Source organism: Aquarana catesbeiana, linkage group LG02 (assembly GCF_042186555.1).
Source record: "Aquarana catesbeiana isolate 2022-GZ linkage group LG02, ASM4218655v1, whole genome shotgun sequence".
Lineage (NCBI taxonomy): Eukaryota > Metazoa > Chordata > Amphibia > Anura > Ranidae > Aquarana > Aquarana catesbeiana.
Genome location: NC_133325.1, coordinates 29,160,987 through 29,305,165, shown reverse-complemented (window position 1 = coordinate 29,305,165; position 144,179 = coordinate 29,160,987). Strand labels below are relative to the sequence as shown.

The 144,179-nt window shown below is 44.9% G+C and overlaps 9 protein-coding genes across 9 annotated transcripts in view; 3 read left to right on the top strand and 6 right to left on the bottom strand.

Moving 5' to 3' along the window:
- The window catches only part of LOC141126457 (histone H3), a 411-nt gene extending 245 nt beyond the window's left edge, over positions 1 to 166 (bottom strand). The window contains exon 1 of the mRNA XM_073612397.1: positions 1 to 166. This exon is cut by the window's left edge and continues 245 nt beyond it. Within this exon, the coding sequence (XP_073468498.1) occupies positions 1 to 166 (166 nt within the window).
- Positions 167 to 40,122: 39,956 nt separating this feature from the next.
- On the top strand, positions 40,123 to 40,954 carry LOC141126746 (uncharacterized). Its single transcript, XM_073612711.1, has one exon. The coding sequence runs from the start codon at positions 40,151 to 40,153 to the stop codon at positions 40,802 to 40,804; it is 654 nt and encodes a 217-aa protein (XP_073468812.1). The 5' UTR covers positions 40,123 to 40,150; the 3' UTR covers positions 40,805 to 40,954.
- A 1,184-nt stretch (positions 40,955 to 42,138) lies between these two features.
- On the bottom strand, positions 42,139 to 42,549 carry LOC141126455 (histone H3). The gene has a single exon (XM_073612396.1). It carries the CDS (start codon positions 42,547 to 42,549, stop codon positions 42,139 to 42,141), a length of 411 nt encoding a protein of 136 aa, XP_073468497.1.
- A 40,052-nt stretch (positions 42,550 to 82,601) lies between these two features.
- Positions 82,602 to 84,937, top strand: LOC141129673 (uncharacterized). The gene is made up of 2 exons (XM_073617766.1): positions 82,602 to 82,766; positions 84,307 to 84,937. Exons 1-2 carry the CDS (start codon positions 82,629 to 82,631, stop codon positions 84,823 to 84,825), a joined length of 657 nt encoding a protein of 218 aa, XP_073473867.1. The 5' UTR covers positions 82,602 to 82,628; the 3' UTR covers positions 84,826 to 84,937.
- Positions 84,938 to 86,150: 1,213 nt separating this feature from the next.
- On the bottom strand, positions 86,151 to 86,561 carry LOC141126454 (histone H3). Its single transcript, XM_073612395.1, has one exon. It carries the CDS (start codon positions 86,559 to 86,561, stop codon positions 86,151 to 86,153), a length of 411 nt encoding a protein of 136 aa, XP_073468496.1.
- Positions 86,562 to 96,756: 10,195 nt separating this feature from the next.
- On the bottom strand, positions 96,757 to 97,149 carry LOC141129671 (histone H2A type 1). The gene has a single exon (XM_073617765.1). The coding sequence runs from the start codon at positions 97,147 to 97,149 to the stop codon at positions 96,757 to 96,759; it is 393 nt and encodes a 130-aa protein (XP_073473866.1).
- Positions 97,150 to 127,532: 30,383 nt separating this feature from the next.
- LOC141129670 (histone H1.5-like) lies at positions 127,533 to 128,381 on the top strand. The gene has a single exon (XM_073617764.1). It carries the CDS (start codon positions 127,561 to 127,563, stop codon positions 128,227 to 128,229), a length of 669 nt encoding a protein of 222 aa, XP_073473865.1. The 5' UTR covers positions 127,533 to 127,560; the 3' UTR covers positions 128,230 to 128,381.
- Positions 128,382 to 129,564: 1,183 nt separating this feature from the next.
- LOC141126453 (histone H3) lies at positions 129,565 to 129,975 on the bottom strand. Its single transcript, XM_073612394.1, has one exon. It carries the CDS (start codon positions 129,973 to 129,975, stop codon positions 129,565 to 129,567), a length of 411 nt encoding a protein of 136 aa, XP_073468495.1.
- Positions 129,976 to 136,969: 6,994 nt separating this feature from the next.
- Positions 136,970 to 137,379, bottom strand: LOC141129669 (histone H2A type 1). The gene has a single exon (XM_073617763.1). It carries the CDS (start codon positions 137,377 to 137,379, stop codon positions 136,987 to 136,989), a length of 393 nt encoding a protein of 130 aa, XP_073473864.1. The 3' UTR covers positions 136,970 to 136,986.
- Between the last annotated feature and the right edge of the window lie 6,800 nt (positions 137,380 to 144,179).

The window sequence follows — 144,179 nt, the reverse complement described above, 5'->3', positions numbered from 1 at the left end:
GGTAGCGGCGGATCTCTCGGAGAGCCACGGTGCCGGGCCTGTAGCGGTGAGGCTTCTTGACTCCGCCGGTGGCCGGGGCGCTCTTGCGGGCGGCTTTGGTGGCCAGCTGCTTGCGGGGAGCTTTGCCTCCGGTGGACTTACGGGCTGTCTGCTTGGTTCTTGCCATGACTGCTCAGTGCTTCGCTGATACAAGGAACGTGAGCTTATGCCGCTCTGCAGCGCTATTTATACACATCTCCAGCCCTCTGATTGGACAATGAGAGCACACTCCTCCTCCTCATTGAAAAGCGCCTTTTTTTTTTCTTTTTTCAAATTGCCCGCCTAGATCTGCACGTTCTATTTTTGCAATAAATCGCTATTTTGTTTTCCCAAATCCAAAGTAAAATCTCCGCACATCACACAATACTCGGAGATCTCTGAACTCCTTCAATGTGGATTATTAATTAGAATAGAAAGTGTGAGCGGGGATTCCACACTGAGCAGCTGTTGTCTGTTCCGCCAAATACACAGCACAGGGATCAGGGGGATCCGTCCATGCTCACTTCTTATAGGTCACCGATCACGGTATACATCTGACTTATAAAGAACACTTTTCATGTCCCCTGTAATGGGGATCAGGGGGGGGTTGTGGGGGGCTGAGGCTCTCTGCTCTCCGGACTCCATCACATCTATCGTTCCACTCTGCCACCTAGAGGTCATTCCGGGAACATCTCCGCCTTCACTGTCTTCTGTGGACATCTCCACTATAGAGCCCATAGGATGTCTGTCACTGAAATCCTCTCTATGTTATGATGACTAAATGACACAATAAAGGTGGATGGAGGAGTACCCTGAGGTGTCCCTCGTGAGCTTTCGAGGCTGTGGCCGGGAGGGAACGTTGTTTCTCACCTGGAAGACTTTTGGGTGAGAGTGCACACCTTAACCACTTGACCACTGGGCACTTAAACCCCCTTCCTAACCAGACCAATTTTCAGCTTTCGGTGCTCTCACACTTTGAATGACAATTACTCAGTCATACAATACTGTACCCATATGAAATTTTTGTCCTTTTTTTCACACAAATAGAGCTTTCTTTTGGTGGTATTTAATCACCGTTGGGTTTTTTATTTTTTGCGCTATAAAAGAAAAAAGACTGAAAATTTGGTAAAAAAATGAATTTTTCTTTGTTTCTGTTATAAAATTTAGCAAATTAGTAATTTTTCTTTGTAAATTTTGGCCAAAATTTATACTGCTACATATCTTTGGTAAAAATAAGTACAACTTGGTGTATATTATTTGGTCTTTGTGAATGTTAGAGAGTCCAAATGCTATGGTGCCAATATCTGAAAATTGATCACACCTGAAGTGCTGATGGCCTATCTAATTTCTTGAGACCCTAACATGCCAGAAAAGTACAAATACCCCCCAAATGACCCCTATTTGGAAAGAAGACATTCCAAGGTATTTAGAAAGATGCATGGTGAGTTTTTTTGAAATTGTCATCTTTTCCCACAATTCTTTGCAAAATCAAGATTTTTTTTTTCTTTTTTTTTTTTTCACAAAATTGTCATATTAGCAGGTTATTTCTCACACACCGCATATGCATACCACAAATTACACCCCAAAACACATTCTGCTATTACTCCCGAGTATAGCGATACCACATGTGTGAGACTTTTACACAGCGTGGCCACATACAGAGGCCCAACATGCACGGAGCACCTCCAGGCGTTCTGGAGCACCCAGGCCAATTCTTATATTTCTCTCCTACATGTAAAAATCATAATTTATTTGCTAGAAAATTACATAGAACCCCAAAACATTATATATATTTTTTTTAGCAAAGACCCTAGAGAATACAATGGCGGTTGTTGCAACTTTTTATCTCGCACGGTATTTGCGCAGCAATTTTTCGAACGCTTTTTTTTGGAAAAAAAACAGTTTTGTGCTTTAAAAAAAAATAAAACAGTAAAGTTAGCCCAATGTTTTTGCATAATGTGAAAGATGAAGTTACGCCGAGTAAATAGATACCTAACATGTCACCCTTCAAAATTGCACACTCTTGTGGAATGGTGCCAAACGTCGCTACTTAAAAATCTCCATAGGTGACGCTTTAAAATTTTTTACTGGTTACATGTTTTGAGTTACAGAGGAGGTCTAGGGCCAAAATTATTGCTCTCGCTCTAACGTTCGCAGTGATACCTCACATGTGTGGTTTGATCACCGTTTTCATATGTGGGCGGGACTTACGTATGTGTTCGCTTCTGCATGCGAGCACACAAATGTGGGCGCTTTAAACATTTTTTTTTATTGTTTATTTTACTTTATTTATTTTAGTTTGACACTTTTTCCCCCCCAAAAAAATTTTTGATCACTTTTATTTCTATTACAAGGAATGTAAACATCCTTGTAATAGGAATATGGCATGACAGGTCCTCTTTACAGTGACATATGGGGTCAATAAGACCCCACATCTCACCTCTAGGCTGGGAAGCCTGAAATTAAAAAAAAAAAAAAAACGATCTTGGCTTCTATCGTAGCGGTGAGTCGGTAGAAGCACCGGAGGGTGGCGGGAAGGGGGGGGCGTCCCCTCTCGCCTCCCGTAAGAACGATCAAGCAGTGTAACAGCCACTATGATCATTCTTATGGTGTAGGGAATCGCCGGCTGAAAAAGCTGATATCTGAATGATGCCTGTAGCTGCACCCATCATTCAGATATCCCCGCACAAAGTCAAGGACGTCATATGACTGTGGGCGGGAACTGGTTAAAAATTGCGGGGTATTGCAGAGTATTGTGGAGTAGTGCAGGGTATATTGCTGGGTATATTGCAGAGTATTGCTGGGCATATTGCAGAGTATTGTGGGGTATATTGCAGAGTATTGCGGGGTATTATGCAGAGTATTGTGGGGTATAATGCAGAGTATTGCGGGGTATAATGCAGAGTATTGCGGGGTATAATGCAGAGTATTGCGGGGTATAATGCAGAGTATTGCGGGGTATTTATGCAGAGTATTGCGGGGTATTTATGCAGAGTATTGCGGGGTATTTATGCAGAGTATTGCGGGGTATTTATGCAGAGTATTGCGGGGTATTATGCAGAGTATTGCGGGGTATTACGCAGAGTATTGCGGGGTATTACGCAGAGTATTGCGGGGTATTATGCAGAGTATTGCGGGGTATTACGCAGAATATTGCGGGGTATTACGCAGAGTATTGCGGGGTATTACGCAGAGTATTGCGGGGTATTATGCAGAGTATTGCGGGGTATTATGCAGAGTATTGCGGGGTATTACGCAGAGTATTGCGGGGTATTACGCAGAGTATTGCAGGGATGGCTGAGCATGGAGGGATGGATGGATGTGACTGCAATTGTCACTGAGCACCGCTGTGAGCACTACACATACAGCCCACAGCGGTGCTGCCATCCGATCCCTCCCCCTCTCCCCTCGCACTGTACAGATCGGTACAGAGAGGGGAGGGAGGAACCGGCGTCATGACATGACGCCGGTCTGTTGACATGTGATCGCTCCGTCATTTGACGGAGCGATCACATGGTAAACGGCCGCGATTAGCGGCTGTTTACCGTGATCCGTGATGCGCCGGGTCCTCTGGACCCGGCGGTCACGGAAGTTCTCGGGTGCGCGCCCCAGGGGGCGCGCGAGAGCAGTATTCTGGGAGGACGTCCCAGGGACGTCCACCCAGAACTAGCCGACCGCGCTGCAGCCGTCTTTCGACTATGGCCCGGTCGGCAAGTGGTTAATGTACTCGGTAACAATGGTTAACATTCCCTAAAAAAAAAACTCAAATAGGTCTCCTAATTTACAAACCGGTTGACAGCAACCCTAAACATACACAGAATCCTAAATGTTATGTTTTTGGGCAGCTAAAATATCTATAGGTACTGCTTAGAAGACACCTAGGTCGATCTAGAGCAGTGGTTCTCAACCTTGCTAGTGCTGTGAGCCCTTGATAAAATTTCCCAAGTTGTGGGGACCCCAACAGTAAAATTATTTTTGTAGCGTGGGTGGTCAGCACCCAAGGCAAGACAAGTAATTTGCGCCCCTAATGGACATTCAGCGCTCCCTGAGTTCCTTCCACTCGTACAGTATTGAAACCCCTTATGGTACATTTTAGGACGTGCCACTCTTTCTCTTTGTTTCCCTTTCTTTCTCCATCCTAATTTCTTATTTTTTTTCCCCATTCCTCTCTCTAGCCGTCTTTTCTCTTTGTCTTTCTCTCCCTTTTTCTTTGTTCCTCCCCCTCTTTTCCTCTCCCTTCCATGTATTCTCTATTTTTATTCCTTCTCTTACTCCTTGGTGAGGAGTGGGGGGAATGGGATGAGTGGCAGTGCTGGTGGGTAGTTGGGATAAGTGGCAGTGCTGGTGGGGAGTTCTGATCAGCCAACTTAGGTGCTCTTGATCAAGGTCATCTGCTGATCTGAGAACTTTAGTGGGCACTTTTAATGGCAACCATAATCACAGGTTACTCACTGTGTCTCTGACTTTGTGGTGTCTCGTAACAGTGGCACCTATGTCGAAATCAGGAGATAGGGTCTCCTCCAGCCCCTCCTACTTCACATTCCTCACCAGTCAGCTGACCTCTAGCCTCTAGTCTCTGTCCCCCAGCCATGCCGTGAACTGAATGGGCGGCTGCGAATAGGCTAAGTGGGCGGCCACGGGCTCCAGGGACAGCCCAGCTGGGTAGCCGCAAAAAGGCTGGGAGAGCAGTGTGGGCTTCAGGAACAGCCCAGGATTCGGTGACCCCTGGCAAATTATCATTCGACCCCTAAGGGGGTCCTGACCCCCAGGTTGAGAACCGCTGATCTAGAGGGTCCATGTGTATCCAAACTAAATATCTGGATACAATACAACTGATTTGCGACCATGTTGATTCCTATACTCTATCCTCTAAAGTCAAGGCCCATTCCTCCTTATCTGTTCATGTTGCTGTGAACTTCCCATCCAACTGGGCCCTTTCGAGGACTGGAGTGGTTGCTCAATTTTCCATACTTACTGTATTCAAACACTATACATGAACCATTTAGATTTGTTTTGTAAACCCTGTAATAAGTTGTTTTATACCAGGGACCTCACTGCCTGGAAGTGACCCTCTGGAGATTTACAGTTATCGTTGACAATCTTCAATACAAAGGAATAAAAACTATCCCCAAGTGATCAGACTAGTCCAGATGAAGGTGTAACACTGACACATTGCTTCTGTACGGAGATCTGGGAAGATCGTAATGTTTTCCCTCCTGATTCCACTTCCTAATTTACTGGGCGTAACATCATTTATCAAAAATATTTAAAACAAGAAAATGGGTATATGTTATCATTTTTTAATTAATCAAAGTATTTTTTTTTTCTTTTTCCCCCCAAGAAATTGCGTTTGAAAATGGATACAGTTCAAGTGATGACATGAAATCCTTGTGTGGATGGATGTACACTGAAGGACGGGATGGCTTTGTGCCCCTATGATAACATGCAGCAGCTGTGCCTGCTACTATCTCATGATCAGTGTAGAAGGGATACAAGGTGATCAGAGAGCCGTCATTCTGCACTGGGAGGATTGTGGAGAAATGATACAAAAACGTATTACAAGGAATCTGTTCCGGGACTCTCGGAGATACTTTACTGCTGAGAGATAATTGGAGATTAGAGATGTTGCAATACATCGGTGTAGTGTATGGCCTAAAGGAACACACACCGGAGCATCATTGTGGGGACTTTATCCCCTTCCCGCCGACCGTACGCAGATATGCGTACTCGGCTTTCTGGGGTTATACCGGGATGATGCCTGCAACTGCAGGCATCATCCCGGTACCGTTGTTTCGAGCGGGCGATCGGCTATCCGTATATAACAACGATGCGGCTAAAAGCCGCTCGGCTGTTATACCGGTGGAGCGGGAGGGGACATCCCCCCTCCCGCTGCCTCCCGCCGCTCTTACCGGGCCTCTCGTGCGATCGGGAGGCCCGGTGTCCAATCGGGTGCCTCCGGCGGCTGTGGGCGGGCTGGAACGAAGCTGTCGGCGGCTTCGTTCCAGCCCTCTCAATGTAAACGCGGAAGTAACGTCTTGACGTCACTTCCCGTTTACTCGGCTGCCAATGGTGCCAAATTTAAAAAAAAATATACAGTATTCAGAATCGCCATTTTCGGCGATCTGAATACTTTGAAGTGTAAAAGAGGGATGGGGGGTCTTTTAGACCCCCCATCCCTCCATAAAGAGTACCTGTCACAACCTATAAAAATAAAAATAAAATAAAAATAAATAAAATACATTAAAAAAGAAATTAAAGCGCCCCCGTCCCCGCGAGCTCGCGCAGCGAAGAAAACGCATACGAAAGTTGCGCACGCATATGTAAACAGTGTTCAAATCACACATGTGAGGTATCCCCACGATCGTCAGAGCGAGAGCAATAATTCTAGTCCTAGACCTCCTCTGTAGCTCTAACCTGGTAACCGTAAAAAAAAAAAAAAATTAAAGCGTCGCCTATGGAAATTCATAGCTACCATAGTTTGTCGCCATTCCACGAGTGCGCGCAATTATAAAGCATGACATGTTTGGTATCTATTTACTCGGCGTAACATAGTCTTTCACATTATACAAAAAAATTGGGGTAACTTTAATGTTTGGATTTTTTTAAAATTCATGGAAGTGTCCCTTTTCCAAAAATTTGCGTTTAAAACACCGCTGCACAAATACCGTGTGATATAAAATATTGCAACAATCTCCATTTTATTCTCTAGATTCTCTGCTAAAAAAAAATATATATATATATATATATATATAATATTTGGGGGTTCTAAGTAATTTTCTAACAAAAAATATGGATTTTAACTTGTAAACACCAAATTTCAAAAATAGGCTTAGTCATGAAAGGGTTATATAGTAACTGGAATAGAAAAGTGCAGTGGCGGCACCCCTATTATAATGTATAACCAGGAGGAATGACTGAAAGGGGAACATTAAATACTGCAATTTTGTCATCATTTCTTTATTCAATCCATGGATTAATTCATGGATTCATGAGCCTCGCCTATCCTCTGGAATTCCCTACCCCAATCTGTCAGACTGTCTCCAAATGTATCCACTTTTAGGCAATCCCTAAAAACTTTCCTCTTCAGAGAAACCTATCCTGCCTCCATCTAACAACTGCACTATTTTCTCCATTAGCTCATCCCCCACAGCTATTACCCTTTTGTATAAGTTGACCCTCCCTCCTAGATTGTAAGCTCTAACGAGCAGGGCTCTCTGATTTCTCCTGTATTGAATTGTATTGTAATTGTACTGTCTGCCCTAATGTTGTAAAGCGCTGCGTAAACTGTCGGCGCTATATAAATCCTGTATAATAATAATAATAATAATAATAATAATAATAATAATTAACCAAGAAATACGTTGGAAATATTAATTTCAGATTGTTTTGTTCTTTGATTGGACTTCAGAATACAGACTCCGCCCTGCTATAGAGATCAATAGGAAGTCTACTGAGCAAGTATTTTCTGGGCTGAAAACATAGAGAGATCTCGGAATACATTTCTTTGGTGTCCTCAAAAGAAGGCAGTATTACTGGATGATGAAGGAAACGCCCACAGCTGTGATTGGTTCAGATTTAAAATTGCTGTTTTCAAAATGTGCCCGCCGGAATTATGTAGATCGTTACAGCTATATATTCATCTCTCTTATACCGCCAAATCCGACACCGAGGAGATGATCGGATGAGACATTTATCGGAGAAATATGATTAACACTGTCATGTCATTAGTCCAGAATGATTAGGAAAAGATTCTGTTTGTTACTGAACCATGAGAAAACACTTCTATATGTTCTCAGAATCCAGGATCTCACCACTGCTACACACAGAATATGATGTTCATGTCACTGACTGATATTGTTTTGTATTTCTTTCTGGACATTTATCAGTTAAGATCGTCCTCATATCACAACCTGGATATGTCTAAAAAGAAATGTGCAATTCATGTTAGTAACCATGACACAGATAAAAATGCACAATGAATGAATAAAGTAAAGATTTCATGTCTGAAGAACCAGATCGGTTTCCCCCTCGGTAACATGCAATCTGCCACATATTTACAAGGTTCTAAGAATGTGAAATTCTCTGCAGAAAACCAACGTGCTTTGGCCCCGCCCCTTTTCCATTAGTCTCCTATCAGGTGCGCTAGGGCTTAAAACAGGGGGGAAAAAACAAGGGGTTATCTGTATATCGTTTTCCTTTTCAGAGTACTATTTTATAAATATGACATTATTATTGACAATAGTATCTGGTGATTGGGGTTTCTGTTATCAGGAGTCCAAAAATGTATATTTTCAGTATAATCTCTGAAGAATACCTAGAAAATCATTAAGAAGCAAGAATAGATTTCACATCTCTAGATGGATTTCTCTTGCCATCATTTTCAAAACAGCAGAATGTTTAGGAGCCTTACAAATGGAAAAACAAATCTATTCTGTGTAATGAATGGGTGTGACTCCGCCTTTTCTCAGGATGTTTTCCATCAGGTCCGCACAGTCTCTATAAAAGGAGGGCGGGCGGGCGAATCAGTCAATTTCAGTTCTTCTGAGTAACAGAGAAGAGTCGCCATGTCTGGTCGCGGTAAAGGAGGGAAGGGTCTGGGGAAAGGAGGCGCTAAGCGGCACAGGAAGGTGCTCCGGGACAACATCCAGGGCATCACCAAACCCGCCATCCGACGTTTGGCCCGCAGAGGGGGTGTCAAGCGCATCTCCGGACTCATCTATGAGGAGACCCGCGGAGTGCTCAAAGTCTTCCTGGAGAATGTCATCCGCGATGCCGTCACCTACACCGAGCACGCCAAGAGGAAGACCGTCACCGCCATGGATGTCGTCTATGCTCTCAAACGCCAGGGCCGCACTCTCTACGGATTCGGAGGCTAAACCCTCATAGACCCCCTACTACCCACTTCATCTACACAAAGGCCCTTCTCAGGGCCACCCACCTTCTCATCCAAAGGGCTGTCTATAGATTTCTTCTGTAATGATACATTTTTGCTGTGTGTGAAAGGAAGTTCCTTTTAGCTAAACATACACTATGCAATCCGATTGTATGATTTCCTTTTAGATGCAACACAACAGATCTGTCTTACAATATCGTTATCTCACTTTTATTATTTTTTCAGGTACGTTGTTCACCAATGAACACCACGTTCCTTAGTCACTAAAAACGAATTGCTGTTGCCTGTGGTTCTCATCTTTTCCACATTTCTGTCACCCGGAGTTATTATTGGGACCCCCCCCCATGTCTGTATGAAAGGGTGGGGGTGGGTTGCAAAGGGGCGGGGCCGCGACAATGTATTCTGCAGAAAATGTCACTTATTAGAATCTAAACAGGAAACCGACCTGATTTATCAGACCTGAAAAATGTGTTTTGTGAAATGAAAATCGGTCAGTGACATATGTCATTATGAATGCTTTCTTTTCCGTCATAAAGGAAGATAAACGTTGTGTGTGTAGTAGTGGATTCCGAGCACTTGGAATAAAATAGAACATATAGAAATGTTTTTGTATTTAGTCATTCCCGTCTAACCTCTGGCGGTAGAAAAGGGGTGAATTTTTGTCTGTGATCTTCACAATTCTGGCGGGCAAAAATTGAGCCCACAACCAGCAGTGTTTTTTTTGGTAGAGAGTCTGCGCTGTCTACTCTGCAGAACAAAAAAATCCCGGACTTTTCCAGCGTATGTATTACTGTTGGGGAATTAAATTGTGTGAAAAGAAGGGGGTCTAATACTGTGATTGTGAGATGATGGGAACAATCCATAGAATTTCGGCGGGAGATTCCTTTGGATGGTAAAACGTATATTTCCTTGTGGGGGTGTGAAGAAGGGGATGAGATCTGTGGGCTCCTTTCCAGTTGGGGGGAATGATTTGCGATCATCAGAACTACTAGAAAGGATGGAGGAGAATGAAGTCCCTGTAATGAGATCACATTACTATATAAAATATTTCACCATTTCTTATTACGGACACATTGTTCTCCCGTCGGGATCACATCTTATAGTTTCAGAGGAACCATTTTATGATCAACATATAAAAGAAAATCCTGTCTATTTTTTATAATCAGTTCCCCCGATAACAATGTATGTGTGTCTTTGTATGGAGAGGTATAATGGGGCCGAATCTTCCTACTTTACTACTGACCTGTAAGAAGTGTGAAGAAGAATACAAAGTGTTTGCTTTTAGAGTGAATTATGAATCACATTAAAAACATCGGAGACTAGGAAACAAAACAATGTATGTCGGGCTCTTTGTATGGAGAGGTGGGTGGCTCTGAAAAGAGCCGTTGTGTTGGGTAATAGAGGTGGAGGAATTGTCGGGATGATTACTTGGATTTGGCGGCCTTGTGGCTCTCGGTCTTCTTGGGCAGCAGCACGGCCTGGATGTTGGGCAGGACTCCTCCCTGGGCGATGGTGACTCCGCCCAGCAGCTTGTTGAGCTCCTCGTCGTTGCGGACAGCCAGCTGGAGGTGTCGGGGGATGATGCGGGTCTTCTTGTTGTCGCGGGCGGCGTTGCCGGCCAGCTCCAGGATCTCAGCCGTCAGATACTCGAGCACGGCGGCCAGATAGACGGGAGCTCCGGCCCCGACCCGCTCGGCATAGTTGCCCTTCCTGAGCAGGCGGTGAACACGACCGACTGGGAACTGCAGACCAGCCCGGGATGATCGGGTCTTGGCCTTTGCCCGAACCTTGCCTCCTTGTTTGCCGCGTCCTGACATTATCACCGAATGATCGAGACTAGAGAATGTCACCCCACAGCCACTCCCCTTCATTTATACACTCAGTGCTCTGACGTCACACGCTGTGATTGGTCCTGTTTCAATCCAGCCAATAGTGTCCTGACTTGTCTCTAAACCAATCTGTAAAGGAGAAAAGAAAGCATGACGTCACTCCCCATCACATGATTGAATCCTCCAATAGAAGAGTGATTAGGGATGAGGCTCATTTGCATAGGACGCCTATATAAGCAGCACATGAGGGCGGCTCCAGCACATTTTCCCTTCACAGAGCGGAGAAGATATCGTTAACCCTTATCATGCCTGAACCAGCCAAGTCAGCTCCGGCGCCCAAGAAGGGCTCCAAGAAAGCCGTGACCAAGAGCCAGAAGAAGGACGGCAAGAAGCGGAGGAAGAGCAGGAAGGAGAGTTATGCCATCTACGTGTACAAGGTGCTCAAGCAGGTGCACCCCGACACCGGCATCTCGTCCAAGGCCATGGGCATCATGAACTCCTTCGTCAATGACATCTTCGAGCGCATCGCCGGCGAAGCTTCCCGCCTGGCTCATTACAACAAGCGCCGCACCATCACCTCCCGGGAGATCCAGACCGCCGTCCGCCTCCTCCTGCCCGGAGAGCTGGCCAAGCACGCCGTCTCCGAGGGCACCAAGGCCGTCACCAAGTACACCAGCGCCAAGTAATCCCCCCATCATCATCATCATTACCCCAACACAAGACACAAAGGCTCTTCTAAGAGCCACCCACCATTTCCATCAATGAGCTGTCATCACATTTTATCACAATTCTTAACCCGTTATCAATGAAGAATTAACAGATTATCTATACAATGAGGTTTGTACAATCTGATGGCAAGTTCTTCATTTGAGTATGTATTATAGTGAGAATAAATCCATCCGAATATCAGCTAGTTTATTACATTCCCTTTATTTGTGAATTCTTCACTTATTTCCGTTTAGACCCATCCATTCTAGTCGGCTAGTGGGAACAAACCATCCAATCACATTGTATGTCTTCCCAGATCCCCGTACAGAAGACATGTATTTTTAGAACCACTAGGTGTCAGTGTTGCTCCTCAGACAATACATGGGAGCTTTATACCGTAATCTGAAAGTGGACTTTTCTGTATACAAGGATTACACATATATAATGTCTTGTATACATCATTTTTGACCTACACTTCCGATCTTTTCATTTCATAATCTATTTCTGGTGAATATTTTATCAGGTAGTAAGGAAAACTGATAGAAAGGAGCCTCGGCCATCCAATACTCTCTGCAGAGAATTTCATTTACTTTGTAACTAGAAACCAGCAAAATGTTATCAATGTTTCTAAGAGGGGACAGATCTGATTCTTCAGACATGAAATATTTGTTTTATTCATTCATTATACAAATGTCAATGTCATGATTTCTGCCAGTCCTTTCACCTTTTTATTTATTATTCTAGTTTTACTATATGGGGGGGGGGGGGGGGGGGATCTGTAACTGGTACATATCTGATAGAGGTCAGTTCCATGATCCTATACAGATCTAATGATGAAACGTGGAATACTTGATTTCCCATCATCATATAGAAAGGTAGAGATCTATGAGAGAAGTCATCTCACTATCATGTTCTGCATTCGGAGGACTTGAAATAAAAGAGAACATATGGAAATGTTTTACATTATTCAGTGATCTTCAGAATCCATTCTTATTCATTTCAGACGTAAAGCATTGATCATATTTCTCGGATACATGTCTCATCTGATGATCTCAGTGTCGGATTTGGCGGTATAATAGGGGCTGATTATTTGTCTGTAACGTTCTTCACTATTCAAGCGGGAAAATTTGAAACCAGGAATTTGAAATCTGAGCCAATCAGAGCAGTGGGAGTTTAATAATCCTAATAAGAAGGATCTTTAGATGAGGAGTAGGTCGGTCAGATTGGGAGGGGGATGAATAAACCTTCCTTCTATTCCCATCCTGATTCTCTATGGATTGCGGAGATCATCTCCAATTTCTGGCTGTATACATTCCTCTATTCATCGCCTTGTACTGCACACACACCCCCCAGTGTTCTACCAGAAATCACCACAAGGTGGCAGAGCTGAATAAACACTTATGCCGCACTCACACATTGTTACAATCAAAGATCTCCCGCAATCTCCCGCCTTACATTGTTACTTTATCTGAAAAGACAAGTTAAAAAAATCGTGGTGTTCTTAAACCACAACACAATGGAGGAAAGAAGCAAGAAAACGAAACATTGTATCTACTCTATCAGCCCAGTCAAATCTTTGTCTATTTGTATCTATTTCAATCATCAATAGCAGATCAATGTACAAAGATAAAGCCATAAGCTACCTGATAGGTAAATGACACAAATAAACACAAAGTATCAGCTACATACAAATCTGATGACAAGATCACCTCGGACAGCACACAGTCCTTTATAGAAGGTAGAGGTAGAACATTGTCCCTAGGGCATTGGACATGTTTATCACCTTTACTAATATCTACATATTTATAGGTGAACTTACACATGATCGCCAATCCTGGAAACCATTTTATTCCCATCATTCCCCCATTGTCTGAAAGCTTTTATAATTGTATTATCATCATTAGGGGGATTAAAAACGTAAAGTGTTAGTGTTAAAAAGAGGTTCAATTGAGTAAAAAAAAAAAACAAGATGTGCATATTGCAATCAAAGTGAATGTTCAGCCCAAACATTTTTTTTTTTTTTTTTTAACCACTTAAGGACCAAGCCTCTTTTTGAGATTTGTTGTTTACAAGTTAAAAACATAATTTATTTTTTTCTTGCTAGAAAATTACTTAGAAAAAAATGTATAATGTTTGGGGGTTCTAACTCCCTAGAGAATAAAATGGCGGCCATTGCAATACTTTCTGTCACACTGTATTTGTGCAGCGGTCTTACAAGTGCACTTTTTAAAAATAAAAATACACTTTTTTGAATTAAAAAATAAGAAAAAAATAAAGTAAAGTTAGCCCATTTTTTTTTTTTATTGTGAAAGATAATGTTACGCTGAGTAAATTGATACCCAACATGTCATGCTTAAATATTGTGCCCGCTCATGGAATGGCGACAAACTTTTACCCTTAAAAATCTTCATAGGCGATGTTCAAAAAATTCTACAGGTTGCACGTTTTAAGAGGAGATACCTCACATGTGTTGTTTGAACACTGTTTTCATATGTGGGTGCTACTCATGTATGAGTTTGCTTTTGCACGCGAGCTCATCGGGACTGGGCATGTTTTATTTATTTATTTATTTATTATTTATTTTACCTTAAAGACCCCTTGTAATAGAAAAAAGCATGGCAGGGCCTCTTAAATATCAGACCTCCGATCTCATATTTAGACTAAAATGCAATTAAAAAAAAAAAAAAAAAATTGTAATAAAAAAAAAAAAAAAAAACATTTAAGTGCTGTGGGCGGAAGTGACGTTTTGGCCCCTCTCGATAAAAGTGAGCTTGTGGCGAATTTGCCGCAGAGACCACTTTTATTTTGTAGTGGAGGGCCCGCTGAAGATGGGGACACTGGGGTTATGGCAGCTAACTGTTGCCATAACAACGATATCCTCCTTCAAACAGCCGCTGTATAACAAGGACGGGCAGTCCGTAAGTGGTTAAAGTTTTGTATTACCAAGAGGAAAGGTTACAACCTCTGTCAGGCTTTTACTACTTCAAAACATTCCATGTAGAGGTGTGGGGCTTCAGTGGTAAACTTGCACACCACAATGTGTGCACCCCATACACTCTGCAATCTGATTTCCTCCACTAGCAATTACATAGAGCATCAGGTGCTTGGTAGCTGGTGATCCAAGACTGATTCATTTTTATGAAGGTGAGCCGATCAACCGAGTCTGTGGACAGGCACACTCTGTGATCGGTTACAAAGCCTCCAGCAGCACTGAATGTGCGTTCAGATAGAACGCTGGATGCAGGAAAGGCCAGTAGCTCAATTGCATACATTGCAAGCTCTGGCCAGTGATCCATCCTCAAGGCCCAATAACTTTTTCCCATTTTTAGGTCTTTAATCGCCAGCATGAGTTCAGAGGAATCGATGGGACTTTCAAGTTGAGTAATATCCTTTGCCCTGAGGGAAGGGAGGCCTGAATCCCTCAGAAATTCTTGTATCACCTGGAACCTATTGTCCGGTAAGTCTGGTGGTCTGTGTTGAGTTGGGAGATTATAGAGATTGGTATAACACTTGTGAAAATGTTGCACTATTTTGTCAGTTGGCCTGTCAATTTTGCCCCCTTTGTTCTGGCTTCCTGTAATGTTCTGTGTGGCCATGGTGGTTTTTAGGGCCCTAGCCAGCAGGTGGCCAGGCTTGTCTCCCTGTTCATAGTAAATTATTTTTCCAAAAGAAAAGGAATAGTTTAGTTTTTGATTCTAAGATCTACTTGTGTTTCGTTCTGGCCTCAAGAAGGTTTGTTGCGGATTGGGTTGTCAAGGACTGTTTATGGAGGGTTTCTAGGGTGCAAATTTTCTCTGTAGAGGTGTGGGGATTCAGTGGTAAACTTGCAAACCACAATGTGTGCACCCCATACACTCTACAATCTGATTTCCTCCACTACCAATTACATAGAGCAGCTTACCACACAGACCTGATATGCTGGAAAGTCAAATAGTGCTTTGGTCTTGATAAGCTCCTTCAGCTGAGACTAGAACAGTCTCCACCAGACATGTGAAAACCACAACTCCTTTCCACTATCAGTTGCTCCATCATAAAATGTGTCTGCATTTCTTTGTTTTTCTTTTATTATTTGATCCCTTCACTTAAACCAATTGGTTTGCTTTCATTCCCCTGTGGCCCCTTAGATTCTTTTAGGACAACTTCTGAAATTATATTTGAGCTCAACAGCATATTGTGTTTATCAATATTGCCCTTCCTGTTAATTCCTGATGAAGAGCTCTCAGAGATCCTCTGAGAAAGACATTGAGAATTACCCTGCACCATGGTCACCACCAGATAGAATCCCTCTTGTATGAGGATTATAACCATCTCATTTACGAAAGCATTGCAACTTGTGGTTTAAAGTGCAGAGGTGTATATAAATGCATGTACAATACACATATACTGAAGTTCTATAGGATTGGATCAATGTCATAATACACATGGATGAGCTATTATATCCATGTTTGATTTGTGATGAGTTCCTCAAACCCTGCATGAAGTCTGCAAAATCCAATCTCACAATCAAACCCTAGCATCTTCTCTCCCAACCCCAAGAACCTTTTCACAGCCATTATTTTTTTTTGGGAAACTACATAATGTTCCGACCCTGACCCTATTCTCCAGTCCTTATATCTACTATATATATATATTTTTTTTTTTTCATCCCCACAACAAGAATACAGAGCTCCTTTACTGCTAGGAAGAGGATCTCCAACAATCATTCTCTTATGATCAATTTAAGAAAAGTCTCACATCCTTTTCCCAAATCCTTGATTTGCTCCAAATACTAGGGGAACAATTTCAAAATATTTACAGGATGGTATAGGATCCCCCCATATCACCCTTCACAATCACAAATATCACCCCAATGTCCTTGATTGATTTCTGGAGATGTCATTCACAAAAGGGTTACCATGTTCCTTGTATTATGAACCTGTCTAAAAATGCTTTCCTTCTAGTGAAAAGTCAGGACCATTTCTCAACAATTGCCAGACTATGTACCACAGGAAGATCCGTCTCTCTTCCTTTTCTACATTCCTATGAGAAGACATAAGAGATCAATCATTTGTCACCTCTTTATTGCAGCAAAAGCCTGCATGCCCTGAAGTGGAAGAACCCCCCACCAGTGGTGGCCGCTGATGCAGGGTGCAGGGACCCTCCCCCCCCAATCCATGCGCCCAGCCCCTAATCCACATGCAGGGTGCCGCACGCATGGATTTCATTTTTTTTTTAGCACATGATTAGAGCCTAAGCCCGGTTTCACACATGTGCAGTGAAAATTGAAGCTCAGGCTTCACTAGGGAGATAAAAATCTCCTGTTCAAAGGAATCACTGCGTTTTAGCTCAGGATCAGTGAACAGAGAGAGGGGGAGGGGGAGGTGTAGTGAGGAGAAGTAGAAAATCCATGTTCAGAACGCAATGAATCTGCACCGCAATGCCCAGAAAACGCACACATTTTTTGTGCAATGTGCAGTGTGAATGCAACGCACATATGTGAACCAGATGCATTCATATGAATGTATTTTAAAATGTCCTGCGAATTAGATGCGATGTAAGCTGCATCTAATTCGCATAGGTGTGAACCCGGGCTTAAGGTTCTAACTGACTTAAAAAAAAGGTGGGCTTGAGGAACAGAGCATTGCAACCTGAGCCCACCCAGTTGTGTGACATTAGCAAATTAATATTCGCTAATGTCTTCCTGTTTCTCCTCCCGGCCAATCAGGAAGCCGGTACTGAGACCCTATTGGCCAGGGAGACTGAGGACCAATCAGGTCTTAGGACCCACTTCCTGTTCAGCCGGGAGTAGACGCAACTCCTGTTTGGACTGATCGCCGCCTTCCTGTCCGATCATCACCTTCCCGTCTTTCTCCCGCGGTGGGGGAGGGTGTGTGTGTGTGTGTGTGTGTGTGTGTGTGTGATGGCAGATGTGCGAGTGAGGGGGGCAGGTTTGTTTGCCGCCCCCCAAAAAAAAATATTGAGCACCAGCCGCCATTGCCCTAGAAGGTATCAGTTAGGCAGATGAACTAAATCCATCCTCTCAAGACAAATATGAAACTTTTTTGTGAAACATGATATTAATGGATGCCCTTTACTTTCTTGGAAGAAGGGAAGCCCCAACTAGGAAGGAACATCCTCTCGAGCCAAGGGATGTTGTTCAACCAGTAAAGGCAGTAGAGGCTTATTTTGTTATTTATTTATCTATCTCTTTTTTTGCTCTCACAAGGGATTATTAATATCCCTTGTGATTGCATGGGCAGTGACATCTTCTCTGTCAACCCTCTATCTCTCTTTACTGAGACATCTGGGTTTTTTTTTAGAAATTGGAAGTTACAACATACTTGGTGCTTCTGGTCTCTTAGGCCATAGAGATGATCAGGGACATTCTGGTCACTGATTGTCTCTATGGTCAGCCAACGGAACCGGCAGCTTCATTTCAGTAGGACAGGAGAGCCCAGGAAGACACTAAGGTCTCTTTTACATTCAAGCCCATTGCTAGCTGCAAAAAAAAAAAAAAGATACCGGGATGATACCTGTAGATGCAGGCATCATCCCAGTATAACCACTTCAATCATAGGATGAACGGGTACCTCCTTTTGGAGGAAGTGATTAAACTGCGGGTCTTCTACCCCTGGCTAAAAGGCCAGGTTGCCAATGATAGTAAAGGGGAATGGGGAGATATTTCCCTCTGTAAAGAGTTTCCTGCATATTGCACACATGCTACTGATTGTGGGGTGGTCTTTAACTAGGGATGGGCCGAACAGACCCCTGTTCGGTTCGCACCAGAACTTCCGAATACCGTGAAAGTTTCAACCCAAATAACAAATCCTATAAAAGTCAATGGGACCCTAACGTCAAAAATCAAAAGTGCCCATTTTAAAGGCTTATATGCAAGTAATTGCCTTGGGCATACAGTGGTTATAGGGGTCCGGGTTCTGCCCTGGGGGATATTTATCAATTAAAAAAAAAAAAAAAAAGTTTGTGAAAAACATCATTTTGTAAATGAGCATTGATTTTTTTTTTTTTTTTTTTTTTTTTTAAGTGAAAGTCTAAAAATGGAAAAAAAAAATCCTTCCAAAATAGTGCCTGGGGGGTCCACTTAGTCTACTTGTAAAGTGGCAGAAATGTACCATGTCTAGAATCTGCTGCAGCAATAACTGCATTTATAAACCCCCAAAAAAATGACATTTTCCCTCAAGCTGCCTTTATTTTGCTCAGCAACAGCTGGGGAGCCAGTGTGTATGATGAGTCCAGAATATAGTGCACTGGGAACACGATTGAAGATTTTTTTGGATACATTCTGGTGTCACTTTGACTTTGTATAGAAGTAACGGGTGCATAAAAATTGTTTTTTGTGTGTCGGTGGGTGGTGCCTTCCCACCATAACCCTATAGAGGTATTCTTGATGAAAGCAAGAATTGGCCTTGCTTTAAAAAATTGCAGTGATAGGCACCTGTCAAACAGGTGCAGAAAAAATACTCTTTGGTGTCGGGGGTATCTTCCCACCGTAACCCTATACAGGTGCTCTTGATGAAGGCAACAAAAATTGCAATGATATGCATATGGTTGGTGTTTTTGCCACGTTTGATGTGCCTGAGACACAGTTTGCAGATAGCAACAGTGTGATCTGCTGCAGATGTGCTGAAAAAAGCCCAGACAGCTGAGCTTTGGGGAGTGGGCCAGGAGATAACAGCTGCAGAATGTGATGGGTAGGGGTGAGTCAAAAACCTGACTGTTCAGTTCGCACGAGAACATGCAAGCAGGCGAAAAATTAGTTCAAACACGCCAACACCATTAAAGTTTATGGGACTCGAACATGAATAATCAAAAGTGCTAATTTTAAAGGCTTATATGCAAGTTATTGTCATAAAAAGTGTTTGGGGACCTGGGTTCTGCCCCAGGGGACATGGATCAATGCAAAAAAAGTTTTAAAAACTGTTGTTTTTTCGGGAGCAGTGCTTTTAATAATGCTTAAAGTGAAACAATAAAAGTGTAATATTCCTTTAAATTTCATACCTGGGGGGTGTCTATAGTATAGTCTGACAGCAAGATGACATTTCAAAGGAAAAAAAAGTCATTTAAAACTACTTGCGACTATTAATGAATTGTCAGTCCAACAATACACATAAAAGTTCACTGATAAAAACGGCATGAGATTTCCCCACAGGGGAACCCCGAACCAAAATTAAAAAAAAAATGGCGTGGGGTCCCCCCCAAAAATCCATGCCAGACCCTTATCCGAGCACGCAACCTGGCAGGCCACAGGAAAAGAGGGAGGGATGAGAGAGTGCCCCCCCCTCCTGAACCGTACCAGGCCACATGCCCTCAACATTGGGAGGGTGCTTGAGGTCCCCCCCGAAGCACCTTGTCCTCATATTGATGGGGACAAGGGCCTCATTCCCACAACCCTTGCCCGGTGGTTGTGGGGGTCTGCGGGTGGGGGGCTTATCGGAATCTGGAAGCCCCCTTTAATGAGGAGACCCCCAGATCTTGCCCCCCTGTGTGAAATGGTAAGGGGGTACATAAGTACACCTACCATTTCACAAAAAAAGTGTCAGAAAATGTTAAAAATGACAAGACAATTCCTTAATTTAAAGTCTTCTTCTTTTCCATCTTCTTTCTTCTATCTTCTTTCTTCTATCTTCCTTTTGGTTTCTTCCTCCATCTTCTTCTTCCTCTGGTTCTTCCTCCGATCCTCTACTTCTTGCTCCAGTGCGGCATCTACCTCCGTGGCGTCGTCTTCCATTCTTCGTTCTCGGGCCGCTCTACATCAATGATGGGAGGCTCCCGCTGTATGACGCTTCTCGTCTTCGGACACTTCTTAAATAACAGAGCGCAGAGCCACCCGGTGACCCCGCCCCCCTCTGATGCACGGGGACTTGATGGGGACTTTCCTATGGAGTTCAACGTGAAGTCAGGGGGGCGGGTCACCCGATCCATCATCATCTCCATCTCCTCCATCTTCATTATTACCACTGGAGACAACTTGGCAATACTCTGCAGCTTGGGGAACATGAATGCCAATTTGTCTACCAGTGTTCCTCCCACTCTCTAGGCTCATGTTCCTGTCATCCTCAACCTCAGAACCAACATCTGAATCCAGTAATGGCTGAGTATCATCAAGGAGCAAGTGGCTGACTCTGTGGTCAAATAACTCAGGTGACTCCTCAATGGCTGATGTTGGGGCTATGGCAGGAATAGATGTGGACAAGGAGGCAGGTGTATCAACTCTGGCAACTGCAGGGGACTGCATACTTGTCTCTGCTTGTGTGACAGAGGATGAGGAGGATGAGAAAGGTTTAGTAAGCCAGTCCACTACCTCCTCTGCATGCTGTGGCTGGATAGCACAGGCAAACTCACTAAACAGAGAAAATGATGCCTGCCTGAGGACTGACCACCACGTCCACCTTTGCCTGTGGACACATTTGTTGCTGCTGACCCCCTTACAGTGCTAAGGCAATTTCTGCCTCTTCTTGTTGTCCTTCCAAACATTATTTGGAGGGAGGTTGGTGCTTATAAGCAAATGTAAAGAAGACGTTGAAATCTGTACGGAGATGCCCTTTAATCAATGTAAAGAGGTGTTTGGTGCACATTAATTTGAGTACTCACACTACACAGACACACTCCACGGATACATTTTAATATACTGCAAAATAATGCACCAAATGTACAGTGACGCACAGTACTATATGGCATTAAACTGGCAGCAACTCACACAAAAGTAAATGTCATTAAACTGTCAGTAACCCACACAGAACTACATGGCGTTAAACTGGCAGTAATGCACAAAACTATATGGCGTTAAACTGGCAGTAACGCAATCAACCGTCACTACAGTGATGATATCTGAACTGTCCCTACTCTAGCTATTATCACTAATGTAAAGATTACTGACACAGTCTCACTATCACACATGTGAGCTATCGCCACGATCATTAGACTGAGAACAATAACTCTAGTGCAAGACCTCCTCTGTAACTCTAAACAGGTAACCTGTAAAAAAATTTAAAGTGTTGCCTATGGAGATTTTTAAGTACCGTAGTTTATCACATTCCATGAGCGTGCACAATTTTAAAGCATGACATGTTAGGTATCTATTTACTCGGTGTGACATCATCTTTCGCATTATACAAAAAATAATAATTATAGTAATTATTGTGTTTATTTTATTTATTTTTACTTTCAAAAGATTTTTTTTTTAATTTTCCAATAAAAGAACAACAAAATTAAAATACATACATGTATTCTTGTGTGACAATATCATATTCGTTTGGAATACAGTTAGAGGATGTGTACAGACATGGGAGAGATAAACCGAATAGGCCATCAATTGTGATCCTCGTGTTACCCCAGTTTTGGGGACGACTGAGGAGATCAGGAGAGTACTCTGGGCAGCCCTTTTGGGGATCATGCTGTGCCCAGGGAATACCCCCTACCCCCCCCCCCCCCCCCCGGTGGGAGAATCTGGCTGGGGGTTCTCGACAACCGAGACTGCTGGAAAGGGAACATTGGAGCCAAAGCATCATGTCCCTTAAGGTGGGGACCTTTGTATAGTCTTCTCAGAGGTGGTTGTACCATAGGTACCCTAAGTATGAAGAGAAGGTATTACGTGTATGGTGTAAGGGGGAAGGGTGGGATAAAAGTAGGATAAAGAGGAGAGAGAGGTAGAAAAGTAGAAAAAGAAGCCAAGCAACATTGTTTGATACATTTATCGCACCATTTTGAATATCCGAGTCGCCAGCCCTTTTCCAATGTCCTGCATCCTTCCCAGCTGCCAGCAGGGTTACCCAGTGTGCTGTGAAAGAAAGGTAACATCCCTGTCCATGCCTGCTGGACCATGAGTCAGCGGTAATGTGCACCTTACCGCTGACCGCCCTGTCCAACGAGGCCAAGACATTGCCTTCCACATGCCGGTAGAGAGCTGGAATGGCCTTCAGAAGAAGAAAATGACGTTTGGGAACCTGCTGCTGAGGTACCGCACATTACCCAAACTCTCGAAAGGGGGCAGAGTCTACCAGCTGAAAAGGCAGCAGTACTGTTATGTTATGTTTATCCTTGCCTGCTAGTCACCCTGACCTTTGGCTTTCCCTTTACTTTCCAGCCTGCTGCCTCCTTCCTCTTCTCCTGTAGTCTACGGTGAGCGTGAGCTGTGAGACCCTGGGGGCCGCGACCTGGAGCCAGACTGCAGCGCAGTCCATCCTCACCACTAGAGGCTCTGGTGAACACCCGCTGGCTCTTAGAGTCCACGCCCTGGGGAATCTATGCTCTAGCTCCCACTGGGATCCATGTTAGTTGTCCTGTAGACCTGCTTCCTGAACCTTCCAGGGTTCAATCTGCAGCAGTCAGTCCTAGGGTGCAGCAGTCAGTCCTAGGGTCCACTACCTTAGCGGTGCAATTCCGACTCCTACAGAGTGCATATATATATATATATATATATATATATATATTAAATACACTGCAGCTAAATGAATCAACTGCCTGCCTGAAGTAGATAAACTGCCTGCTCAAAGTAAATTAAATGTCTCTCTCTCTCTCTCTCTCTCTCTCTCTCTCTCTCTCTCTCTCTCTCTCTCTCTCTCTCTCTCTCTCTCTCTCTCTCCAGCAACACACTACACAAGGCCAACGTGTAGGCGCCATTATATAGTGTGGGGCGTGGACTTAACCCCCTGAGCCACAATTGGCCAAAGGCACCCTTTAAAGTCTATGGGAACTGGAACTGGAAAAATGAAAAGTGCCCATTTTGAAGGCTTATGTGCAAGTTATCAGGCATACAAATGTATTTATTTATTTATTTATTTATTTATTTATTAAAAAGCTTAACCTACGCAGTCTTACCCGAAGGCCCCAATGCACAAAACAAAAGACATTGACATTAAAAGACCTTAGGAGAACCAACATACCAGCATGACAACATACAGAATAAATGCCTGGGCGTCTGCCCATCACACCCCATTAAAATGAGGTGACTCCAAAAGCTTGTACAAAAAAGGGTATGGGGGTGAATTGAACTACTACCCTGGGGGACATATATCAATGCAAATTATTATTTTTAAAAGAGCCGTGATTTTATTGATACTTAAAGTGAAACATTACAAATGAAAAAATCCTTTAAATATATTTTATGAAAGATTGTGCTAAATGCCATAACCCCAGAACCATTTTTTTTACATTTTTGAAAATGTGAAATCTGAACCAATCACAGTTATGGACGTCATATATTTCTTTTGAGGTTTCCAAAAAGAGAGCTCTCTCCATACTTGTTCAGTAGACTTTTCATTGATCTATATAGCAAAAATTCTATAGCAGGGCAGATTCTGAAATACAATTAAGGACATTTTTATTTGATTGTAATATTGATTCTTGTCTGAAATAAAATGTTCTCCATGTTCTTCTGATCCTATTAATACCACAGGCAGGCAGCTACAGCATTTACAGTTAGTGTAGTGCGTCCTCTGCACAGTGTGCACCTAAAGCTACCTGGAGACAATTGCTGTTGTTCTGCTCCTATTAATACCATAGGCAGGCAGCTACGGTATTTACAGTTAGTGTACTGTGTCCTCTGCACAGTGTGCACCTAAGGCTACCTGAAGAAAATTAGTAGTGTTCTTCTGACCCTCTTAATACCACAGGCAGGCAGCTACAGTATTTACAGTTAGTGCACTGTGACCTCTGCACAGTGTGCACCTAAAGCTACCTGAGGACAATTGCTGTTGTTCTGCTCCTATTAATGCCACAGGCAGGCTGCTACAGTATTTTTTTTTTTTTTTTTTTTTTTTTAACATAAAGTTTATTAAAGATTTTAAACAAAGTAAATCAAAACTTTACATTGCCAGTTTATACCATCAAATAATCATACATCGAGAATTGTTTCACATATCCGCACATTCACAAAAAGTAGCAGTACTTACAGTAGTATGTGGTTATCAGACTAATATCTTATATCTCCTACCCTGTTATACAGAAGAAGTATCCGGGATCTACCAGGAGGAGGGGGTGAGGAAAAGAAACGGAGTAAACCCATTTCTAAATGCCATTTAGATCACATCTATGCAATAGTTAAGTGCTTTGCCTTTACCCATTCAGTCCATATTTTCCCAAACTTTTTTGGACAGTTCCTGCCCATATATGTCAGTTTGTAGAGCGGGAGTGCTGTGTTTATCAGTGATTGCCATAACTGTTTAGTAGGTGGTAAGGTTTGGTTCCACTGCAGTAAAATTGCTTTCCTAGCATAAAACGTGGTGTAGAAGAGGAACAGCTATTTACCCCATGTCAAGTCTAGAAAGTCACTTATGCCGAGAAGAAGAGGAATCAGGCTATATGGAACTGACATTTTCCCAATGTTATTAATTTCAGCTAGGACTTCTTTCCAGAATTCCGTCACTGCTGGACAAGACCAGGTTATATGAAAGAAGTCAGCTTTGTGAGAGTTACATCTAGGGCATGCAGCTGTACGGTCAGAGTAAATTCTTGCCAGGCGAACCGGAGAATAGTAGGAACTTCAACTGAATAAATCTGTCTCTGGCTGAGATTACTAGGGGCAGATATTGTTGGACGCCTTCCTCCCAATCATCGTCTGTCAGCTCCGGGATATCCCTCTGCCAGAGAGCAAACAGCCGGGAGACCCCAGTGGTATCTAGCGTAACAAACATATTATATAAGGTAGACATTGTTTTGGTCTGATCAGGGGATCTAAGCATTCTCTCCACCGGTGACATCTCCAGTGGGATTGAGGAGGGGAATTGGGATCGATAGGCATGTCGTAATTGGATAAACCTGAAAAACATGTGGTTTGGGAGGTCACGGTCGCGCTTTAGTACATCAAATGTAATCAACTGCCCCTGAGACATTATGTCCCTCAATGCTGTAACTCCATACCTGGCCCACACAATAGGATCAGGGATGGAGCGGAAATGTGGTAAGCGAGGATTCCCCCACACTGGGGTCTCAGGGGACCATATCCCAGATCCACCCACCTGTCTGGCCACAGACTCCCACACCTTCAGGGTCGTAGTCATAGGAAAGGTGACCCGAGAGTTAGACCTAGGGCCCCTATGGATCAAGTTTCTAAACTCCGCATATGAACCCAGCAACGCCGCCTCTAATGAAGAGGCAGGGTTAGCCGGCTCCCCTGACAGCCACCACTTGACTGTCACCAGGACTGCTGCCCAGTAATATTTCAATAGGCACGGTAGTGCCAGGCCACCAAGCGATGTGGGCAGCTGCAGCTTTACTTTGGCCACCCTGGGAGCCCTCCCGTTCCAGACAAAAGATACCAGAATGCTATCCAACCTCTGAAAAAAAACTATTTGGTATAGGTACAGGAGTCTGGCGGGAAAAGGCAAGTGAACTTAGGAAGGATCGACATTTTAATTAGGTTAACTCTTCCAACCGGTGTCAGGGGGAGAGATCTCCATCTGGCACAGCTCTGGGATATCCGCTGAACCACCGGATTGAGATTCAGAGGGATAAACTGCCTTAAGTCCCGATGTATCTCAACTCCTAGGTACCGAAACTGGGGAACCCTCTGCAGCTGTAAGTCCATCTGCTGGCTTTCCGTCCCAGAATGTAGGGGAAATATCACTGACTTCCCCCAATTCACTCGGATTCCTGAGAATCGCCCAAAGTTATCTATAAGTGACAGAGCTGTCCGTAGTGAGCACCCATCATCCCTCAGATATAGCAGGGTGTCATCTGCGTATAAGGACACTTTTTCTTGCAGTGGACCTCTAACAATCCCTTTAATTTGTGTTGAAGCCCAAAGAAGCGCCGCAATAGGTTCAATTGCTAGTGCAAAAAGTCCCGGGGATAGGGGGCACCCCTGCCATGTTCCCCTGCCCAAAACAAAGGGCGAGGACAAGACTGTTCCGGTACGCACCCTGGCCTTCGGTGCCTTGTATATCAACCTAACCCAGGAGATGAAGGATGGAGCAAATCCGAATTTACGGAGAACCTCCCAGAGATAGCCCCACTCTACGGAGTCAAAGGCCTTCTCCGCGTCAAGAGAGGCCACCATTTCATCAGCCCCTCCCTCACCTCCAGAGGCCAGGATTGCATACAGCCTTCGCAGATTAATATCGGTTCCCTTGCCAGGCATAAATCCTGACTGATCCTCATGGATCAGGGTAAGTATAACTTCATTTAGTCGCCTGGCAAGAATTTTGGTAAGCACTTTGGCGTCAGAGTTGAGCAGGGAGATGGGCCGGTATGAAGAGCACAACTGGGGGTCTTTCCCAGGTTTGGGTATTACCATTATGATGGCCTGGGACATGGATGGTGGGAGGTCTTTGGCCTGTAGGGATTTTGTAAACATTTCGTGCATTTTGATAGTTAGGTCCTCTAGGTACTGTTTGTAGAATTCAGGAGGGATCCCATCTTCCCCTGGAGTCTTCCCTGTCTGCATAGAACTCAATGCTACCCGCACCTCCGGCATTGTAATCGGGGCGTCTAGATTTTCCCTTGCATCGTCAGAGAGAATTGGGAGCGTCACCCCCTCTAGAAAATTGTGTAACTCATCTGGGGAGTAGTTTGCCCTAGTGGAGTATAAAGCCTCGTACAATTCTGTAAAGCATCGATTGATATTCATTGGGTCTGTCACCTTAGTCCCATCCTCCCTACGCAGGCCTGCAATGGTGGAAATTGGGGATTGCTCCTTGGAAATCCAAGCCAGCAATCTACCTGGTTTGTCACCTTGTTCGAAAATCTTTTGCGTTTGAGTAAGCTGACGTTTATGAACCTTGGCCATCCTAAGTAACATCACCTCCCGATATGCTACCTTCATATCCTGAGCCGTGACAGGATTGGAAGTCATGGCGAACCTAGACTCTAGTTCCTGTCATGGCGAACCTAGACTCTAGTTCCTGCGCTCTGGCCTCCGCCTCCTCCAGTGTAATTTTATCATTGTTCCTTTCCCGTGTAATAGATGATAAATAGTACCCTCGTATATAGGCTTTAAACGTATCCCAGACCATCGCCATCCCTGTGGAATCGGCATTAGTCAACCAAAAACCTCTTATCTCTTTGGCCACCTCTATTTCTATGGTTGGATGTTCAATCCAGAATCTAGAGAGTCGCCAAAGTCTATCCGCTTGGGGAGTATGAGTTTGTATTGTACATAGTAGGGGGGAATGATCCGAGATACCCAGTGGAAGTATCTCGATTGCAATAACCTTGGGGAGCATTGCGCTACTAGCATAGATCAGGTCAATACGGGACAGGGTGTTGTATGAAGAGGAGTGGCAGGTGTAAGCGCATTCTGATGGATTCTTCCATCGCCATATGTCCACAAACCCGTACACATCTGCCCATTTAGACAGCGTTGAGTCCCTAGCGGGGTCAGGAGATAATTTATCCATGCAAGGATTTGGAGGTATATTAAAATCTCCCGCTATGACCACATTGTCAGTCTGGAATTGGGCAATCAGCATGGTCAGCTTCTGCATTATAGAGATATTAGCTGGGGGTGGCAAATATACTCCCAACACCACCATGTCTACCGTGTCTATGTTAGCATGTATCAACACATACCTCCCCTCCGGGTCCGTGACCACATCCAACAATTCAAAGCTAGGGGTTTTATGTACCAGGACACTAACTCCTCTAGCATAGCCGGAGTAAGTGGCATGGTAGTGACAGCTCACCCAGGGTCTCTTTAACCCCATCACTTTCCCACCAGATGCATCTCTTGAAGGATGCAGATCTGAGGGGCATATTTTTTTTGAGGTATTCAAAGACCAGGGAGCGCTTAATTTTGTGGTTTAAACCCCTAACATTCCAGGACACAATTTTAATAGGGGCCATCATGGAGTATAATGGAGTGGATTATCGGAGGGACCTGGAGGAGAGAATACCCCACACATCCCAGGGTTTAACAGAGATATCCATATGTCTACAGTTACCAACCCCAAAGTCAGCAACCACTGAAAGCAAAGAAATTAAAGAAAAAATTATATAAAACTGAAACAAACCAAACCCCCCCCCCAACCCACCCCACACCTCCAATTGTAACTCATGGGGTGTTTGTATACCCGAACCGAACTTGTTAAACATTTTAGATAGGAGAAATCTCCCTTGGGGGGTGGTGCGTAATACTAAGCGCACCAAGGACCTAGAGCCCCAGCCGGAGCTAGGGAGCCCCGCCCAGAACCGGTCATAAAGACCACTACCACCAAGGGAGCCCGCACAGAATTATCCGTCCAGGAGTCCCCGGCGGGAGTTTCACCTAGAACTATCTAGGGGCACATTCTTAATAATCTATATAAACACATCGTTCACAGTCACCTAGGGTCATATGGAGAGCTATGGTCCACCCCTCCATCCCCATACCAAAATCATCTTCCGCTTCTCTTAGACAGTCTAAGGGCACAATCTTAGTTACCAATACATCCTTCACCCCTATTTACAGGGAGAGAAAGAGGCATGGACCACAACCCAACCTAAGTACCCATATCTTCCCTCCATTTCACCCATAGCTGGCAGAGGGTACAGTCTGAGAAATGTATAAATCATACCTAACCACCCACAGGGAGAGAAAGAGCTACTGCTCACAATTCAACTTAACTTAAGTATAATAATCCCTTCTCCGCTTCACTTAGAACAAGCTAAGGGCACATTCTTAGTTACATCCCTCCCCACGACCAGAACCAGCCACGGGCACATTGTTATTCATTTATAACCCTCAAATTCCTCTTTAAGGGGAGAGAGGGCCAGAAGTATTACGTCAGCCAGACATGGGGGACTGTCTTTCCCGTTGTTAGTTCAAGACCTGAGTTCTCCAAGACAGAATAATAAGGCCCTTTTTAGTCCCTTCTATGATTGCCAGGAGAAATATGTCAGCCGGACAGTTCAATCTCGATAGCATTCGGGGAGGGGACCCGAGCCGTCAAATTCCGGTCACATAAGTACACCCCCCCTTGAGAACAAACATATATCTCACCCCGAAAAGTCGTCTCCAGAGGGAAATATTAAAACATTTCAGAGAAAGAGTACGTACCCGTGAGGAGGAGAGGCGAAGAAGCCTCCAGTAGTAGATGTTGTGAGTACCTAGGGGTGGTCCATATTTCAATCTTGAGAGGAAAATTATCTGGCTGCCATATGCATATGAGCTCAGGTACCTCCAGACTTAGGGGTATGCACCCCCCTCCCTCCCGCCCCCACAACAAACAATGTGCCCTTCAGAATAGGCCTCAGGGGAAGCCTGTGTGTTAAGCAGCCAACAGGATAAATTTGTAGAGGAGCAAGCACTCCACTTGTAACTGCGCATTTCACTGGAAACTTCCAAAGCATTCAAAAAAACAAACAAACGGTAAGCAGCTTAGCGCTGCCTAGGAAGGCTATCAAACCATCTGGAAGCCTCCTCTGGAGAAACAAAAAACTTGGTGGTCTCGCCGTCAATCACTCTGAGGCGCGCTGGAAACATCATGCTGTACTTGAGACCTTTGCTCCTTAGTTGGGCCTTGATCTGGTCGAACGATCTGCGTTGTCGTTGTGTTTCGATGGAGAAATCCAGAAATAACATAATCTTCACATTTTCATGTCGTAGTTCTCCGGTCTTTCTAGCCTCTCTGAGAACGAGATCCCGGTCTCTAAAATTCAAAAGGCGGAAAAGAAATGTACGTGGCGGAGCGCCAGGCGGGCCTGGAGCCGACGGCATCCTGTGAGCCCGCTCGACTGCAAAGTGAGGGGAGAATGGCGCCTGCGGGAGGAGCGTACGCAGCAACTGCTCTGCATAGGTCTCTCCTTTCAGCCCCCTCCGGGAGACCCACCATGCGTAAATTGTTCCGCCGGTTCCTATTTTCCTGATCTTCTGCTCGGGATTTGATCGCCTTCATTTTAACCTGTAACGTGCGGAGGGAGGCGGAATGTTCCCTGACCGTGTCTTCTGTCTCCCCCACTCTCCGCTCCGCTTCATTTAATCTATCCCGGTGCTTATCCATGTCCCGCCTAATAAGGCCCATTTCAAGCTGCATCTGCTCGATCTTAGTGGTCAGTGTTGTTTGGCAGCCCGTGATAGCTTGCATGAGCGCCTGGAACTGATCGACTCCCAGCTGGGGCGACTCAGCCTGCTCCGTCTGGGACGCCATGTTGGTGTAGGCCATCCCGCACGCACCTCTGGTTGTTGGCGGGGTCCTAGGAGCCTGCTGCCTCTTCCTTTGGGAACCGGAGCTTCCCCTTCTCATTCCCGCCTGCGTTCTCTACCTCCCGGTAGTGTTAGAGCGAGGATATGTCCCCTATAAACGGATGAATTGTCGGCTGAGGATGGAGCTCCCTTCCCACACGTCCTATCTGGTCGCCATCTTGACCACGCCCCCGGCTGCTACAGTATTTACAGTTAGTGTACTGTGTCCTCTGCACAGTGTGCACCTAAAGCTACCTGAAGACAATTGCTGGTGTTCTCATACTAATAATACTACAGGCAGGCAGTTGATTCTGCTAGCTGCAGTATCAGTATATATATATGCATCCCAGCTTTGTGCAGCTACATCTCACTGCAGGCCATTAGTATGTCTGGAAGGCCAACAAAGAGAGGCAGACTGTCACAAGCCAATAAAAGAGGGCAAGCAGGCTCTGTGTCTAGAGGCAACAGTGCTGGTCGTGGAGACGGTACATCCTCATCAGCACGTGGCCGTGGGACACGCGTGTCCTTTTTTTCAGCAGCTGGCCGTATTAAGCCGCAACACGCGGAAGACTTGGTAAAGTGGATGACCAAGCTGTCCTCATCCTCCTCATCCTCTCTCACCCAGGCTCAGGGTACTTTGTCTGGCAAAGCAGCTGCCAATGCGGCCTCTTCCCTTGGCTCAATGGCATCAGTCACTCCTTCTCTAGCCCCACCATGTCCTCCTGAGGAGTCCCCCGAACTGTTTGACCACAGTGTTGGGTACATGCTCCAGGAGGATGCCCAGCATTTTGAAGGCTCCAATGATGGTACCCAGCTAGAGGAAGGCAGTAACGTGAGCCCAGAGAGAGGGGGTGCCCAAGAAGGACAGCAATCTGCCAGTCATGTTCCCCCAGCTGCAGCATACTGCCAGCTTTGCTCCAGTGATGAGGAGGGAGGGGATGATGAGGTCACTGACTCCACATGGGTGCCTGATAGGAGAGAGGAGGAGGAGGAGGAGGAGGAGGAGGAAGCACATCACCAACGAGGCAGGATGCCCTCCAGGGGCCAGCTTAAGGGCAGCACACTGACTGCATCACACCGCAGAGCTCCACATGTGCAGGGCGCTGCTGTCTCTGCGCGTTATTCCAAAAGTTCTTTGGTGTGGGCCTTTTTTGAGACGAGTGCATCAGATCCCACCGCTGCTATTTGCAACATATGTCTCAAGCGTATCTCTCGTGGCCAAAACATCTCCCGCTTGGGCACCACATGCTTGACCAGACATATGTTGACCTGCCATGCAGTTTGTTGGCAAGCGTACCAAAAGACCCACACCAAAGAACAAAGAGGACCTCTCCTTGCTCCTCATCAGCTGGGATCTCCAACCCCACTATACCTTCAGTCCTCTCTGAGTCCTGCACTGAGAGAAATGAAGGTGTAGAATTAGGTGTGTCACAGCCAAGTACTTGGGGGCAATCTGCTATTGGTACACCAACGTTAGATTGTACCAGGCAAATTTCCCTGCCCCAGCTGCTGCACCGCAGAAAGAAGTTTGCTCCCAGCCATCCACATGCCCAGCGGTTGAATGCTAGCTTGGCTAAATTGCTAGCACTTCAACTGCTGCCTTTTCAGTTGGTAGACTCTGCCCCCTTCCGTGAGTTTGTGGAATGTGCGGTTCCTCAGTGGCAGGTTCCCAAACACCACTTTTTCTCACGGAAGGTGATTCCAGCTCTCTACCGGCATGTGGAAGGCAATGTCTTGGCCTCGCTGGACAGGGCGGTCAGCGGTATGGTGCATATTACCACTGACGCATGGTCCAGCAGGCATGGACAGGGACGTTACCTATCTTTCACCGTGCACTGGGTGACTCTTCTGGCAGCTGGGAAGGATGCAGGACAGGGTGCAGTAGTGTTGGAGGTTGTTCTGCCACCACGCCTCCAAAATACTACTAGTAGTGATTCTGCCACACCTCTCTCCTCCACCCCCACCTCTTCTTCTTCCTACATGGCATCTTCCTGTGATTTGACTTCGGAACCAGCGGTGCTCCGTAGGCGTTCAAGGGGCTACGCAAGCACGCAGGCCAAAAGATGCCATGCGGTGCTTGAGCTGGTGTGCTTGGGGGACAGGAGCCACACTGTGGCAGAGATCCTGTCAGCTCTGCAGGGGCAGGTTCAGAGGCGGTTGACGCCACACCAGCTTAAGCCAGGAATGGTGGTTTGCGACAATGGCACCAACCTCCTCTCTGCCCTCCGACAGGGACAACTGACCCATGTGCCCTGTTTGGCTCACGTCCTTAACTTGGTGATACAGCGGTTCTTGGGCAGGTACCCGGGCTTACAGGATGTCCTGAGGCAGGCCAGGAAAGTCTGTGTGCATTTCCGCAGGTCATATAATGCCAGTGCTCGGCTGGCTGACCTCCAAAAGGAATTTAACCTGCCCAAGAACCGCCTAATCTGTGACATGCCCACCAGGTGGAACTCAACGTTGGCCATGTTGCAGCGGCTGCACACGCAGCAGAGGGCCATCAATGAGTACCTGTGTGACTATGGCACCAGGACAGGGTCAGGGGAGCTTGTTTTTTTTTTTTTTTTCCCCACGCCAGTGGGCCATGATCAGGGATGCATGCACTGTCCTGTCACCATTTGAGGAGGCCACGAGGATGGTGAGCAGTGACAGTGCATGCATTAGTGACACTGCCCCCCTTGTCCACCTGTTGGAGCACACACTGCATGGAATAATGGACAGGGCACTTGAGGTAGAACAGAGGCAGGAAGAGGAGGACTTTCTTAGCTCTCAAGGTCCCCTTTGTCCAGACAGTGTTCCTGCGTGCCCGCCGATCACACAGGAAGAGGAGGAGGAGGAGGAGGAAGAGATGGATGTGGGGGTGGAGCCTGGCACTTAGCATCAGCAGCAGTCTTTAAGGGATCATTTACAGTCCCAAGAAACCCATGGAATTGTACATGGCTGGGAGGAGGTGGCTGCGGATCATGTCGTCCTTAGTGACCCAGAGGACTCCGGACCGAATGCCTCAGCAAACCTACGCTGCATGGCCTCCCTGATCCTGCAAAGCCTGCGGAAGGATCCTTGTATTTGTGGTATCAAGGAGAGGTATCAATACTGGCTGGCAACCCTCCTTGATCCACGTTACAAGGGTAAGGTTGCGGACCTTATCTTGCCGTTGCAGAGGGAGCAGAGGATGAAACATCTTTGGGAGGCCTTGCAGAAAGGTCTGTGCAACGTGTTCCCAGAGACTGGGAGGTTACAAACTCCTGTTCCTGGACAACGTGTTGCTGAGGCTTCGGTCAGTCAAAGAAGGAGCGGTGGAGAAGGTGGCCTTCTGACCGATGCATTCAGACAATTTTTTAGTCCTCAGCCCCAAGATATGATCGGTTCCAGCAACCATCACCAGCGTCTGTTTTACATGGTGCAGGAATATCTAGGGGCAAGATCTGACTTGGACACTTTTCCCACCAAAAATCCTCTGGGTTACTGGGTCTTGAGGATGGATCACTGGCCAGAGCTTGCACAGTATGCAATTGAGCTACCGGCCTGTCCTGCATCCAGCGTTCTTTCGGTACGCACATTCAGTGCTGCTGGAGGTTTTGTAACCGATCACAGGGTGTGCCTGTCCACCGACCCGGTCGATCGACTGACCTTCATAAAAATGAATCAGTCTTGGATCACCACCAGCTACCAAGCACCTGATGCTGATGTAACCCAATATATATATATATATATATATATATATATATATATATATATTTTTTTATTAGTCAGATCCCTTCAAGACTGCATATTCTGATGCTGAGTGACTATCCTGTCATGCTGAGTGACTATCCTCTTCCTCCTCAATGAACATGCTGATAGCTTGTAAGAATATTTTTGGTTCTGGGCGCCGCCACCAGTGGCTAAGGCCCAATTTTTCAGCCCCCGTTTAACAGGGGCGTGTAATTACAATTTTTGATGCAATACTTTGCAGCAGGGCTCGTTCCTGCGCTCCAACTAGAGTATCTGTGAGGGGTTGCAGTGTTGTGGCACCAGCATCAGTGCCTCTTCCTCCTCAATGATCATGCTGATAGCTTGTAAGAATATTTTTGGTTCTGGGCGCCGCCACCAGTGGCTAAGGGCCAAATTTTCATCCCCTGTTTAACAGAGGGTTGTAATTACAAATATTGATGCAATATTTTACAGGAGGGCTCATTCCTAGAGTATCTGTGAGGGGTTGCAGTGTTGTGGCACCAGTGCCTAAGGCCCAATTTTTCTGCCAATTTTTTAATATTTTGCAGCTGCCCATTTCTGCGCCCACCAAGAGTAACTGTGAGGACTTACAGTATTGTGACACCAGCACCACCGCCACCAAAGGCCCAATTTTTCTGACCCTGTTCAACAGGGACATGTAATTACAATTCTTCATCTAATATTTCACAGAAGAGCCCGTTCCTGCGCCCACCAAGAGTAACTGTGAGGGCTTACAGTGTTGTGGCAACACCAACACCTAAGGCTGCAATTTCTGCAGAGTATATAGGGCAGGCCCCTACTTTCATACATCCAACTTACAAACGACTCCTACTTGCAAACGGAAGGAGACAACAGAAAGTGAGATGAAATCTACCCCTAGGATAGGAAATTCTCTCCTGTAAGAGTTAATATGGGAAAAACATGTCTCCTCTCCACTGATGCTTTATCACCAATCCTTGTTTAACTAAAACCCCCAAATTGTCAAAAAACATTTGTCATTGGGACAGAAAGTGAGGTAAAATCTTCTGAAGAGGTGCACAGACAGCAAAACAAATGTCACAGGGGTGATAACCCTTCCCTATGTTTTCCAAAAAGCTTAAAAATAGATTTTTAGTCTGGAGCTACACTTTAAAAATGCACCTGTTCAAAATTACAAACAGATTCTACTTAACAACAAACCTACAGTCCCTGTCTTGTTTGCACCGTCTGCATACTGCTGTTCAGAAGGCCTGGGGCCTCACACCTTTCCTTTTTTTTTTAAATTGGGTGCGGGGTTCCCCTTAATATCCATACAAGAACCCAAGGGCCTGGTAATGGACTGGGGGGTACCCATGCCATTTGTCTCACTGATTTTCATCCATATTACCGGGACCGGACATTACATTAAAGCCGTAAGCAGTTTTAAATGACTTTTATTCCTTTAAAAATGTCATTTTGTGCTGGGACTGTACTAATCACGGGAAACACGCGCCACTTTACAGGCATACTATAGACACCCCCCAGGTACAATATTTAAAGGAATAGTTCACTTTTTTTTTTCACTTTAAGTATCATTAAAATCACTGCTCCCGAAAAATCGTCCGTTTTTAAAACTTTTTTTTTGCATTGATACATGTCCCCTGGGGCAGGACCCGGGTCCCCAAACCCTTTTTAGGACAATACCGTGCAAATTAGCCTTTAAAATTAGCACTTTTGATTTTGAACGTTCGAGTCCCATAGACGTCAATGGGGTTCTAACGTTTGTGCAAATTTTCGGTCCGTTCGAAGGTTCTGGTGCGAACCGAATCGGGGGTGTTCGGCTCATCCCTAATGGAGAGGTGTGTGGTCATTATCACATTGTTCTCCCATAGAGATCAAACTTTCTGTTATCTATATTTACAATCAGATCTCCCGATAACAATGTATGCGGGGCTCTTTGTATGGAGAAGTGGATGTCTTTGTGTTGTATAGTGGAAATGAGCCACCCACATACCACACATCAGAGCTGTGACTTCATTCTAACCATGTACAAAATGATTCTGGATTATTCGATGGGCTTTGCTAGCCAGGTACATCTACCCCCCCCCAAAAAAAAAAAAAAAACAAACAAAAAAAAAAACAAAAACAAAAACAAAAAACAAACAAAAACAAACAAAAACAAAAACAAAAACAAAAAAAATGTAAAGCATCTAGATGGCCGCTTGTGTTTCCAATTCACTACTAGATCCCCAGACATTGTTCTGGTTCAGCTACAAAAGTCTACATTGTAAAACACAATTTGGGAATTAGGAAGGAAAACATTACAACGAATCACGAAGAATAATAAGAAAATAAAAAAAGGTAGCGGGACTTTATATATAGACACTCGGGAGCGGGAATAAAATTAATAATTTTTAATGGAATCAAATGATTATAGAGTTTCTGTATTCGAATAATTCAATGCATGATGCTATATATAAAATCATTCGTACAACTATTACAATTCATTGAAACCAGAAAAGATATACATACATACATGTTCCAACAAGGAATCAATACATAATACATAATGTAAAAACATTTAGAGCATGATTACATGATTAATTGGAAAAATTGGAGACCAAAAAGAAAAGGGAGGGTTGCAGATCATAGGGGGCACAAAACAAATTATTATGGAACGGCCTGGTAGAATGCATCAATATGTACACTAGGTTGATATTGACTCTACGCGTTTCAAGGTATTTGACCTATCATCAGGAGCAAGGAACCATAGTGATAATCTAAAAATTAAAAGAAAAATTGTTTAATTGAAAGTATAAAGGGAGAAAAAAAAAAAAAAAAGGAAAAGACTCAGAACAGGCAGGAAGGGTCCTCCCTGATGGACCCGAACCGCCTGTGCACTTACATGTATGGTCCACACAGTGGCGGTGCGGCCATGAAACGCACAGGCCAAGCCAATCATGCCATGCACGGGAGCTGAGGGGACATGTAGCAACGGGCAAGACACAGGAATGGACGACGTCCCGCAGGAGTGTCATTGTAGATGATGGTGAAACAAAGGGACCAAATCTGTAGGGGAAAGAAAATGAAGTGGCTGTGAAGTGGATGTGGGGCAAGGTGAAGGAAATGGGTGGAGAGGGAGGAGATGTGGAACAAGGGGAGGAATGAAGGGGGTTAAAAAAGGGTTAGTGTGATTAGAAAAAAGGTTGAGAACATGAGTGAGGTAGATGGAATAGGAATAGGAAAATGAAGATGAAAAGGGGAAAAAAAGAGAGGGTAGGATAGGCGGGGTGATACAAGAGGGGCAAGATAAGGAACAGAATAGAGAAGGAAAGGCAAGAGAAAAAGAAAGGGCAGGAGTGAAAAGGAGGAAAGGGAAAATTGCAAGGATATGAAGGTGATGAAGGGAAAGTGGAACTCGGTTTGAAAGTCAAGAATAATGAAGGAGAAAATGTGTACCTGATAAACAAAGTGTCCAGACAAAATTGCATTGATGCATAGGTGATAGATAGGAAGGTGGAAACAAGTGTGTACCAAACGAGGTGCGGAATCCAAGCGGGAATGGGGTCCATAGCCGTCAAGCCCCCGCAGTCATGCCCCCAACGTCAGACGCTGGCCCACAGATGGGGAGAGAAGGGGAGGACGCCGACAGCCCAGGAACCAAGCCAGTGATGGCTCCACCGGCGGCGGCGGCAGCCAAACCACCCCCCAATGGGCCAAGAGATAATGATCACTCGGACGGCACGCCGCGCTATAAGGCGCCAGCGTGTCCGGCCGGGATGTGTGACGTCATTTAACCGGGATGGAGGGGGGGACCTGAACGGCACCCCTATACCTCATATAAAGTCCCACTAATTCCCTCTACCCTTTTTTTCCCAATTAATATATTACAACGAATCACATTGTATCTCTTCCCAGATCTCAGTACAGATGCCATGTATCTTGTGACCGCCAGGTGTCAGTGTTGCACCTTCATTTGGAATAGAGTGGGATCCATTTTTTTATTCCTTTTTATTGAATATTGTCAGTGATCAGAGTAAATCTCCAGAGGGTCACTTCCAGGTCCCTCCCTGGTATAAAACAACTTACAGGATTTACATAACAGCAACATGGTTCATGTGTGGTATTTGTGTACCGCAAGTATGGAAAATAGAGCAACTCCTCCAGTCCACGAACTAAGGGGTGCCCCAGTTGGATGGACAGGTCCTCTTTATGGATATATTGGTGGTCTTTTCAGTCCCAGTGTCTCCCATCCCCCCTATGTGGGAGTATTGGTCAGGTGACAGGTCCTCTTTATGGAGATATTGGTGGAGTCGTGCTAATTAGGATACAGTGGAGAAGTGCTATTCAGGATATAGAGGAGCGATGCTTTTATACATACGGTGGTCCGGTGCTATTAATGATAGGAAGGAGAGGTGTGCTATATATTGAGTATCAATTAGAATAAAGTTGGGGGAGGAGGCGGACATCATGTGTCAAGTTTATTGGATTCTATCTATCTATCTATCTATCTATCGTTCTATCTTTTTCCTTTCTTTACAATAATCTAGTAGTTATTTAGAATTAATATCTTGGTCTCTGGAGATTTATTGTATTATGAGATACATGTACTTTCCATGTGATTGGGATCATTGGATCAGTGAAAGTTTTTAGCGCTGTATATTTTCAGGATTAGCCGGAATTCATCCACACTAGTAGATCGGGGCTCTGGGGGATACAGAGGAGAGGAGATATTGAGGATACAGAGAAGAGATGCTATCTGGGGAAAGGAGGAGCGGACCTAACTGGGATACAGAGGGGAGATGATAATGGGGTAAAGGGGGTCTAATATTTAAATCCCTAAGTTCAATTCTTTTGGTGAATTCCCTTTACTTTTAGTTTTCTTTGGATCTGAGAGGAAGGGAACACCCTGAAATCTTGTCCTGGAGAATGTTAACAGAATAAAATACGTTTTGTGGTCAGTATGCATGTTTTTATTTTAGTAGCCTAGAAATAAATCCACCCCTCACTAACCTACAAATAGCCAATATTTACTATCACGATTCACCTAAAGCTACACTATATTAGGATTTTCAGCAAAATTCTTGTTACTGAAATGATCTCTTGGGGGATCCAATGCTGATGGATTGACTCTTTGATCACCAAAACAATAAACTTATATTCTAGATAGAAGGATTCAAAGCAAGCATTGCACCCGCGTAGGATATATAGCTGTGTAGTAAACGAGATCGATAAACATACTCAAAGTATCTGGATAACAATATATGTATCATGATGACCAGATAATGATACATAGCACATCAAACATGACATTGTGTAATCAGCTGAGACATTTGTATATATAACAATATCTGCCATCACATCACACAAGGATCTCATGTCACCGGCTGATGTTTTTGTTCCAGGCTCCTTCTACTCAGCTATAGATGAGCAGAGTTCTGTATTAGGGGGAAATGTTTCCCGATGGTCACTCTTCACTCATCTAATGTGAAGATCATTCTAGTGGGAGATGTGAGAAGATTGTTTTCTGGGTAGAATTTGTGTAGAAAACAAGATAGAAGGAAGAATGGGACACACACTCAGGAGGATGGCTGTGTTTGCAGCCCCTGTGTTCAGCCTCCTCAGCAGCTCCTGACAGCTGTAAGTGACCCCCCGATAAGTGACAGTCCAGTGAGCAGATCGGGTCCCCGATGAAGATCGGACATCGTTCTATTCCAGAATAAAATCATTTTTCTCTCTGCCCGGAAAACACAACAAGAGAGAGAAGATTCCCCATTACTGAAGTAAGAGTGGGTGGGCGTGTCTAATGTGTAACCAATAGGAGTGCAGACAGCGTGTTGTGTACTAACCAATAGAAATGACGATCGTACTGTATAAAGGCAGAGCGCTCGGATCATCGTATTATGAACGTTTTGTAAACCTTCTTGAAGAGGAATCATGACGGAGACTGAAAGCGCCCCAGCCGCCGCTCCTCCAGCGGAGCCCGCCGCCAAGAAGAAGCCGGCCAAGAAGGCGGCAACCGGAGGAGCCAAGAAAGGCAGCAAGAAGCCGTCCGGTCCCAGCGTGTCCGAGCTCCTCGTCAAAGCCGTGGCCGCTTCCAAAGAGCGCAGCGGGGTCTCCCTGTCCGCCCTCAAGAAGGTCCTGGCCGCCGGAGGATACGATGTGGACAAGAACAACAGCCGCCTCAAGATCGCCATCAGGGGGCTGGTGACTAAGGGGACCCTCGTCCAGGTCAAAGGACATGGAGCCTCCGGATCCTTCAAGATCAACAAGAAGCAGGAGGACAAGGCGGCAGGCGCCAAGAAAAGCACCAAGAAGCCATCGGCTGCAGCCAAGAAGCCGGCCGCCAAGAAGCCAGCCAAGTCCCCCAAGAAGAAGACCACCACCAAAGCCCCCACCGCAGCCAAGAGCCCCAAGAAGGCCGCCAAGAAACCCGCAAAAAAGCCTGCAGCTGCCAAGAAGGTGACAAAGAGCCCCAAGAAGCCCAAAGCTGCAGCCAAGCCGAAAAAAGTCGCCAAGAGTCCGGCTAAGAAGGCGGCTAAACCCAAGACAGCAGCCAAGCCCAAGAAGGCCGCTCCAAAGAAGAAATAATCCCCACCGGAGAGACCTCCTTTCATCTACACCCCCCAAAGGCTCTTCTCAGAGCCACCCACCTCCTCCTGACAGAGCTCTACATACACACAGCGACCAGGGGGGGCCGCATTAGAAGTCCTCCATACAGAGCAATGTGACCACCTTACCCAATCCCCTCTATAGAATAATATAGAATACAGCGGGAGATCCGATCACAGGACTCTTCACATGACATCCGTCATTGATACAAAGGATAGCTTCAGGTATTCCCCCCCCCCCCCCAATATATATATATATATACATATACACTTCTGTGGTGCGGATTGGAGACAATTTTCGCACTGGGAGATCTCCCCAGGGAGGTGGAGTAAGAATGATCAGCGACAAGATCATTGTGTTATGTGGGCAATGTACTCTTTACTAAATAAATATCCAGTTACAGATTTACCATCCCCAGGTCTAGCGGCCCCGATATCACATTCGGAGGGAAACGGATACATTTCAGGTTCCATGTCAGAAATTTCATTATAAACGCTCTCATTGGTTGACAGATGAAGCACAGGCTGTTATGATTGGCGGAGTTGGAAATTTTCAAACTGCCCGCCATAATTTCAGTTTTCCATTATGCAACAATTTGCCCCCCCCCCCATCCATGGGCGGTAGAGAATAATGGAACAAAAAAGGGAGTTCCCCGGATTTTTTCACAATACTGGATGAATTGTTCCTTCTAGTCTCTCTATTTGTGATGGATTGATGTTGGAAATAATTGTATCAATAAATGACAATCTAACACCGCACTCAAAGATAATTCTCTTATTCTCATGAGCCCCCATTGTACAAATATGGTCCCCCCGGCCAAACATTCATAATCCCTTCAGATAAACCATAAAGTAGAAGAAATGTTCACCGATATAAGGCGGTAGTGTTGAAATAAAATGAGAAAAGGGACTTGGCAGTTTTTTTTCCTAGTCAGCCTTCATATTTCCAGACGGGTCTCTGGAGAGATGAGAAGTGATGGATAGGGAAAGAGGGGGGCGGAGTGTCCCGGGGGGGCCTTGGCTGGACTGACAGGATTATTGTACAAGTGACTTAAGTTCTATCACAGCATGGAGCAGTCCAGAGGAAAAGATTAGAGAAAAAAAATGAGTAGTGTAAAACATAATCGGTATGTAGTGGGTGTAGATGTCTATTGAGGAAGGAGGTGGGGAGATGTGTGGATGTCTTGTAGGGATTTCCCTGTCATGTAGTCGATGTGATGATGGAGTATATAGATCTCTTTGTATAGGAGGATGTGGTGGCTCTGAAAAGAGCCTTTGTGTTGGGATTAGTAGTAGTTCGGAGTGTGTGTCTCTCTATGCCCTCTCCCCGCGGATGCGGCGTGCCAGCTGGATGTCTTTGGGCATGATGGTGACCCTCTTGGCGTGGATGGCGCAGAGGTTGGTGTCCTCGAAGAGTCCGACGAGGTAAGCCTCAGAGGCCTCCTGCAGAGCCATGACGGCGGAGCTCTGGAAGCGCAGGTCGGTCTTGAAGTCCTGGGCGATCTCTCGGACGAGGCGCTGGAAGGGCAGCTTGCGGATGAGCAGCTCGGTGGATTTCTGGTAGCGGCGGATCTCTCGGAGAGCCACGGTGCCGGGCCTGTAGCGGTGAGGCTTCTTGACTCCGCCGGTGGCCGGGGCGCTCTTGCGGGCGGCTTTGGTGGCCAGCTGCTTGCGGGGAGCTTTGCCTCCGGTGGACTTACGGGCTGTCTGCTTGGTTCTCGCCATGACTGTTCAGTGCTTCGCTGATACAAGGAACGTGAGCTTATGCCGCTCTGCAGCGCTATTTATACACATCTCCAGCCCTCTGATTGGACAATGAGAGCACACTCCTCCTCCTCATTGAAAAGCGCCTTTTTTTTTTCTTTTTTCAAATTGCCCGCCTAGATCTGCACGTTCTATTTTTGCAATAAATCGCTATTTTGTTTTCCCAAATCCAAAGTAAAATCTCCGCACATCAGACAATACTCGGAGATCTCTGAACTCCTTCAATGTGGATTATTAATTAGAATAGAAAGTGTGAGCGGGGATTCCACACTGAGCAGCTGTTGTCTGTTCCGCCAAATACACAGCACAGGGATCAGGGGGATCCGTCCATGCTCACTTCTTATAGGTCACCGATCACGGTATACATCTGACTTATAAAGAACACTTTTCATGTCCCCTGTAATGGGGATCAGGGGGGGGTTGTGGGGGGCTGAGGCTCTCTGCTCTCCGGACTCCATCACATCTATCGTTCCACTCTGCCACCTAGAGGTCATTCCGGGAACATCTCCGCCTTCACTGTCTTCTGTGGACATCTCCACTATAGAGCCCATAGGATGTCTGTCACTGAAATCCTCTCTATGTTATGATGACTAAATGACACAATAAAGGTGGATGGAGGAGTACCCTGAGGTGTCCCTCGTGAGCTTTCGAGGCTGTGGCCGGGAGGGAACGTTGTTTCTCACCTGGAAGACTTTTGGGTGAGAGTGCACACCTTAACCACTTGACCACTGGGCACTTAAACCCCCTTCCTAACCAGACCAATTTTCAGCTTTCGGTGCTCTCACACTTTGAATGACAATTACTCAGTCATACAATACTGTACCCATATGAAATTTTTGTCCTTTTTTTCACACAAATAGAGCTTTCTTTTGGTGGTATTTAATCACCGTTGGGTTTTTTATTTTTTGCGCTATAAAAGAAAAAAGACTGAAAATTTGGTAAAAAAATGAATTTTTCTTTGTTTCTGTTATAAAATTTAGCAAATTAGTAATTTTTCTTTGTAAATTTTGGCCAAAATTTATACTGCTACATATCTTTGGTAAAAATAAGTACAACTTGGTGTATATTATTTGGTCTTTGTGAATGTTAGAGAGTCCAAATGCTATGGTGCCAATATCTGAAAATTGATCACACCTGAAGTGCTGATGGCCTATCTAATTTCTTGAGACCCTAACATGCCAGAAAAGTACAAATACCCCCCAAATGACCCCTATTTGGAAAGAAGACATTCCAAGGTATTTAGAAAGATGCATGGTGAGTTTTTTTGAAATTGTCATCTTTTCCCACAATTCTTTGCAAAATCAAGATTTTTTTTTTTCTTTTTTTTTTTTTCACAAAATTGTCATATTAGCAGGTTATTTCTCACACACCGCATATGCATACCACAAATTACACCCCAAAACACATTCTGCTATTACTCCCGAGTATGGCGATACCACATGTGTGAGACTTTTACACAGCGTGGTCACATACAGAGGCCCAACATGCACGGAGCACCTCCAGGCGTTCTGGAGCACCCAGGCCAATTCTTATATTTCTCTCCTACATGTAAAAATCATAATTTATTTGCTAGAAAATTACATAGAACCCCAAAACATTATATATATTTTTTTTTAGCAAAGACCCTAGAGAATACAATGGCGGTTGTTGCAACTTTTTATCTCGCACGGTATTTGCGCAGCAATTTTTCGAACGCTTTTTTTTGGAAAAAAAACAGTTTTGTGCTTTAAAAAAAAATAAAACAGTAAAGTTAGCCCAATGTTTTTGCATAATGTGAAAGATGAAGTTACGCCGAGTAAATAGATACCTAACATGTCACCCTTCAAAATTGCACACTCTTGTGGAATGGTGCCAAACGTCGCTACTTAAAAATCTCCATAGGTGACGCTTTAAAATTTTTTACTGGTTACATGTTTTGAGTTACAGAGGAGGTCTAGGGCCAAAATTATTGCTCTCGCTCTAACGTTCGCAGTGATACCTCACATGTGTGGTTTGATCACCGTTTTCATATGTGGGCGGGACTTACGTATGTGTTCGCTTCTGCATGCGAGCACACAAATGTGGGCGCTTTAAACATTTTTTTTTTTTTTTTTATTGTTTATTTTACTTTATTTATTTTAGTTTGACACTTTTTCCCCCCCAAAAAAATTTTTGATCACTTTTATTTCTATTACAAGGAATGTAAACATCCTTGTAATAGGAATATGGCATGACAGGTCCTCTTTACAGTGACATATGGGGTCAATAAGACCCCACATCTCACCTCTAGGCTGGGAAGCCTGAAATTAAAAAAAAAAAAAAAACGATCTTGGCTTCTATCGTAGCGGTGAGTCGGTAGAAGCACCGGAGGGTGGCGGGAAGGGGGGGGCGTCCCCTCTCGCCTCCCGTAAGAACGATCAAGCAGTGTAACAGCCACTATGATCATTCTTATGGTGTAGGGAATCGCCGGCTGAAAAAGCTGATATCTGAATGATGCCTGTAGCTGCACCCATCATTCAGATATCCCCGCACAAAGTCAAGGACGTCATATGACTGTGGGCGGGAACTGGTTAAAAATTGCGGGGTATTGCAGAGTATTGTGGAGTAGTGCAGGGTATATTGCTGGGTATATTGCAGAGTATTGCTGGGCATATTGCAGAGTATTGTGGGGTATATTGCAGAGTATTGCGGGGTATTATGCAGAGTATTGCGGGGTATAATGCAGAGTATTGCGGGGTATAATGCAGAGTATTGCGGGGTATAATGCAGAGTATTGCGGGGTATAATGCAGAGTATTGCGGGGTATTTATGCAGAGTATTGCGGGGTATTTATGCAGAGTATTGCGGGGTATTTATGCAGAGTATTGCGGGGTATTTATGCAGAGTATTGCGGGGTATTATGCAGAGTATTGCGGGGTATTACGCAGAGTATTGCGGGGTATTACGCAGAGTATTGCGGGGTATTATGCAGAGTATTGCGGGTATTACGCAGAATATTGCGGGGTATTACGCAGAGTATTGCGGGGTATTACGCAGAGTATTGCGGGGTATTATGCAGAGTATTGCGGGGTATTATGCAGAGTATTGCGGGGTATTACGCAGAGTATTGCGGGGTATTACGCAGAGTATTGCAGGGATGGCTGAGCATGGCGGGATGGATGGATGTGACTGCAATTGTCACTGAGCACCGCTGTGAGCACTACACATACAGCCCACAGCGGTGCTGCCATCCGATCCCTCCCCCTCTCCCCTCGCACTGTACAGATCGGTACAGAGAGGGGAGGGAGGAACCGGCGTCATGACATGACGCCGGTCTGTTGACATGTGATCGCTCCGTCATTTGACGGAGCGATCACATGGTAAACGGCCGCGATTAGCGGCTGTTTACCGTGATCCGTGATGCGCCGGGTCCTCTGGACCCGGCGGTCACGGAAGTTCTCGGGTGCGCGCCCCAGGGGGCGCGCGAGAGCAGTATTCTGGGAGGACGTCCCAGGGACGTCCACCCAGAACTAGCCGACCGCGCTGCAGCCGTCTTTCGACTATGGCCCGGTCGGCAAGTGGTTAATGTACTCGGTAACAATGGTTAACATTCCCTAAAAAAAAAACTCAAATAGGTCTCCTAATTTACAAACCGGTTGACAGCAACCCTAAACATACACAGAATCCTAAATGTTATGTTTTTGGGCAGCTAAAATATCTATAGGTACTGCTTAGAAGACACCTAGGTCGATCTAGAGCAGTGGTTCTCAACCTTGCTAGTGCTGTGAGCCCTTGATAAAATTTCCCAAGTTGTGGGGACCCCAACAGTAAAATTATTTTTGTAGCGTGGGTGGTCAGCACCCAAGGCAAGACAAGTAATTTGCGCCCCTAATGGACATTCAGCGCTCCCTGAGTTCCTTCCACTCGTACAGTATTGAAACCCCTTATGGTACATTTTAGGACGTGCCACTCTTTCTCTTTGTTTCCCTTTCTTTCTCCATCCTAATTTCTTATTTTTTTTCCCCATTCCTCTCTCTAGCCGTCTTTTCTCTTTGTCTTTCTCTCCCTTTTTCTTTGTTCCTCCCCCTCTTTTCCTCTCCCTTCCATGTATTCTCTATTTTTATTCCTTCTCTTACTCCTTGGTGAGGAGTGGGGGGAATGGGATGAGTGGCAGTGCTGGTGGGTAGTTGGGATGAGTGGCAGTGCTGGTGGGGAGTTCTGATCAGCCAACTTAGGTGCTCTTGATCAAGGTCATCTGCTGATCTGAGAACTTTAGTGGGCACTTTTAATGGCAACCATAATCACAGGTTACTCACTGTGTCTCTGACTTTGTGGTGTCTCGTAACAGTGGCACCTATGTCGAAATCAGGAGATAGGGTCTCCTCCAGCCCCTCCTACTTCACATTCCTCACCAGTCAGCTGACCTCTAGCCTCTAGTCTCTGTCCCCCAGCCATGCCGTGAACTGAATGGGCGGCTGCGAATAGGCTAAGTGGGCGGCCACGGGCTCCAGGGACAGCCCAGCTGGGTAGCCGCAAAAAGGCTGGGAGAGCAGTGTGGGCTTCAGGAACAGCCCAGGATTCGGTGACCCCTGGCAAATTATCATTCGACCCCTAAGGGGGTCCTGACCCCCAGGTTGAGAACCGCTGATCTAGAGGGTCCATGTGTATCCAAACTAAATATCTGGATACAATACAACTGATTTGCGACCATGTTGATTCCTATACTCTATCCTCTAAAGTCAAGGCCCATTCCTCCTTATCTGTTCATGTTGCTGTGAACTTCCCATCCAACTGGGCCCTTTCGAGGACTGGAGTGGTTGCTCAATTTTCCATACTTACTGTATTCAAACACTATACATGAACCATTTAGATTTGTTTTGTAAACCCTGTAATAAGTTGTTTTATACCAGGGACCTCACTGCCTGGAAGTGACCCTCTGGAGATTTACAGTTATCGTTGACAATCTTCAATACAAAGGAATAAAAACTATCCCCAAGTGATCAGACTAGTCCAGATGAAGGTGTAACACTGACACATTGCTTCTGTACGGAGATCTGGGAAGATCGTAATGTTTTCCCTCCTGATTCCACTTCCTAATTTACTGGGCGTAACATCATTTATCAAAAATATTTAAAACAAGAAAATGGGTATATGTTATCATTTTTTAATTAATCAAAGTATTTTTTTTTTCTTTTTCCCCCCAAGAAATTGCGTTTGAAAATGGATACAGTTCAAGTGATGACATGAAATCCTTGTGTGGATGGATGTACACTGAAGGACGGGATGGCTTTGTGCCCCTATGATAACATGCAGCAGCTGTGCCTGCTACTATCTCATGATCAGTGTAGAAGGGATACAAGGTGATCAGAGAGCCGTCATTCTGCACTGGGAGGATTGTGGAGAAATGATACAAAAACGTATTACAAGGAATCTGTTCCGGGACTCTCGGAGATACTTTACTGCTGAGAGATAATTGGAGATTAGAGATGTTGCAATACATCGGTGTAGTGTATGGCCTAAAGGAACACACACCGGAGCATCATTGTGGGGACTTTATCCCCTTCCCGCCGACCGTACGCAGATATGCGTACTCGGCTTTCTGGGGTTATACCGGGATGATGCCTGCAACTGCAGGCATCATCCCGGTACCGTTGTTTCGAGCGGGCGATCGGCTATCCGTATATAACAACGATGCGGCTAAAAGCCGCTCGGCTGTTATACCGGTGGAGCGGGAGGGGACATCCCCCCTCCCGCTGCCTCCCGCCGCTCTTACCGGGCCTCTCGTGCGATCGGGAGGCCCGGTGTCCAATCGGGTGCCTCCGGCGGCTGTGGGCGGGCTGGAACGAAGCTGTCGGCGGCTTCGTTCCAGCCCTCTCAATGTAAACGCGGAAGTAACGTCTTGACGTCACTTCCCGTTTACTCGGCTGCCAATGGTGCCAAATTTAAAAAAAAATATACAGTATTCAGAATCGCCATTTTCGGCGATCTGAATACTTTGAAGTGTAAAAGAGGGATGGGGGGTCTTTTAGACCCCCCATCCCTCCATAAAGAGTACCTGTCACAACCTATAAAAATAAAAATAAAATAAAAATAAATAAAATACATTAAAAAAGAAATTAAAGCGCCCCCGTCCCCGCGAGCTCGCGCAGCGAAGAAAACGCATACGAAAGTTGCGCACGCATATGTAAACAGTGTTCAAATCACACATGTGAGGTATCCCCACGATCGTCAGAGCGAGAGCAATAATTCTAGTCCTAGACCTCCTCTGTAGCTCTAACCTGGTAACCGTAAAAAAAAAAAAAAAATTAAAGCGTCGCCTATGGAAATTCATAGCTACCATAGTTTGTCGCCATTCCACGAGTGCGCGCAATTATAAAGCATGACATGTTTGGTATCTATTTACTCGGCGTAACATAGTCTTTCACATTATACAAAAAAATTGGGGTAACTTTAATGTTTGGATTTTTTTAAAATTCATGGAAGTGTCCCTTTTCCAAAAATTTGCGTTTAAAACACCGCTGCACAAATACCGTGTGATATAAAATATTGCAACAATCTCCATTTTATTCTCTAGATTCTCTGCTAAAAAAAAATATATATATATATATATATATAATATTTGGGGGTTCTAAGTAATTTTCTAACAAAAAATATGGATTTTAACTTGTAAACACCAAATTTCAAAAATAGGCTTAGTCATGAAAGGGTTATATAGTAACTGGAATAGAAAAGTGCAGTGGCGGCACCCCTATTATAATGTATAACCAGGAGGAATGACTGAAAGGGGAACATTAAATACTGCAATTTTGTCATCATTTCTTTATTCAATCCATGGATTAATTCATGGATTCATGAGCCTCGCCTATCCTCTGGAATTCCCTACCCCAATCTGTCAGACTGTCTCCAAATGTATCCACTTTTAGGCAATCCCTAAAAACTTTCCTCTTCAGAGAAACCTATCCTGCCTCCATCTAACAACTGCACTATTTTCTCCATTAGCTCATCCCCCACAGCTATTACCCTTTTGTATAAGTTGACCCTCCCTCCTAGATTGTAAGCTCTAACGAGCAGGGCTCTCTGATTTCTCCTGTATTGAATTGTATTGTAATTGTACTGTCTGCCCTAATGTTGTAAAGCGCTGCGTAAACTGTCGGCGCTATATAAATCCTGTATAATAATAATAATAATAATAATAATAATAATAATAATTAACCAAGAAATACGTTGGAAATATTAATTTCAGATTGTTTTGTTCTTTGATTGGACTTCAGAATACAGACTCCGCCCTGCTATAGAGATCAATAGGAAGTCTACTGAGCAAGTATTTTCTGGGCTGAAAACATAGAGAGATCTCGGAATACATTTCTTTGGTGTCCTCAAAAGAAGGCAGTATTACTGGATGATGAAGGAAACGCCCACAGCTGTGATTGGTTCAGATTTAAAATTGCTGTTTTCAAAATGTGCCCGCCGGAATTATGTAGATCGTTACAGCTATATATTCATCTCTCTTATACCGCCAAATCCGACACCGAGGAGATGATCGGATGAGACATTTATCGGAGAAATATGATTAACACTGTCATGTCATTAGTCCAGAATGATTAGGAAAAGATTCTGTTTGTTACTGAACCATGAGAAAACACTTCTATATGTTCTCAGAATCCAGGATCTCACCACTGCTACACACAGAATATGATGTTCATGTCACTGACTGATATTGTTTTGTATTTCTTTCTGGACATTTATCAGTTAAGATCGTCCTCATATCACAACCTGGATATGTCTAAAAAGAAATGTGCAATTCATGTTAGTAACCATGACACAGATAAAAATGCACAATGAATGAATAAAGTAAAGATTTCATGTCTGAAGAACCAGATCGGTTTCCCCCTCGGTAACATGCAATCTGCCACATATTTACAAGGTTCTAAGAATGTGAAATTCTCTGCAGAAAACCAACGTGCTTTGGCCCCGCCCCTTTTCCATTAGTCTCCTATCAGGTGCGCTAGGGCTTAAAACAGGGGGGAAAAAACAAGGGGTTATCTGTATATCGTTTTCCTTTTCAGAGTACTATTTTATAAATATGACATTATTATTGACAATAGTATCTGGTGATTGGGGTTTCTGTTATCAGGAGTCCAAAAATGTATATTTTCAGTATAATCTCTGAAGAATACCTAGAAAATCATTAAGAAGCAAGAATAGATTTCACATCTCTAGATGGATTTCTCTTGCCATCATTTTCAAAACAGCAGAATGTTTAGGAGCCTTACAAATGGAAAAACAAATCTATTCTGTGTAATGAATGGGTGTGACTCCGCCTTTTCTCAGGATGTTTTCCATCAGGTCCGCACAGTCTCTATAAAAGGAGGGCGGGCGGGCGAATCAGTCAATTTCAGTTCTTCTGAGTAACAGAGAAGAGTCGCCATGTCTGGTCGCGGTAAAGGAGGGAAGGGTCTGGGGAAAGGAGGCGCTAAGCGGCACAGGAAGGTGCTCCGGGACAACATCCAGGGCATCACCAAACCCGCCATCCGACGTTTGGCCCGCAGAGGGGGTGTCAAGCGCATCTCCGGACTCATCTATGAGGAGACCCGCGGAGTGCTCAAAGTCTTCCTGGAGAATGTCATCCGCGATGCCGTCACCTACACCGAGCACGCCAAGAGGAAGACCGTCACCGCCATGGATGTCGTCTATGCTCTCAAACGCCAGGGCCGCACTCTCTACGGATTCGGAGGCTAAACCCTCATAGACCCCCTACTACCCACTTCATCTACACAAAGGCCCTTCTCAGGGCCACCCACCTTCTCATCCAAAGGGCTGTCTATAGATTTCTTCTGTAATGATACATTTTTGCTGTGTGTGAAAGGAAGTTCCTTTTAGCTAAACATACACTATGCAATCCGATTGTATGATTTCCTTTTAGATGCAACACAACAGATCTGTCTTACAATATCGTTATCTCACTTTTATTATTTTTTCAGGTACGTTGTTCACCAATGAACACCACGTTCCTTAGTCACTAAAAACGAATTGCTGTTGCCTGTGGTTCTCATCTTTTCCACATTTCTGTCACCCGGAGTTATTATTGGGACCCCCCCCCATGTCTGTATGAAAGGGTGGGGGTGGGTTGCAAAGGGGCGGGGCCGCGACAATGTATTCTGCAGAAAATGTCACTTATTAGAATCTAAACAGGAAACCGACCTGATTTATCAGACCTGAAAAATGTGTTTTGTGAAATGAAAATCGGTCAGTGACATATGTCATTATGAATGCTTTCTTTTCCGTCATAAAGGAAGATAAACGTTGTGTGTGTAGTAGTGGATTCCGAGCACTTGGAATAAAATAGAACATATAGAAATGTTTTTGTATTTAGTCATTCCCGTCTAACCTCTGGCGGTAGAAAAGGGGTGAATTTTTGTCTGTGATCTTCACAATTCTGGCGGGCAAAAATTGAGCTCTTTGCCCCACAACCAGCAGTGTTTTTTTTGGTAGAGAGTCTGCGCTGTCTACTCTGCAGAACAAAAAAATCCCGGACTTTTCCAGCGTATGTATTACTGTTGGGGAATTAAATTGTGTGAAAAGAAGGGGGTCTAATACTGTGATTGTGAGATGATGGGAACAATCCATAGAATTTCGGCGGGAGATTCCTTTGGATGGTAAAACGTATATTTCCTTGTGGGGGTGTGAAGAAGGGGATGAGATCTGTGGGCTCCTTTCCAGTTGGGGGGAATGATTTGCGATCATCAGAACTACTAGAAAGGATGGAGGAGAATGAAGTCCCTGTAATGAGATCACATTACTATATAAAATATTTCACCATTTCTTATTACGGACACATTGTTCTCCCGTCGGGATCACATCTTATAGTTTCAGAGGAACCATTTTATGATCAACATATAAAAGAAAATCCTGTCTATTTTTTATAATCAGTTCCCCCGATAACAATGTATGTGTGTCTTTGTATGGAGAGGTATAATGGGGCCGAATCTTCCTACTTTACTACTGACCTGTAAGAAGTGTGAAGAAGAATACAAAGTGTTTGCTTTTAGAGTGAATTATGAATCACATTAAAAGCATCGGAGACTAGGAAACAAAACAATGTATGTCGGGCTCTTTGTATGGAGAGGTGGGTGGCTCTGAAAAGAGCCGTTGTGTTGGGTAATAGAGGTGGAGGAATTGTCGGGATGATTACTTGGATTTGGCGGCCTTGTGGCTCTCGGTCTTCTTGGGCAGCAGCACGGCCTGGATGTTGGGCAGGACTCCTCCCTGGGCGATGGTGACTCCGCCCAGCAGCTTGTTGAGCTCCTCGTCGTTGCGGACAGCCAGCTGGAGGTGTCGGGGGATGATGCGGGTCTTCTTGTTGTCGCGGGCGGCGTTGCCGGCCAGCTCCAGGATCTCAGCCGTCAGATACTCGAGCACGGCGGCCAGATAGACGGGAGCTCCGGCCCCGACCCGCTCGGCATAGTTGCCCTTCCTGAGCAGGCGGTGAACACGACCGACTGGGAACTGCAGACCAGCCCGGGATGATCGGGTCTTGGCCTTTGCCCGAACCTTGCCTCCTTGTTTGCCGCGTCCTGACATTATCACCGAATGATCGAGACTAGAGAATGTCACCCCACAGCCACTCCCCTTCATTTATACACTCAGTGCTCTGACGTCACACGCTGTGATTGGTCCTGTTTCAATCCAGCCAATAGTGTCCTGACTTGTCTCTAAACCAATCTGTAAAGGAGAAAAGAAAGCATGACGTCACTCCCCATCACATGATTGAATCCTCCAATAGAAGAGTGATTAGGGATGAGGCTCATTTGCATAGGACGCCTATATAAGCAGCACATGAGGGCGGCTCCAGCATATTTTCCCTTCACAGAGCGGAGAAGATATCGTTAACCCTTATCATGCCTGAACCAGCCAAGTCAGCGCCGGCGCCCAAGAAGGGCTCCAAGAAAGCCGTGACCAAGAGCCAGAAGAAGGACGGCAAGAAGCGGAGGAAGAGCAGGAAGGAGAGTTATGCCATCTACGTGTACAAGGTGCTCAAGCAGGTGCACCCCGACACCGGCATCTCGTCCAAGGCCATGGGCATCATGAACTCCTTCGTCAATGACATCTTCGAGCGCATCGCCGGCGAAGCTTCCCGCCTGGCTCATTACAACAAGCGCCGCACCATCACCTCCCGGGAGATCCAGACCGCCGTCCGCCTCCTCCTGCCCGGAGAGCTGGCCAAGCACGCCGTCTCCGAGGGCACCAAGGCCGTCACCAAGTACACCAGCGCCAAGTAATCCCCCCATCATCATCATCATTACCCCAACACAAGACACAAAGGCTCTTCTAAGAGCCACCCACCATTTCCATCAATGAGCTGTCATCACATTTTATCACAATTCTTAACCCGTTATCAATGAAGAATTAACAGATTATCTATACAATGAGGTTTGTACAATCTGATGGCAAGTTCTTCATTTGAGTATGTATTATAGTGAGAATAAATCCATCCGAATATCAGCTAGTTTATTACATTCCCTTTATTTGTGAATTCTTCACTTATTTCCGTTTAGACCCATCCATTCTAGTCGGCTAGTGGGAACAAACCATCCAATCACATTGTATGTCTTCCCAGATCCCCGTACAGAAGACATGTATTTTTAGAACCACTAGGTGTCAGTGTTGCTCCTCAGACAATACATGGGAGCTTTATACCGTAATCTGAAAGTGGACTTTTCTGTATACAAGGATTACACATATATAATGTCTTGTATACATCATTTTTGACCTACACTTCCGATCTTTTCATTTCATAATCTATTTCTGGTGAATATTTTATCAGGTAGTAAGGAAAACTGATAGAAAGGAGCCTCGGCCATCCAATACTCTCTGCAGAGAATTTCATTTACTTTGTAACTAGAAACCAGCAAAATGTTATCAATGTTTCTAAAAGGGGACAGATCTGATTCTTCAGACATGAAATATTTGTTTTATTCATTCATTATACAAATGTCAATGTCATGATTTCTGCCAGTCCTTTCACCTTTTTATTTATTATTCTAGTTTTACTATATGGGGGGGGGGGGGGGGGGGATCTGTAACTGGTACATATCTGATAGAGGTCAGTTCCATGATCCTATACAGATCTAATGATGAAACGTGGAATACTTGATTTCCCATCATCATATAGAAAGGTAGAGATCTATGAGAGAAGTCATCTCACTATCATGTTCTGCATTCGGAGGACTTGAAATAAAAGAGAACATATGGAAATGTTTTACATTATTCAGTGATCTTCAGAATCCATTCTTATTCATTTCAGACGTAAAGCATTGATCATATTTCTCGGATACATGTCTCATCTGATGATCTCAGTGTCGGATTTGGCGGTATAATAGGGGCTGATTATTTGTCTGTAACGTTCTTCACTATTCAAGCGGGAAAATTTGAAACCAGGAATTTGAAATCTGAGCCAATCAGAGCAGTGGGAGTTTAATAATCCTAATAAGAAGGATCTTTAGATGAGGAGTAGGTCGGTCAGATTGGGAGGGGGATGAATAAACCTTCCTTCTATTCCCATCCTGATTCTCTATGGATTGCGGAGATCATCTCCAATTTCTGGCTGTATACATTCCTCTATTCATCGCCTTGTACTGCACACACACCCCCCAGTGTTCTACCAGAAATCACCACAAGGTGGCAGAGCTGAATAAACACTTATGCCGCACTCACACATTGTTACAATCAAAGATCTCCCGCAATCTCCCGCCTTACATTGTTACTTTATCTGAAAAGACAAGTTAAAAAAATCGTGGTGTTCTTAAACCACAACACAATGGAGGAAAGAAGCAAGAAAACGAAACATTGTATCTACTCTATCAGCCCAGTCAAATCTTTGTCTATTTGTATCTATTTCAATCATCAATAGCAGATCAATGTACAAAGATAAAGCCATAAGCTACCTGATAGGTAAATGACACAAATAAACACAAAGTATCAGCTACATACAAATCTGATGACAAGATCACCTCGGACAGCACACAGTCCTTTATAGAAGGTAGAGGTAGAACATTGTCCCTAGGGCATTGGACATGTTTATCACCTTTACTAATATCTACATATTTATAGGTGAACTTACACATGATCGCCAATCCTGGAAACCATTTTATTCCCATCATTCCCCCATTGTCTGAAAGCTTTTATAATTGTATTATCATCATTAGGGGGATTAAAAACGTAAAGTGTTAGTGTTAAAAAGAGGTTCAATTGAGTAAAAAAAAAAAACAAGATGTGCATATTGCAATCAAAGTGAATGTTCAGCCCAAACATTTTTTTTTTTTTTTTTTTTTTTTTAACCACTTAAGGACCAAGCCTCTTTTTGAGATTTGTTGTTTACAAGTTAAAAACATAATTTATTTTTTTCTTGCTAGAAAATTACTTAGAAAAAAATGTATAATGTTTGGGGGTTCTAACTCCCTAGAGAATAAAATGGCGGCCATTGCAATACTTTCTGTCACACTGTATTTGTGCAGCGGTCTTACAAGTGCACTTTTTAAAAATAAAAATACACTTTTTTGAATTAAAAAATAAGAAAAAAATAAAGTAAAGTTAGCCCATTTTTTTTTTTTATTGTGAAAGATAATGTTACGCTGAGTAAATTGATACCCAACATGTCATGCTTAAATATTGTGCCCGCTCATGGAATGGCGACAAACTTTTACCCTTAAAAATCTTCATAGGCGATGTTCAAAAAATTCTACAGGTTGCACGTTTTAAGAGGAGATACCTCACATGTGTTGTTTGAACACTGTTTTCATATGTGGGTGCTACTCATGTATGAGTTTGCTTTTGCACGCGAGCTCATCGGGACTGGGCATGTTTTATTTATTTATTTATTTATTATTTATTTTACCTTAAAGACCCCTTGTAATAGAAAAAAGCATGGCAGGGCCTCTTAAATATCAGACCTCCGATCTCATATTTAGACTAAAATGCAATTAAAAAAAAAAAAAAAAAAATTGTAATAAAAAAAAAAAAAAAAAACATTTAAGTGCTGTGGGCGGAAGTGACGTTTTGGCCCCTCTCGATAAAAGTGAGCTTGTGGCGAATTTGCCGCAGAGACCACTTTTATTTTGTAGTGGAGGGCCCGCTGAAGATGGGGACACTGGGGTTATGGCAGCTAACTGTTGCCATAACAACGATATCCTCCTTCAAACAGCCGCTGTATAACAAGGACGGGCAGTCCGTAAGTGGTTAAAGTTTTGTATTACCAAGAGGAAAGGTTACAACCTCTGTCAGGCTTTTACTACTTCAAAACATTCCATGTAGAGGTGTGGGGCTTCAGTGGTAAACTTGCACACCACAATGTGTGCACCCCATACACTCTGCAATCTGATTTCCTCCACTAGCAATTACATAGAGCATCAGGTGCTTGGTAGCTGGTGATCCAAGACTGATTCATTTTTATGAAGGTGAGCCGATCAACCGAGTCTGTGGACAGGCACACTCTGTGATCGGTTACAAAGCCTCCAGCAGCACTGAATGTGCGTTCAGATAGAACGCTGGATGCAGGAAAGGCCAGTAGCTCAATTGCATACATTGCAAGCTCTGGCCAGTGATCCATCCTCAAGGCCCAATAACTTTTTCCCATTTTTAGGTCTTTAATCGCCAGCATGAGTTCAGAGGAATCGATGGGACTTTCAAGTTGAGTAATATCCTTTGCCCTGAGGGAAGGGAGGCCTGAATCCCTCAGAAATTCTTGTATCACCTGGAACCTATTGTCCGGTAAGTCTGGTGGTCTGTGTTGAGTTGGGAGATTATAGAGATTGGTATAACACTTGTGAAAATGTTGCACTATTTTGTCAGTTGGCCTGTCAATTTTGCCCCCTTTGTTCTGGCTTCCTGTAATGTTCTGTGTGGCCATGGTGGTTTTTAGGGCCCTAGCCAGCAGGTGGCCAGGCTTGTCTCCCTGTTCATAGTAAATTATTTTTCCAAAAGAAAAGGAATAGTTTAGTTTTTGATTCTAAGATCTACTTGTGTTTCGTTCTGGCCTCAAGAAGGTTTGTTGCGGATTGGGTTGTCAAGGACTGTTTATGGAGGGTTTCTAGGGTGCAAATTTTCTCTGTAGAGGTGTGGGGATTCAGTGGTAAACTTGCAAACCACAATGTGTGCACCCCATACACTCTACAATCTGATTTCCTCCACTACCAATTACATAGAGCAGCTTACCACACAGACCTGATATGCTGGAAAGTCAAATAGTGCTTTGGTCTTGATAAGCTCCTTCAGCTGAGACTAGAACAGTCTCCACCAGACATGTGAAAACCACAACTCCTTTCCACTATCAGTTGCTCCATCATAAAATGTGTCTGCATTTCTTTGTTTTTCTTTTATTATTTGATCCCTTCACTTAAACCAATTGGTTTGCTTTCATTCCCCTGTGGCCCCTTAGATTCTTTTAGGACAACTTCTGAAATTATATTTGAGCTCAACAGCATATTGTGTTTATCAATATTGCCCTTCCTGTTAATTCCTGATGAAGAGCTCTCAGAGATCCTCTGAGAAAGACATTGAGAATTACCCTGCACCATGGTCACCACCAGATAGAATCCCTCTTGTATGAGGATTATAACCATCTCATTTACGAAAGCATTGCAACTTGTGGTTTAAAGTGCAGAGGTGTATATAAATGCATGTACAATACACATATACTGAAGTTCTATAGGATTGGATCAATGTCATAATACACATGGATGAGCTATTATATCCATGTTTGATTTGTGATGAGTTCCTCAAACCCTGCATGAAGTCTGCAAAATCCAATCTCACAATCAAACCCTAGCATCTTCTCTCCCAACCCCAAGAACCTTTTCACAGCCATTATTTTTTTTTGGGAAACTACATAATGTTCCGACCCTGACCCTATTCTCCAGTCCTTATATCTACTATATATATATATTTTTTTTTTTTCATCCCCACAACAAGAATACAGAGCTCCTTTACTGCTAGGAAGAGGATCTCCAACAATCATTCTCTTATGATCAATTTAAGAAAAGTCTCACATCCTTTTCCCAAATCCTTGATTTGCTCCAAATACTAGGGGAACAATTTCAAAATATTTACAGGATGGTATAGGATCCCCCCATATCACCCTTCACAATCACAAATATCACCCCAATGTCCTTGATTGATTTCTGGAGATGTCATTCACAAAAGGGTTACCATGTTCCTTGTATTATGAACCTGTCTAAAAATGCTTTCCTTCTAGTGAAAAGTCAGGACCATTTCTCAACAATTGCCAGACTATGTACCACAGGAAGATCCGTCTCTCTTCCTTTTCTACATTCCTATGAGAAGACATAAGAGATCAATCATTTGTCACCTCTTTATTGCAGCAAAAGCCTGCATGCCCTGAAGTGGAAGAACCCCCCACCAGTGGTGGCCGCTGATGCAGGGTGCAGGGACCCTCCCCCCCCAATCCATGCGCCCAGCCCCTAATCCACATGCAGGGTGCCGCACGCATGGATTTCATTTTTTTTTTAGCACATGATTAGAGCCTAAGCCCGGTTTCACACATGTGCAGTGAAAATTGAAGCTCAGGCTTCACTAGGGAGATAAAAATCTCCTGTTCAAAGGAATCACTGCGTTTTAGCTCAGGATCAGTGAACAGAGAGAGGGGGAGGGGGAGGTGTAGTGAGGAGAAGTAGAAAATCCATGTTCAGAACGCAATGAATCTGCACCGCAATGCCCAGAAAACGCACACATTTTTTGTGCAATGTGCAGTGTGAATGCAACGCACATATGTGAACCAGATGCATTCATATGAATGTATTTTAAAATGTCCTGCGAATTAGATGCGATGTAAGCTGCATCTAATTCGCATAGGTGTGAACCCGGGCTTAAGGTTCTAACTGACTTAAAAAAAAGGTGGGCTTGAGGAACAGAGCATTGCAACCTGAGCCCACCCAGTTGTGTGACATTAGCAAATTAATATTCGCTAATGTCTTCCTGTTTCTCCTCCCGGCCAATCAGGAAGCCGGTACTGAGACCCTATTGGCCAGGGAGACTGAGGACCAATCAGGTCTTAGGACCCACTTCCTGTTCAGCCGGGAGTAGACGCAACTCCTGTTTGGACTGATCGCCGCCTTCCTGTCCGATCATCACCTTCCCGTCTTTCTCCCGCGGTGGGGGAGGGTGTGTGTGTGTGTGTGTGTGTGTGTGTGTGTGATGGCAGATGTGCGAGTGAGGGGGGCAGGTTTGTTTGCCGCCCCCCAAAAAAAAATATTGAGCACCAGCCGCCATTGCCCTAGAAGGTATCAGTTAGGCAGATGAACTAAATCCATCCTCTCAAGACAAATATGAAACTTTTTTGTGAAACATGATATTAATGGATGCCCTTTACTTTCTTGGAAGAAGGGAAGCCCCAACTAGGAAGGAACATCCTCTCGAGCCAAGGGATGTTGTTCAACCAGTAAAGGCAGTAGAGGCTTATTTTGTTATTTATTTATCTATCTCTTTTTTTGCTCTCACAAGGGATTATTAATATCCCTTGTGATTGCATGGGCAGTGACATCTTCTCTGTCAACCCTCTATCTCTCTTTACTGAGACATCTGGGTTTTTTTTTAGAAATTGGAAGTTACAACATACTTGGTGCTTCTGGTCTCTTAGGCCATAGAGATGATCAGGGACATTCTGGTCACTGATTGTCTCTATGGTCAGCCAACGGAACCGGCAGCTTCATTTCAGTAGGACAGGAGAGCCCAGGAAGACACTAAGGTCTCTTTTACATTCAAGCCCATTGCTAGCTGCAAAAAAAAAAAAAAGATACCGGGATGATACCTGTAGATGCAGGCATCATCCCAGTATAACCACTTCAATCATAGGATGAACGGGTACCTCCTTTTGGAGGAAGTGATTAAACTGCGGGTCTTCTACCCCTGGCTAAAAGGCCAGGTTGCCAATGATAGTAAAGGGGAATGGGGAGATATTTCCCTCTGTAAAGAGTTTCCTGCATATTGCACACATGCTACTGATTGTGGGGTGGTCTTTAACTAGGGATGGGCCGAACAGACCCCTGTTCGGTTCGCACCAGAACTTCCGAATACCGTGAAAGTTTCAACCCAAATAACAAATCCTATAAAAGTCAATGGGACCCTAACGTCAAAAATCAAAAGTGCCCATTTTAAAGGCTTATATGCAAGTAATTGCCTTGGGCATACAGTGGTTATAGGGGTCCGGGTTCTGCCCTGGGGGATATTTATCAATTAAAAAAAAAAAAAAAAAGTTTGTGAAAAACATCATTTTGTAAATGAGCATTGATTTTTTTTTTTTTTTTTTTTTTTTTTTAAGTGAAAGTCTAAAAATGGAAAAAAAAAATCCTTCCAAAATAGTGCCTGGGGGGTCCACTTAGTCTACTTGTAAAGTGGCAGAAATGTACCATGTCTAGAATCTGCTGCAGCAATAACTGCATTTATAAACCCCCAAAAAAATGACATTTTCCCTCAAGCTGCCTTTATTTTGCTCAGCAACAGCTGGGGAGCCAGTGTGTATGATGAGTCCAGAATATAGTGCACTGGGAACACGATTGAAGATTTTTTTGGATACATTCTGGTGTCACTTTGACTTTGTATAGAAGTAACGGGTGCATAAAAATTGTTTTTTGTGTGTCGGTGGGTGGTGCCTTCCCACCATAACCCTATAGAGGTATTCTTGATGAAAGCAAGAATTGGCCTTGCTTTAAAAAATTGCAGTGATAGGCACCTGTCAAACAGGTGCAGAAAAAATACTCTTTGGTGTCGGGGGTATCTTCCCACCGTAACCCTATACAGGTGCTCTTGATGAAGGCAACAAAAATTGCAATGATATGCATATGGTTGGTGTTTTTGCCACGTTTGATGTGCCTGAGACACAGTTTGCAGATAGCAACAGTGTGATCTGCTGCAGATGTGCTGAAAAAAGCCCAGACAGCTGAGCTTTGGGGAGTGGGCCAGGAGATAACAGCTGCAGAATGTGATGGGTAGGGGTGAGTCAAAAACCTGACTGTTCAGTTCGCACCAGAACATGCAAGCAGGCGAAAAATTAGTTCAAACACGCCAACACCATTAAAGTTTATGGGACTCGAACATGAATAATCAAAAGTGCTAATTTTAAAGGCTTATATGCAAGTTATTGTCATAAAAAGTGTTTGGGGACCTGGGTTCTGCCCCAGGGGACATGGATCAATGCAAAAAAAGTTTTAAAAACTGTTGTTTTTTCGGGAGCAGTGCTTTTAATAATGCTTAAAGTGAAACAATAAAAGTGTAATATTCCTTTAAATTTCATACCTGGGGGGTGTCTATAGTATAGTCTGACAGCAAGATGACATTTCAAAGGAAAAAAAAGTCATTTAAAACTACTTGCGACTATTAATGAATTGTCAGTCCAACAATACACATAAAAGTTCACTGATAAAAACGGCATGAGATTTCCCCACAGGGGAACCCCGAACCAAAATTAAAAAAAAAATGGCGTGGGGTCCCCCCCAAAAATCCATGCCAGACCCTTATCCGAGCACGCAACCTGGCAGGCCACAGGAAAAGAGGGAGGGATGAGAGAGTGCCCCCCCCTCCTGAACCGTACCAGGCCACATGCCCTCAACATTGGGAGGGTGCTTGAGGTCCCCCCCGAAGCACCTTGTCCTCATATTGATGGGGACAAGGGCCTCATTCCCACAACCCTTGCCCGGTGGTTGTGGGGGTCTGCGGGTGGGGGGCTTATCGGAATCTGGAAGCCCCCTTTAATGAGGAGACCCCCAGATCTTGCCCCCCTGTGTGAAATGGTAAGGGGGTACATAAGTACACCTACCATTTCACAAAAAAAGTGTCAGAAAATGTTAAAAATGACAAGACAATTCCTTAATTTAAAGTCTTCTTCTTTTCCATCTTCTTTCTTCTATCTTCTTTCTTCTATCTTCCTTTTGGTTTCTTCCTCCATCTTCTTCTTCCTCTGGTTCTTCCTCCGATCCTCTACTTCTTGCTCCAGTGCGGCATCTACCTCCGTGGCGTCGTCTTCCATTCTTCGTTCTCGGGCCGCTCTACATCAATGATGGGAGGCTCCCGCTGTATGACGCTTCTCGTCTTCGGACACTTCTTAAATAACAGAGCGCAGAGCCACCCGGTGACCCCGCCCCCCTCTGATGCACGGGGACTTGATGGGGACTTTCCTATGGAGTTCAACGTGAAGTCAGGGGGGCGGGTCACCCGATCCATCATCATCTCCATCTCCTCCATCTTCATTATTACCACTGGAGACAACTTGGCAATACTCTGCAGCTTGGGGAACATGAATGCCAATTTGTCTACCAGTGTTCCTCCCACTCTCTAGGCTCATGTTCCTGTCATCCTCAACCTCAGAACCAACATCTGAATCCAGTAATGGCTGAGTATCATCAAGGAGCAAGTGGCTGACTCTGTGGTCAAATAACTCAGGTGACTCCTCAATGGCTGATGTTGGGGCTATGGCAGGAATAGATGTGGACAAGGAGGCAGGTGTATCAACTCTGGCAACTGCAGGGGACTGCATACTTGTCTCTGCTTGTGTGACAGAGGATGAGGAGGATGAGAAAGGTTTAGTAAGCCAGTCCACTACCTCCTCTGCATGCTGTGGCTGGATAGCACAGGCAAACTCACTAAACAGAGAAAATGATGCCTGCCTGAGGACTGACCACCACGTCCACCTTTGCCTGTGGACACATTTGTTGCTGCTGACCCCCTTACAGTGCTAAGGCAATTTCTGCCTCTTCTTGTTGTCCTTCCAAACATTATTTGGAGGGAGGTTGGTGCTTATAAGCAAATGTAAAGAAGACGTTGAAATCTGTACGGAGATGCCCTTTAATCAATGTAAAGAGGTGTTTGGTGCACATTAATTTGAGTACTCACACTACACAGACACACTCCACGGATACATTTTAATATACTGCAAAATAATGCACCAAATGTACAGTGACGCACAGTACTATATGGCATTAAACTGGCAGCAACTCACACAAAAGTAAATGTCATTAAACTGTCAGTAACCCACACAGAACTACATGGCGTTAAACTGGCAGTAATGCACAAAACTATATGGCGTTAAACTGGCAGTAACGCAATCAACCGTCACTACAGTGATGATATCTGAACTGTCCCTACTCTAGCTATTATCACTAATGTAAAGATTACTGACACAGTCTCACTATCACACATGTGAGCTATCGCCACGATCATTAGACTGAGAACAATAACTCTAGTGCAAGACCTCCTCTGTAACTCTAAACAGGTAACCTGTAAAAAAATTTAAAGTGTTGCCTATGGAGATTTTTAAGTACCGTAGTTTATCACATTCCATGAGCGTGCACAATTTTAAAGCATGACATGTTAGGTATCTATTTACTCGGTGTGACATCATCTTTCGCATTATACAAAAAATAATAATTATAGTAATTATTGTGTTTATTTTATTTATTTTTACTTTCAAAAGATTTTTTTTTTAATTTTCCAATAAAAGAACAACAAAATTAAAATACATACATGTATTCTTGTGTGACAATATCATATTCGTTTGGAATACAGTTAGAGGATGTGTACAGACATGGGAGAGATAAACCGAATAGGCCATCAATTGTGATCCTCGTGTTACCCCAGTTTTGGGGACGACTGAGGAGATCAGGAGAGTACTCTGGGCAGCCCTTTTGGGGATCATGCTGTGCCCAGGGAATACCCCCTACCCCCCCCCCCCCCCCCGGTGGGAGAATCTGGCTGGGGGTTCTCGACAACCGAGACTGCTGGAAAGGGAACATTGGAGCCAAAGCATCATGTCCCTTAAGGTGGGGACCTTTGTATAGTCTTCTCAGAGGTGGTTGTACCATAGGTACCCTAAGTATGAAGAGAAGGTATTACGTGTATGGTGTAAGGGGGAAGGGTGGGATAAAAGTAGGATAAAGAGGAGAGAGAGGTAGAAAAGTAGAAAAAGAAGCCAAGCAACATTGTTTGATACATTTATCGCACCATTTTGAATATCCGAGTCGCCAGCCCTTTTCCAATGTCCTGCATCCTTCCCAGCTGCCAGCAGGGTTACCCAGTGTGCTGTGAAAGAAAGGTAACATCCCTGTCCATGCCTGCTGGACCATGAGTCAGCGGTAATGTGCACCTTACCGCTGACCGCCCTGTCCAACGAGGCCAAGACATTGCCTTCCACATGCCGGTAGAGAGCTGGAATGGCCTTCAGAAGAAGAAAATGACGTTTGGGAACCTGCTGCTGAGGTACCGCACATTACCCAAACTCTCGAAAGGGGGCAGAGTCTACCAGCTGAAAAGGCAGCAGTACTGTTATGTTATGTTTATCCTTGCCTGCTAGTCACCCTGACCTTTGGCTTTCCCTTTACTTTCCAGCCTGCTGCCTCCTTCCTCTTCTCCTGTAGTCTACGGTGAGCGTGAGCTGTGAGACCCTGGGGGCCGCGACCTGGAGCCAGACTGCAGCGCAGTCCATCCTCACCACTAGAGGCTCTGGTGAACACCCGCTGGCTCTTAGAGTCCACGCCCTGGGGAATCTATGCTCTAGCTCCCACTGGGATCCATGTTAGTTGTCCTGTAGACCTGCTTCCTGAACCTTCCAGGGTTCAATCTGCAGCAGTCAGTCCTAGGGTGCAGCAGTCAGTCCTAGGGTCCACTACCTTAGCGGTGCAATTCCGACTCCTACAGAGTGCATATATATATATATATATATATATATATATATATTAAATACACTGCAGCTAAATGAATCAACTGCCTGCCTGAAGTAGATAAACTGCCTGCTCAAAGTAAATTAAATGTCTCTCTCTCTCTCTCTCTCTCTCTCTCTCTCTCTCTCTCTCTCTCTCTCTCTCTCTCTCTCCCAGCAACACACTACACAAGGCCAACGTGTAGGCGCCATTATATAGTGTGGGGCGTGGACTTAACCCCCTGAGCCACAATTGGCCAAAGGCACCCTTTAAAGTCTATGGGAACTGGAACTGGAAAAATGAAAAGTGCCCATTTTGAAGGCTTATGTGCAAGTTATCAGGCATACAAATGTATTTATTTATTTATTTATTTATTTATTTATTAAAAAGCTTAACCTACGCAGTCTTACCCGAAGGCCCCAATGCACAAAACAAAAGACATTGACATTAAAAGACCTTAGGAGAACCAACATACCAGCATGACAACATACAGAATAAATGCCTGGGCGTCTGCCCATCACACCCCATTAAAATGAGGTGACTCCAAAAGCTTGTACAAAAAAGGGTATGGGGGTGAATTGAACTACTACCCTGGGGGACATATATCAATGCAAATTATTATTTTTAAAAGAGCCGTGATTTTATTGATACTTAAAGTGAAACATTACAAATGAAAAAATCCTTTAAATATATTTTATGAAAGATTGTGCTAAATGCCATAACCCCAGAACCATTTTTTTTACATTTTTGAAAATGTGAAATCTGAACCAATCACAGTTATGGACGTCATATATTTATTTTGAGGTTTCCAAAAAGAGAGCTCTCTCCATACTTGTTCAGTAGACTTTTCATTGATCTATATAGCAAAAATTCTATAGCAGGGCAGATTCTGAAATACAATTAAGGACATTTTTATTTGATTGTAATATTGATTCTTGTCTGAAATAAAATGTTCTCCATGTTCTTCTGATCCTATTAATACCACAGGCAGGCAGCTACAGCATTTACAGTTAGTGTAGTGCGTCCTCTGCACAGTGTGCACCTAAAGCTACCTGGAGACAATTGCTGTTGTTCTGCTCCTATTAATACCATAGGCAGGCAGCTACGGTATTTACAGTTAGTGTACTGTGTCCTCTGCACAGTGTGCACCTAAGGCTACCTGAAGAAAATTAGTAGTGTTCTTCTGACCCTCTTAATACCACAGGCAGGCAGCTACAGTATTTACAGTTAGTGCACTGTGACCTCTGCACAGTGTGCACCTAAAGCTACCTGAGGACAATTGCTGTTGTTCTGCTCCTATTAATGCCACAGGCAGGCTGCTACAGTATTTTTTTTTTTTTTTTTTTTTTTTTTAACATAAAGTTTATTAAAGATTTTAAACAAAGTAAATCAAAACTTTACATTGCCAGTTTATACCATCAAATAATCATACATCGAGAATTGTTTCACATATCCGCACATTCACAAAAAGTAGCAGTACTTACAGTAGTATGTGGTTATCAGACTAATATCTTATATCTCCTACCCTGTTATACAGAAGAAGTATCCGGGATCTACCAGGAGGAGGGGGTGAGGAAAAGAAACGGAGTAAACCCATTTCTAAATGCCATTTAGATCACATCTATGCAATAGTTAAGTGCTTTGCCTTTACCCATTCAGTCCATATTTTCCCAAACTTTTTTGGACAGTTCCTGCCCATATATGTCAGTTTGTAGAGCGGGAGTGCTGTGTTTATCAGTGATTGCCATAACTGTTTAGTAGGTGGTAAGGTTTGGTTCCACTGCAGTAAAATTGCTTTCCTAGCATAAAACGTGGTGTAGAAGAGGAACAGCTATTTACCCCATGTCAAGTCTAGAAAGTCACTTATGCCGAGAAGAAGAGGAATCAGGCTATATGGAACTGACATTTTCCCAATGTTATTAATTTCAGCTAGGACTTCTTTCCAGAATTCCGTCACTGCTGGACAAGACCAGGTTATATGAAAGAAGTCAGCTTTGTGAGAGTTACATCTAGGGCATGCAGCTGTACGGTCAGAGTAAATTCTTGCCAGGCGAACCGGAGAATAGTAGGCTCGGTGAAGGAACTTCAACTGAATAAATCTGTCTCTGGCTGAGATTACTAGGGGCAGATATTGTTGGACGCCTTCCTCCCAATCATCGTCTGTCAGCTCCGGGATATCCCTCTGCCAGAGAGCAAACAGCCGGGAGACCCCAGTGGTATCTAGCGTAACAAACATATTATATAAGGTAGACATTGTTTTGGTCTGATCAGGGGATCTAAGCATTCTCTCCACCGGTGACATCTCCAGTGGGATTGAGGAGGGGAATTGGGATCGATAGGCATGTCGTAATTGGATAAACCTGAAAAACATGTGGTTTGGGAGGTCACGGTCGCGCTTTAGTACATCAAATGTAATCAACTGCCCCTGAGACATTATGTCCCTCAATGCTGTAACTCCATACCTGGCCCACACAATAGGATCAGGGATGGAGCGGAAATGTGGTAAGCGAGGATTCCCCCACACTGGGGTCTCAGGGGACCATATCCCAGATCCACCCACCTGTCTGGCCACAGACTCCCACACCTTCAGGGTCGTAGTCATAGGAAAGGTGACCCGAGAGTTAGACCTAGGGCCCCTATGGATCAAGTTTCTAAACTCCGCATATGAACCCAGCAACGCCGCCTCTAATGAAGAGGCAGGGTTAGCCGGCTCCCCTGACAGCCACCACTTGACTGTCACCAGGACTGCTGCCCAGTAATATTTCAATAGGCACGGTAGTGCCAGGCCACCAAGCGATGTGGGCAGCTGCAGCTTTACTTTGGCCACCCTGGGAGCCCTCCCGTTCCAGACAAAAGATACCAGAATGCTATCCAACCTCTGAAAAAAAACTATTTGGTATAGGTACAGGAGTCTGGCGGGAAAAGGCAAGTGAACTTAGGAAGGATTGACATTTTAATTAGGTTAACTCTTCCAACCGGTGTCAGGGGGAGAGATCTCCATCTGGCACAGCTCTGGGATATCCGCTGAACCACCGGATTGAGATTCAGAGGGATAAACTGCCTTAAGTCCCGATGTATCTCAACTCCTAGGTACCGAAACTGGGGAACCCTCTGCAGCTGTAAGTCCATCTGCTGGCTTTCCGTCCCAGAATGTAGGGGAAATATCACTGACTTCCCCCAATTCACTCGGATTCCTGAGAATCGCCCAAAGTTATCTATAAGTGACAGAGCCGTCCGTAGTGAGCACCCATCATCCCTCAGATATAGCAGGGTGTCATCTGCGTATAAGGACACTTTTTCTTGCAGTGGACCTCTAACAATCCCTTTAATTTGTGTTGAAGCCCAAAGAAGCGCCGCAATAGGTTCAATTGCTAGTGCAAAAAGTCCCGGGGATAGGGGGCACCCCTGCCATGTTCCCCTGCCCAAAACAAAGGGCGAGGACAAGACTGTTCCGGTACGCACCCTGGCCTTCGGTGCCTTGTATATCAACCTAACCCAGGAGATGAAGGATGGAGCAAATCCGAATTTACGGAGAACCTCCCAGAGATAGCCCCACTCTACGGAGTCAAAGGCCTTCTCCGCGTCAAGAGAGGCCACCATTTCATCAGCCCCTCCCTCACCTCCAGAGGCCAGGATTGCATACAGCCTTCGCAGATTAATATCGGTTCCCTTGCCAGGCATAAATCCTGACTGATCCTCATGGATCAGGGTAAGTATAACTTCATTTAGTCGCCTGGCAAGAATTTTGGTAAGCACTTTGGCGTCAGAGTTGAGCAGGGAGATGGGCCGGTATGAAGAGCACAACTGGGGGTCTTTCCCAGGTTTGGGTATTACCATTATGATGGCCTGGGACATGGATGGTGGGAGGTCTTTGGCCTGTAGGGATTTTGTAAACATTTCGTGCATTTTGATAGTTAGGTCCTCTAGGTACTGTTTGTAGAATTCAGGAGGGATCCCATCTTCCCCTGGAGTCTTCCCTGTCTGCATAGAACTCAATGCTACCCGCACCTCCGGCATTGTAATCGGGGCGTCTAGATTTTCCCTTGCATCGTCAGAGAGAATTGGGAGCGTCACCCCCTCTAGAAAATTGTGTAACTCATCTGGGGAGTAGTTTGCCCTAGTGGAGTATAAAGCCTCGTACAATTCTGTAAAGCATCGATTGATATTCATTGGGTCTGTCACCTTAGTCCCATCCTCCCTACGCAGGCCTGCAATGGTGGAAATTGGGGATTGCTCCTTGGAAATCCAAGCCAGCAATCTACCTGGTTTGTCACCTTGTTCGAAAATCTTTTGCGTTTGAGTAAGCTGACGTTTATGAACCTTGGCCATCCTAAGTAACATCACCTCCCGATATGCTACCTTCATATCCTGAGCCGTGACAGGATTGGAAGTCATGGCGAACCTAGACTCTAGTTCCTGTCATGGCGAACCTAGACTCTAGTTCCTGCGCTCTGGCCTCCGCCTCCTCCAGTGTAATTTTATCATTGTTCCTTTCCCGTGTAATAGATGATAAATAGTACCCTCGTATATAGGCTTTAAACGTATCCCAGACCATCGCCATCCCTGTGGAATCGGCATTAGTCAACCAAAAACCTCTTATCTCTTTGGCCACCTCTATTTCTATGGTTGGATGTTCAATCCAGAATCTAGAGAGTCGCCAAAGTCTATCCGCTTGGGGAGTATGAGTTTGTATTGTACATAGTAGGGGGGAATGATCCGAGATACCCAGTGGAAGTATCTCGATTGCAATAACCTTGGGGAGCATTGCGCTACTAGCATAGATCAGGTCAATACGGGACAGGGTGTTGTATGAAGAGGAGTGGCAGGTGTAAGCGCATTCTGATGGATTCTTCCATCGCCATATGTCCACAAACCCGTACACATCTGCCCATTTAGACAGCGTTGAGTCCCTAGCGGGGTCAGGAGATAATTTATCCATGCAAGGATTTGGAGGTATATTAAAATCTCCCGCTATGACCACATTGTCAGTCTGGAATTGGGCAATCAGCATGGTCAGCTTCTGCATTATAGAGATATTAGCTGGGGGTGGCAAATATACTCCCAACACCACCATGTCTACCGTGTCTATGTTAGCATGTATCAACACATACCTCCCCTCCGGGTCCGTGACCACATCCAACAATTCAAAGCTAGGGGTTTTATGTACCAGGACACTAACTCCTCTAGCATAGCCGGAGTAAGTGGCATGGTAGTGACAGCTCACCCAGGGTCTCTTTAACCCCATCACTTTCCCACCAGATGCATCTCTTGAAGGATGCAGATCTGAGGGGCATATTTTTTTTGAGGTATTCAAAGACCAGGGAGCGCTTAATTTTGTGGTTTAAACCCCTAACATTCCAGGACACAATTTTAATAGGGGCCATCATGGAGTATAATGGAGTGGATTATCGGAGGGACCTGGAGGAGAGAATACCCCACACATCCCAGGGTTTAACAGAGATATCCATATGTCTACAGTTACCAACCCCAAAGTCAGCAACCACTGAAAGCAAAGAAATTAAAGAAAAAATTATATAAAACTGAAACAAACCAAACCCCCCCCCCAACCCACCCCACACCTCCAATTGTAACTCATGGGGTGTTTGTATACCCGAACCGAACTTGTTAAACATTTTAGATAGGAGAAATCTCCCTTGGGGGGTGGTGCGTAATACTAAGCGCACCAAGGACCTAGAGCCCCAGCCGGAGCTAGGGAGCCCCGCCCAGAACCGGTCATAAAGACCACTACCACCAAGGGAGCCCGCACAGAATTATCCGTCCAGGAGTCCCCGGCGGGAGTTTCACCTAGAACTATCTAGGGGCACATTCTTAATAATCTATATAAACACATCGTTCACAGTCACCTAGGGTCATATGGAGAGCTATGGTCCACCCCTCCATCCCCATACCAAAATCATCTTCCGCTTCTCTTAGACAGTCTAAGGGCACAATCTTAGTTACCAATACATCCTTCACCCCTATTTACAGGGAGAGAAAGAGGCATGGACCACAACCCAACCTAAGTACCCATATCTTCCCTCCATTTCACCCATAGCTGGCAGAGGGTACAGTCTGAGAAATGTATAAATCATACCTAACCACCCACAGGGAGAGAAAGAGCTACTGCTCACAATTCAACTTAACTTAAGTATAATAATCCCTTCTCCGCTTCACTTAGAACAAGCTAAGGGCACATTATTAGTTACATCCCTCCCCACGACCAGAACCAGCCACGGGCACATTGTTATTCATTTATAACCCTCAAATTCCTCTTTAAGGGGAGAGAGGGCCAGAAGTATTACGTCAGCCAGACATGGGGGACTGTCTTTCCCGTTGTTAGTTCAAGACCTGAGTTCTCCAAGACAGAATAATAAGGCCCTTTTTAGTCCCTTCTATGATTGCCAGGAGAAATATGTCAGCCGGACAGTTCAATCTCGATAGCATTCGGGGAGGGGACCCGAGCCGTCAAATTCCGGTCACATAAGTACACCCCCCCTTGAGAACAAACATATATCTCACCCCGAAAAGTCGTCTCCAGAGGGAAATATTAAAACATTTCAGAGAAAGAGTACGTACCCGTGAGGAGGAGAGGCGAAGAAGCCTCCAGTAGTAGATGTTGTGAGTACCTAGGGGTGGTCCATATTTCAATCTTGAGAGGAAAATTATCTGGCTGCCATATGCATATGAGCTCAGGTACCTCCAGACTTAGGGGTATGCACCCCCCTCCCTCCCGCCCCCACAACAAACAATGTGCCCTTCAGAATAGGCCTCAGGGGAAGCCTGTGTGTTAAGCAGCCAACAGGATAAATTTGTAGAGGAGCAAGCACTCCACTTGTAACTGCGCATTTCACTGGAAACTTCCAAAGCATTCAAAAAAACAAACAAACGGTAAGCAGCTTAGCGCTGCCTAGGAAGGGTATCAAACCATCTGGAAGCCTCCTCTGGAGAAACAAAAAACTTGGTGGTCTCGCCGTCAATCACTCTGAGGCGCGCTGGAAACATCATGCTGTACTTGAGACCTTTGCTCCTTAGTTGGGCCTTGATCTGGTCGAACGATCTGCGTTGTCGTTGTGTTTCGATGGAGAAATCCAGAAATAACATAATCTTCACATTTTCATGTCGTAGTTCTCCGGTCTTTCTAGCCTCTCTGAGAACGAGATCCCGGTCTCTAAAATTCAAAAGGCGGAAAAGAAATGTACGTGGCGGAGCGCCAGGCGGGCCTGGAGCCGACGGCATCCTGTGAGCCCGCTCGACTGCAAAGTGAGGGGAGAATGGCGCCTGCGGGAGGAGCGTACGCAGCAACTGCTCTGCATAGGTCTCTCCTTTCAGCCCCCTCCGGGAGACCCACCATGCGTAAATTGTTCCGCCGGTTCCTATTTTCCTGATCTTCTGCTCGGGATTTGATCGCCTTCATTTTAACCTGTAACGTGCGGAGGGAGGCGGAATGTTCCCTGACCGTGTCTTCTGTCTCCCCCACTCTCCGCTCCGCTTCATTTAATCTATCCCGGTGCTTATCCATGTCCCGCCTAATAAGGCCCATTTCAAGCTGCATCTGCTCGATCTTAGTGGTCAGTGTTGTTTGGCAGCCCGTGATAGCTTGCATGAGCGCCTGGAACTGATCGACTCCCAGCTGGGGCGACTCAGCCTGCTCCGTCTGGGACGCCATGTTGGTGTAGGCCATCCCGCACGCACCTCTGGTTGTTGGCGGGGTCCTAGGAGCCTGCTGCCTCTTCCTTTGGGAACCGGAGCTTCCCCTTCTCATTCCCGCCTGCGTTCTCTACCTCCCGGTAGTGTTAGAGCGAGGATATGTCCCCTATAAACGGATGAATTGTCGGCTGAGGATGGAGCTCCCTTCCCACACGTCCTATCTGGTCGCCATCTTGACCACGCCCCCGGCTGCTACAGTATTTACAGTTAGTGTACTGTGTCCTCTGCACAGTGTGCACCTAAAGCTACCTGAAGACAATTGCTGGTGTTCTCATACTAATAATACTACAGGCAGGCAGTTGATTCTGCTAGCTGCAGTATCAGTATATATATATGCATCCCAGCTTTGTGCAGCTACATCTCACTGCAGGCCATTAGTATGTCTGGAAGGCCAACAAAGAGAGGCAGACTGTCACAAGCCAATAAAAGAGGGCAAGCAGGCTCTGTGTCTAGAGGCAACAGTGCTGGTCGTGGAGACGGTACATCCTCATCAGCACGTGGCCGTGGGACACGCGTGTCCTTTTTTTCAGCAGCTGGCCGTATTAAGCCGCAACACGCGGAAGACTTGGTAAAGTGGATGACCAAGCTGTCCTCATCCTCCTCATCCTCTCTCACCCAGGCTCAGGGTACTTTGTCTGGCAAAGCAGCTGCCAATGCGGCCTCTTCCCTTGGCTCAATGGCATCAGTCACTCCTTCTCTAGCCCCACCATGTCCTCCTGAGGAGTCCCCCGAACTGTTTGACCACAGTGTTGGGTACATGCTCCAGGAGGATGCCCAGCATTTTGAAGGCTCCAATGATGGTACCCAGCTAGAGGAAGGCAGTAACGTGAGCCCAGAGAGAGGGGGTGCCCAAGAAGGACAGCAATCTGCCAGTCATGTTCCCCCAGCTGCAGCATACTGCCAGCTTTGCTCCAGTGATGAGGAGGGAGGGGATGATGAGGTCACTGACTCCACATGGGTGCCTGATAGGAGAGAGGAGGAGGAGGAGGAGGAGGAGGAGGAAGCACATCACCAACGAGGCAGGATGCCCTCCAGGGGCCAGCTTAAGGGCAGCACACTGACTGCATCACACCGCAGAGCTCCACATGTGCAGGGCGCTGCTGTCTCTGCGCGTTATTCCAAAAGTTCTTTGGTGTGGGCCTTTTTTGAGACGAGTGCATCAGATCCCACCGCTGCTATTTGCAACATATGTCTCAAGCGTATCTCTCGTGGCCAAAACATCTCCCGCTTGGGCACCACATGCTTGACCAGACATATGTTGACCTGCCATGCAGTTTGTTGGCAAGCGTACCAAAAGACCCACACCAAAGAACAAAGAGGACCTCTCCTTGCTCCTCATCAGCTGGGATCTCCAACCCCACTATACCTTCAGTCCTCTCTGAGTCCTGCACTGAGAGAAATGAAGGTGTAGAATTAGGTGTGTCACAGCCAAGTACTTGGGGGCAATCTGCTATTGGTACACCAACGTTAGATTGTACCAGGCAAATTTCCCTGCCCCAGCTGCTGCACCGCAGAAAGAAGTTTGCTCCCAGCCATCCACATGCCCAGCGGTTGAATGCTAGCTTGGCTAAATTGCTAGCACTTCAACTGCTGCCTTTTCAGTTGGTAGACTCTGCCCCCTTCCGTGAGTTTGTGGAATGTGCGGTTCCTCAGTGGCAGGTTCCCAAACACCACTTTTTCTCACGGAAGGTGATTCCAGCTCTCTACCGGCATGTGGAAGGCAATGTCTTGGCCTCGCTGGACAGGGCGGTCAGCGGTATGGTGCATATTACCACTGACGCATGGTCCAGCAGGCATGGACAGGGACGTTACCTATCTTTCACCGTGCACTGGGTGACTCTTCTGGCAGCTGGGAAGGATGCAGGACAGGGTGCAGTAGTGTTGGAGGTTGTTCTGCCACCACGCCTCCAAAATACTACTAGTAGTGATTCTGCCACACCTCTCTCCTCCACCCCCACCTCTTCTTCTTCCTACATGGCATCTTCCTGTGATTTGACTTCGGAACCAGCGGTGCTCCGTAGGCGTTCAAGGGGCTACGCAAGCACGCAGGCCAAAAGATGCCATGCGGTGCTTGAGCTGGTGTGCTTGGGGGACAGGAGCCACACTGTGGCAGAGATCCTGTCAGCTCTGCAGGGGCAGGTTCAGAGGCGGTTGACGCCACACCAGCTTAAGCCAGGAATGGTGGTTTGCGACAATGGCACCAACCTCCTCTCTGCCCTCCGACAGGGACAACTGACCCATGTGCCCTGTTTGGCTCACGTCCTTAACTTGGTGATACAGCGGTTCTTGGGCAGGTACCCGGGCTTACAGGATGTCCTGAGGCAGGCCAGGAAAGTCTGTGTGCATTTCCGCAGGTCATATAATGCCAGTGCTCGGCTGGCTGACCTCCAAAAGGAATTTAACCTGCCCAAGAACCGCCTAATCTGTGACATGCCCACCAGGTGGAACTCAACGTTGGCCATGTTGCAGCGGCTGCACACGCAGCAGAGGGCCATCAATGAGTACCTGTGTGACTATGGCACCAGGACAGGGTCAGGGGAGCTTGTTTTTTTTTTTTTTTTCCCCACGCCAGTGGGCCATGATCAGGGATGCATGCACTGTCCTGTCACCATTTGAGGAGGCCACGAGGATGGTGAGCAGTGACAGTGCATGCATTAGTGACACTGCCCCCCTTGTCCACCTGTTGGAGCACACACTGCATGGAATAATGGACAGGGCACTTGAGGTAGAACAGAGGCAGGAAGAGGAGGACTTTCTTAGCTCTCAAGGTCCCCTTTGTCCAGACAGTGTTCCTGCGTGCCCGCCGATCACACAGGAAGAGGAGGAGGAGGAGGAGGAAGAGATGGATGTGGGGGTGGAGCCTGGCACTTAGCATCAGCAGCAGTCTTTAAGGGATCATTTACAGTCCCAAGAAACCCATGGAATTGTACATGGCTGGGAGGAGGTGGCTGCGGATCATGTCGTCCTTAGTGACCCAGAGGACTCCGGACCGAATGCCTCAGCAAACCTACGCTGCATGGCCTCCCTGATCCTGCAAAGCCTGCGGAAGGATCCTCGTATTTGTGGTATCAAGGAGAGGTATCAATACTGGCTGGCAACCCTCCTTGATCCACGTTACAAGGGTAAGGTTGCGGACCTTATCTTGCCGTTGCAGAGGGAGCAGAGGATGAAACATCTTTGGGAGGCCTTGCAGAAAGGTCTGTGCAACGTGTTCCCAGAGACTGGGAGGTTACAAACTCCTGTTCCTGGACAACGTGTTGCTGAGGCTTCGGTCAGTCAAAGAAGGAGCGGTGGAGAAGGTGGCCTTCTGACCGATGCATTCAGACAATTTTTTAGTCCTCAGCCCCAAGATATGATCGGTTCCAGCAACCATCACCAGCGTCTGTTTTACATGGTGCAGGAATATCTAGGGGCAAGATCTGACTTGGACACTTTTCCCACCAAAAATCCTCTGGGTTACTGGGTCTTGAGGATGGATCACTGGCCAGAGCTTGCACAGTATGCAATTGAGCTACCGGCCTGTCCTGCATCCAGCGTTCTTTCGGTACGCACATTCAGTGCTGCTGGAGGTTTTGTAACCGATCACAGGGTGTGCCTGTCCACCGACCCGGTCGATCGACTGACCTTCATAAAAATGAATCAGTCTTGGATCACCACCAGCTACCAAGCACCTGATGCTGATGTAACCCAATATATATATATATATATATATATATATATATATATATATATATATATATATATATATATATATATATATATATATATATATATATATATATATATATATATATATTTTTTTATTAGTCAGATCCCTTCAAGACTGCATATTCTGATGCTGAGTGACTATCCTGTCATGCTGAGTGACTATCCTCTTCCTCCTCAATGAACATGCTGATAGCTTGTAAGAATATTTTTGGTTCTGGGCGCCGCCACCAGTGGCTAAGGCCCAATTTTTCAGCCCCCGTTTAACAGGGGCGTGTAATTACAATTTTTGATGCAATACTTTGCAGCAGGGCTCGTTCCTGCGCTCCAACTAGAGTATCTGTGAGGGGTTGCAGTGTTGTGGCACCAGCATCAGTGCCTCTTCCTCCTCAATGATCATGCTGATAGCTTGTAAGAATATTTTTGGTTCTGGGCGCCGCCACCAGTGGCTAAGGGCCAAATTTTCATCCCCTGTTTAACAGAGGGTTGTAATTACAAATATTGATGCAATATTTTACAGGAGGGCTCATTCCTAGAGTATCTGTGAGGGGTTGCAGTGTTGTGGCACCAGTGCCTAAGGCCCAATTTTTCTGCCAATTTTTTAATATTTTGCAGCTGCCCATTTCTGCGCCCACCAAGAGTAACTGTGAGGACTTACAGTATTGTGACACCAGCACCACCGCCACCAAAGGCCCAATTTTTCTGACCCTGTTCAACAGGGACATGTAATTACAATTCTTCATCTAATATTTCACAGAAGAGCCCGTTCCTGCGCCCACCAAGAGTAACTGTGAGGGCTTACAGTGTTGTGGCAACACCAACACCTAAGGCTGCAATTTCTGCAGAGTATATAGGGCAGGCCCCTACTTTCATACATCCAACTTACAAACGACTCCTACTTGCAAACGGAAGGAGACAACAGAAAGTGAGATGAAATCTACCCCTAGGATAGGAAATTCTCTCCTGTAAGAGTTAATATGGGAAAAACATGTCTCCTCTCCACTGATGCTTTATCACCAATCCTTGTTTAACTAAAACCCCCAAATTGTCAAAAAACATTTGTCATTGGGACAGAAAGTGAGGTAAAATCTTCTGAAGAGGTGCACAGACAGCAAAACAAATGTCACAGGGGTGATAACCCTTCCCTATGTTTTCCAAAAAGCTTAAAAATAGATTTTTAGTCTGGAGCTACACTTTAAAAATGCACCTGTTCAAAATTACAAACAGATTCTACTTAACAACAAACCTACAGTCCCTGTCTTGTTTGCACCGTCTGCATACTGCTGTTCAGAAGGCCTGGGGCCTCACACCTTTCCTTTTTTTTTTAAATTGGGTGCGGGGTTCCCCTTAATATCCATACAAGAACCCAAGGGCCTGGTAATGGACTGGGGGGTACCCATGCCATTTGTCTCACTGATTTTCATCCATATTACCGGGACCGGACATTACATTAAAGCCGTAAGCAGTTTTAAATGACTTTTATTCCTTTAAAAATGTCATTTTGTGCTGGGACTGTACTAATCACGGGAAACACGCGCCACTTTACAGGCATACTATAGACACCCCCCAGGTACAATATTTAAAGGAATAGTTCACTTTTTTTTTTCACTTTAAGTATCATTAAAATCACTGCTCCCGAAAAATCGTCCGTTTTTAAAACTTTTTTTTTGCATTGATACATGTCCCCTGGGGCAGGACCCGGGTCCCCAAACCCTTTTTAGGACAATACCGTGCAAATTAGCCTTTAAAATTAGCACTTTTGATTTTGAACGTTCGAGTCCCATAGACGTCAATGGGGTTCTAACGTTTGTGCAAATTTTCGGTCCGTTCGAAGGTTCTGGTGCGAACCGAATCGGGGGTGTTCGGCTCATCCCTAATGGAGAGGTGTGTGGTCATTATCACATTGTTCTCCCATAGAGATCAAACTTTCTGTTATCTATATTTACAATCAGATCTCCCGATAACAATGTATGCGGGGCTCTTTGTATGGAGAAGTGGATGTCTTTGTGTTGTATAGTGGAAATGAGCCACCCACATACCACACATCAGAGCTGTGACTTCATTCTAACCATGTACAAAATGATTCTGGATTATTCGATGGGCTTTGCTAGCCAGGTACATCTACCCCCCCCCCCCCCCCAAAAAAAAAAAAAACAAACAAACAAAAAAAAAAACAAAAACAAAAAACAAACAAAAACAAACAAAAACAAAAACAAAAACAAAAAAAATGTAAAGCATCTAGATGGCCGCTTGTGTTTCCAATTCACTACTAGATCCCCAGACATTGTTCTGGTTCAGCTACAAAAGTCTACATTGTAAAACACAATTTGGGAATTAGGAAGGAAAACATTACAACGAATCACGAAGAATAATAAGAAAATAAAAAAAGGTAGCGGGACTTTATATATAGACACTCGGGAGCGGGAATAAAATTAATAATTTTTAATGGAATCAAATGATTATAGAGTTTCTGTATTCGAATAATTCAATGCATGATGCTATATATAAAATCATTCGTACAACTATTACAATTCATTGAAACCAGAAAAGATATACATACATACATGTTCCAACAAGGAATCAATACATAATACATAATGTAAAAACATTTAGAGCATGATTACATGATTAATTGGAAAAATTGGAGACCAAAAAGAAAAGGGAGGGTTGCAGATCATAGGGGGCACAAAACAAATTATTATGGAACGGCCTGGTAGAATGCATCAATATGTACACTAGGTTGATATTGGCTCTACGCGTTTCAAGGTATTTGACCTATCATCAGTAGCAAGGAACCATAGTGATAATCTAAAAATTAAAAGAAAAATTGTTTAATTGAAAGTATAAAGGGAGAAAAAAAAAAAAAAAAAAAAAGGAAAAGACTCAGAACAGGCAGGAAGGGTCCTCCCTGATGGACCCGAACCGCCTGTGCACTTACATGTATGGTCCACACAGTGGCGGTGCGGCCATGAAACGCACAGGCCAAGCCAATCATGCCATGCACGGGAGCTGAGGGGACATGTAGCAACGGGCAAGACACAGGAATGGACGACGTCCCGCAGGAGTGTCATTGTAGATGATGGTGAAACAAAGGGACCAAATCTGTAGGGGAAAGAAAATGAAGTGGCTGTGAAGTGGATGTGGGGCAAGGTGAAGGAAATGGGTGGAGAGGGAGGAGATGTGGAACAAGGGGAGGAATGAAGGGGGTTAAAAAAGGGTTAGTGTGATTAGAAAAAAGGTTGAGAACATGAGAGAGGTAGATGGAATAGGAATAGGAAAATGAAGATGAAAAGGGGAAAAAAAGAGAGGGTAGGATAGGCGGGGTGATACAAGAGGGGCAAGATAAGGAACAGAATAGAGAAGGAAAGGCAAGAGAAAAAGAAAGGGCAGGAGTGAAAAGGAGGAAAGGGAAAATTGCAAGGATATGAAGGTGATGAAGGGAAAGTGGAACTCGGTTTGAAAGTCAAGAATAATGAAGGAGAAAATGTGTACCTGATAAACAAAGTGTCCAGACAAAATTGCATTGATGCATAGGTGATAGATAGGAAGGTGGAAACAAGTGTGTACCAAACGAGGTGCGGAATCCAAGCGGGAATGGGGTCCATAGCCGTCAAGCCCCCGCAGTCATGCCCCCAACGTCAGACGCTGGCCCACAGATGGGGAGAGAAGGGGAGGACGCCGACAGCCCAGGAACCAAGCCAGTGATGGCTCCACCGGCGGCGGCGGCAGCCAAACCACCCCCCAATGGGCCAAGAGATAATGATCACTCGGACGGCACGCCGCGCTATAAGGCGCCAGCGTGTCCGGCCGGGATGTGTGACGTCATTTAACCGGGATGGAGGGGGGGACCTGAACGGCACCCCTATACCTCATATAAAGTCCCACTAATTCCCTCTACCCTTTTTTTCCCAATTAATATATTACAACGAATCACATTGTATCTCTTCCCAGATCTCAGTACAGATGCCATGTATCTTGTGACCGCCAGGTGTCAGTGTTGCACCTTCATTTGGAATAGAGTGGGATCCATTTTTTTATTCCTTTTTATTGAATATTGTCAGTGATCAGAGTAAATCTCCAGAGGGTCACTTCCAGGTCCCTCCCTGGTATAAAACAACTTACAGGATTTACATAACAGCAACATGGTTCATGTGTGGTATTTGTGTACCGCAAGTATGGAAAATAGAGCAACTCCTCCAGTCCACGAACTAAGGGGTGCCCCAGTTGGATGGACAGGTCCTCTTTATGGATATATTGGTGGTCTTTTCAGTCCCAGTGTCTCCCATCCCCCCTATGTGGGAGTATTGGTCAGGTGACAGGTCCTCTTTATGGAGATATTGGTGGAGTCGTGCTAATTAGGATACAGTGGAGAAGTGCTATTCAGGATATAGAGGAGCGATGCTTTTATACATACGGTGGTCCGGTGCTATTAATGATAGGAAGGAGAGGTGTGCTATATATTGAGTATCAATTAGAATAAAGTTGGGGGAGGAGGCGGACATCATGTGTCAAGTTTATTGGATTCTATCTATCTATCTATCTATCTATCGTTCTATCTTTTTCCTTTCTTTACAATAATCTAGTAGTTATTTAGAATTAATATCTTGGTCTCTGGAGATTTATTGTATTATGAGATACATGTACTTTCCATGTGATTGGGATCATTGGATCAGTGAAAGTTTTTAGCGCTGTATATTTTCAGGATTAGCCGGAATTCATCCACACTAGTAGATCGGGGCTCTGGGGGATACAGAGGAGAGGAGATATTGAGGATACAGAGAAGAGATGCTATCTGGGGAAAGGAGGAGCGGACCTAACTGGGATACAGAGGGGAGATGATAATGGGGTAAAGGGGGTCTAATATTTAAATCTCTAAGTTCAATTCTTTTGGTGAATTCCCTTTACTTTTAGTTTTCTTTGGATCTGAGAGGAAGGGAACACCCTGAAATCTTGTTCTGGAGAATGTTAACAGAATAAAATACGTTTTGTGGTCAGTATGCATGTTTTTAGTTTAGTAGCCTAGAAATAAATCCACCCCTCACTAACCTACAAATAGCCAATATTTACTATCACGATTCACCTAAAGCTACACTATATTAGGATTTTCAGCAAAATTCTTGTTACTGAAATGATCTCTTGGGGGATCCAATGCTGATGGATTGACTCTTTGATCACCAAAACAATAAACTTATATTCTAGATAGAAGGATTCAAAGCAAGCATTGCACCCGCGTAGGATATATAGCTGTGTAGTAAACGAGATCGATAAACATACTCAAAGTATCTGGATAACAATATATGTATCATGGTGACCAGATAATGATACATAGCACATCAAACATGACATTGTGTAATCAGCTGAGACATTTGTATATATAACAATATCTGCCATCACATCACACAAGGATCTCATGTCACCGGCTGATGTTTTTGTTCCAGGCTCCTTCTACTCAGCTATAGATGAGCAGAGTTCTGTATTAGGGGGAAATGTTTCCCGATGGTCACTCTTCACTCATCTAATGTGAAGATCATTCTAGTGGGAGATGTGAGAAGATTGTTTTCTGGGTAGAATTTGTGTAGAAAACAAGATAGAAGGAAGAATGGGACACACACTCAGGAGGATGGCTGTGTTTGCAGCCCCTGTGTTCAGCTTCCTCAGCAGCTCCTGACAGCTGTAAGTGACCCCCCGATAAGTGACAGTCCAGTGAGCAGATCGGGTCCCCGATGAAGATCGGACATCGTTCTATTCCAGAATAAAATCATTTTTCTCTCTGCCCGGAAAACACAACAAGAGAGAGAAGATTCCCCATTACTGAAGTAAGAGTGGGTGGGCGTGTCTAATGTGTAACCAATAGGAGTGCAGACAGCGTGTTGTGTACCAACCAATAGAAATGACGATCGTACTGTATAAAGGCAGAGCGCTCGGATCATCGTATTATGAACGTTTTGTAAACCTTCTTGAAGAGGAATCATGACGGAGACTGAAAGCGCCCCAGCCGCCGCTCCTCCAGCGGAGCCCGCCGCCAAGAAGAAGCCGGCCAAGAAGGCGGCAACCGGAGGAGCCAAGAAAGGCAGCAAGAAGCCGTCCGGTCCCAGCGTGTCCGAGCTAGTGATGGGAAGTCCGGATCTTTTAATTGAATCGGTTCATTTCGAATTACTCACTGAAATGAACCGATTCAATGAATCGGTTCTTCGGTTCACTTGCTGAGTCTACTGACAAGCAAGTGAACCAAATCTCTGACTCAACCTTAAATGATTAGAATCAAAAGAATGATTCTTCACAGAAGGTTGGCAGGTCCTGGGGAGGTTTTACTTGGATTTAGTTTGCTGCTCAGAGCACAAGCACAATACTATTGTGTCAGACTGTCAGACCACAATTTGTCAGAGCAGCCAGCGTCATCAATTTTGGTGTTGCACAAAAAGCTGTGTAGATGAAAAGCGGGTTTTTGTGCGTGTGAACCTCATTTTGATGGGCCAACTTCACAGTTAATATTGCTAGCCATCAGATTTTTCCGTAATCTTTACAGTGCATGCACAGGAAAAATGATCGGATTTTACTACCACAGGCGGGCGAAGTACCCACGGTAGTAAAATCCAATCGTTAGGCTCCTTTCACACTTGTGCCATTTGAAAGTCGTGCAATTTTTGCCACGATTTTTACCGTGACTTTGATGCGACTTGAAGAATTACCTATGTAATCTTGAGGTCTCTGCCTCAAGTCGCATCAAAATAGGACCAAAGTAATGCAGTGACTACTTTGAAGTCGCTGTGACTTGAAGACGCACAGATATGAACGGTACTCATTGGAAATCATGGGGTACCACTTGTCATGCGACTTTGTAGTCCCAAGTCGCAGGACAAGTCACACAAGTGTGAAAGGGGCCTCATAATGCACTGTAAAGACTACGGACAAATCTGATGGCTAGCAATCTTAACTGTAAAGTTGGCCCATCAGAATGCAGTTCACATGCACAAAAACCCGCTTTTCGTTTACACAGCTGTTTGTGCATCACGTAAGTGGCAATATTGGCTACTCCTATAGATTGCTTGATCTGACAGAACACCTGATACCCAGGTTACTGAGCACAATCCTATACTCATATGATCATATAACAGACCCAAGATGCAATAAAGAGAACCTGTCACTTCAACAAACTATCACATAGAGGCTTGTTATCTTGACTTTGTCCTCTCTGTCTTTAAAGCAGTCTGTAGTGTAGTGCTGCTACCTGATCATTGATTTAGTGTATTGTTCTACTGGTGGCGACTCATGGTTCTTTCAGTGTACTATGTTCTAACAACTCCTATGATTCTTTAACTCGGTAACCTGTATGATTCTTTAACTTGGTAACTTGTATGATTCTTTAACTCGGTGTACTGTGTACTCCTGACTCTTGTTTTAAGTGTGTATCCAGTTCCTGAGTGTCACTGTGCCTTGAGCACGCTGATTGGTTGCAGGGAGGGGCCGAGCTCTCTCACTCTAGGATCATATTACCAGGCCTGCTCTGCTCTGCTCTGCTATGTATTGAGTGCATTGTGAACTGTTTCAAACGGATCAGTTCACTCAGATGAATCGATTCATCCAGTTCACTGAAAAGAATCGATTCAAAAGAACGATTCGTTCATGAACTGGACATCACTAGTCCGAGCTCCTCGTCAAAGCCGTGGCCGCTTCCAAAGAGCGCAGCGGGGTCTCCCTGTCCGCCCTCAAGAAGGTCCTGGCCGCCGGAGGATACGATGTGGACAAGAACAACAGCCGCCTCAAGATCGCCATCAGGGGGCTGGTGACTAAGGGGACCCTCGTCCAGGTCAAAGGACATGGAGCCTCCGGATCCTTCAAGATCAACAAGAAGCAGGAGGACAAGGCGGCAGGCGCCAAGAAAAGCACCAAGAAGCCATCGGCTGCAGCCAAGAAGCCGGCCGCCAAGAAGCCAGCCAAGTCCCCCAAGAAGAAGACCACCACCAAAGCCCCCACCGCAGCCAAGAGCCCCAAGAAGGCCGCCAAGAAACCCGCAAAAAAGCCTGCAGCTGCCAAGAAGGTGACAAAGAGCCCCAAGAAGCCCAAAGCTGCAGCCAAGCCGAAAAAAGTCGCCAAGAGTCCGGCTAAGAAGGCGGCTAAACCCAAGACAGCAGCCAAGCCCAAGAAGGCCGCTCCAAAGAAGAAATAATCCCCACCGGAGAGACCTCCTTTCATCTACACCCCCCAAAGGCTCTTCTCAGAGCCACCCACCTCCTCCTGACAGAGCTCTACATACACACAGCGACCAGGGGGGGCCGCATTAGAAGTCCTCCATACAGAGCAATGTGACCACCTTACACAATCCCCTCTATAGAATAATATAGAATACAGCGGGAGATCCGATCACAGGACTCTTCACATGACATCCGTCATTGATACAAAGGATAGCTTCAGGTATCCCCCCCCCCCCCCAATATATATATACATATACACTTCTGTGGTGCGGATTGGAGACAATTTTCGCACTGGGAGATCTCCCCAGGGAGGTGGAGTAAGAATGATCAGCGACAAGATCATTGTGTTATGTGGGCAATGTACTCTCTACTAAATAAATATCCAGTTACAGATTTACCATCCCCAGGTCTAGCGGCCCCGATATCACATTCGGAGGGAAACGGATACATGTCAGAAATTTCATTATAAACGCTCTCATTGGTTGACAGATGAAGCACAGGCGGTTATTTTTGGCGGAGTTGGAAATTTTCAAACTGCCCGCCATAATTTCAGTTTTCCATTATGCAACAATTAGCCCCCCCCCCCCCCCCATCCATGGGCGGTAGAGAATAATGGAACAAAAAAGGGAGTTCCCCGGATTTTTTCACACAATACTGGATGAATTGTTCCTTCTAGTCTCTCTATTTGTGATGGATTGATGTTGGAAATAATTGTATCAATAAATGACAATCTAACACCGCACTCAAAGATAATTCTCTTATTCTCATGAGCCCCCATTGTACAAATATGGTCCCCCCGGCCAAACATTCATAATCCCTTCAGATAAACCATAAAGTAGAAGAAATGTTCACCGATATAAGGCGGTAGTGTTGAAATAAAATGAGAAAAGGGACTTGGCAGTTTTTTTTCATAGTCAGCCTTCATATTTCCAGACGGGTCTCTGGAGAGATGAGAAGTGATGGATAGGGAAAGAGGGGGGCGGAGTGTCCCGGGGGGGCCTTGGCTGGACTGACAGGATTATTGTACAAGTGACTTAAGTTCTATCACAGCATGGAGCAGTCCAGAGGAAAAGATTAGAGAAAAAAAATGAGTAGTGTAAAACATAATCGGTATGTAGTGGGTGTAGATGTCTATTGAGGAAGGAGGTGGGGAGATGTGTGGATGTCTTGTAGGGATTTCCCTGTCATAGTCGGTGTGATGATGATGGAGTATATAGATCTTTGTATAGGAGGATGTGGTGGCTCTGAAAAGAGCCTTTGTGTTGGGATTAGTAGTAGTTCGGAGTGTGTCTCTCTCTCTCTATGCCCTCTCCCCGCGGATGCGGCGTGCCAGCTGGATGTCTTTGGGCATGATGGTGACCCTCTTGGCGTGGATGGCGCAGAGGTTGGTGTCCTCGAAGAGTCCGACGAGGTAAGCCTCAGAGGCCTCCTGCAGAGCCATGACGGCGGAGCTCTGGAAGCGCAGGTCGGTCTTGAAGTCCTGGGCGATCTCTCGGACGAGGCGCTGGAAGGGCAGCTTGCGGATGAGCAGCTCGGTGGATTTCTGGTAGCGGCGGATCTCTCGGAGAGCCACGGTGCCGGGCCTGTAGCGGTGAGGCTTCTTGACTCCGCCGGTGGCCGGGGCGCTCTTGCGGGCGGCTTTGGTGGCCAGCTGCTTGCGGGGAGCTTTGCCTCCGGTGGACTTACGGGCTGTCTGCTTGGTTCTCGCCATGACTGCTCAGTGCTTCGCTGATACAAGGAACGTGAGCTTATGCCGCTCTGCAGCGCTATTTATACACATCTCCAGCCCTCTGATTGGACAATGAGAGCACACTCCTCCTCCTCATTGAAAAGCGCCTTTTTTTTTTTTCTTTTTTTTTTTTTTTTTTCAAATTGCCCGCCTAGATCTGCACGTTCTATTTTTGGAATAAATCGCTATTTTGTTTTCCCAAATCCAAAGTAAAATCTCCGCCCATCACACAATACTCGGAGATCTCTGAACTCCTTCAATGTGGATTATTAATTAGAATAGAAAGTGTGAGCGGGGATTCCACACTGAGCAGCTGTTGTCTGTTCCGCCAAATACACAGCACAGGGATCAGGGGGATCCGTCCATGCTCACTTCTTATAGGTCACCGATCACGGTATACATCTGACTTATAAAGAACACTTTTCATGTCCCCTGTAATGGGGATCAGGGAGGGGTTGTGGGGGGCTGAGGCTCTCTGCTCTCCGGACTCCATCACATCTATCGTTCCACTCTGCCACCTAGAGGTCATTCCGGGAACATCTCCGCCTTCACTGTCTTCTGTGGACATCTCCACTATAGAGCCCATAGGATGTCTGTCACTGAAATCCTCTCTATGTTATGATGACTAAATGACACAATAAAGGTGGATGGAGGAGTACCCTGAGGTGTCCCTCGTGAGCTTTCGAGGCTGTGGCCGGGAGGGAACGTTGTTTCTCACCTGGAAGACTTTTGGGTGAGAGTGCACACCTTAACCACTTGACCACTGGGCACTTAAACCCCCTTCCTAACCAGACCAATTTTCAGCTTTCGGTGCTCTCACACTTTGAATGACAATTACTCAGTCATACAATACTGTACCCATATGAAATTTTTGTCCTTTTTTTCACACAAATAGAGCTTTCTTTTGGTGGTATTTAATCACCGTTGGGTTTTTTATTTTTTGCGCTATAAAAGAAAAAAGACTGAAAATTTGGTAAAAAAATGAATTTTTCTTTGTTTCTGTTATAAAATTTAGCAAATTAGTAATTTTTCTTTGTAAATTTTGGCCAAAATTTATACTGCTACATATCTTTGGTAAAAATAAGTACAACTTGGTGTATATTATTTGGTCTTTGTGAATGTTAGAGAGTCCAAATGCTATGGTGCCAATATCTGAAAATTGATCACACCTGAAGTGCTGATGGCCTATCTAATTTCTTGAGACCCTAACATGCCAGAAAAGTACAAATACCCCCCAAATGACCCCTATTTGGAAAGAAGACATTCCAAGGTATTTAGAAAGATGCATGGTGAGTTTTTTTGAAATTGTCATCTTTTCCCACAATTCTTTGCAAAATCAAGATTTTTTTTTTTCTTTTTTTTTTTTTCACAAAATTGTCATATTAGCAGGTTATTTCTCACACACCGCATATGCATACCACAAATTACACCCCAAAACACATTCTGCTATTACTCCCGAGTATGGCGATACCACATGTGTGAGACTTTTACACAGCGTGGCCACATACAGAGGCCCAACATGCACGGAGCACCTCCAGGCGTTCTGGAGCACCCAGGCCAATTCTTATATTTCTCTCCTACATGTAAAAATCATAATTTATTTGCTAGAAAATTACATAGAACCCCAAAACATTATATATATATTTTTTTTAGCAAAGACCCTAGAGAATACAATGGCGGTTGTTGCAACTTTTTATCTCGCACGGTATTTGCGCAGCAATTTTTCGAACGCTTTTTTTTGGAAAAAAAACAGTTTTGTGCTTTAAAAAAAAATAAAACAGTAAAGTTAGCCCAATGTTTTTGCATAATGTGAAAGATGAAGTTACGCCGAGTAAATAGATACCTAACATGTCACCCTTCAAAATTGCACACTCTTGTGGAATGGTGCCAAACGTCGCTACTTAAAAATCTCCATAGGTGACGCTTTAAAATTTTTTACTGGTTACATGTTTTGAGTTACAGAGGAGGTCTAGGGCCAAAATTATTGCTCTCGCTCTAACGTTCGCAGTGATACCTCACATGTGTGGTTTGATCACCGTTTTCATATGTGGGCGGGACTTACGTATGTGTTCGCTTCTGCATGCGAGCACACAAATGTGGGCGCTTTAAACATTTTTTTTTTTTTTTTTATTGTTTATTTTACTTTATTTATTTTAGTTTGACACTTTTTCCCCCCCAAAAAAATTTTTGATCACTTTTATTTCTATTACAAGGAATGTAAACATCCTTGTAATAGGAATATGGCATGACAGGTCCTCTTTACAGTGACATATGGGGTCAATAAGACCCCACATCTCACCTCTAGGCTGGGAAGCCTGAAATTAAAAAAAAAAAAAAAACGATCTTGGCTTCTATCGTAGCGGTGAGTCGGTAGAAGCACCGGAGGGTGGCGGGAAGGGGGGGGCGTCCCCTCTCGCCTCCCGTAAGAACGATCAAGCAGTGTAACAGCCACTATGATCATTCTTATGGTGTAGGGAATCGCCGGCTGAAAAAGCTGATATCTGAATGATGCCTGTAGCTGCACCCATCATTCAGATATCCCCGCACAAAGTCAAGGACGTCATATGACTGTGGGCGGGAACTGGTTAAAAATTGCGGGGTATTGCAGAGTATTGTGGAGTAGTGCAGGGTATATTGCTGGGTATATTGCAGAGTATTGCTGGGCATATTGCAGAGTATTGTGGGGTATATTGCAGAGTATTGCGGGGTATTATGCAGAGTATTGTGGGGTATAATGCAGAGTATTGCGGGGTATAATGCAGAGTATTGCGGGGTATAATGCAGAGTATTGCGGGGTATAATGCAGAGTATTGCGGGGTATTTATGCAGAGTATTGCGGGGTATTTATGCAGAGTATTGCGGGGTATTTATGCAGAGTATTGCGGGGTATTTATGCAGAGTATTGCGGGGTATTATGCAGAGTATTGCGGGGTATTACGCAGAGTATTGCGGGGTATTACGCAGAGTATTGCGGGGTATTATGCAGAGTATTGCGGGGTATTACGCAGAATATTGCGGGGTATTACGCAGAGTATTGCGGGGTATTACGCAGAGTATTGCGGGGTATTATGCAGAGTATTGCGGGGTATTATGCAGAGTATTGCGGGGTATTACGCAGAGTATTGCGGGGTATTACGCAGAGTATTGCAGGGATGGCTGAGCATGGAGGGATGGATGGATGTGACTGCAATTGTCACTGAGCACCGCTGTGAGCACTACACATACAGCCCACAGCGGTGCTGCCATCCGATCCCTCCCCCTCTCCCCTCGCACTGTACAGATCGGTACAGAGAGGGGAGGGAGGAACCGGCGTCATGACATGACGCCGGTCTGTTGACATGTGATCGCTCCGTCATTTGACGGAGCGATCACATGGTAAACGGCCGCGATTAGCGGCTGTTTACCGTGATCCGTGATGCGCCGGGTCCTCTGGACCCGGCGGTCACGGAAGTTCTCGGGTGCGCGCCCCAGGGGGCGCGCGAGAGCAGTATTCTGGGAGGACGTCCCAGGGACGTCCACCCAGAACTAGCCGACCGCGCTGCAGCCGTCTTTCGACTATGGCCCGGTCGGCAAGTGGTTAATGTACTCGGTAACAATGGTTAACATTCCCTAAAAAAAAAACTCAAATAGGTCTCCTAATTTACAAACCGGTTGACAGCAACCCTAAACATACACAGAATCCTAAATGTTATGTTTTTGGGCAGCTAAAATATCTATAGGTACTGCTTAGAAGACACCTAGGTCGATCTAGAGCAGTGGTTCTCAACCTTGCTAGTGCTGTGAGCCCTTGATAAAATTTCCCAAGTTGTGGGGACCCCAACAGTAAAATTATTTTTGTAGCGTGGGTGGTCAGCACCCAAGGCAAGACAAGTAATTTGCGCCCCTAATGGACATTCAGCGCTCCCTGAGTTCCTTCCACTCGTACAGTATTGAAACCCCTTATGGTACATTTTAGGACGTGCCACTCTTTCTCTTTGTTTCCCTTTCTTTCTCCATCCTAATTTCTTATTTTTTTTCCCCATTCCTCTCTCTAGCCGTCTTTTCTCTTTGTCTTTCTCTCCCTTTTTCTTTGTTCCTCCCCCTCTTTTCCTCTCCCTTCCATGTATTCTCTATTTTTATTCCTTCTCTTACTCCTTGGTGAGGAGTGGGGGGAATGGGATGAGTGGCAGTGCTGGTGGGTAGTTGGGATAAGTGGCAGTGCTGGTGGGGAGTTCTGATCAGCCAACTTAGGTGCTCTTGATCAAGGTCATCTGCTGATCTGAGAACTTTAGTGGGCACTTTTAATGGCAACCATAATCACAGGTTACTCACTGTGTCTCTGACTTTGTGGTGTCTCGTAACAGTGGCACCTATGTCGAAATCAGGAGATAGGGTCTCCTCCAGCCCCTCCTACTTCACATTCCTCACCAGTCAGCTGACCTCTAGCCTCTAGTCTCTGTCCCCCAGCCATGCCGTGAACTGAATGGGCGGCTGCGAATAGGCTAAGTGGGCGGCCACGGGCTCCAGGGACAGCCCAGCTGGGTAGCCGCAAAAAGGCTGGGAGAGCAGTGTGGGCTTCAGGAACAGCCCAGGATTCGGTGACCCCTGGCAAATTATCATTCGACCCCTAAGGGGGTCCTGACCCCCAGGTTGAGAACCGCTGATCTAGAGGGTCCATGTGTATCCAAACTAAATATCTGGATACAATACAACTGATTTGCGACCATGTTGATTCCTATACTCTATCCTCTAAAGTCAAGGCCCATTCCTCCTTATCTGTTCATGTTGCTGTGAACTTCCCATCCAACTGGGCCCTTTCGAGGACTGGAGTGGTTGCTCAATTTTCCATACTTACTGTATTCAAACACTATACATGAACCATTTAGATTTGTTTTGTAAACCCTGTAATAAGTTGTTTTATACCAGGGACCTCACTGCCTGGAAGTGACCCTCTGGAGATTTACAGTTATCGTTGACAATCTTCAATACAAAGGAATAAAAACTATCCCCAAGTGATCAGACTAGTCCAGATGAAGGTGTAACACTGACACATTGCTTCTGTACGGAGATCTGGGAAGATCGTAATGTTTTCCCTCCTGATTCCACTTCCTAATTTACTGGGCGTAACATCATTTATCAAAAATATTTAAAACAAGAAAATGGGTATATGTTATCATTTTTTAATTAATCAAAGTTTTTTTTTTTCTTTTTCCCCCCAAGAAATTGCGTTTGAAAATGGATACAGTTCAAGTGATGACATGAAATCCTTGTGTGGATGGATGTACACTGAAGGACGGGATGGCTTTGTGCCCCTATGATAACATGCAGCAGCTGTGCCTGCTACTATCTCATGATCAGTGTAGAAGGGATACAAGGTGATCAGAGAGCCGTCATTCTGCACTGGGAGGATTGTGGAGAAATGATACAAAAACGTATTACAAGGAATCTGTTCCGGGACTCTCGGAGATACTTTACTGCTGAGAGATAATTGGAGATTAGAGATGTTGCAATACATCGGTGTAGTGTATGGCCTAAAGGAACACACACCGGAGCATCATTGTGGGGACTTTATCCCCTTCCCGCCGACCGTACGCAGATATGCGTACTCGGCTTTCTGGGGTTATACCGGGATGATGCCTGCAACTGCAGGCATCATCCCGGTACCGTTGTTTCGAGCGGGCGATCGGCTATCCGTATATAACAACGATGCGGCTAAAAGCCGCTCGGCTGTTATACCGGTGGAGCGGGAGGGGACATCCCCCCTCCCGCTGCCTCCCGCCGCTCTTACCGGGCCTCTCGTGCGATCGGGAGGCCCGGTGTCCAATCGGGTGCCTCCGGCGGCTGTGGGCGGGCTGGAACGAAGCTGTCGGCGGCTTCGTTCCAGCCCTCTCAATGTAAACGCGGAAGTAACGTCTTGACGTCACTTCCCGTTTACTCGGCTGCCAATGGTGCCAAATTTAAAAAAAAATATACAGTATTCAGAATCGCCATTTTCGGCGATCTGAATACTTTGAAGTGTAAAAGAGGGATGGGGGGTCTTTTAGACCCCCCATCCCTCCATAAAGAGTACCTGTCACAACCTATAAAAATAAAAATAAAATAAAAATAAATAAAATACATTAAAAAAGAAATTAAAGCGCCCCCGTCCCCGCGAGCTCGCGCAGCGAAGAAAACGCATACGAAAGTTGCGCACGCATATGTAAACAGTGTTCAAATCACACATGTGAGGTATCCCCACGATCGTCAGAGCGAGAGCAATAATTCTAGTCCTAGACCTCCTCTGTAGCTCTAACCTGGTAACCGTAAAAAAAAAAAAAAAAATTAAAGCGTCGCCTATGGAAATTCATAGCTACCATAGTTTGTCGCCATTCCACGAGTGCGCGCAATTATAAAGCATGACATGTTTGGTATCTATTTACTCGGCGTAACATAGTCTTTCACATTATACAAAAAAATTGGGGTAACTTTAATGTTTGGATTTTTTTAAAATTCATGGAAGTGTCCCTTTTCCAAAAATTTGCGTTTAAAACACCGCTGCACAAATACCGTGTGATATAAAATATTGCAACAATCTCCATTTTATTCTCTAGATTCTCTGCTAAAAAAAAATATATATATATATATATATATATAATATTTGGGGGTTCTAAGTAATTTTCTAACAAAAAATATGGATTTTAACTTGTAAACACCAAATTTCAAAAATAGGCTTAGTCATGAAAGGGTTATATAGTAACTGGAATAGAAAAGTGCAGTGGCGGCACCCCTATTATAATGTATAACCAGGAGGAATGACTGAAAGGGGAACATTAAATACTGCAATTTTGTCATCATTTCTTTATTCAATCCATGGATTAATTCATGGATTCATGAGCCTCGCCTATCCTCTGGAATTCCCTACCCCAATCTGTCAGACTGTCTCCAAATGTATCCACTTTTAGGCAATCCCTAAAAACTTTCCTCTTCAGAGAAACCTATCCTGCCTCCATCTAACAACTGCACTATTTTCTCCATTAGCTCATCCCCCACAGCTATTACCCTTTTGTATAAGTTGACCCTCCCTCCTAGATTGTAAGCTCTAACGAGCAGGGCTCTCTGATTTCTCCTGTATTGAATTGTATTGTAATTGTACTGTCTGCCCTAATGTTGTAAAGCGCTGCGTAAACTGTCGGCGCTATATAAATCCTGTATAATAATAATAATAATAATAATAATAATAATAATAATTAACCAAGAAATACGTTGGAAATATTAATTTCAGATTGTTTTGTTCTTTGATTGGACTTCAGAATACAGACTCCGCCCTGCTATAGAGATCAATAGGAAGTCTACTGAGCAAGTATTTTCTGGGCTGAAAACATAGAGAGATCTCGGAATACATTTCTTTGGTGTCCTCAAAAGAAGGCAGTATTACTGGATGATGAAGGAAACGCCCACAGCTGTGATTGGTTCAGATTTAAAATTGCTGTTTTCAAAATGTGCCCGCCGGAATTATGTAGATCGTTACAGCTATATATTCATCTCTCTTATACCGCCAAATCCGACACCGAGGAGATGATCGGATGAGACATTTATCGGAGAAATATGATTAACACTGTCATGTCATTAGTCCAGAATGATTAGGAAAAGATTCTGTTTGTTACTGAACCATGAGAAAACACTTCTATATGTTCTCAGAATCCAGGATCTCACCACTGCTACACACAGAATATGATGTTCATGTCACTGACTGATATTGTTTTGTATTTCTTTCTGGACATTTATCAGTTAAGATCGTCCTCATATCACAACCTGGATATGTCTAAAAAGAAATGTGCAATTCATGTTAGTAACCATGACACAGATAAAAATGCACAATGAATGAATAAAGTAAAGATTTCATGTCTGAAGAACCAGATCGGGTTCCCCCTCGGTAACATGCAATCTGCCACATATTTACAAGGTTCTAAGAATGTGAAATTCTCTGCAGAAAACCAACGTGCTTTGGCCCCGCCCCTTTTCCATTAGTCTCCTATCAGGTGCGCTAGGGCTTAAAACAGGGGGGAAAAAACAAGGGGTTATCTGTATATCGTTTTCCTTTTCAGAGTACTATTTTATAAATATGACATTATTATTGACAATAGTATCTGGTGATTGGGGTTTCTGTTATCAGGAGTCCAAAAATGTATATTTTCAGTATAATCTCTGAAGAATACCTAGAAAATCATTAAGAAGCAAGAATAGATTTCACATCTCTAGATGGATTTCTCTTGCCATCATTTTCAAAACAGCAGAATGTTTAGGAGCCTTACAAATGGAAAAACAAATCTATTCTGTGTAATGAATGGGTGTGACTCCGCCTTTTCTCAGGATGGTTTCCATCAGGTCCGCACAGTCTCTATAAAAGGAGGGCGGGCGGGCGAATCAGTCAATTTCAGTTCTTCTGAGTAACAGAGAAGAGTCGCCATGTCTGGTCGCGGTAAAGGAGGGAAGGGTCTGGGGAAAGGAGGCGCTAAGCGGCACAGGAAGGTGCTCCGGGACAACATCCAGGGCATCACCAAACCCGCCATCCGACGTTTGGCCCGCAGAGGGGGTGTCAAGCGCATCTCCGGACTCATCTATGAGGAGACCCGCGGAGTGCTCAAAGTCTTCCTGGAGAATGTCATCCGCGATGCCGTCACCTACACCGAGCACGCCAAGAGGAAGACCGTCACCGCCATGGATGTCGTCTATGCTCTCAAACGCCAGGGCCGCACTCTCTACGGATTCGGAGGCTAAACCCTCATAGACCCCCTACTACCCACTGCATCTACACAAAGGCCCTTCTCAGGGCCACCCACCTTCTCATCCAAAGGGCTGTCTATAGATTTCTTCTGTAATGATACATTTTTGCTGTGTGTGAAAGGAAGTTCCTTTTAGCTAAACATACACTATGCAATCCGATTGTATGATTTCCTTTTAGATGCAACACAACAGATCTGTCTTACAATATCGTTATCTCACTTTTATTATTTTTTCAGGTACGTTGTTCACCAATGAACACCACGTTCCTTAGTCACTAAAAACGAATTGCTGTTGCCTGTGGTTCTCATCTTTTCCACATTTCTGTCACCCGGAGTTATTATTGGGACCCCCCCCCATGTCTGTATGAAAGGGTGGGGGTGGGTTGCAAAGGGGCGGGGCCGCGACAATGTATTCTGCAGAAAATGTCACTTATTAGAATCTAAACAGGAAACCGACCTGATTTATCAGACCTGAAAAATGTGTTTTGTGAAATGAAAATCGGTCAGTGACATATGTCATTATGAATGCTTTCTTTTCCGTCATAAAGGAAGATAAACGTTGTGTGTGTAGTAGTGGATTCCGAGCACTTGGAATAAAATAGAACATATAGAAATGTTTTTGTATTTAGTCATTCCCGTCTAACCTCTGGCGGTAGAAAAGGGGTGAATTTTTGTCTGTGATCTTCACAATTCTGGCGGGCAAAAATTGAGCCCACAACCAGCAGTGTTTTTTTTGGTAGAGAGTCTGCGCTGTCTACTCTGCAGAACAAAAAAATCCCGGACTTTTCCAGCGTATGTATTACTGTTGGGGAATTAAATTGTGTGAAAAGAAGGGGGTCTAATACTGTGATTGTGAGATGATGGGAACAATCCATAGAATTTCGGCGGGAGATTCCTTTGGATGGTAAAACGTATATTTCCTTGTGGGGGTGTGAAGAAGGGGATGAGATCTGTGGGCTCCTTTCCAGTTGGGGGGAATGATTTGCGATCATCAGAACTACTAGAAAGGATGGAGGAGAATGAAGTCCCTGTAATGAGATCACATTACTATATAAAATATTTCACCATTTCTTATTACGGACACATTGTTCTCCCGTCGGGATCACATCTTATAGTTTCAGAGGAACCATTTTATGATCAACATATAAAAGAAAATCCTGTCTATTTTTTATAATCAGTTCCCCCGATAACAATGTATGTGTGTCTTTGTATGGAGAGGTATAATGGGGCCGAATCTTCCTACTTTACTACTGACCTGTAAGAAGTGTGAAGAAGAATACAAAGTGTTTGCTTTTAGAGTGAATTATGAATCACATTAAAAACATCGGAGACTAGGAAACAAAACAATGTATGTCGGGCTCTTTGTATGGAGAGGTGGGTGGCTCTGAAAAGAGCCGTTGTGTTGGGTAATAGAGGTGGAGGAATTGTCGGGATGATTACTTAGATTTGGCGGCCTTGTGGCTCTCGGTCTTCTTGGGCAGCAGCACGGCCTGGATGTTGGGCAGGACTCCTCCCTGGGCGATGGTGACTCCGCCCAGCAGCTTGTTGAGCTCCTCGTCGTTGCGGACAGCCAGCTGGAGGTGTCGGGGGATGATGCGGGTCTTCTTGTTGTCGCGGGCGGCGTTGCCGGCCAGCTCCAGGATCTCAGCCGTCAGATACTCGAGCACGGCGGCCAGATAGACGGGAGCTCCGGCCCCGACCCGCTCGGCATAGTTGCCCTTCCTGAGCAGGCGGTGAACACGACCGACTGGGAACTGCAGACCAGCCCGGGATGATCGGGTCTTGGCCTTTGCCCGAACCTTGCCTCCTTGTTTGCCGCGTCCTGACATTATCACCGAATGATCGAGACTAGAGAATGTCACCCCACAGCCACTCCCCTTCATTTATACACTCAGTGCTCTGACGTCACACGCTGTGATTGGTCCTGTTTCAATCCAGCCAATAGTGTCCTGACTTGTCTCTAAACCAATCTGTAAAGGAGAAAAGAAAGCATGACGTCACTCCCCATCACATGATTGAATCCTCCAATAGAAGAGTGATTAGGGATGAGGCTCATTTGCATAGGACGCCTATATAAGCAGCACATGAGGGCGGCTCCAGCACATTTTCCCTTCACAGAGCGGAGAAGATATCGTTAACCCTTATCATGCCTGAACCAGCCAAGTCAGCTCCGGCGCCCAAGAAGGGCTCCAAGAAAGCCGTGACCAAGAGCCAGAAGAAGGACGGCAAGAAGCGGAGGAAGAGCAGGAAGGAGAGTTATGCCATCTACGTGTACAAGGTGCTCAAGCAGGTGCACCCCGACACCGGCATCTCGTCCAAGGCCATGGGCATCATGAACTCCTTCGTCAATGACATCTTCGAGCGCATCGCCGGCGAAGCTTCCCGCCTGGCTCATTACAACAAGCGCCGCACCATCACCTCCCGGGAGATCCAGACCGCCGTCCGCCTCCTCCTGCCCGGAGAGCTGGCCAAGCACGCCGTCTCCGAGGGCACCAAGGCCGTCACCAAGTACACCAGCGCCAAGTAATCCCCCCATCATCATCATCATTACCCCAACACAAGACACAAAGGCTCTTCTAAGAGCCACCCACCATTTCCATCAATGAGCTGTCATCACATTTTATCACAATTCTTAACCCGTTATCAATGAAGAATTAACAGATTATCTATACAATGAGGTTTGTACAATCTGATGGCAAGTTCTTCATTTGAGTATGTATTATAGTGAGAATAAATCCATCCGAATATCAGCTAGTTTATTACATTCCCTTTATTTGTGAATTCTTCACTTATTTCCGTTTAGACCCATCCATTCTAGTCGGCTAGTGGGAACAAACCATCCAATCACATTGTAGATCTTCCCACATCCCCGTACAGAAGACATGTATTTTTTTGAACCACTAGGTGTCAGTGTTGCTCCTCAGACAATACATGGGAGCTTTATACCGTAATCTGAAAGTGGACTTTTCTGTATACAAGGATTACACATATATAATGTCTTGTATACATCATTTTTGACCTACACTTCCGATCTTTTCATTTCATAATCTATTTCTGGTGAATATTTTATCAGGTAGTAAGGAAAACTGATAGAAAGGAGCCTCGGCCATCCAATACTCTCTGCAGAGAATTTCATTTACTTTGTAACTAGAAACCAGCAAAATGTTATCAATGTTTCTAAGAGGGGACAGATCTGATTCTTCAGACATGAAATATTTGTTTTATTCATTCATTATACAAATGTCAATGTCATGATTTCTGCCAGTCCTTTCACCTTTTTATTTATTATTCTAGTTTTACTATATGGGGGGGGGGGGGGGGGGGATCTGTAACTGGTACATATCTGATATAGGTCAGTTCCATGATCCTATACAGATCTAATGATGAAACGTGGAATACTTGATTTCCCATCATCATATAGAAAGGTAGAGATCTATGAGAGAAGTCATCTCACTATCATGTTCTGCATTCGGAGGACTTGAAATAAAAGAGAACATATGGAAATGTTTTACATTATTCAGTGATCTTCAGAATCCATTCTTATTCATTTCAGACGTAAAGCATTGATCATATTTCTCGGATACATGTCTCATCTGATGATCTCAGTGTCGGATTTGGCGGTATAATAGGGGCTGATTATTTGTCTGTAACGTTCTTCACTATTCAAGCGGGAAAATTTGAAACCAGGAATTTGAAATCTGAGCCAATCAGAGCAGTGGGAGTTTAATAATCCTAATAAGAAGGATCTTTAGATGAGGAGTAGGTCGGTCAGATTGGGAGGGGGATGAATAAACCTTCCTTCTATTCCCATCCTGATTCTCTATGGATTGCGGAGATCATCTCCAATTTCTGGCTGTATACATTCCTCTATTCATCGCCTTGTACTGCACACACACCCCCCAGTGTTCTACCAGAAATCACCACAAGGTGGCAGAGCTGAATAAACACTTATGCCGCACTCACACATTGTTACAATCAAAGATCTCCCGCAATCTCCCGCCTTACATTGTTACTTTATCTGAAAAGACAAGTTAAAAAAATCGTGGTGTTCTTAAACCACAACACAATGGAGGAAAGAAGCAAGAAAACGAAACATTGTATCTACTCTATCAGCCCAGTCAAATCTTTGTCTATTTGTATCTATTTCAATCATCAATAGCAGATCAATGTACAAAGATAAAGCCATAAGCTACCTGATAGGTAAATGACACAAATAAACACAAAGTATCAGCTACATACAAATCTGATGACAAGATCACCTCGGACAGCACACAGTCCTTTATAGAAGGTAGAGGTAGAACATTGTCCCTAGGGCATTGGACATGTTTATCACCTTTACTAATATCTACATATTTATAGGTGAACTTACACATGATCGCCAATCCTGGAAACCATTTTATTCCCATCATTCCCCCATTGTCTGAAAGCTTTTATAATTGTATTATCATCATTAGGGGGATTAAAAACGTAAAGTGTTAGTGTTAAAAAGAGGTTCAATTGAGTAAAAAAAAAAAAAAAAAAAAAAAAAAAAAAAAAAAACAAGATGTGCATATTGCAATCAAAGTGAATGTTCAGCCCAAACATTTTTTTTTTTTTTTTTTTTTTTAACCACTTAAGGACCAAGCCTCTTTTTGAGATTTGTTGTTTACAAGTTAAAAACATAATTTATTTTTTCTTGCTAGAAAATTACTTAGAAAAAAATGTATAATGTTTGGGGGTTCTAACTCCCTAGAGAATAAAATGGCGGCCATTGCAATACTTTCTGTCACACTGTATTTGTGCAGCGGTCTTACAAGTGCACTTTTTAAAAATAAAAATACACTTTTTTGAATTAAAAAATAAGAAAAAAATAAAGTAAAGTTAGCCCATTTTTTTTTTTTTATTGTGAAAGATAATGTTACGCTGAGTAAATTGATACCCAACATGTCATGCTTAAATATTGTGCCCGCTCATGGAATGGCGACAAACTTTTACCCTTAAAAATCTTCATAGGCGATGTTCAAAAAATTCTACAGGTTGCACGTTTTAAGAGGAGATACCTCACATGTGTTGTTTGAACACTGTTTTCATATGTGGGTGCTACTCATGTATGAGTTTGCTTTTGCACGCGAGCTCATCGGGACTGGGCATGTTTTTTTTATTTATTTATTTATTATTTATTTTACCTTAAAGACCCCTTGTAATAGAAAAAAGCATGGCAGGGCCTCTTAAATATCAGACCTCCGATCTCATATTTAGACTAAAATGCAATTTAAAAAAAAAAAAAAAATTTGTAATAAAAAAAAAAAAAAAAAACATTTAAGTGCTGTGGGCGGAAGTGACGTTTTGGCCCCTCTCGATAAAAGTGAGCTTGTGGCGAATTTGCCGCAGAGACCACTTTTATTTTGTAGTGGAGGGCCCGCTGAAGATGGGGACACTGGGGTTATGGCAGCTAACTGTTGCCATAACAACGATATCCTCCTTCAAACAGCCGCTGTATAACAAGGACGGGCAGTCCGTAAGTGGTTAAAGTTTTGTATTACCAAGAGGAAAGGTTACAACCTCTGTCAGGCTTTTACTACTTCAAAACATTCCATGTAGAGGTGTGGGGCTTCAGTGGTAAACTTGCACACCACAATGTGTGCACCCCATACACTCTGCAATCTGATTTCCTCCACTAGCAATTACATAGAGCATCAGGTGCTTGGTAGCTGGTGATCCAAGACTGATTCATTTTTATGAAGGTGAGCCGATCAACCGAGTCTGTGGACAGGCACACTCTGTGATCGGTTACAAAGCCTCCAGCAGCACTGAATGTGCGTTCAGATAGAACGCTGGATGCAGGAAAGGCCAGTAGCTCAATTGCATACATTGCAAGCTCTGGCCAGTGATCCATCCTCAAGGCCCAATAACTTTTTCCCATTTTTAGGTCTTTAATCGCCAGCATGAGTTCAGAGGAATCGATGGGACTTTCAAGTTGAGTAATATCCTTTGCCCTGAGGGAAGGGAGGCCTGAATCCCTCAGAAATTCTTGTATCACCTGGAACCTATTGTCCGGTAAGTCTGGTGGTCTGTGTTGAGTTGGGAGATTACAGAGATTGGTATAACACTTGTGAAAATGTTGCACTATTTTGTCAGTTGGCCTGTCAATTTTGCCCCCTTTGTTCTGGCTTCCTGTAATGTTCTGTGTGGCCATGGTGGTTTTTAGGGCCCTAGCCAGCAGGTGGCCAGGCTTGTCTCCCTGTTCATAGTAAATTATTTTTCCAAAAGAAAAGGAATAGTTTAGTTTTTGATTCTAAGATCTACTTGTGTTTCGTTCTGGCCTCAAGAAGGTTTGTTGCGGATTGGGTTGTCAAGGACTGTTTATGGAGGGTTTCTAGGGTGCAAATTTTCTCTGTAGAGGTGTGGGGATTCAGTGGTAAACTTGCAAACCACAATGTGTGCACCCCATACACTCTACAATCTGATTTCCTCCACTACCAATTACATAGAGCAGCTTACCACACAGACCTGATATGCTGGAAAGTCAAATAGTGCTTTGGTCTTGATAAGCTCCTTCAGCTGAGACTAGAACAGTCTCCACCAGACATGTGAAAACCACAACTCCTTTCCACTATCAGTTGCTCCATCATAAAATGTGTCTGCATTTCTTTGTTTTTCTTTTATTATTTGATCCCTTCACTTAAACCAATTGGTTTGCTTTCATTCCCCTGTGGCCCCTTAGATTCTTTTAGGACAACTTCTGAAATTATATTTGAGCTCAACAGCATATTGTGTTTATCAATATTGCCCTTCCTGTTAATTCCTGATGAAGAGCTCTCAGAGATCCTCTGAGAAAGACATTGAGAATTACCCTGCACCATGGTCACCACCAGATAGAATCCCTCTTGTATGAGGATTATAACCATCTCATTTACGAAAGCATTGCAACTTGTGGTTTAAAGTGCAGAGGTGTATATAAATGCATGTACAATACACATATACTGAAGTTCTATAGGATTGGATCAATGTCATAATACACATGGATGAGCTATTATATCCATGTTTGATTTGTGATGAGTTCCTCAAACCCTGCATGAAGTCTGCAAAATCCAATCTCACAATCAAACCCTAGCATCTTCTCTCCCAACCCCAAGAACCTTTTCACAGCCATTATTTTTTTTTGGGAAACTACATAATGTTCCGACCCTGACCCTATTCTCCAGTCCTTATATCTACTATATATATATATATTTTTTTTTTCATCCCCACAACAAGAATACAGAGCTCCTTTACTGCTAGGAAGAGGATCTCCAACAATCATTCTCTTATGATCAATTTAAGAAAAGTCTCACATCCTTTTCCCAAATCCTTGATTTGCTCCAAATACTAGGGGAACAATTTCAAAATATTTACAGGATGGTATAGGATCCCCCCATATCACCCTTCACAATCACAAATATCACCCCAATGTCCTTGATTGATTTCTGGAGATGTCATTCACAAAAGGGTTACCATGTTCCTTGTATTATGAACCTGTCTAAAAATGCTTTCCTTCTAGTGAAAAGTCAGGACCATTTCTCAACAATTGCCAGACTATGTACCACAGGAAGATCCGTCTCTCTTCCTTTTCTACATTCCTATGAGAAGACATAAGAGATCAATCATTTGTCACCTCTTTATTGCAGCAAAAGCCTGCATGCCCTGAAGTGGAAGAACCCCCCACCAGTGGTGGCCGCTGATGCAGGGTGCAGGGACCCTCCCCCCCAATCCATGCGCCCAGCCCCTAATCCACATGCAGGGTGCCGCACGCATGGATTTCATTTTTTTTTTAGCACATGATTAGAGCCTAAGCCCGGTTTCACACATGTGCAGTGAAAATTGAAGCTCAGGCTTCACTAGGGAGATAAAAATCTCCTGTTCAAAGGAATCACTGCGTTTTAGCTCAGGATCAGTGAACAGAGAGAGGGGGAGGGGGAGGTGTAGTGAGGAGAAGTAGAAAATCCATGTTCAGAACGCAATGAATCTGCACCGCAATGCCCAGAAAACGCACACATTTTTTGTGCAATGTGCAGTGTGAATGCAACCCACATATGTGAACCAGATGCATTCATATGAATGTATTTTAAAATGTCCTGCGAATTAGATGCGATGTAAGCTGCATCTAATTCGCATAGGTGTGAACCCGGGCTTAAGGTTCTAACTGACTTAAAAAAAAGGTGGGCTTGAGGAACAGAGCATTGCAACCTGAGCCCACCCAGTTGTGTGACATTAGCAAATTAATATTCGCTAATGTCTTCCTGTTTCTCCTCCCGGCCAATCAGGAAGCCGGTACTGAGACCCTATTGGCCAGGGAGACTGAGGACCAATCAGGTCTTAGGACCCACTTCCTGTTCAGCCGGGAGTAGACGCAACTCCTGTTTGGACTGATCGCCGCCTTCCTGTCCGATCATCACCTTCCCGTCTTTCTCCCGCGGTGGGGGAGGGTGTGTGTGTGTGTGTGTGTGTGTGTGTGTGTGATGGCAGATGTGCGAGTGAGGGGGGCAGGTTTGTTTGCCGCCCCCCAAAAAAAAATATTGAGCACCAGCCGCCATTGCCCTAGAAGGTATCAGTTAGGCAGATGAACTAAATCCATCCTCTCAAGACAAATATGAAACTTTTTTGTGAAACATGATATTAATGGATGCCCTTTACTTTCTTGGAAGAAGGGAAGCCCCAACTAGGAAGGAACATCCTCTCGAGCCAAGGGATGTTGTTCAACCAGTAAAGGCAGTAGAGGCTTATTTTGTTATTTATTTATCTATCTCTTTTTTTGCTCTCACAAGGGATTATTAATATCCCTTGTGATTGCATGGGCAGTGACATCTTCTCTGTCAACCCTCTATCTCTCTTTACTGAGACATCTGGGTTTTTTTTTAGAAATTGGAAGTTACAACATACTTGGTGCTTCTGGTCTCTTAGGCCATAGAGATGATCAGGGACATTCTGGTCACTGATTGTCTCTATGGTCAGCCAACGGAACCGGCAGCTTCATTTCAGTAGGACAGGAGAGCCCAGGAAGACACTAAGGTCTCTTTTACATTCAAGCCCATTGCTAGCTGCAAAAAAAAAAAAAAGATACCGGGATGATACCTGTAGATGCAGGCATCATCCCAGTATAACCACTTCAATCATAGGATGAACGGGTACCTCCTTTTGGAGGAAGTGATTAAACTGCGGGTCTTCTACCCCTGGCTAAAAGGCCAGGTTGCCAATGATAGTAAAGGGGAATGGGGAGATATTTCCCTCTGTAAAGAGTTTCCTGCATATTGCACACATGCTACTGATTGTGGGGTGGTCTTTAACTAGGGATGGGCCGAACAGACCCCTGTTCGGTTCGCACCAGAACTTCCGAATACCGTGAAAGTTTCAACCCAAATAACAAATCCTATAAAAGTCAATGGGACCCTAACGTCAAAAATCAAAAGTGCCCATTTTAAAGGCTTATATGCAAGTAATTGCCTTGGGCATACAGTGGTTATAGGGGTCCGGGTTCTGCCCTGGGGGATATTTATCAATTAAAAAAAAAAAAAAAAAGTTTGTGAAAAACATCATTTTGTAAATGAGCATTGATTTTTTTTTTTTTTTTTTTTTTTTTTTTAAGTGAAAGTCTAAAAATGGAAAAAAAAAATCCTTCCAAAATAGTGCCTGGGGGGTCCACTTAGTCTACTTGTAAAGTGGCAGAAATGTACCATGTCTAGAATCTGCTGCAGCAATAACTGCATTTATAAACCCCCAAAAAAATGACATTTTCCCTCAAGCTGCCTTTATTTTGCTCAGCAACAGCTGGGGAGCCAGTGTGTATGATGAGTCCAGAATATAGTGCACTGGGAACACGATTGAAGATTTTTTTGGATACATTCTGGTGTCACTTTGACTTTGTATAGAAGTAACGGGTGCATAAAAATTGTTTTTTGTGTGTCGGTGGGTGGTGCCTTCCCACCATAACCCTATAGAGGTATTCTTGATGAAAGCAAGAATTGGCCTTGCTTTAAAAAATTGCAGTGATAGGCACCTGTCAAACAGGTGCAGAAAAAATACTCTTTGGTGTCGGGGGTATCTTCCCACCGTAACCCTATACAGGTGCTCTTGATGAAGGCAACAAAAATTGCAATGATATGCATATGGTTGGTGTTTTTGCCACGTTTGATGTGCCTGAGACACAGTTTGCAGATAGCAACAGTGTGATCTGCTGCAGATGTGCTGAAAAAAGCCCAGACAGCTGAGCTTTGGGGAGTGGGCCAGGAGATAACAGCTGCAGAATGTGATAGGTAGGGGTGAGTCAAAAACCTGACTGTTCAGTTCGCACCAGAACATGCAAGCAGGCGAAAAATTAGTTCAAACACGCCAACACCATTAAAGTTTATGGGACTCGAACATGAATAATCAAAAGTGCTAATTTTAAAGGCTTATATGCAAGTTATTGTCATAAAAAGTGTTTGGGGACCTGGGTTCTGCCCCAGGGGACATGGATCAATGCAAAAAAAGTTTTAAAAACTGTTGTTTTTTCGGGAGCAGTGCTTTTAATAATGCTTAAAGTGAAACAATAAAAGTGTAATATTCCTTTAAATTTCATACCTGGGGGGTGTCTATAGTATAGTCTGACAGCAAGATGACATTTCAAAGGAAAAAAAAGTCATTTAAAACTACTTGCGACTATTAATGAATTGTCAGTCCAACAATACACATAAAAGTTCACTGATAAAAACGGCATGAGATTTCCCCACAGGGGAACCCCGAACCAAAATTAAAAAAAAAATGGCGTGGGGTCCCCCCCAAAAATCCATGCCAGACCCTTATCCGAGCACGCAACCTGGCAGGCCACAGGAAAAGAGGGAGGGATGAGAGAGTGCCCCCCCCTCCTGAACCGTACCAGGCCACATGCCCTCAACATTGGGAGGGTGCTTGAGGTCCCCCCCGAAGCACCTTGTCCTCATATTGATGGGGACAAGGGCCTCATTCCCACAACCCTTGCCCGGTGGTTGTGGGGGTCTGCGGGTGGGGGGCTTATCGGAATCTGGAAGCCCCCTTTAATGAGGAGACCCCCAGATCTTGCCCCCCTGTGTGAAATGGTAAGGGGGTACATAAGTACACCTACCATTTCACAAAAAAAGTGTCAGAAAATGTTAAAAATGACAAGACAATTCCTTAATTTAAAGTCTTCTTCTTTTCCATCTTCTTTCTTCTATCTTCTTTCTTCTATCTTCCTTTTGGTTTCTTCCTCCATCTTCTTCTTCCTCTGGTTCTTCCTCCGATCCTCTACTTCTTGCTCCAGTGCGGCATCTACCTCCGTGGCGTCGTCTTCCATTCTTCGTTCTCGGGCCGCTCTACATCAATGATGGGAGGCTCCCGCTGTATGACGCTTCTCGTCTTCGGACACTTCTTAAATAACAGAGCGCAGAGCCACCCGGTGACCCCGCCCCCCTCTGATGCACGGGGACTTGATGGGGACTTTCCTATGGAGTTCAACGTGAAGTCAGGGGGGCGGGTCACCCGATCCATCATCATCTCCATCTCCTCCATCTTCATTATTACCACTGGAGACAACTTGGCAATACTCTGCAGCTTGGGGAACATGAATGCCAATTTGTCTACCAGTGTTCCTCCCACTCTCTAGGCTCATGTTCCTGTCATCCTCAACCTCAGAACCAACATCTGAATCCAGTAATGGCTGAGTATCATCAAGGAGCAAGTGGCTGACTCTGTGGTCAAATAACTCAGGTGACTCCTCAATGGCTGATGTTGGGGCTATGGCAGGAATAGATGTGGACAAGGAGGCAGGTGTATCAACTCTGGCAACTGCAGGGGACTGCATACTTGTCTCTGCTTGTGTGACAGAGGATGAGGAGGATGAGAAAGGTTTAGTAAGCCAGTCCACTACCTCCTCTGCATGCTGTGGCTGGATAGCACAGGCAAACTCACTAAACAGAGAAAATGATGCCTGCCTGAGGACTGACCACCACGTCCACCTTTGCCTGTGGACACATTTGTTGCTGCTGACCCCCTTACAGTGCTAAGGCAATTTCTGCCTCTTCTTGTTGTCCTTCCAAACATTATTTGGAGGGAGGTTGGTGCTTATAAGCAAATGTAAAGAAGACGTTGAAATCTGTACGGAGATGCCCTTTAATCAATGTAAAGAGGTGTTTGGTGCACATTAATTTGAGTACTCACACTACACAGACACACTCCACGGATACATTTTAATATACTGCAAAATAATGCACCAAATGTACAGTGACGCACAGTACTATATGGCATTAAACTGGCAGCAACTCACACAAAAGTAAATGTCATTAAACTGTCAGTAACCCACACAGAACTACATGGCGTTAAACTGGCAGTAATGCACAAAACTATATGGCGTTAAACTGGCAGTAACGCAATCAACCGTCACTACAGTGATGATATCTGAACTGTCCCTACTCTAGCTATTATCACTAATGTAAAGATTACTGACACAGTCTCACTATCACACATGTGAGCTATCGCCACGATCATTAGACTGAGAACAATAACTCTAGTGCAAGACCTCCTCTGTAACTCTAAACAGGTAACCTGTAAAAAAATTTAAAGTGTTGCCTATGGAGATTTTTAAGTACCGTAGTTTATCACATTCCATGAGCGTGCACAATTTTAAAGCATGACATGTTAGGTATCTATTTACTCGGTGTGACATCATCTTTCGCATTATACAAAAAATAATAATTATAGTAATTATTGTGTTTATTTTATTTATTTTTACTTTCAAAAGATTTTTTTTTTAATTTTCCAATAAAAGAACAACAAAATTAAAATACATACATGTATTCTTGTGTGACAATATCATATTCGTTTGGAATACAGTTAGAGGATGTGTACAGACATGGGAGAGATAAACCGAATAGGCCATCAATTGTGATCCTCGTGTTACCCCAGTTTTGGGGACGACTGAGGAGATCAGGAGAGTACTCTGGGCAGCCCTTTTGGGGATCATGCTGTGCCCAGGGAATACCCCCTACCCCCCCCCCCCCCCCGGTGGGAGAATCTGGCTGGGGGTTCTCGACAACCGAGACTGCTGGAAAGGGAACATTGGAGCCAAAGCATCATGTCCCTTAAGGTGGGGACCTTTGTATAGTCTTCTCAGAGGTGGTTGTACCATAGGTACCCTAAGTATGAAGAGAAGGTATTACGTGTATGGTGTAAGGGGGAAGGGTGGGATAAAAGTAGGATAAAGAGGAGAGAGAGGTAGAAAAGTAGAAAAAGAAGCCAAGCAACATTGTTTGATACATTTATCGCACCATTTTGAATATCCGAGTCGCCAGCCCTTTTCCAATGTCCTGCATCCTTCCCAGCTGCCAGCAGGGTTACCCAGTGTGCTGTGAAAGAAAGGTAACATCCCTGTCCATGCCTGCTGGACCATGAGTCAGCGGTAATGTGCACCTTACCGCTGACCGCCCTGTCCAACGAGGCCAAGACATTGCCTTCCACATGCCGGTAGAGAGCTGGAATGGCCTTCAGAAGAAGAAAATGACGTTTGGGAACCTGCTGCTGAGGTACCGCACATTACCCAAACTCTCGAAAGGGGGCAGAGTCTACCAGCTGAAAAGGCAGCAGTACTGTTATGTTATGTTTATCCTTGCCTGCTAGTCACCCTGACCTTTGGCTTTCCCTTTACTTTCCAGCCTGCTGCCTCCTTCCTCTTCTCCTGTAGTCTACGGTGAGCGTGAGCTGTGAGACCCTGGGGGCCGCGACCTGGAGCCAGACTGCAGCGCAGTCCATCCTCACCACTAGAGGCTCTGGTGAACACCCGCTGGCTCTTAGAGTCCACGCCCTGGGGAATCTATGCTCTAGCTCCCACTGGGATCCATGTTAGTTGTCCTGTAGACCTGCTTCCTGAACCTTCCAGGGTTCAATCTGCAGCAGTCAGTCCTAGGGTGCAGCAGTCAGTCCTAGGGTCCACTACCTTAGCGGTGCAATTCCGACTCCTACAGAGTGCATATATATATATATATATATATATACATATATATTAAATACACTGCAGCTAAATGAATCAACTGCCTGCCTGAAGTAGATAAACTGCCTGCTCAAAGTAAATTAAATGTCTCTCTCTCTCTCTCTCATCTCTCTCTCTCTCTCTCTCTCTCTCTCTCTCTCTCTCTCTCTCTCTCTCTCCCAGCAACACACTACACAAGGCCAACGTGTAGGCGCCATTATATAGTGTGGGGCGTGGACTTAACCCCCTGAGCCACAATTGGCCAAAGGCACCCTTTAAAGTCTATGGGAACTGGAACTGGAAAAATGAAAAGTGCCCATTTTGAAGGCTTATGTGCAAGTTATCAGGCATACAAATGTATTTATTTATTTATTTATTTATTTATTTATTAAAAAGCTTAACCTACGCAGTCTTACCCGAAGGCCCCAATGCACAAAACAAAAGACATTGACATTAAAAGACCTTAGGAGAACCAACATACCAGCATGACAACATACAGAATAAATGCCTGGGCGTCTGCCCATCACACCCCATTAAAATGAGGTGACTCCAAAAGCTTGTACAAAAAAGGGTATGGGGGTGAATTGAACTACTACCCTGGGGGACATATATCAATGCAAATTATTATTTTTAAAAGAGCCGTGATTTTATTGATACTTAAAGTGAAACATTACAAATGAAAAAATCCTTTAAATATATTTTATGAAAGATTGTGCTAAATGCCATAACCCCAGAACCATTTTTTTTACATTTTTGAAAATGTGAAATCTGAACCAATCACAGTTATGGACGTCATATATTTCTTTTGAGGTTTCCAAAAAGAGAGCTCTCTCCATACTTGTTCAGTAGACTTTTCATTGATCTATATAGCAAAAATTCTATAGCAGGGCAGATTCTGAAATACAATTAAGGACATTTTTATTTGATTGTAATATTGATTCTTGTCTGAAATAAAATGTTCTCCATGTTCTTCTGATCCTATTAATACCACAGGCAGGCAGCTACAGCATTTACAGTTAGTGTAGTGCGTCCTCTGCACAGTGTGCACCTAAAGCTACCTGGAGACAATTGCTGTTGTTCTGCTCCTATTAATACCATAGGCAGGCAGCTACGGTATTTACAGTTAGTGTACTGTGTCCTCTGCACAGTGTGCACCTAAGGCTACCTGAAGAAAATTAGTAGTGTTCTTCTGACCCTCTTAATACCACAGGCAGGCAGCTACAGTATTTACAGTTAGTGCACTGTGACCTCTGCACAGTGTGCACCTAAAGCTACCTGAGGACAATTGCTGTTGTTCTGCTCCTATTAATGCCACAGGCAGGCTGCTACAGTATTTTTTTTTTTTTTTTAACATAAAGTTTATTAAAGATTTTAAACAAAGTAAATCAAAACTTTACATTGCCAGTTTATACCATCAAATAATCATACATCGAGAATTGTTTCACATATCCGCACATTCACAAAAAGTAGCAGTACTTACAGTAGTATGTGGTTATCAGACTAATATCTTATATCTCCTACCCTGTTATACAGAAGAAGTATCCGGGATCTACCAGGAGGAGGGGGTGAGGAAAAGAAACGGAGTAAACCCATTTCTAAATGCCATTTAGATCACATCTATGCAATAGTTAAGTGCTTTGCCTTTACCCATTCAGTCCATATTTTCCCAAACTTTTTTGGACAGTTCCTGCCCATATATGTCAGTTTGTAGAGCGGGAGTGCTGTGTTTATCAGTGATTGCCATAACTGTTTAGTAGGTGGTAAGGTTTGGTTCCACTGCAGTAAAATTGCTTTCCTAGCATAAAACGTGGTGTAGAAGAGGAACAGCTATTTACCCCATGTCAAGTCTAGAAAGTCACTTATGCCGAGAAGAAGAGGAATCAGGCTATATGGAACTGACATTTTCCCAATGTTATTAATTTCAGCTAGGACTTCTTTCCAGAATTCCGTCACTGCTGGACAAGACCAGGTTATATGAAAGAAGTCAGCTTTGTGAGAGTTACATCTAGGGCATGCAGCTGTACGGTCAGAGTAAATTCTTGCCAGGCGAACCGGAGAATAGTAGGCTCGGTGAAGGAACTTCAACTGAATAAATCTGTCTCTGGCTGAGATTACTAGGGGCAGATATTGTTGGACGCCTTCCTCCCAATCATCGTCTGTCAGCTCCGGGATATCCCTCTGCCAGAGAGCAAACAGCCGGGAGACCCCAGTGGTATCTAGCGTAACAAACATATTATATAAGGTAGACATTGTTTTGGTCTGATCAGGGGATCTAAGCATTCTCTCCACCGGTGACATCTCCAGTGGGATTGAGGAGGGGAATTGGGATCGATAGGCATGTCGTAATTGGATAAACCTGAAAAACATGTGGTTTGGGAGGTCACGGTCGCGCTTTAGTACATCAAATGTAATCAACTGCCCCTGAGACATTATGTCCCTCAATGCTGTAACTCCATACCTGGCCCACACAATAGGATCAGGGATGGAGCGGAAATGTGGTAAGCGAGGATTCCCCCACACTGGGGTCTCAGGGGACCATATCCCAGATCCACCCACCTGTCTGGCCACAGACTCCCACACCTTCAGGGTCGTAGTCATAGGAAAGGTGACCCGAGAGTTAGACCTAGGGCCCCTATGGATCAAGTTTCTAAACTCCGCATATGAACCCAGCAACGCCGCCTCTAATGAAGAGGCAGGGTTAGCCGGCTCCCCTGACAGCCACCACTTGACTGTCACCAGGACTGCTGCCCAGTAATATTTCAATAGGCACGGTAGTGCCAGGCCACCAAGCGATGTGGGCAGCTGCAGCTTTACTTTGGCCACCCTGGGAGCCCTCCCGTTCCAGACAAAAGATACCAGAATGCTATCCAACCTCTGAAAAAAAACTATTTGGTATAGGTACAGGAGTCTGGCGGGAAAAGGCAAGTGAACTTAGGAAGGATTGACATTTTAATTAGGTTAACTCTTCCAACCGGTGTCAGGGGGAGAGATCTCCATCTGGCACAGCTCTGGGATATCCGCTGAACCACCGGATTGAGATTCAGAGGGATAAACTGCCTTAAGTCCCGATGTATCTCAACTCCTAGGTACCGAAACTGGGGAACCCTCTGCAGCTGTAAGTCCATCTGCTGGCTTTCCGTCCCAGAATGTAGGGGAAATATCACTGACTTCCCCCAATTCACTCGGATTCCTGAGAATCGCCCAAAGTTATCTATAAGTGACAGAGCTGTCCGTAGTGAGCACCCATCATCCCTCAGATATAGCAGGGTGTCATCTGCGTATAAGGACACTTTTTCTTGCAGTGGACCTCTAACAATCCCTTTAATTTGTGTTGAAGCCCAAAGAAGCGCCGCAATAGGTTCAATTGCTAGTGCAAAAAGTCCCGGGGATAGGGGGCACCCCTGCCATGTTCCCCTGCCCAAAACAAAGGGCGAGGACAAGACTGTTCCGGTACGCACCCTGGCCTTCGGTGCCTTGTATATCAACCTAACCCAGGAGATGAAGGATGGAGCAAATCCGAATTTACGGAGAACCTCCCAGAGATAGCCCCACTCTACGGAGTCAAAGGCCTTCTCCGCGTCAAGAGAGGCCACCATTTCATCAGCCCCTCCCTCACCTCCAGAGGCCAGGATTGCATACAGCCTTCGCAGATTAATATCGGTTCCCTTGCCAGGCATAAATCCTGACTGATCCTCATGGATCAGGGTAAGTATAACTTCATTTAGTCGCCTGGCAAGAATTTTGGTAAGCACTTTGGCGTCAGAGTTGAGCAGGGAGATGGGCCGGTATGAAGAGCACAACTGGGGGTCTTTCCCAGGTTTGGGTATTACCATTATGATGGCCTGGGACATGGATGGTGGGAGGTCTTTGGCCTGTAGGGATTTTGTAAACATTTCGTGCATTTTGATAGTTAGGTCCTCTAGGTACTGTTTGTAGAATTCAGGAGGGATCCCATCTTCCCCTGGAGTCTTCCCTGTCTGCATAGAACTCAATGCTAATCGGGGCGTCTAGATTTTCCCTTGCATCGTCAGAGAGAATTGGGAGCGTCACCCCCTCTAGAAAATTGTGTAACTCATCTGGGGAGTAGTTTGCCCTAGTGGAGTATAAAGCCTCGTACAATTCTGTAAAGCATCGATTGATATTCATTGGGTCTGTCACCTTAGTCCCATCCTCCCTACGCAGGCCTGCAATGGTGGAAATTGGGGATTGCTCCTTGGAAATCCAAGCCAGCAATCTACCTGGTTTGTCACCTTGTTCGAAAATCTTTTGCGTTTGAGTAAGCTGACGTTTATGAACCTTGGCCATCCTAAGTAACATCACCTCCCGATATGCTACCTTCATATCCTGAGCCGTGACAGGATTGGAAGTCATGGCGAACCTAGACTCTAGTTCCTGTCATGGCGAACCTAGACTCTAGTTCCTGCGCTCTGGCCTCCGCCTCCTCCAGTGTAATTTTATCATTGTTCCTTTCCCGTGTAATAGATGATAAATAGTACCCTCGTATATAGGCTTTAAACGTATCCCAGACCATCGCCATCCCTGTGGAATCGGCATTAGTCAACCAAAAACCTCTTATCTCTTTGGCCACCTCTATTTCTATGGTTGGATGTTCAATCCAGAATCTAGAGAGTCGCCAAAGTCTATCCGCTTGGGGAGTATGAGTTTGTATTGTACATAGTAGGGGGGAATGATCCGAGATACCCAGTGGAAGTATCTCGATTGCAATAACCTTGGGGAGCATTGCGCTACTAGCATAGATCAGGTCAATACGGGACAGGGTGTTGTATGAAGAGGAGTGGCAGGTGTAAGCGCATTCTGATGGATTCTTCCATCGCCATATGTCCACAAACCCGTACACATCTGCCCATTTAGACAGCGTTGAGTCCCTAGCGGGGTCAGGAGATAATTTATCCATGCAAGGATTTGGAGGTATATTAAAATCTCCCGCTATGACCACATTGTCAGTCTGGAATTGGGCAATCAGCATGGTCAGCTTCTGCATTATAGAGATATTAGCTGGGGGTGGCAAATATACTCCCAACACCACCATGTCTACCGTGTCTATGTTAGCATGTATCAACACATACCTCCCCTCCGGGTCCGTGACCACATCCAACAATTCAAAGCTAGGGGTTTTATGTACCAGGACACTAACTCCTCTAGCATAGCCGGAGTAAGTGGCATGGTAGTGACAGCTCACCCAGGGTCTCTTTAACCCCATCACTTTCCCACCAGATGCATCTCTTGAAGGATGCAGATCTGAGGGGCATATTTTTTTTGAGGTATTCAAAGACCAGGGAGCGCTTAATTTTGTGGTTTAAACCCCTAACATTCCAGGACACAATTTTAATAGGGGCCATCATGGAGTATAATGGAGTGGATTATCGGAGGGACCTGGAGGAGAGAATACCCCACACATCCCAGGGTTTAACAGAGATATCCATATGTCTACAGTTACCAACCCCAAAGTCAGCAACCACTGAAAGCAAAGAAATTAAAGAAAAAATTATATAAAACTGAAACAAACCAAACCCCCCCCCCCAACCCACCCCACACCTCCAATTGTAACTCATGGGGTGTTTGTATACCCGAACCGAACTTGTTAAACATTTTAGATAGGAGAAATCTCCCTTGGGGGGTGGTGCGTAATACTAAGCGCACCAAGGACCTAGAGCCCCAGCCGGAGCTAGGGAGCCCCGCCCAGAACCGGTCATAAAGACCACTACCACCAAGGGAGCCCGCACAGAATTATCCGTCCAGGAGTCCCCGGCGGGAGTTTCACCTAGAACTATCTAGGGGCACATTCTTAATAATCTATATAAACACATCGTTCACAGTCACCTAGGGTCATATGGAGAGCTATGGTCCACCCCTCCATCCCCATACCAAAATCATCTTCCGCTTCTCTTAGACAGTCTAAGGGCACAATCTTAGTTACCAATACATCCTTCACCCCTATTTACAGGGAGAGAAAGAGGCATGGACCACAACCCAACCTAAGTACCCATATCTTCCCTCCATTTCACCCATAGCTGGCAGAGGGTACAGTCTGAGAAATGTATAAATCATACCTAACCACCCACAGGGAGAGAAAGAGCTACTGCTCACAATTCAACTTAACTTAAGTATAATAATCCCTTCTCCGCTTCACTTAGAACAAGCTAAGGGCACATTCTTAGTTACATCCCTCCCCACGACCAGAACCAGCCACGGGCACATTGTTATTCATTTATAACCCTCAAATTCCTCTTTAAGGGGAGAGAGGGCCAGAAGTATTACGTCAGCCAGACATGGGGGACTGTCTTTCCCGTTGTTAGTTCAAGACCTGAGTTCTCCAAGACAGAATAATAAGGCCCTTTTTAGTCCCTTCTATGATTGCCAGGAGAAATATGTCAGCCGGACAGTTCAATCTCGATAGCATTCGGGGAGGGGACCCGAGCCGTCAAATTCCGGTCACATAAGTACACCCCCCCTTGAGAACAAACATATATCTCACCCCGAAAAGTCGTCTCCAGAGGGAAATATTAAAACATTTCAGAGAAAGAGTACGTACCCGTGAGGAGGAGAGGCGAAGAAGCCTCCAGTAGTAGATGTTGTGAGTACCTAGGGGTGGTCCATATTTCAATCTTGAGAGGAAAATTATCTGGCTGCCATATGCATATGAGCTCAGGTACCTCCAGACTTAGGGGTATGCACCCCCCTCCCTCCCGCCCCCACAACAAACAATGTGCCCTTCAGAATAGGCCTCAGGGGAAGCCTGTGTGTTAAGCAGCCAACAGGATAAATTTGTAGAGGAGCAAGCACTCCACTTGTAACTGCGCATTTCACTGGAAACTTCCAAAGCATTCAAAAAAACAAACAAACGGTAAGCAGCTTAGCGCTGCCTAGGAAGGGTATCAAACCATCTGGAAGCCTCCTCTGGAGAAACAAAAAACTTGGTGGTCTCGCCGTCAATCACTCTGAGGCGCGCTGGAAACATCATGCTGTACTTGAGACCTTTGCTCCTTAGTTGGGCCTTGATCTGGTCGAACGATCTGCGTTGTCGTTGTGTTTCGATGGAGAAATCCAGAAATAACATAATCTTCACATTTTCATGTCGTAGTTCTCCGGTCTTTCTAGCCTCTCTGAGAACGAGATCCCGGTCTCTAAAATTCAAAAGGCGGAAAAGAAATGTACGTGGCGGAGCGCCAGGCGGGCCTGGAGCCGACGGCATCCTGTGAGCCCGCTCGACTGCAAAGTGAGGGGAGAATGGCGCCTGCGGGAGGAGCGTACGCAGCAACTGCTCTGCATAGGTCTCTCCTTTCAGCCCCCTCCGGGAGACCCACCATGCGTAAATTGTTCCGCCGGTTCCTATTTTCCTGATCTTCTGCTCGGGATTTGATCGCCTTCATTTTAACCTGTAACGTGCGGAGGGAGGCGGAATGTTCCCTGACCGTGTCTTCTGTCTCCCCCACTCTCCGCTCCGCTTCATTTAATCTATCCCGGTGCTTATCCATGTCCCGCCTAATAAGGCCCATTTCAAGCTGCATCTGCTCGATCTTAGTGGTCAGTGTTGTTTGGCAGCCCGTGATAGCTTGCATGAGCGCCTGGAACTGATCGACTCCCAGCTGGGGCGACTCAGCCTGCTCCGTCTGGGACGCCATGTTGGTGTAGGCCATCCCGCACGCACCTCTGGTTGTTGGCGGGGTCCTAGGAGCCTGCTGCCTCTTCCTTTGGGAACCGGAGCTTCCCCTTCTCATTCCCGCCTGCGTTCTCTACCTCCCGGTAGTGTTAGAGCGAGGATATGTCCCCTATAAACGGATGAATTGTCGGCTGAGGATGGAGCTCCCTTCCCACACGTCCTATCTGGTCGCCATCTTGACCACGCCCCCGGCTGCTACAGTATTTACAGTTAGTGTACTGTGTCCTCTGCACAGTGTGCACCTAAAGCTACCTGAAGACAATTGCTGGTGTTCTCATACTAATAATACTACAGGCAGGCAGTTGATTCTGCTAGCTGCAGTATCAGTATATATATATGCATCCCAGCTTTGTGCAGCTACATCTCACTGCAGGCCATTAGTATGTCTGGAAGGCCAACAAAGAGAGGCAGACTGTCACAAGCCAATAAAAGAGGGCAAGCAGGCTCTGTGTCTAGAGGCAACAGTGCTGGTCGTGGAGACGGTACATCCTCATCAGCACGTGGCCGTGGGACACGCGTGTCCTTTTTTTCAGCAGCTGGCCGTATTAAGCCGCAACACGCGGAAGACTTGGTAAAGTGGATGACCAAGCTGTCCTCATCCTCCTCATCCTCTCTCACCCAGGCTCAGGGTACTTTGTCTGGCAAAGCAGCTGCCAATGCGGCCTCTTCCCTTGGCTCAATGGCATCAGTCACTCCTTCTCTAGCCCCACCATGTCCTCCTGAGGAGTCCCCCGAACTGTTTGACCACAGTGTTGGGTACATGCTCCAGGAGGATGCCCAGCATTTTGAAGGCTCCAATGATGGTACCCAGCTAGAGGAAGGCAGTAACGTGAGCCCAGAGAGAGGGGGTGCCCAAGAAGGACAGCAATCTGCCAGTCATGTTCCCCCAGCTGCAGCATACTGCCAGCTTTGCTCCAGTGATGAGGAGGGAGGGGATGATGAGGTCACTGACTCCACATGGGTGCCTGATAGGAGAGAGGAGGAGGAGGAGGAGGAGGAGGAGGAAGCACATCACCAACGAGGCAGGATGCCCTCCAGGGGCCAGCTTAAGGGCAGCACACTGACTGCATCACACCGCAGAGCTCCACATGTGCAGGGCGCTGCTGTCTCTGCGCGTTATTCCAAAAGTTCTTTGGTGTGGGCCTTTTTTGAGACGAGTGCATCAGATCCCACCGCTGCTATTTGCAACATATGTCTCAAGCGTATCTCTCGTGGCCAAAACATCTCCCGCTTGGGCACCACTTGCTTGACCAGACATATGTTGATCTGCCATGCAGTTTGTTGGCAAGCGTACCAAAAGACCCACACCAAAGAACAAAGAGGACCTCTCCTTGCTCCTCATCAGCTGGGATCTCCAACCCCACTATACCTTCAGTCCTCTCTGAGTCCTGCACTGAGAGAAATGAAGGTGTAGAATTAGGTGTGTCACAGCCAAGTACTTGGGGGCAATCTGCTATTGGTACACCAACGTTAGATTGTACCAGGCAAATTTCCCTGCCCCAGCTGCTGCACCGCAGAAAGAAGTTTGCTCCCAGCCATCCACATGCCCAGCGGTTGAATGCTAGCTTGGCTAAATTGCTAGCACTTCAACTGCTGCCTTTTCAGTTGGTAGACTCTGCCCCCTTCCGTGAGTTTGTGGAATGTGCGGTTCCTCAGTGGCAGGTTCCCAAACACCACTTTTTCTCACGGAAGGTGATTCCAGCTCTCTACCGGCATGTGGAAGGCAATGTCTTGGCCTCGCTGGACAGGGCGGTCAGCGGTATGGTGCATATTACCACTGACGCATGGTCCAGCAGGCATGGACAGGGACGTTACCTATCTTTCACCGTGCACTGGGTGACTCTTCTGGCAGCTGGGAAGGATGCAGGACAGGGTGCAGTAGTGTTGGAGGTTGTTCTGCCACCACGCCTCCAAAATACTACTAGTAGTGATTCTGCCACACCTCTCTCCTCCACCCCCACCTCTTCTTCTTCCTACATGGCATCTTCCTGTGATTTGACTTCGGAACCAGCGGTGCTCCGTAGGCGTTCAAGGGGCTACGCAAGCACGCAGGCCAAAAGATGCCATGCGGTGCTTGAGCTGGTGTGCTTGGGGGACAGGAGCCACACTGTGGCAGAGATCCTGTCAGCTCTGCAGGGGCAGGTTCAGAGGCGGTTGACGCCACACCAGCTTAAGCCAGGAATGGTGGTTTGCGACAATGGCACCAACCTCCTCTCTGCCCTCCGACAGGGACAACTGACCCATGTGCCCTGTTTGGCTCACGTCCTTAACTTGGTGATACAGCGGTTCTTGGGCAGGTACCCGGGCTTACAGGATGTCCTGAGGCAGGCCAGGAAAGTCTGTGTGCATTTCCGCAGGTCATATAATGCCAGTGCTCGGCTGGCTGACCTCCAAAAGGAATTTAACCTGCCCAAGAACCGCCTAATCTGTGACATGCCCACCAGGTGGAACTCAAAGTTGGCCATGTTGCAGCGGCTGCACACGCAGCAGAGGGCCATCAATGAGTACCTGTGTGACTATGGAACCAGGACAGGGTCAGGGGAGCTTGTTTTTTTTTTTTTTTTTCCCACGCCAGTGGGCCATGATCAGGGATGCATGCACTGTCCTGTCACCATTTGAGGAGGCCACGAGGATGGTGAGCAGTGACAGTGCATGCATTAGTGACACTGCCCCCCTTGTCCACCTGTTGGAGCACACACTGCATGGAATAATGGACAGGGCACTTGAGGTAGAACAGAGGCAGGAAGAGGAGGACTTTCTTAGCTCTCAAGGTCCCCTTTGTCTAGACAGTGTTCCTGCGTGCCCGCCGATCACACAGGAAGAGGAGGAGGAGGAGGAGGAAGAGATGGATGTGGGGGTGGAGCCTGGCACTTAGCATCAGCAGCAGTCTTTAAGGGATCATTTACAGTCCCAAGAAACCCATGGAATTGTACATGGCTGGGAGGAGGTGGCTGCGGATCATGTCGTCCTTAGTGACCCAGAGGACTCCGGACCGAATGCCTCAGCAAACCTACGCTGCATGGCCTCCCTGATCCTGAAAAGCCTGCGGAAGGATCCTCGTATTTGTGGTATCAAGGAGAGGTATCAATACTGGCTGGCAACCCTCCTTGATCCACGTTACAAGGGTAAGGTTGCGGACCTTATCTTGCCGTTGCAGAGGGAGCAGAGGATGAAACATCTTTGGGAGGCCTTGCAGAAAGGTCTGTGCAACGTGTTCCCAGAGACTGGGAGGTTACAAACTCCTGTTCCTGGACAACGTGTTGCTGAGGCTTCGGTCAGTCAAAGAAGGAGCGGTGGAGAAGGTGGCCGTCTGACCGATGCATTCAGACAATTTTTTAGTCCTCAGCCCCAAGGTATGATCGGTTCCAGCAACCATCACCAGCGTCTGTTTTACATGGTGCAGGAATATCTAGGGGCAAGATCTGACTTGGACACTTTTCCCACCAAAAATCCTCTGGGTTACTGGGTCTTGAGGATGGATCACTGGCCAGAGCTTGCACAGTATGCAATTGAGCTACCGGCCTGTCCTGCATCCAGCGTTCTTTCGGTACGCACATTCAGTGCTGCTGGAGGTTTTGTAACCGATCACAGGGTGTGCCTGTCCACCGACCCGGTCGATCGACTGACCTTCATAAAAATGAATCAGTCTTGGATCACCACCAGCTACCAAGCACCTGATGCTGATGTAACCCAATATATATATATATATATTTTTTTTTTGATTAGTCAGATCCCTTCAAGACTGCATATTCTGATGCTGAGTGACTATCCTGTTATGCTGAGTGACTATCCTCTTCCTCCTCAATGATCATGCTGATAGCTTGTAAGAATATTTTTGGTTCTGGGCGCCGCCACCAGTGGCTAAGGCCCAATTTTTCAGCCCCCGTTTAACAGGGGCGTGTAATTACAATTTTTGATGCAATACTTTGCAGCAGGGCTCGTTCCTGCGCTCCAACTAGAGTATCTGTGAGGGGTTGCAGTGTTGTGCCACCAGCATCAGTGCCTCTTCCTCCTCAATGATCATGCTGATAGCTTGTAAGAATATTTTTGGTTCTGGGCGCCGCCACCAGTGGCTAAGGGCCAATTTTTCATCCCCTGTTTAACAGAGGCTTGTAATTACAAATGTTGATGCAATATTTTACAGGAGGGCTCATTCCTAGAGTATCTGTGAGGGGTTGCAGTGTTGTGGCACCAGTGCCTAAGGCCCAATTTTTCTGCCAATTTTTAATATTTTGCAGCTGCCCATTTCTGCGCCCACCAAGAGTAACTGTGAGGACTTACAGTATTGTGACACCAGCACCACCGCCACCAAAGGCCCAATTTTTCTGACCCTGTTCAACAGGGGCATGTAATTACAATTCTTCATCTAATATTTCACAGCAGAGCCCGTTCCTGCGCCCACCAAGAGTAACTGTGAGGGCTTACAGTGTTGTGGCAACACCAACACCTAAGGCCGCAATTTCTGCAGAGTATATAGGGCAGGCCCCTACTTTCATACATCCAACTTACAAAAAACTCCTACTTGCAAACGGAAGGAGACAACAGAAAGTGAGATGAAATCTACCCCTAGGACAGGAAATTCTCTCCTGTAAGAGTTAATATGGGAAAAACATGTCTCCTCTCCACTGATGCTTTATCACCAATCCTTGTTTAACTAAAACCCCCAAATTGTCACAAAACATTTGTCATTGGGACAGAAAGTGAGGTAAAATCTTCTGAAGAGGTGCACAGACAGCAAAACAAATGTCACAGGGGTGATAACCCTTCCCTATGTTTTCCAAAAAGCTTAAAAATAGATTTTTAGTCTGGAGCTACACTTTAAAAATGCACCTGTTCAAAATTACAAACAGATTCTACTTAACAACAAACCTACAGTCCCTGTCTTGTTTGCACCGTCTGCATACTGCTGTTCAGAAGGCCTGGGGCCTCACACCTTTCCTTTTTTTTTAATTGGGTGCGGGGTTCCCCTTAATATCCATACAAGAACCCAAGGCCTGGTAATGGACTGGGGGGTACCCATGCCGTTTGTCTCACTGATTTTCATCCATATTACCGGGACCGGACATTACATTAAAGCCGTAAGCAGTTTTAAATGACTTTTATTCCTTTAAAAATGTCATTTTGTGCTGGGACTGTACTAATCACGGGAAACACGCGCCACTTTACAGGCATACTATAGACACCCCCCAGGTACAATATTTAAAGGAATAGTTCACTTTTTTTTTTCACTTTAAGTATCATTAAAATCACTGCTCCCGAAAAATCGTCCGTTTTTAAAACTTTTTTTTGCATTGATACATGTCCCCTGGGGCAGGACCCGGGTCCCCAAACCCTTTTTAGGACAATACCGTGCAAATTAGCCTTTAAAATTAGCACTTTTGATTTTGAACGTTCGAGTCCCATAGACGTCAATGGGGTTCTAACGTTTGTGCAAATTTTCAGTCCGTTCGAAGGTTCTGGTGCGAACCGAATCGGGGGTGTTCGGCTCATCCCTAATGGAGAGGTGTGTGGTCATTATCACATTGTTCTCCCATAGAGATCAAACTTTCTGTTATCTATATTTACAATCAGATCTCCCGATAACAATGTATGTGGGGCTCTTTGTATGGAGAAGTGGATGTCTTTGTGTTGTATAGTGGAAATGAGCCACCCACATACCACACATCAGAGCTGTGACTTCATTCTAACCATGTACAAAATGATTCTGGATTATTCGATGGGCTTTGCTAGCCAGGTACATCTACCCCCCCCCCCCAAAAAAAAAAAAAAAAAAAAAAAAAAAAAAAAAAACAAAAACAAAAACAAAAAAACAAACAAAAACAAAAACAAACAAACAAACAAACAAAAAATGTCAAGTATCTAGATGGCCGCTTGTGTTTCCAATTCACTACTAGATCCCCAGACATTGTTCTGGTTCAGCTACAAAAGTCTACATTGTAAAACACAATTTGGGAATTAGGAAGGAAAACATTACAACGAATCACATTGTATCTCTTCCCAGATCTCAGTACAGATGCCATGTATCTTGTGACCGCCAGGTGTCAGTGTTGCACCTTCATTTGGAATAGAGTGGGATCCATTTTTTTATTCCTTTTTATTGAATATTGTCAGTGATCAGAGTAAATCTCCAGAGGGTCACTTCCAGGTCCCTCCCTGGTATAAAACAACTTACAGGATTTACATAACAGCAACATGGTTCATGTGTGGTATTTGTGTACCGCAAGTATGGAAAATAGAGCAACTCCTCCAGTCCACGAACTAAGGGGTGCCCCAGTTGGATGGACAGGTCCTCTTTATGGATATATTGGTGGTCTTTTCAGTCCCAGTGTCTCCCATCCCCCTATGTGATAGTATTGGTCAGGTGACAGGTCCTCTTTATGGAGATATTGGTGGAGTCATGCTAATTAGGATACAGTGGAGAAGTGCTATTCAGGATATAGAGGAGCGATGCTTTTGTACATACGGTGGTCCGGTGCTATTAATGATAGGAAGGAGAGGTGTGCTATATATTGAGTATAAATTAGAATAAAGTTGGGGGAGGAGGCGGACATCATGTGTCAAGTTTATTGGATTCTATCTATCTATCTATCTATCTATCTATCTATCTATCTATCTATCTATCTATCTATCTATCTATCGTTCTATCTTTTTCCTTTCTTTACAATAATCTAGTAGTTATTTAGAATTCATATCTTGGGGGGGGCGGAGCCGGCAGCCAGAGCTGATGGATGTGTGACACCTAAGCTCTGCTACAACGGGCGACATCGAGCGGCTCACAGCGCATTACAACACCCCTAAAACGACTCTATCAACTCCTTAGGACGTGGGGCACACAGCGGCAGCGATGTCCAAGCGAAAGGACAGAGAAGCACCGAGAAAACTGACAGATTTCTATCCCCTCAGCACGGTCTGGGATTTCCAAGATGGCGCCGGCGCGGGGACCCGCTCGTCAGCCTCCACAGCACAGCCACACAGCCATCCAGTGCCATCCTCGGGTGAGTCAAACGCCAGCGACCATCCGCTGCCATCCTCACCATTTAGCAGCCCTGCCAAACAAAAAAGGAGGATTGGGGAAGAGGATGAGACCCGGGATTACTCAGGGCTAGAGGGAGAAGACATGGAGGAATCCTCTGCTTATACGCAGAAACTAGATGCCTTCCCCACCTCAGGGCAGCCCATATTAGACACCACCATGAAGGAGATGTTACAAACACTAAGAGGGGCCCTCCAGTGCGATATGGCAGCGTTTATGCATACCACTAAACGTGAAGTAGCAGCAGTCTCTACCAGAGTAACACATGTGGAGAAGAAAATGGAAGAATTCACTTTGGCACATAACGAGCTAGTGGATGCACACTTTGATGTTGAGGAAGAGATCAAAACCATGCGACTTAAAATGGCTGACCTCGAAGACAGGGCCCGCAGGAACAACATCAAATTCAGAGGTGTCCCTGAGTCGGTCAAGCCGGCTGAACTTACAGCTTACCTTCAAAAGCTCATGATAACAGCCCTCCCTACACTGGGACCGGCGGACCTAACAATTGACAGAGCCCACAGACTTCCGAAGCCATCTTTCCTGCCTGCTCAGATTCCCAGGGATGTTATCGCACGCATCCACTTCTACCATATCAAAGACCAACTGATGAGGTATGCAAGACAACACCCTGCTCTTCCTGACCCGTTTACCGGGGTTGCATTGTATGCAGACCTGTCACAAGCGACTCTTACGGCACGGCACAACCTAGTACCGATCACCAAAATCCTACGTAACCACAAGGTCATCTATAAGTGGGGCTTTCCAGCCAAGCTAATAGTGGATATGCATAATGAATCACATGCGATCACATCACTTGACAAAGGCCTGGAGATCCTCCGCAAATGGAAATTACTGCCTGAGAATGGTGAACCAGCAGACCCTGACCCGTTACACGAGAGACAAGGCACCCTCAACCGTCAAAGAAGATCCATCCCTCACAAGCCTCCAACCTACTCTTAAGGTACTTGGTACACCAGATATACCCTAATCCTAGTGCCTTCACCCTGCACAACAAGTGTAATGCTCACAGAACAACCGCCCGTTGTTCGGCTGTTTTCTTTTATTTTTCACTTTTTTCTTTTTGACCTTCTACTCGAATACCCCAACTCAAGTTACGAGATGTTGTCCGTAACCTGTTCTCCGTGTTTGATGCGATCTATACGTTATAAGATCTCACCAGTTCAAGTTCTTACGGTTCCCGTTACCTCAAGTTTCACTACTCAGCATGCAGTAATGCTGCGGGGAGCTCCCTGCGCGCTGGACTCACCACCTACTTCACCTTCATCGCTCATCTCCACCACCAGAGGGCATAGCCGCACCATCTACCACCTACATGAACCTTAAACTGATGACCTTCAATGTGAGAGGCCTGAACAGTCCCTACAAGAGAAGAGCCCTTTGGAAAACTGCTATGGAAGCGAACTGCGACATCCTGTGCGCTCAAGAGACTCACTTTTCTAGCACGAAACCACCAAAATGCACTCATCCCAAATTCCAGCAAGTAATCACAGCCAACAACAACACTAAGAAGAATGGAGTCCTAATAGCTATCAGGGACAGATTAACCTTTTCTCTCTTGCAGGTACATGTGGACCCCCGAGGCCGCTTTATCATCCTGGTGGCTGACATGGACCATGTCACCTATACCCTGGTAAACCTGTATGCACCGAATGTGAGATCTCTAAAATTTATTCGTAAAGTACTCACGATGGCAAAAAAAATCCAAAAAGGTAGATTAATTGTCTGTGGTGACTTTAACATGGTTATGAATGCGGAGTGGGACACTTCTTCTGTGGCTCTTAGGCAGAGGCCTTCTTTGGGAGCCCTCTGTCATGAGGAACGGCTTTTTGACCCCTGGCGCTGCCTTAGATCCACCGAAAGGGATTATACGCACTTCTCAGCAGTCCATAACAGCTACGCTAGAATTGATTTTTTCCTTACAGACATGCATACGCTACAGAAAGTCCAAACCGCTGACATCCATAACATCACCTGGTCTGATCACGCTCCGGTGACAATTGAGGTTATGGATGACAGCAGGTCCAATCAAAAACCACTGTGGCGCAATAACACATTTCTCCTATCGCAGCCCAAAATTAGGGATGAAATAGCAGAAAAAGTGAATGAGTATTTCAAATTTAACGATACCGGAGAATGCTCCCCAATGACAGTAGAATTCATATCTTGGTCTCTGGAGATTTATTGTATTATGAGATACATGTACTTTCCATGTGATTGGGATCATTGGATCAGTGAAAGTTTTTAGCGCTGTATATTTTCAGGATTAGCCGGAATTCATCCACACTAGTAGATCGGGGCTCTGGGGGATACAGAGGAGAGGAGATATTGAGGATACAGAGAAGAGATGCTATCTAGGGAAAGGAGGAGCGGACCTAACTGGGATACAGAGGGGAGATGATAATGGGGTAAAGGGGGTCTAATATTTAAATCCCTAAGTTCAATTCTTTTGGTGAATTCCCTTTACTTTTAGTTTTCTTTGGATCTGAGAGGAAGGGAACACCCTGAAATCTTGTCCTGGAGAATGTTAACAGAATAAAATACGTTTTGTGGTCAGTATGCATGTTTTTATTTTAGTAGCCTAGAAATAAATCCACCCCTCACTAACCTACAAATAGCCAATATTTACTATCACGATTCACCTAAAGCTACACTATATTAGGATTTTCAGCAAAATTCTTGTTACTGAAATGATCTCTTGGGGGATCCAATGCTGATGGATTGACTCTTTGATCACCAAAACAATAAACTTATATTCTAGATAGAAGGATTCAAAGCAAGCATTGCACCCGCGTAGGATATATAGCTGTGTAGTAAAAGAGATCGATAAACATACTCAAAGTATCTGGATAACAATAGATGTATCATGATGACCAGATAATGATACATAGCACATCAAACATGACATTGTGTAATCAGCTGAGACATTTGTATGTATAACAATATCTGCCATCACATCACACAAGGATCTCATGTCACCGGCTGATGTTTTTGTTCCAGGCTCCTTCTACTCAGCTATAGATGAGCAGAGTTCTGTATTAGGGGGAAATGTTTCCTGATGGTCACTCTTCACTCATCTAATGTGAAGATCATTCTAGTGGGAGATGTGAGAAGATTGTTTTCTGGGTAGAATTTGTGTAGAAAACAGGATAGAATGAAGAATGGGACACACACTCAGGGTGATGGCTGTGTTTGCAGCCTCTGTGTTCAGCCTCCTCAGCAGCTCCTGACAGCTGTAAGTGACCCCCCGATAAGTGACAGTCCAGTGAGCAGATCGGGTCCCCGATGAAGATCGGACATCGTTCTATTCCAGAATAAAATCATTTTTCTCTCTGCCCGGAAAACACAACAAGAGAGAGAAGCTTCCCCATCACTGAAGTAAGAGTGGGTGGGCGTGTCTAATGTGTAACCAATAGGAGTGCAGACAGCGTGTTGTGTACCAACCAATAGAAATGACGAACTGTACTGTATAAAGGCAGAGCGCTCGGATCATCGTATTATGAACGTTTTGTAAACCTTTCTGAAGAGGAATCATGACGGAGACTGAGAGCGCCCCAGCCGCCGCTCCTCCAGCGGAGCCCGCCGCCAAGAAGAAGCCGGCCAAGAAGGCGGCAGCCGGAGGAGCCAAGAAAGGCAGCAAGAAGCCGTCCGGTCCCAGCGTGTCCGAGCTCCTCGTCAAAGCCGTGGCCGCTTCCAAAGAGCGCAGCGGGGTCTCCCTGTCCGCCCTCAAGAAGGTCCTGTCCGCCGGAGGATACGATGTGGACAAGAACAATAGCCGCCTCAAGATCGCCATCAGGGGGCTGGTGACTAAGGGGACCCTCGTCCAGGTCAAAGGACATGGAGCCTCCGGATCCTTCAAGATCAACAAGAAGCAGGAGGACAAGGCGGCAGGCGCCAAGAAAAGCACCAAGAAGCCATCGGCTGCGGCCAAGTCCCCCAAGAAGCCGGCCGCCAAGAAGCCAGCCAAGTCCCCCAAGAAGAAAACCACCACCAAAGCCCCCACCGCAGCCAAGAGCCCCAAGAAGGCCGCCAAGAAACCCGCAAAAAAGCCTGCAGCTGCCAAAGCCAAGAAGGTGACAAAGAGCCCCAAGAAGCCCAAAGCTGCAGCCAAGCCGAAAAAAGTCGCCAAGAGTCCGGCTAAGAAGGCGGCTAAACCCAAGACAGCAGCCAAGCCCAAGAAGGCCGCTCCAAAGAAGAAATAATCCCCACCGGAGAGACCTCCTTTCATCTACACCCCCCAAAGGCTCTTCTCAGAGCCACCCACCTCCTCCTGACAGAGCTCTACATACACACAGCGACCAGGGGGGGCCGCATTAGAAGTCCTCCATACAGAGCAATGTGACCACCTTACACAATCCCCTCTATAGAATAATATAGAATACAGCGGGAGATCCGATCACAGGACTCTTCACATGACATCCGTCATTGATACAAAGGATAGCTTCAGGTATCTCCCCCCCCCCCAATATATACATATACACTTCTGTGGTGCGGATTGGAGACAATTTTCGCACTGGGAGATCTCCCCAGGGAGGTGGAGTAAGAATGATCAGCGACAAGATCATTGTGTTATGTGGGCAATGTACTCTTTACTAAATAAATATCCAGTTACAGATTTACCATCCCCAGGTCTAGCGGCCCCGATATCACATTCGGAGGGAAACGGATACATTTCAGGTTCCATGTCAGAAATTTCATTGTAGGATACTATAAACGCTCTCATTGGTTGACAGATGAAGCACAGGCTGTTATGATTGGCGGAGTTGGAAATTTTCAAACTGCCCGCCATAATTTCAGTTTTCCATTATGCAACAATTACCCCCCCCCCCCCCCATCCATGGGCGGTAGAGAATAATGGAACAAAAAAAAGGGAGTTCCTCGGATTTTTTCACACAATACTGGATGAATTGTTCCTTCTAGTCTCTCTATTTGTGATGGATTGATGTTGGAAATAATTGTATCAATAAATGACAATCTAACACCGCACTCAAAGATAATTCTCTTATTCTCATGAGCCCCCATTGTACAAATATGGTCCCCCCGGCCAAACATTCATAATCCCTTCAGATAAACCATAAAGTAGAAGAAATGTTCACCGATATAAGGCGGTAGTGTTGAAATAAAATGAGAAAAGGGACTTGGCAGTTTTTTTTCCTAGTCAGCCTTCATATTTCCAGACGGGTCTCTGGAGAGATGAGAAGTGATGGATAGGGAAAGAGGGGGGCGGAGTGTCCCGGGGGGGCCTTGGCTGGACTGACAGGATTATTGTACAAGTGACTTAAGTTCTATCACAGCATGGAGCAGTCCAGAGGAAAAGATTAGAGAAGAAAAATGAGTAGTGTAAAACATAATCGGTATGTAGTGGGTGTAGATGTCTATTGAGGAAGGAGGTGGGGAGATGTGTGGATGTCTTGTAGGGATTTCCCTGTCATGTAGTCGATGTGATGATGGAGTATATAGATCTTTGTATAGGAGGATGTGGTGGCTCTGAAAAGAGCCTTTGTGTTGGGATTAGTAGTAGTTCGGAGTGTCTCTCTCTATGCCCTCTCCCCGCGGATGCGGCGTGCCAGCTGGATGTCTTTGGGCATGATGGTGACCCTCTTGGCGTGGATGGCGCAGAGGTTGGTGTCCTCGAAGAGTCCGACGAGGTAAGCCTCAGAGGCCTCCTGCAGAGCCATGACGGCGGAGCTCTGGAAGCGCAGGTCGGTCTTGAAGTCCTGGGCGATCTCTCGGACGAGGCGCTGGAAGGGCAGCTTGCGGATGAGCAGCTCGGTGGATTTCTGGTAGCGGCGGATCTCTCGGAGAGCCACGGTGCCGGGCCTGTAGCGGTGAGGCTTCTTGACTCCGCCGGTGGCCGGGGCGCTCTTGCGGGCGGCTTTGGTGGCCAGCTGCTTGCGGGGAGCTTTGCCTCCGGTGGACTTACGGGCTGTCTGCTTGGTTCTCGCCATGACTGCTCAGTGCTTCGCTGATACAAGGAACGTGAGCTTATGCCGCTCTGCAGCGCTATTTATACACATCTCCAGCCCTCTGATTGGACAATGAGAGCACACTCCTCCTCCTCATTGAAAAGCGCCTTTTTTTTTTTTTTTTTCAAATTGCCCGCCTAGATCTGCACGTTCTATTTTTGCAATAAATCGCTATTTTGTTTTCCCAAATCCAAAGTAAAATCTCCGCACATCACACAATACTCGGAGATCTCTGAACTCCTTCAATGTGGATTATTAATTAGAATAGAAAGTGTGAGCGGGGATTCCACACTGAGCAGCTGTTGTCTGTTCTGCCAAATACACAGCACAGGGATCAGGGGGATCCGTCCATGCTCACTTCTTATAGGTCACCGATCACGGTATACATCTGACTTATAAAGAACACTTTTCATGTCCCCTGTAATGGGGATCAGGGAGGGTTGTGGGGGGCTGAGGCTCTCTGCTCTCCGGACTCCATCACATCTATCGTTCCACTCTGCCACCTAGAGGTCATTCCGGGAACATCTCCGCCTTCACTGTCTTCTGTGGACATCTCCACTATAGAGCCCATAGGATGTCTGTCACTGAAATCCTCTCTATGTTATGATGACTAAATGACACAATAAAGGTGGATGGAGGAGTACCCTGAGGTGTCCCTCGTGAGCTTTCGAGGCTGTGGCCGGGGGGGAACGTTGTTTCTCACCTGGAAGACTTTTGGGTGAGAGTGCACACCTTAATGTACTCGGTAACAATGGTTAACATTCCCTAAAAAAAAAGCTCAAATAGGTCTCCTAATTTACAAACCGGTTGACAGCAACCCTAAACATACACAGAATCCTAAATGTTATGTTTTTGGGCAGCTAAAATATCTATAGGTACTGCTTAGAAGACACCTAGGTCGATCTAGAGCAGTGGTTCTCAACCTTGCTAGTGCTGTGAGCCCTTGATAAAATTTCCCAAGTTGTGGGGACCCCAACAGTAAAATTATTTTTGTAGCGTGGGTGGTCAGCACCCAAGGCAAGACAAGTAATTTGCGCCCCTAATGGACATTCAGCGCTCCCTGAGTTCCTTACACTCGTACAGTATTGAAACCCCTTATGGTACATTTTAGGACGTGCCACTCTTTCTCTTTGTTTCCCTTTCTTTCTCCATCCTAATTTTTGTTATTTTTTTTTCCCCATTCCTCTCTCTAGCCGTCTTTTCTCTTTGTCTTTCCCTCCCTTTTTCTTTGTTCCTCCCCCTCTTTTCCTCTCCCTTCCATGTATTCTCTATTTTTATTCCTTCTCTTACTCCTTGGTGAGGAGTGGGGGGAATGGGATGAGTGGCAGTGCTGGTGGGTAGTTGGGATGAGTGGCAGTGCTGGTGGGGAGTTCTGATCAGCCAACTTAGGTGCTCTTGATCAAGGTCATCTGCTGATCTGAGAACTGTAGTGGGCACTTTTAATGGCAACCATAATCACAGGTTACTCACTGTGTCTCTGACTTTGTGGTGTCTCGTAACAGTGGCACCTATGTCGAAATCAGGAGATAGGGTCTCCTCCAGCCCCTCCTACTTCACATTCCTCACCAGTCAGCTGACCTCTAGTCTCTGTCCCCCAGCCATGCCCTGAACTGAATGGGCGGCTGCGAATAGGCTAAGTGGGCGGCCACGGGCTCCAGGGACAGCCCAGCTGGGTAGCCGCAAAAAGGCTGGGAGAGCAGTGCGGGCTTCAGGAACAGCCCAGGATTCGGTGACCCCCTGGCAAATTATCATTCGACCCCTGAGGGGGTCCTGACCCCCAGGTTGAGAACCACTGATCTAGAGGGTCCATGTGTATCCAAACTAAATATCTGGATACAATACAACTGATTTGCGACCATGTTGATTCCTATACTCTATCCTCTAAAATCAAGGCCCATTCCTCCTTATCTGTTCATGTTGCTGTGAACTTCCCATCCAACTGGGCCCTTTCGAGGACTGGAGTGGTTGCTCAATTTTCCATACTTACTGTATTCAAACACTATACATGAACCATTTAGATTTGTTTTGTAAACCCTGTAATAAGTTGTTTTATACCAGGGACCTCACTGCCTGGAAGTGACCCTCTGGAGATTTACAGTTATCGTTGACAATCTTCAATACAAAGGAATAAAAACTATCCCCAAGTGATCAGACTAGTCCAGATGAAGGTGTAAGACTGACACATTGCTTCTGTACGGAGATCTGGGAAGATCGTAATGTTTTCCCTCCTGATTCCACTTCCTAATTTACTGGGCGTAACATCATTTATCAAAAATATTTAAAACAAGAAAATGGGTATATGTTATCATTTTTTAATTAATCAAAGTATCCCCCCCCCCCCCCCCAAGAAATTGCGTTTGAAAATGGATACAGTTCAAGTGATGACATGAAATCCTTGTGTGGATGGATGTACACTGAAGGACGGGATGGTTTTGTGCCCCTATGATAACATGCAGCAGCTGTGCCCGCTACTATCTCATGATCAGTGTAGAAGGGATACAAGGTGATCAGAGAGCCGTCATTCTGCACTGGGAGGATTGTGGAGAAATGATACAAAAACGTATTACAAGGAATCTGTTCCGGGACTCTCGGAGATACTTTACTGCTGAGAGATAATTGGAGATTAGAGATGTTGCAATACATCGGTGTAGTGTATGGCCTAAAGGAACACACACCGGAGCATCATTGTGGGGACTTTATCCCCTTCCCGCCGACTGTACGCAGATATGCGTACTCGGCTTTCCGGGGTTATACCGGGATGATGCCTGCAACTGCAGGCATCATCCCGGTACCGTTGTTTCGAGCGGGCGATCGGCTATCCGTATATAACAACGATGCGGCTAAAAGCCGCTTGGCTGTTATACCGGCGGAGCGGGAGGGGACATCCCCCCTCCCGCTGCCTCCCGCCGCTCTTACCGGGCCTCCCGTGCGATCGGGAGGCCCGGTGTCCAATCGGGTGCCTCCGGCGGCTGTGGGCGGGCTGGAACGAAGCTGTCGGCGGCTTCGTTCCAGCCTTCTCAATGTAAACGCGGAAGTAACGTCTTGACGTCACTTCCCGTTTACTCGGCTGCCAATGGTGCCAAATTTAAAAAAAAATATACAGTATTCAGAATCGCCATTTTCGGCGATCTGAATACTTTGAAGTGTAAAGGAGGGATGGGGGGTCTTTTAGACCCCCCATCCCTCCATAAAGAGTACCTGTCACAACCTATAAAAATAAAAATAAAATCAAAATAAATAAAATACATTAAAAAAAAATTTAAAGCGCCCCGTCCCCGCGAGCTCGCGCAGCGAAGAAAACGCATACGAAAGTTGCGCACGCATATGTAAACAGTGTTCAAATCACACATGTGAGGTATCCACGCGATCGTCAGAGTGAGAGCAATAATTCTAGTCCTAGACCTCCTCTGTAGCTCTAACCTGGTAACCGTAAAAAAAAAAAAAAATTAAAGCGTCGCCTATGGAAATTCATAGCTACCATAGTTTGTCGCCATTCCACGAGTGCGCGCAATTATAAAGCGTGACATGTTTGGTATCTATTTACTCGGCGTAACATAGTCTTTCACATTATACAAAAAAATTGGGGTAACTTTACTGTTTGGATTTTTTAAAATTCATGGAAGTGTCCCTTTTCCAAAAATTTGCGTTTAAAACACCGCTGCACAAATACCGTGTGATATAAAATATTGCAACAATCTCCATTTTATTCTCTAGATTCTCTGCTAAAAAAAATATATATATATAATATTTGGGGGTTCTAAGTAATTTTCTAACAAAAAATATGGATTTTAACTTGTAAACACCAAATTTCAAAAATAGGCTTAGTCATGAAAGGGTTATATAGTAACTGGAATAGAAAAGTGCAGTGGCTGCACCCCTATTATAATGTATAACCAGGAGGAATGACTGAAAGGGGAACATTAAATACTGCAATTTTGTCATCATTTCTTTATTCAATCCATGGATTAATTCATGGATTCATGAGCCTCGCCTATCCTCTGGAATTCCCTACCCCAATCTGTCAGACTGTCTCCAAATGTATCCACTTTTAGGCAATCCCTAAAAACTTTCCTCTTCAGAGAAACCTATCCTGCCTCCATCTAACAACTGCACTATTTTCTCCATTAGCTCATCCCCCACAGCTATTACCCTTTTGTATAAGTTGACCCTCCCTCCTAGATTGTAAGCTCTAACGAGCAGGGCTCTCTGATTTCTCCTGTATTGAATTGTATTGTAATTGTACTGTCTGCCCTAATGTTGTAAAGCGCTGCGTAAACTGTCGGCGCTATATAAATCCTGTATAATAATAATAATAATAATTAATTAACCAAGAAATACGTTGGAAATATTAATTTCAGATTGTTTTGTTCTTTGATTGGACTTCAGAATACAGACTCCGCCCTGCTATAGAGATCAATAGGAAGTCTACTGAGCAAGTATTTTCTGGGCTGAAAACATAGAGAGATCTCGGAATACATTTCTTTGGTGTCCTCAAAAGAAGGCAGTATTACTGGATGATGAAGGAAACGCCCACAGCTGTGATTGGTTCAGATTTAAAATTGCTGTTTTCAAAATGTGCCCGCCGGAATTATGTAGATCGTTACAGCTATATATTCATCTCTCTTATACCGCCAAATCCGACACCGAGGAGATGATCGGATGAGACATTTATCGGAGAAATATGATTAACACTGTCATGTCATTAGTCCAGAATGATTAGGAAAAAATTCTGTTTGTTACCGAACCATGAAAAAACACTTCTATATGTTCTCAGAATCCAGGATCTCACCACTGCTACACACAGAATATGATGTTCATGTCACTGACTGATATTGTTTTGTATTTCTTTCTGGACATTTATCAGTTAAGATCGTCCTCATATCACAACCTGGATATGTCTAAAAAGAAATGTGCAATTCATGTTAGTAACCATGACACAGATAAAAATGCACAATGAATGAATAAAGTCAAGATTTCATGTCTGAAGAACCAGATCGGTTTCCCCCTCGGTAACATGCAATCTGCCACATATTTACAAGGTTCTAAGAATGTGAAATTCTCTGCAGAAAACCAACGTGCTGTGGCCCCGCCCCTTTTCCATTAGTCTCCTATCAGGTCCGCTAGGGCTGAAAACAGGGGGGAAAAAACAAGGGGTTATCTGTATATCGTTTTCCTTTTCAGAGTACTATTTTATAAATATGACATTATTATTGACAATAGTATCTGGTGATTGGGGTTTCTGTTATCAGGAGTCCAAAAATGTATATTTTCAGTATAATCTCTGAAGAATACCTAGAAAATCATTAAGAAGCAAGAATAGATTTCACATCTCTAGATGGATTTCTCTTGCCATCATTTTCAAAACAGCAGAATGTTTAGGAGCCTTACAAATGGAAAAACAAATCTATTCTGTGTAACGAATGGGTGTGACTCCGCCATGGATGTCGTCTATGCTCTCAAACGCCAGGGCCGCACTCTCTACGGATTCGGAGGCTAAACCCTCATAGACCCCCTACTACCCTCTTCATCTACACAAAGGCCCTTCTCAGGGCCACCCACCTTCTCATCCAAAGGGCTGTCTATAGATTTCTTCTGTAATGATACATTTTTGCTGTGTGTGTGTGTAAGGAAGTTCCTTTTAGCTAAACATACACTATGCAATCCGATTGTATGATTTCCTTTTAGATGCAACACAACAGATCTGTCTTACAATATCGTTATCTCACTTTTATTATTTTTTCAGGTACGTTGTTCACCAATGAACACCACGTTCCTTAGTCACTAAAAACGAATTGCTGTTGCCTGTGGTTCTCATCTTTTCCACATTTCTGTCACCCGGAGTTATTATTGGGACCCCCCCCCCCCCCAATGTCTGTATGAAAGGGTGGGGGTGGGTTGCAAAGGGGCGGGGCCGCAACAATGTATTCTGCAGAAAATGTCACATATTAGAATCTAAACAGGAAACCGACCTGATTTATCAGACCTGAAAAATGTGTTTTGTGAAATGATTGTACATATTTATCTGGCGGTAGAAGAATAAAAATCGGTCAGTGACATATGTCATTATGAATGCTTTCTTTTCCGTCATAAAGGAAGATAAACGTTGTGTGTGTAGTAGTGGATTCCGAGGACTTGGAATAAAATAGAACATATAGAAATGTTTTTGTATTTAGTCATTCCCGTCTAACCTCTGGCGGTAGAAAAGGGGTGGATTTTTGTCTGTGATCTTCACAATTCTGGCGGGCAAAAATTGAGCTCTTTGCCCCACAACCAGCAGTGTTTTTTTTGGTAGAGAGTCTGCGCTGTCTACTCTGCAGAACAAAAAAATCCCGGACTTTACCATTTCCAGCGTATGTATTACTGTTGGGGAATTAAATTGTGTGAAAAGAAGGGGGTCTAATATTGTGATTGTGAGATGATGGGAACAATCCATAGAATTTCGGCGGGAGATTCCTTTGGATGGTAAAACGTATATTTCCTTGTGGGGTGTGAAGAAGGGGATGAGATCTGTGGGCTCCTTTCCAGTTGGGGGGAATGATTTGCGATCATCAGAACTACTAGAAAGGATGGAGGAGAATGAAGTCCCTGTAATGAGATCACATTACTATATAAAATATTTCACCATTTCTTATTACGGACACATTGTTCTCCCGTCGGGATCACATCTTATAGTTTCAGAGGAACCATTTTATGATCAACATATAAAAGAAAATCCTGTCTATTTTTTACAATCAGTTCCCCCGATAACAATGTATGTGTGTCTTTGTATGGAGAGGTATAATGGGGCCGAATCTTCCTACTTTACTACTGACCTGTAAGAAGTGTGAAGAAGAATACAAAGGGTTTGCTTTTAGAGTGAATTATGAATCACATTAAAAACATCGGAGACTAGGCAACAAAACAATGTATGTCGGGCTCTTTGTATGGAGAGGTGGGTGGCTCTGAAAAGAGCCGTTGTGTTGGGTAATAGAGGTGGAGGAATTGTCGGGATGATTACTTGGATTTGGCGGCCTTGTGGCTCTCGGTCTTCTTGGGCAGCAGCACGGCCTGGATGTTGGGCAGGACTCCTCCCTGGGCGATGGTGACTCCGCCCAGCAGCTTGTTCAGCTCCTCGTCGTTGCGGACAGCCAGCTGGAGGTGTCGGGGGATGATGCGGGTCTTCTTGTTGTCGCGGGCGGCGTTGCCGGCCAGCTCCAGGATCTCAGCCGTCAAATACTCGAGCACGGCGGCCAGATAGACGGGAGCTCCGGCCCCGACCCGCTCGGCATAGTTGCCCTTCCTGAGCAGGCGGTGAACACGACCGACTGGGAACTGCAGACCAGCCCGGGATGATCGGGTCTTGGCCTTTGCCCGAACCTTGCCTCCTTGTTTGCCGCGTCCTGACATTATCACCGAATGATCGAGACTAGAGAATGTCACCCCACAGCCACTCCCCTTCATTTATACACTCAGTGCTCTGACGTCACACGCTGTGATTGGTCCTGTTTCAATCCAGCCAATACTGTCCTGACTTGTCTCTAAACCAATCTGTAAAGGAGAAAAGAAAGCCTGACGTCACTCCCATCACATGATTGAATCCTCCAATAGAAGAGTGAGGAGAGGGATGAGGCTCATTTGCATAGGACGCCTATATAAGCAGCACATGAGGGCGGCTCCAGCACATTTTCCCTTCACAGAGCGGAGAAGATATCATTAACCCTTATCATGCCTGAACCAGCCAAGTCAGCCCCGGCGCCCAAGAAGGGCTCCAAGAAAGCCGTGACCAAGAGCCAGAAGAAGGACGGCAAGAAGCGGAGGAAGAGCAGGAAGGAGAGTTATGCCATCTACGTGTACAAGGTGCTCAAGCAGGTGCACCCCGACACCGGCATCTCGTCCAAGGCCATGGGCATCATGAACTCCTTCGTCAATGACATCTTCGAGCGCATCGCCGGCGAAGCTTCCCGCCTGGCTCATTACAACAAGCGCCGCACCATCACCTCCCGGGAGATCCAGACCGCCGTCCGCCTCCTCCTGCCCGGAGAGCTGGCCAAGCACGCCGTCTCCGAGGGCACCAAGGCCGTCACCAAGTACACCAGCGCCAAGTAATCCCCCCATCATCATCATTACCCCAACACAAGACACAAAGGCTCTTCTAAGAGCCACCCACCATTTCCATCAATGAGCTGTCATCACATTTTATCACAATTCTTAACCCGTTATCAATGAAGAATTAACAGGTTATCTATACAATGAGGTTTGTACAATCTGATGGCAAGTTATTGATTTCAGGATGTATTATAGTGAGAATAAATCCATCCGAATATCAGCTAGTTTATTACATTCCCTTTATTTGTGAATTCTTCACTTATTTCCGTTTAGACCCATCCATTCTAGTCGGCTAGTGGGAACAAACCATCCAATCACATTGTATGTCTTCCCACATCCCCGTACAGAAGACATGTATTTTTAGAACCACTAGGTGTCAGTGTTGCTCCTCAAAGAATACATGGGAGTTTTTTACCGTAATCTGAAAGTGGACTTTTCTGTATACAAGGATTACACATATATAATGTCTTGTATACATCATTTTTGACCTACACTTCCGATCTTTTCATTTCATAATCTATTTCTGGTGAATATTTTATCATTTGGTAGTAAGGAAAACTGATAGAAAGGAGCCTCGGCCATCCAATACTCTGCAGAGAATTTCATTTACTTTGTAACTAGAAACCAGCAAAATGTTATCAATGTTTCTAAGAGGGGACAGATCTGATTCTTCAGACATGAAATATTTGTTTTATTCATTCATTGTACAAATGTCAATGTCATGATTTCTGCCAGTCCTTTCACCTTTTTATTTATTATTCTAGTTTTACTATATGGGGGGAAATCTGTAACTGGTACATATCTGATAGAGGTCAGTTCCATGATCCTATACAGATCTAATGATGAAACGTGGAATACTTGATTTCCCATCATCATATAGAAAGGTAGAGATCTATGAGAGAAGTCATCTCACTATCATGTTCTGCATTCGGAGGACTTGAAATAGAAGAGAACATATGGAAATGTTTTACATTATTCAGTGATCTTCAGAATCCATTCTTATTCATTTCAGACATAAGGCATTGATCATATTTCTTGGATAAATGTCTCATCTGATGATCTCAGGTCTCAGTGTCGGATTTGGCGGTATAATAGGACTGATTATTTGTCTGTAACGTTCTTCACTATTCAAGCGGGAAAATTTTGAAACCAGGAATTTGAAATCTGAGCCAATCAGAGCAGTGGGAGTCTAATAATCCTAATAACAAGGATCTTTAGATGAGGAGCAGGTCGGTCAGATTGGGAGGGGAATGAATAAACCTTCCTTCTATTCCCATCCTGATTCTCTATGGATTGCGGAGATCATCTCCAATTTCTGGCTGTATACATTCCTCTATTCATCGCCTTGCACTGCACACACACCCCCCAGTGTTCTACCAGAAATCACCACAAGGTGGCAGAGCTGAATAAACACTTATGCCGCACTCACACATTGTTACAATCAAAGATCTCCCACAATCTCCCGCCTTACATTGTTACTTTATCTGAAAAGACAAGTTAAGAAAATCGTGGTGTTCTTAACCCACAACACAATGGAGGAAAGAAGCCAGAAAACGAAACATTGTATCTACTCAGCCCATTCAAATCTTCCTCTATTTGTATCTATTTCAATCATCAACAGCAGATCAATGTACAAAGATAAAGCCCTAAGCTGCCTGATAGGTAAATGACACAAATAAATACAAAGTATCAGCTACATACAAATCTGATGACAAGATCACGTCGGACAGCACACAGTCCTTTATAGAAAGTAGAGGTAGAACATTGTCCCTAGGGCATTGGACATGTTTATCACCTTTACTAATATCTACACATTTATAGGTGAATTTACACATGATCGCCAATCCTGGAAACCATTTTATTCCCATCATTCCCCCATTGTCTGAAAGCTTTTATAATTGTATTATCATCATTAGGGGGATTAAAAACGTAAAGTGTTAGTGTTAAAAAGAGGTTCAATTGGGTAAAAAAAAAAAAAAAAAAAAAAAAAAAAAACAAGATGTGCATATTGCAATCACAGTGAATGTTCAGAACAAACATTTTTTTTTTTTTTTTAACCACTTAAGGACCAAGCCTCTTTCTGAGATTTGTTGTTTACAAGTTAAAAACATTATATATATATATATATATATATATATTTTGCTAGAAAATTACTTAGAACCCCTAAACATTATACATTTTTTTCTAACTCCCTAGAGAATAAAATGGCGGCCATTGCAATACTTTCTGTCACACCGTATTTGTGCAGCGGTCTTACAAGTGCACTTTTTAAAAATAAAAATACACTTTTTTGAATTAAAAAATAAAGTAAAGTTTGCCCTTTTAAAAAAAAAAAAAAATATTATGAAAGATAATGTTACGCCGAGTAAATTGATACCCAACATGTCATGCTTTAAATATTGTGCCCGCTAGTGGAATGGCGACAAACTTTTACCCTTAAATATCTTCATAGGCGACGTTTAAAAAATTCTACAGGTTGCATGTTTTAAGAGGAGATACCTCACATGTGTCGTTTGAACACTGTTTTCATATGCGGGTGCTACTCATGTATGAGTTTGCTTTTGCACGCAAACTCGTCGGGACGGGGCATGTTTTATTTATTTATTATTTTTTTAATTATTTATTTACCTTAAACACCCCTTGTAATAGAAAAAAGCATGACAGGACCTCTTAAATATCAGACCTCCGATCTCATATTTAGACTAAAATGCAATACAAAATAAATAAATAAATAATAATAAAATAATTGTAATTTAAAAAAAAAAAAGCCATTTAAGTGCTGTGGGCGGAAGTGATGTTTTGGCCCCTCTCGATAAAAGTGAGCTTGTGGCGAATTTGCCGCAGAGACCACTTTTATCTTGTAGTGGAGGGCCCGTTGAAGATGGGGATACTGGGGTTATGGCAGCTAACTGTTGCCATAACAACAATATCCTCCTTCAAACAGCTGCTGTATAACGAAGAGGGGCAGTCCGTAAGTGGTTAAAGTTTTGGATTACCATGAGGAAAGGTTACAACCCCTGTCAGGTTTTTACTACTTCAAAACATTCCATATAGAGGTGTGGGGCTTCAGTGGGAAACTTGCAAACCACAATGTGTGCACCCCATACACTCTACAATCTGATTTCCTCCACTAACAATTACATAGAGCAGCTTACCACACAGACCTGATATGTTGGAAAGGCAAATAGTGCTTTGGTCTTGATAAGCTCCTTCAGCTGAGAACAGTCTCCACCAGACATGTGAAAACCACAACTCCTTTCCACTATCAGTTGCTCCATCATAAAATATGTCTGCATTTCTTTTTTTTTTTATTTTATTATTTGTTCCCTTCACTTAAACCAATTGGTTTGCTTTCATTCCCCTGTGGCCCCTTAGATTCTTTTAGGACAACGTCTGAAATTATATTTGAGCTCAACAGCATATTGTGTTTATCAATATTGTCCTTCCTGTTAACTCCTGATTAGGGATGAGCCGAACACCCCCCGGTTCGGTTCTCACCAGAACCTGCGAACGGACCGAAAATTTGCACGAACGTTAGAACCCCATTGACGTCTATGGGACTCGAACGTTCAAAATCAAAAGTGCTCATTTTAAAGGCTAATTTGCATGGTATTGTCCTAAAAAGGGTTTGGGGACCCGGGTCCTACCCCAGGGGACATGTATCAATGCAAGAAAAACTTTTAAAAACGTCCGTTTTTTCGGGAGCAGTGATTTTAATGATGCTTAAAGTAAAAAAAAAAAGTGAAATATTCCTTTAAATATCGTACCTGGGGTGTGTCTATAGTATGCCTGTAAAGTGGCGCGTGTTTCCCGTGTTTAGAACAGTCCCTGCACAAAATTTCATTTTTAAAGGAAAAAATCTCATTTAAAACTGTTTGCGGGTTTAATGTAATGTCGGGTCCTGGCAATATGGATGAAAATCAGTGAGACAAACGGCATGGGTACCCCCCCAGTCCATTACCAGGCCCTTTGGGTCTTGTATGGATATTAAGGGGAACCCCGCACCCAAATTATAATAAGGAAAGGTTTGGTGCCCCCATGCCCTATATATTCTGAACAGCAGTATACAGGCGGTGCAAACAAGACAGGGACTGTAGGTTTGTTGTTAGGTAGAATCTGTTTGTAATTTTGGACTGGTACATTTTTAAAGTGTAGCTCCAGCCAAAGAATCTATTTTTAAGCTTTTTGGAAAACATAGGGAAGGGTTATTACCCCTGTAACATTTGTTTTGCTGTCTGTGCACCTCTTCAGAAGAGTTCACCTCACTTTCTGTCCCAATGACAAATGTTTTATGAAAATGTGTTTTTTTTTGGGAAACAAGGATTGGTGATAAAGCATCAGTGGAGAGGAGACACATTTTTCCCATATTAACTCTTACAGGAGAGAATTTCCCTTCCTAGGGGTAGATTTCATCTCACTTCCTGTTGTCTCCTTCCGTTTGCAAGTAGGAGTCATTTGTAAGTTAGATGTTTGAAAGTAGGGGCCTGCCCTATATACTCAGCAGAAATTTGGGCCTTAGGTGTTGTTGTGGCCACAACACTGTAAGCCCTCACAGGGACCTGCTGTGAAATATTAGATCAAGAATTGTAATTACATGCCCCTGTTGAACAGGGGCAGAAAAATTGGGCCTTTGGTGGTGGTGGTGGTGGTGCTGGTGCTGGTGCCACAACACTGTAAGTCCTCACTCGCTCTTGGTGGGTGCAGAAATGGGCCCTGCTGTGAAATATTAGATCACGAATAGTAATTACATGCCCCTGTTGAACAAGGGCAGACAAACTGGGCCTTTGGTGGTGGTGGTGGTGCTGGTGCCACAACACTGTAAGTCCTCACTCGCTCTTGGTGGGTGCAGAAATGGGCCCTGCTGTGAAATATTAGATCAAGAATTGTAATTACATGCCCCTGTTGAACAGGGGCTGAAAAATTAGGCCTTAGGCACTGGTGCTGGTGCCACAACACTGCAACCCCTCACAGACACTCTAGTTGGAACGCAGGAACGAGCCCTGCTGCAAAGTATTGCATCAAACATTGTAATTACACGTCCCTGTTAAACAGGGGCAGAAAAATTGGGCCTTAGGCACTGGTGCTGGTGCCACAACACTGCAACCTCTCACAGATACTCTAGTTGGAATGCTGAAATGAGCCCTGCTGCAAAGTATTGCATCAACAATTGTAATTACACGCCCCTGTTAAACAGGGGCTGAAAAATTGGGCCTTAGGCACTGGTGGTGGCGCCCAGAACCAAAAATGTTCTTACAAGCTATCAGCGTGATGATTAAGGAGGAAGAGGATAATTTCTCAGGGATAGTCACTCAGTATCAGTATAGGCAGTCTTTGAAGGGTTCTGAGATTTCAAAAAAAAAATATTCAGTTACATCAGCATCAGGTGCTTGGTAGCTGGTGGTGATCCAAGACTGATTCATTTTTATGAAGGTCAGTCGATCGACCGAGTCGGTGGACAGACGCACCCTGTGATCGGTTACAAAGCCTCCAGCAGCACTGAATGTGTGTTCCGAAAGAACGCTGGATGCAGGACAGGCCAGTAGCTCAATTGCATACCGTGCAAGCTCTGGCCAGTGATCCATCCTCAAGACCCAGTAACCCAGAGGATTTTCGGTGGGAAAGGTGTCCAAGTCAGATCTTGCCCCTAGGTATTCCTGCACCATGTAAAACAGACGCTGGCGATGGTTGCTGGAACCGATCATACCTTGGGGCTGCGGACCAAAAAATTGTCTGAATGCATCGGTCAGACGGCCACCTTCTCCACCGCTCCGTCTTTGACTGACCGAAGCCTCAGCAACACGTTGTCCAGAAACAGGAGTTTGTAACCTCCCAGTCTCTGGGAACGCGTTGCACAGACCTTTCTGCAAGGCCTCCCGAAGATGTTTCATCCTCTGCTCCCTCTGCGATGGCTAGATAAGGTCCGCAACCTTACCCTTGTAACGTGGATCAAGGAGGGTTGCCAGCCAGTATTGGTCCTTCTTCTTGATACCACAAATACGAGGATCCTTACGCAGGCTTTGCAGGATCAGGGAGGCCATGCAGCGTAGGTTTGCTGAGGCATTCGGTCCGGAGTCCTCTGGGTCACTAAGGACGACATGGTC

Excerpts from the sequence above, each read along its gene's own strand:
- LOC141126453 (XM_073612394.1), bottom strand. The coding sequence starts at position 129,975 with ATGGCGAGAACCAAGCAGACAGCCCGTAAGTCCACCGGAGGCAAAGCT.
- LOC141129669 (XM_073617763.1), bottom strand. The coding sequence starts at position 137,379 with ATGTCAGGACGCGGCAAACAAGGAGGCAAGGTTCGGGCAAAGGCCAAG.
- LOC141126455 (XM_073612396.1), bottom strand. The coding sequence starts at position 42,549 with ATGGCGAGAACCAAGCAGACAGCCCGTAAGTCCACCGGAGGCAAAGCT.
- LOC141129671 (XM_073617765.1), bottom strand. The coding sequence starts at position 97,149 with ATGTCAGGACGCGGCAAACAAGGAGGCAAGGTTCGGGCAAAGGCCAAG.
- LOC141129673 (XM_073617766.1), top strand. The coding sequence starts at position 82,629 with ATGACGGAGACTGAAAGCGCCCCAGCCGCCGCTCCTCCAGCGGAGCCC. Across the intron at positions 82,767-84,306 it reads GTCCCAGCGTGTCCGAGCTA|CTCCTCGTCAAAGCCGTGGC; the intron begins GTGATGGGAAGT and ends CACTAGTCCGAG.
- LOC141126454 (XM_073612395.1), bottom strand. The coding sequence starts at position 86,561 with ATGGCGAGAACCAAGCAGACAGCCCGTAAGTCCACCGGAGGCAAAGCT.
- LOC141126746 (XM_073612711.1), top strand. The coding sequence starts at position 40,151 with ATGACGGAGACTGAAAGCGCCCCAGCCGCCGCTCCTCCAGCGGAGCCC.
- LOC141129670 (XM_073617764.1), top strand. The coding sequence starts at position 127,561 with ATGACGGAGACTGAGAGCGCCCCAGCCGCCGCTCCTCCAGCGGAGCCC.